Genomic DNA, 120,885 nt, shown 5'->3' with positions numbered 1-120,885 from the left:
GATTTGTATGACATCGTCTTGAATTTCCATCTCCCGCATTCCCCGTCTTTTGTCTATTCCTAGTTTCTTCGCTGCTTTTAGGCTCCCTGCGTTCCTGGGAACATACTCAATTCTATCCATATTATACTTCCTTATGTCAGCTATCTTACACTTGATGATTAACTTGGAAAGTTCTGCAAAGTCTGTTCTAGCTGTAGGGTTAGAGGCTTTCATACATTAGCGTTTCTTAATCAGACCTTTCGTCTCCTGCGATAGCTTACCGGTATCCTCTCTAACGAAGTTAACACCGATTTCTATTGCACAATTCTTAATGATGCCCATAAGAATTGTCGTTCATTGCTTCAAAATTAAGGTCCTCTTCCTGATTGAAAGCCGAATACCTACCCTTAAGCTTGATCCGGATTTCTTCTATTTTCCCTCTTAACGCTGCCTCGTTGATCGGATTCTTGTTTTGATACTAATAATAGCTTTCTTTGTATTTTACGTAGGGCATGATCGTGAATATGCCGCATGGTCGCCGTCGTAGTTTGGAGAGTGGAGCACACTACCACAGCTATCAGAACTATGTACATTGTTACAGCAGATTGCACATGTGAATCGGTCATGGCAGCTTTGATAGACATGGTGGAATCTTTGGCACTTAACCATCTGCGAGGATTCGGGACGTACGTTCTTACTTTTATCTTTGTGTGCCCTGTTTTAGAGGTACCATAAGACCAATATGATGTCAAGCTAAAGGGATAGATTAGTGCTCGATAATGTCTAAGGCGTCGATGTTGCTACACGCGTGTGATATTGGATTGTTTCAACGAGGCGCGTGGGCGCCATCACTCGAAAAAAGAGGCAGGAGAACGAACTGCGCTCGCGCTGTGGATCTAACTGGTCAGCGCTGCAAGCGCTCTTATAAATCTAACCTGTAAATAGTTGCTCGTCTTACTGACTCGTCCTTCGCGTAACATTGTGGTGGAGGGTGCCGTTCCCCGTCCTCGACACAGAGCTCCGGAGCGGCCGCACCATCCCGCTTTCCGCCGTGGCTCCTGGTGACGACCACCTCGTTTCCTTCTACTCCGGCGACCCCGACAACAACGTACTTTACGGTTACAAATCCCCACGACCCTGGCATATTCTCCGGCCAAGATAATGTCGACGTTGAGGACTGGCTCAACCTGTATGCGCGTGTAAGCCAACACAACCGCTGGGATCCTACCATTATGCTAGCCAATGTCCTATTCTACTTCGGCGGAACTGCTCTTGTCTGGTTCCGGACACACGAGGACGATATATCTAGCTGGGATGCCTTCAATGAGAAGCTCGTCGACCTCTTTTGAAATCCCAAAGTCGGCAGCTGGCTGTTAGAGAAGAGCTTGCTACCCGAGTTCAGTCTTCTACTGAATCGTATGTCTCGTACATACAAGACGTGCTCGCTCTTTGCCGGAAAGTCGACGAGAAAATGGCCGAGGTTGACAAAGTCAGCCACGTACTTAAAGGGATCGCGGGCGACGCCTTCAGCTTGCTGGTCTCCAACAATGTGTCCACCATCGACTTCATTGTCAAGGAATGCCGCCGCTTTGAGCGTGCCAAAAGCCGCCGCGTCATTACACAGTTCTCCCTATAAATGAGCACGTCACATGTATTGTTCGCCGCGAGCTCGCGGCTTCAAGCCTGCGCCGTTACGTTCACGCCCACTTGAACATACCATTGACCAACCAGCCCCAGCAATCTCCCTCATTCAGGCAGTTGTACGGCAAGAATTTGCAAACCTAGGTTTTCCTGCTGCTGCTCCTTCTCCCGACTTCACGCCCGACCGGTGCCGACTGCTCCGCCTCACGACAATCTGTATTCCCCACCCAGGTACCGCAACCCTGCCGAGTGGAAAACTTCAGACAACAAGCCCATCTGCTTCCGTTGCCTCCGCATTGGCCACGTCGCTCGCCGCTGCCGGACTTCCTGGATGTCGCCGTATTCGAGCTCATTTTCCCCGTCTGCTCGCCCATTTGCCGACTCGTACGGTTACTCGCCTCGCCGTATGCCTCCTACCTCTGACGTATCCGTCGATGTCAGTCGTCCTGCTCGCTCGCCGTCGCCTCAGCGCCGTCGGACCCATCGCCCCAGCCACGCCACAATTCGTCGCCGACCAATTATGGACCATCCGGGAGGGAACGCTAGGCCATGGAGCTCTTGGAGGTGGTGCTGCATCACGTTCGTCCTGCCCAAATCCCCCACTGACGTTCCTCACCAATACGTACCTAATTCAAGTAGACGTAAATGGTGTTCCGTTGACGGCGTTAATTGATACTGGAGCCGAAGCGTCCATAATGAGCGCTAACCTATGTCGTCGCCTCAAAAAAATTCTTACGCCAGCTATCGCTCGAACCATACGCGTCACCAGTGGCGCCACTGTTGCCTGCTGGCCGCCAAGTTCCGGTCCTGTTCACCGTACTGACCAGTTGCCCTCATGACCTAATCGCCGGGCTCGACTTTCTGACGACGCATTCTGCCCTCATCGACTGTTCCACCGGTACGCTGGGCCTCGAGCTTCCTTTTCTTTCAGACGTTCGCCCCGAACAACCGAACGCCCTCTGCACTACAGTGTTTGTTCGCTTTCCTCCAAAAGCCCTAACCTTCGTCGAATTGGCCTCAACGGCAACCGTGCCTGATGTCGACTATGTCGTCGCACATATTCGTGATGTTCTCCTGTCGCGCGGCATCTCTGTGCCACACTCCGTCGTAACCCTTGCCGCTAATAGGATGTGTCTCCCCGTTATCAATTTTGGGTTGACGTAGCAAGTGTTGCCTGAAAGCACAACGGCGGCCACGCTCCGCTGTGTGACAAACGACCACGTCACTGCTTTTGCAGCCGACGCGTCTCCTGATACTGCTGATTACCTGCAGGATGCCTTAAACGTCGACGGTCCATTACGTACCATGGTCGCTCCGGACCTCGCAACTGACCAAGCAGCCGCCCTATATCGCCGTTTGCTTTCCTACCGCGACATATTTGACACTCACAATCGACCACTTGGTCAGACGGCCCTTGTTAAGCATCGGATAAACACTGGTGATGCTGTTCCCATTCACCGCCGACCATATCGCGTGTCCACGGCAGAGCGGCAAGTTATTCAGCAGGAAGTAAACAAGATGCCGCCATAGGCATTGTTGAGCCCTCGTCAAGTCCTTGGGCGTCGCCGGTCGTGCTCGTCAAGAAGAAGAATGGCACGTGGCGTTTCTGCGTTGATTACCGCCACCTAAACCGAATTACTAAAAAGGATGTTCACCTTTTACCACGAATACACGACGCTCTTGATTGTCTTCACGGTGCGAAATACTTTTCGTCCATCGACCTTCGATCTGGTTACTGGCAGATTTCCGTCTGTGAGCAAGGCCAAGAAAAGACCACTTTTGTCACTCCAGATGGCATCTACCAATTCAGGGTTATGCTGATCGGTTTATGCAATGCCCCCGTCACGTTCGAACGGATGATCGACTCTCTGCTTAACGGTTTCAAATGGTCAACTTGCCTTTGTTATCTCCACGACGTCCTCGTGTTTTCTGGTACATTTTAGACGCACCTTGAGCACGTCGTAGCTATCATTCACGTCTTGCGCAAGGCTGGGCTTCAATTAAACTCATCAAAGTGCCTCATCGGGCGTCGATCGATTACAATATTAGGCCATCTAGTCGATGCTTTCGGAGTACTACCCGACCCGGAGAAGGTTCGAGCAGTAACCGCTTCTCCTGTACCTCAATCTGTGAAAAACGTCCGGAGTATTGTGTGGCTCTGTTCTTATTTACAACGGTTCGTGAAAGATTTCGCTGCAATCGCTCGACCACTCACCGACCATCTGAAGAAAGACGTGCTTTTTGCGTGGGGTTGCCCTCAGGCTGCCGCATTTTCACGGCTTATCACGATTCTACCATTCCACCGCTCTTGGCCGACTTTGACCCATCCGCACTTGCAGAGGTCCTAACCGATGCCAGCGGTTATGGGATCGGCGCCGTCTTATGGCAACGCCAACACGGACACGACCGCGTTATAGCCTGCGCCAGCCGGCTCCTGACACCTGCAGAGGGCAACTATTCGATTACCGAGCGCGAATGTTTTGCTCTCGTCATGACTGTTTCAAAGTTCCGCCCATACTTATATGGCAAGCCCTTCTCAGTAATCACAGACCATCGTGAGCTCTGTTGGCTTTTGTCGCTGAAGGATCCTACTGGCCGGCTCGGTCGTTGGGCCTTCCGACTACAAGAATATCCCCACACAGTGAATTACAAGTCTGGATGCTAACATCAGGACGCTGATTGCCTCTCTTGCTACCCAGTCCAAGACGCAGCCTCTACGTCTGAGACTGACACCGACGCTTGTGTTCTCTCTGTTTTTCCATTGCTCCATGACGCCGACGAGCAGCGCCATGACCCGTCCTTGCGTATCATCATTGGCCTCCTGGAATCGTCGCTTGCCGACAGTACCCTTCGCTTATTCACACTTCAAGATGGCGTACACTACCTGCACTACGTTCACCCCAACGGCCCTGCATTACTCCTTGTGATCCCTAAACACCTTCGCTCGGCTGTTCTCAACGAACTTCATGACCTCCCTACGGCTGGTCACATGGGTGTGTCACGTCCCTACGAGCGGATCCGCCGACGCTACTTTTGGCCAGGGCTTGCTCGCTCCTTTCGAAGATACGTAGCTGCGTGTGAGAAATGCCAGCGATGCAAGACATCATCGACGCTCCCTGCTGGCTACCTTCAACCACCGCGGAACGGTTATTTCGCATTGGTTTGGACTTACTTGTCCCTTTTCATCTTTCTACCTCTGGGAACCGGTAGGTCACTGTGGCAACGGATTACGCCACGCGCTGTGCCATCACCCGAGCGCTTCCTACAAGCTGGGCCACAGGTATCGCCACTCTTGTTCTACGCGATGTGATTTTATTACATGGAGCTCCGCGATAACTTCTCACAGACCGTGGCCGGACATTCCTATCACAAGTTATCGCGGACATCCTGCAGCCCTGTGCCACGAGGCACAAGCTATCCACGTCATACCATCCGCCACCATTTAGACGCTCCGGGACGTCGCTTCTGCCGCCGGGGGATAATGCTACACGCGTGAAATACCTGATTGTTTGAACGAGGCGTTTGGGCGCCATCACTCGAGAAAAGAGGAGGAAGAACGAACTGGGCTCACGATGTGAATCTAACCAATCAGCGCGGCAACTGCTGCTGTATATATAGCCTGTAGATAGCTGCTTGTCTTACTGACTCGTCCTTCGCGTCGCAATATTATCGCTAACAGAGCCTTAGTAAGCGAGGAATTTAGATAAATGCAGGACACGATTACAGACTCCACCGCGATATTCAAGTACTTGCCCGGTGATGAGAGCACTACTATTTAAATTCTGTCACTTGTACTCAACCATTCGCTATAAAAACATGGTTGCATTTCATTATAAAACGAAGAATATTGCTACTTAATTGTCCAGTTTTATTTCACTTATATAAAAAAAAGAACTAATTTACTGTGATCTTGACAATGACGCGTGTGGTCGAAAGGTTTCGTTTTCGCTCGACTGTGAGCCGCGCGTACAATGACGTTTCAGTACTTTCGTTACCGCGTAGTGCTGCACTGGTTTGGCAGGCTCGTGAAACCCGCACAAACTGTAAATAGCAGAGAATTCCACTTCCATGTGACGTCGCGGGATGCTCGAATGGTCCACGCCACTTGACCAAAAGCAGCTGCAGCGGCTAATCTACCGCACTGTCATGGCTCGGTTTCTGCGTGGCTGCGCGTTTGTGTTTTGTGTGAAAAATCGTACCGCCGTCTGTTGGACGTCATTCTAGTCACCGACGGCACCAAGGGGCGGTGATGGCGTATGCAATGTCGCCACTCCCTGTTGAGGTGGCGGGAGATTTGAATTGCGATACAGGTATTAGGACCCTTCAGGTGTAACTTTCTCCTAAACTAAGTCTTCACCTGGCACGAAACAAGCGCTGCGAGATTTCTGTAAGGAATTTTAAACGCTCTACGTGGTTTCTATTATTTACCTTTAGTGTCCCTTTAAGAGCTCGCTCGTCGCAAAGGTGAGGATCACATACCTAGTAAGGATTTCCTTATTGCCAGGCTTACTCTTTGTTCTTCGTACTTAGGTCACGTTCAGTTCTTGCCAGCCCTCAAAGATCTCTTCTTCCCTCAGGTGCAGTAGTTCATCTTCAGAAATAGCTCCTCTGCTTGTCGCAGTAACTTGTAGATTGCCGAATTCCACTAGGTTTTAAAGCTTAATATGTCGGTCCCTGTCGCGAGCCCCAAGGAGGATGTTGCCGCTGGCCATTTTGGGTCCAGTGTGTCGTTGAGACGTATGGAAACCCAGAAAGGTGAAATTGTCTTCAATGTCCTTTGGGGATTCAGACTATGAATGTCACGAAAACGTGGGAAACGTTGTTTGCGGTTGATAAAACAAGTGAGTTTTCTTCGGTGCCCCTCAACACAAAGATTGTCCTCTTTTCGTAAGAGGACGATCATTGAATCCTGGAAATGTCGAATCCATCAAGTGTTTTTTGATTTCGGCAGCGATGCCAGCCTCCCACCAAGAAGCCCAACAAGGGCAAGTGGCCAGATTTGTGCATAGATAAAGCCTGCCATCACGGGCTCTACGCAGCCTCTATAACCCAATATGTATAACTAAGGTCCGTTATAGCACAAAAGGTTAACCCTCGCTGCCTAGAAGATGGTGAGTAAATAGAGAAGAGGCGAAGACAAGAAAGATTGAATCTGAGAGAGCGAGGGAGAAGGACGAAGATTGAGGAGGATGATAGAAAAAGGGAAGTACAGATTCAATTCAGCACAATCCAATTTTTTGATGATTACTGATCTGCAGAAGTTCATACCTTGGGCAGCAGCAGCCACCACTGCTTTCGAAAACGTAAAAGTGGAGCTCGTCAATGCAGCACTCTTCGCTTATGCTATGCTCAACAGCATCACCTGCAGCCTGAACAGCCTCACCTCCAGCAGTTTGTCGCTGACAAACGACAGCCCCTTTCTTTATTGACTAAGGCGACACCACGAGAGCGGTGCTTCAGCGCTTTTGGCCTCGATTTGCTGGCTATTTACCTTGCCGTCACATACTGAAATTGGTCACCTATAGCAAACAATTCGCCAGAACGTATCTCACGATGACTGTCGATAGTCGTGCCTTTAGCATTGAAGCAATATTGCGACACAGCGTAGTTCCACCACCAAAATTAGTTATCTATGAGATGTGTACTGCAGCGAGACTCCTCTTTCTCACTCCCGCGTGAACTCTCGGTGCCATCTAGCTACGCCACTGTGGCGCTTGCGCATGGCCCCAAAAGGCATGGCGCGCAGGCGCGTGGAAACGCTGACAAACGCATAATGTGGCAGCCGGATTAGTCTCTAGCGATTCTTTCTAAACACGCTGAGCCATGTAGTGGCGCTGCCAAGAAGTCCGTGCGTGGCCTCCAAGACGAGAAACGCTGCACGCCGATGCGTGCTCACGCTGACATTTATTACATCGCTTGCCATACACCCACTGTCACATGCACAATGACCCAAGTTGGCGAGAACTTCTTTATAGAGCTGTTGGACTGCTGAGCACGAGGTCGCGGGATCGAATCCCGGCCACGGCGGCCGCATTTCGATAGGGGCGAAATGCGAAAACACCCGTGTACTTAGATTTAGGTGCACGTTAAAGATCCCCAGGTGGTCGAAATTTCCGGAGTCCTCCACTACGGCGTGCCTCATAATCAGAAAGTGGTTTTGGCACGTTAAACCCCATAATTAAATTTTTTTTCTTTGTAGAGCGGCACATACAGAGTGCATTCATGGCCAGCTTGCTAAATCAATGGCGTAAAAGGCTCTCTTTGGGAAGCAATACAGAGCAATTACAATTGTGGCGGAGCCTACTAAAGTGTCGGGTTTGTGTTCGTGAGGAACACTTGTTGTAAGTGTTTGATTCCGGTCATAATCGGAGAACTGGAAGGGATTTTCGTTATTCTACAGTGGCACATTTACAGTTGTGCATTACTAGCTACTCAAACTGGCATCGAAGACGTTAATTGAAAAGCGGCACACACCTACTGGCGCATACGCAGTGACCAAGTGGGCATCAAAGAGGTTCATTGAAGACCACCACAGACCGAAGGGCACATACCCAATGCACATAGTGAGTGTCGAAGAGGTTACTCGAAGAGCGGTACCTACACAGACCCAACGTTACTAGACTAGGTTCAGTTTTCAAACTCCCGTGACTGCGTGGACCCACCACCGATCCTCGCATCTCGTGGCGCTGCTGTCGCACTTTGCTCGGTCAGCACGGCGCGGACGGGGCGACGAAGCACTGTCCGTTGTTTATCTGTTATGGCGCGTTGTATACATGCGTGTTTTTCTGCAGTCTCGGTGCATTTTTTCGACACTCTTGTGCTTTTTAAGGGCCGTGTGCGTTTTGAAGAGTTAACGGGTCGTATCATCCAATTTTATTTGGTGACGCGATGCATATTTATGCTCCGTTCCTGCAGCGATAACTTACTGTGAATGTGCAAGTCTGCTCGCAAGGGAGCAAAGCTCACGTAGGTTTCAACATTGCACTTGTGAATGCGGTGCTCTGATGAAAGAAATAGTGTTAGCTTCATTCTTTTTCATCCCGAAATGAAGTGCTGAGAGTGCGTATATACCGTGTGTCCCAGCTCATTTCAGCCAGAGTTTTAAAATATGCGAATGCCGCGTAGCTGGTCACAACCAAGGTAATGTTGTTTGCCGTAGCTTGGAAATATTAAAATTATTTGAAATCCGCCTAGTTAGGTAATGCATAGTTAATTCGTGATTAATATATATATATATATATATATATATATATAAATAATTCACAATTATTCAACTGATTGTTAGTGAATTACCTAATTTAATAATTAATTGTTTAATTAACCTAGTTAGGTAATTCAATGCCACCACCAATGGTCGAGGCTTCAACTCTCACCAACGACCGCGGGTTCGAGCACCTTAACTATATCTTACAAACTGGGCTTTTATTAACATCGCCCTAATTGACACCGACGGTCGCGGGTTCGCAAGGCTCCCCCAATGGTCGTGGGTTCGAGTGCCTTAACTCTATTTTAATTAACTGTACCTTAATTAACTTCGCCTAATTCACCCTGCCTTAATCCACGCTGCCTTAACTGGCGCCGTGAACTGCCGCTTGGGCTCCCGTGACTTTTTTGGATCATCGTGTGATCGCGCTAACATCGCCTCATGAGTCATACCATGCGTTCGCATCAATAATTAATTAGTACTAAGCAGCAACAGCTTATTACAACAACTAATCAGCTACTTACAGCTACTCATCAGCAACAGCTGATCAACAGAGCGCAGTGGACGGCTAGGGCTGCTGCGGCCCTCGACTAAGGACTCCACAGCGCATTCTGTGGTAGCGCAGCAGCATTTTGCCAGCTACGTAAATTTTTTAATCAATCTCCTAAACGCGAGACTATACAAACATTTAAAGACGCATCGGTGAAAACACTTGCTGAGTACGTAAGTTGCAAAGCCGGAGGACCCGAGCCCCTTCGCAAACGCAGAGCTACGGTGCTCCCGCGCTCTGGCGGCAAACCAAGAAACGGGGGCACCCGCGATGTACGGCGCCTACGGAGAGTTTGACAACTGAACCTAGTCTAGTAACGTTGCCCAGACCCGCATCTACATTGATCCCTGCCGGCGCGAACGAGGTTTGTCGAACAGTGGAACGTGTGTACACATCGCCACATGCTGATTACTCGTTTGATTTCATCCATGTTCCTTCAGCAGAGCAGCTCAATGGCCTAACAATGCTGCAGTACCCTACGAATGCTAACGCAATACAATAAATAAAACGGTGAACTTAAGCCATTTTCATTTGACTAAGATTAGGCCTCACGTATAGCCCTAGGCCTTACCTGGGGCCCATTGGTGCACCTTCTTTCTAGTAAATGTGGCGTGGCGGTCACCGACCTCCACCTCTTCCTGGAGTGTCGTGAATTATCAGCTCCGAGAAAATAAATTTCCATTGCCCTACTGTACGCATACTCCATACTATCCGACAATGTTCCTTGGCAAAAAGCCGTTTTTCTGACAGCAAATCAGCTTTAGAATTTATAGATATCTTGTTCCTGTACAGCATGTTAGAAAACCAAGCGGTTTGCGGCATAGCGTCTCATCAGAGACTGCTGCTGCGTCTGTAGCATTTACAGCTCGCGCTTTCCGGCCAAGGATCCTGTGCGGAGTTACTGCTACTCGCAATATGTTCCTACAACAAGTAAAAGTGATCGTTACTATGCAATGTATTTTCTAATGCAGTAGAGCGGCAAGTTGGGCTAGTTGGTGGTAGTTCATCTTGTAATAAGGGAGGTAGTGAGCTATAAGCACAGCGACAACAGAAGCAGAAGTGGACAGGTCGCGCGCAGACACACAAATGAACTTTCTTGAAGGAAAGATGACACAAGTACAACAATAAAAAAAACATCATCATGCCAATAGGCCAGCCGTTGTACTTGCTGATTATTAGTTGCAATTCCTGGACGGAAGATTGTGACGACAGCGTATTTTGATGGGCTGTCTAGTTCATGGTTCAACAGTCGCATCACTACCTATGGATCCAACCCGTCAAGAAACAGAACTCATGAGTTCCTGCTGATCGGCCGCACAGGACAGCCACCCAGCCTCTAACCGGCCGAGGAAACACCTTCATAAGCGCTACACCACCACTCCAGTTTCTTCCTTCGTCCAACACGTGAGCAAAGCCGCCGCATTCACTCAGTGGTTATAATGTAGGTTGTACTGACGACAACAATGGCAGGGGTTCGGTTACGTACAGCAGTAGCCCCATTCTCATGGAGCCAGAGTTCAAGGACGCTTCATGCACATCAAAATACTCGAGGTGGTGAACCTAATCCCAATCCCTCCCCTACGGCGCCGCGCTCCTTATAGCGTGCTGTTCAGCTTGGGAACACTAAGTTCTAGTACAATGGGCCCTTCTTTGTGTGTGTCATCACTATGTTTCATTGAAGAATGCATTTCACCTACCGTCGTCAACACCTGTCACGCCAGAAGAGTCGCTTTCTGCATCAAGAATGGTTTGGTTCCCGTCAAAGTGAGTTCCCTCTTTCACCCGGTGATGCCATCGTGGGGACATGTGAAAAGAATTAGCAGAATTCTCAGGTCGTAGCTGTGGCGCCAAATTCGTCTGCGTAACAATATTCGCACTGCGTCCCTGGCACAATATCCTGCCTTGCATGCTGGAAGGAATATTCGTTCGATCAAAATATTGGCCTCCCAGATGACAGAACAAGTATGGATGCGCATGTTGAGCTCTCTTCTCAGTGATGCAAGTAAAAACAAGATGAAAGTTGGGGGTGGCTTACTGATTGTGGGGGACGTTCATCTGCCAGAGAAGGTGACGTCTGTTCTTCAGAAAGGACCGACGTTTCGTTTAGAACCAAAGGTGCCCCCGCATGAACTGATCGCAGCCAATCAGCCAACTACTAGACAGACCGATTAAAGAAGCAAGAAATGGGCCTTCTTGAGAGAGTTTACTGCCTTCTCAAATCTGGTCACCCTAAGCCTACACGACGTATGGAAATGTCAACCAGAGGCATTCTTTCATTCTTTAGCAATACTAGCTTAACCCTTCTTCAAGCTGATAAGGAGGGTGCATTTATTGTTATGCCAGATGATGACTTCCCGAAATGCGCGGCTCAGACCACTGAAAATAATTTCTCACCCGTCCCAGTAAAGTCTACAAAAGTAAAAACTAGAGCAGTAGTGTTGTGTGACCAGCTGCTTTTGACTAACCTTGCGAAAGAAGAAGTTTAGATACCAGTAATGTTTGGTGTCCTTTGTTTTGTGCTTCAGCTAAACCAAGGAAATTACGGTATGTAAGAAATCCTGCGTCTAAGTTGGAATGCAAGTCGTTATCAAAGCAAATAATTTGGGTATCAAATGAGAATGTTTTACTAAAACAATGTTCGCTAGGTTTAAATAAATTGTTCGATTCAAGATAATTATTGACCTCAGTGTAAGTTACATGTGGCATTATGTTATAGGGAACTGAAGTGTAACGAAAGAGCCTATAATTAGAATGGTTATGTGCATCACCACATTTGTGAATTGGAATGGTCCTAGCCGTTTTCTAATCTAGCTGATCTGTGGCGTTGTGAAGCGACTGAGCAAAAATTGTTCCAAAATTTTAGAGCAATACTCACTAGTACTGTGTAAAATCTTAACGTAAATTCCATGAACATCACGTAATGATTTTAATTTTAATTTAGTTATGATTGATTTCTTACCGTTACTATTAAGTAGTATGGGATCCATCTGCGGGTATTTCAGGTCGTATTTCCGGAGGCGGAGTAACCGGTGAGGATGGCGAAAAGACCTGAACGAACTTGTCATTGAGCACGTTCGTTCAGATCACCAGACCACCAGTGCATGCGTGGTCGGAAACTGCGTTCCCTATTGATGACATTGGAGTGACTTTTGTAGTGCTACCATCTTGAACAGATGTCCAGAATGACTTACTGTTTTCAATAGCTTGAGAAGGGCAACTTTCTATATGGAAAACTTTGCAGACATTAAGGTATAAATATACGGAGCGGCAGCGGTTTTGTACGAGAACTTGTGATTGGACCCTACTGACCGTTTAGCGATAAGAAAGAGGCGTTTGTTGCGGTGTTTAGTCTGTTAAGGTGTTTTTTATGCAATTGTGAATATTTGAATATATTGCAATATAAGCGTTGGAATGGAATACGTCGGACAGCCAAATATTCCGCAACAGCGCACTTGTTCAGCGCACGATCCTTGTTGTCACAGGAGCACCAAAAAAAAAGCGTTCTCAACAATTCGAGGCTTCACCAAGTGGACGAGAGCTTGCCTAACATCAGGTTACAATGATCTGGCCGCTGTTATTTCGTATTTACAATGTCAGCCATAGTCTCGAAAAAACAGCTGCGAGATTTAGAACTTTTTTTTTATTTTTCGCGTCGAGCCATTTGAGCACGTTGTGCGAAAAGGTGAATCAGACCAAGCCTCGACGAGAATGTTTGCAAGAGGCAAATATAGCGGTTAATCAACTGAGCGGATGTTCACGACATCCCATGGACCTGCAGCTTCAACTATGCGGTACAGAAAAGCCTAAAGCCTACTATATATATATATATATATATATATATATATATATATATATATATATATATATATGTGTGTGTGTGTGTGTGTGTGTGTGTGTGTGTGTGTGTGTGTGTGTGTGTGTGTGTGTGTGTGTGTGTGTGTGTGTGTGTGTGTGTATGTTCACCACAACACTGTAAACAAGTAACAGTTTTATGCCATGATTTTCAGTGAACGTCACGCGAACAAGAATAACAAGAGATGCTCGTTCAAACAATTGCAAAAAACTCTATGGTCTCTATCTGAAACTCTTACGTATATTGTTTTGCAAATCATAATTTTGACAGATTTTGATATTTTTTCCGACCAGTCTTTTGTGTAATATGAGAATAATTACCATGCCTAGCCTTACTTGAAGATGAATTCGAAATCATTTATTGATTGGACTTGCTTCGTAGTATTACTGAACTGCTTTATTAAAATTGTAGTGTTTGCAATTCACCTCTGCATGGCTGGCTACATTAGAGATATGGTTAGTTGTTAACCAGAAAGAATCCCGAATTTTCGACCTTTGAATGTCGATGAGATAGTCCCTTCCTGTACTTCGCATGGAGTGAACTGTCGTAGCTAGGAAATATAGTTTTACTGAGAATTTTCATTTTGATTCTGTGTCCTAGTATGTTTGTATTTCAGCATGGATTTTAGAGATAAAAGTTGAGGCTCAATGAAAGTCCATTCTGTCATTGAATACACACGTAATGGTTAAGCAGGTTGACTGTATCTACTAGGAACTCCTCGTGTTTTGGGGAAGTCACATGTTTGCAGCTTAGGTTTCCGTGGTTTGCTGCTGTCAATATAAACCTAACATTTCTTTTTTTTTTGTCCAAAAAAGGAGACATTGCAAGCATTTCTGAGGAGCGATTTGACCTGCCACTACACTAATGCTGTATTCGGTAACTTCTATTACCGGTTTTGGTTTTTTAGTACATGCTACAATTAGCTATAATTGTGTATGGTACGTTCAAAACATTTGTCGGGAGGTTGTTTGACAACTTATGTTTACAAATGAATAATTTTACCATGTTTTTAAAGTATTAGTGATGCAATTGTTACTCACTGCCAAATATATCTTTGAGTTCAATGATGACCCATTCAGCGAGTGCTGCTCTCCTGCATTATTGTACAAAACTTCAAATACTGTTAACCCTATATCAAAGGTGTACAGCAGTCGGAGACAGCTGCTCACAGCGACAATTTCGTAATGTTTACAAAAGAGGTTCACCATAATATTTTATATTTCGCTAAAAAGCTTCTTGCAAAATTCTCGCTTGTAAGAGCAGATCAAAGCAAAGTTTACTTCAACATTCGCTATGGTGAGAGTGGTAGGCACTACAATGGTTCTACTTGGACTACGGCCCAGTACAAATTGCAGGGACAGGCAAATGCAGCAATGCTAAGATGCATTTAACGCCAAAAATAATTTTTCACATAAAACCAAACAATAATATCAGACGTATTGTGAGTACAAATTGAATAGAAAGACATTTGCAATGCATGATGTCTAACACTAAGGCAAGAGAAGAATACACTATATTGCGATACACGAAACATAGGCACTAAGGGTAGAATACGTAAATAACACTAATGAGATGAAACGATATGGTGTAAAGAAAGCAGAAGCAGTGGTTCAACAATAGCGTAAGAAAATCGGTAAAGTGGCATAAACACAATATTATATCCAGTGTGAGTTCAACAAGGTACAAAAAAGCGATGAAGGGCCGTAATCGATATCTTCAAATTGTTAGCAAGTGAAACGAATAAAGCGATTGGGCACTTCTTTCCCGTAATTAGTGCGCGTGCGCGCAATACCACTCATTTCAACAAAACGAGTGTTATAAGACGAGTGTCATATGAGTTGTCGAAGAACGGCTTTCTGAAGACTCAACATTTGTGCAAGAGGCTCGTCTTCATAAGGCTGCTAGTCTGTACAGCACTAACAAGAAACATATGCCTTGGTATCATAGAAAAATTCATGTCACTCATTGACGCTTTAGGGGCAACATGACTGAATAGGTCAAAAAGCAGTCTTATTTACTTCAAGAAACATGTTAATTTAGTCCTCTTCATCAAGCAGCTTGAGCGTATGAGTACGATGACGCTATGCAGGCCAGTAACAGAAGACAAAGCATCAATTCTCCTTCACATACATTACGTCCACAGCAGGGCGAAGGCCTTTCCTAGCAATCACAATTACGCCTTGCTTGCGTCAACTGACTCCATCCTATGCCTGCATATTTCCTCATTTCATCATGATGCGTAGTTCTTTACGTCCTCAACTGCATATTTCTTTACATATCATGTCTGTCATAGCCTGTCGCTCCGTTGTTGTTTAAAAGTACTTAGCACAACGCGATGATGACTCTTTTCGAGAATAATGCTAAGCTGCCCGTTGTCAGTGAGTGTTCCGAGGAATTTTTCTTGCACAAATTTTTTTTCTGTTGATCCATAACGACTCTACTTGGCTTAGGTAACATTTACCGTTGCCCTTTTGCTCTAGAAAACATAACTGGTACCCTCTTGTAGGCCTTTGAAGTGGAAAAATGTGCACCGTGGACGGTAGGGCATGCTCAGATAAATGCAACTGGACATGCCTGGCGGGCACCATTAATTTAGATGAAAAAATCTTATTCGGCTGTCTAAGCTTGACGACAATGAAATTAACCGCAGTTTTTTCAAGAAACATATGTGATTGCTAAAGATATACAAGCACTTGTTCAACTAGAAATAGTTCTTTTTCTGGATTTTGACGACTCTACATTTTGGCTGAATCCCAAAGAAAAAGTATTATGGCTACGGCTCTATAAATATTTTATCGCAGACTGCAGGTCAATAACATTTATTCCAACTAATTACCACGGAGGAGCCCCACTACGATATGAAGCAGAAATTGCAAATGCAACACTGCACATGTGCGCTAAAGTTTAGTTCTCCGCATCTGTTAACAGCACGGAATTCGGCCATCCTGTTGCCATGAAAGTTGTAGAAATTTAGGGTGAAGAGCTTTAGCCTTATTGGCTCTCAAGATCAACGAGATGTGTTCATGTTTGGGCATCTTAGTAAATGAGCTGTACTTTAGGAGAGGCTTGAGAGGGTTGATTGTTAAAGAATTACCAAGCTAGGCGCATTCACATGAATTATTGGAATCTGGACAAACATGTTGCATTATTTGATTGGTTACAGAATTTCAAATCAAGGGATGGACAGAATAAACAGCACTGTCTGTAGCTGTGACGTGTGGTTCCCATGCGTACTTGACGCTCCTTTCCTTTACGCCACAAAAATACTACAACGCGGTTCAAGGAGGACAGACTGACAAAGCGGCAAAAATTAGAAGAACGCAGCAAAAAGTATAACTTATTAACAAGATGGGAACGGCTCGTAGAAACACTGTTAACTATAACTTTCAGTTTACATGGCTTCACTAAAAAAAATATTGCACAACAAGTCATATGTGAAGTCGCACCTGTTTCGATGCAAGCTGTGCTTTCTATGTATTGTTACTATTTTATCAGCTTGTAATCTTGCCAGAACTTCTGCCTGCTTGATCTGCGTCGCAACTGTACAAGAGTGGTTTGAGCTTGCTTCAGAAGTGCTTCATTGTTTCAGGAAACAGTTAATCTGCAAGGTTTATTGGAGCATTGAAGGTGGAAAGCTATGATCCCCGGTATGTGGTCGTGGCAGCTCTACCTATATGCAACAAATGTAATCTCTGAATGCCATATTGTGCGCGTGACATATTCGCCTGTTTCCAGCAAACCATCAATTGATCTTAGTCCTTTCGGTCAGAACCTTTTCATGCTATAAGGCTATGAACATATACTAACAAGGCTCAGTCTGAATCATTTGTTTGGCAAGAGCACTTGTAATGCCATTTCTGAATGAGAAATAATTTATTGTTTATCTATTAGAGCAAAAATGATGCTAGTTGGTGTGATAATTAAAGACCTAATCGAATGGTGTGTTTCTTTTCAGGAAAAGCAGAAGGCATCCGCAATAAACTAGTCATTCTGATTTTCAACCAATCCTCCCGCTAGTCAGTCTATTTCTAGTGTCTAGACATGCGAGTTCTGTTTTTCTTGTAAAGCGCAATAAACACGCAGTTTGGTTCAGACTCAGGTAGCTTGTTGTTTCTTGTGCACGAAATTATATGCATGCTTTGTACATGTCATGTACAGAGCCCTAGTGCACCATGGGAACACTGACACGAAGATGAAGCGGGGCAGAAGACTCTGACACAAGGAGGAAACGTGACACCACAACACATTCAGTCTGATGTACGTCCACCTATGTGCATTGATATCTGACCCGTTTCAAGCTATGTCTATGTTTCTATGGGGTACAATGGCTTCAGTACATATATACACAAACGTCCAAGAAGTTTTACTGTTACTATTATATCTCAAATGTTGGAAGTTATCGATGCTGTATGTACAACTTCCTTTGTCCATCGCACTAAAAACATTATTTCAATGAACCAAACAATTTTCTCGTTGGCGGGAGATAAACACCAGAATTATCAGTTACAAAATATGGAAATGTTGCAAAAAATTTTTGAAGCTGTTGATACGAAGCAACATAACGCTGTGTAACTTCGTACGAATTCATAGTACAGAAATGCAGCCATAGAAAACATCGACACAAGACGAATGAACACAATGGTCTGTTTAATTTCTTTTCGTTTTTTTTGTGTTTGTTATGTGTATACATTTCTTTACTACTGTCTGGCCGCATTTCATAGCCACGTTGCTGCATTATCAAGTTAACGGCATGTACTGCAACAATAAGAACAGGGCTCAATTTACAGAATTTACCTTTTACAGAAATCCCCTGTTTTTATCTGCAAGATACGCACAATTCAGCTATCACGACTACGGAGCTAGCCGTTTCCCATTTTTGGGATAGCCATTTTTGAAGACTGTACGTTCTATGGAACCCCGTTTTTTATTTATGGGAAAGTGTCCTCGGCAACGCTCCACCTTCACCTTTCTCCGTATACTTAAGAATTTTTTTACAGGGTAGGCAGCGGTGGTACAAAAGCTTGATGAGCAGTGTATTGGCTAGCATCTTAGAGCCAAAAAGCAAACACACACATACGCGCGCTCGCGTGCGCACAGACAAAGGCACGCATAGTAACACCTACTTGCTCGTCCCACAATTTACTTTCCCAAAGAAATCTTATGCCAGAACAAATAGGTTAAGCCTTCTCTCCACCGGTGACACCCACCACGGCATCAATACAACACATCTCTCAATATGCGACTGCGAATTTCTCTTTTACGCAAGCTTCTGACTACATCAAAAATGGCTAGCTGGTTCTTCGATTTATGTGTTTGAGACGAAGGCCAAAGGGCATACGTGCGTGATCGGCTACGAAGGCTGGGATGGTAATGCTCTCCATAATTCGACGGACTGGCGGTAGTCGCCGCTAAGGTCAGCAGAGGTGCCTTTCCCAAATAGTTCTTTCGTGACGAAAGCAGGGATCTAGGTAAGTACGTTTAACGCCACAAAAAGTAACGGGTTTCAGGATACTGTTTCTGTTCGAAGTCAGTTGTTCCAAAGGCAGGCAGTGGTCGTCCGATGGCTCGACCGCAATGATGCCTGTTTCTGTTTGTAAGCGGCAAAAAAACATTACGTTGAACTACAACTTGCGAAAGTTCTGGTATGGACAAGAAGATGCCCATCTACGTCTTCTCTTTCATCGAAGCAAGCACTTCAGATCCGCGGGATATGGTCAGCAGAATGCTTCGGAAAACTGTAGCACCGGAATACTGTATGACACCATCAAAATCCGAAAACAAAGGACTTAATAATATAAAACAGCGTGTAGCCTTTCATGGTGGGCACATGTCGCATTGGTGTCAGTTTAGTATGGTAAATACATCTGTTGCAGGTGACGGGTGAAAAGGGTCGTTCACGTTCTGTACTCTATCTTGCTGTAAAATATCTGCAAGCTCTGCTTCATGGTAGCACTACTACGGAGAAATGAAAAAAAAATATTTGGGCGCTCTTTCTGGTGATCTTATTGAAACAGTCAAATGCGATGTTCAACGGGGCTCCAGTATAGATTCAACTGTTACATTTATTCCGAGACTGTTTTGCAAGTGCTGTGCGCTGATTTTCCGCTGCACTCCGTTTACAACAGCTGTGGAACATCTGCCAGGCCATCAACCGTACGTTGTTGTAGCATTGCTGGCTGTTTGCGCCGTCAAACCATGGGACAACGGCTTGACTAGCAGCAGCAAGTGCTTTGAAGGACGCCCAGAGTTATGTACTAAGTCATGCGTGAACCATAAACAAAAGGCAGTTTTGTAATGTGGAAACTATGCCTAGTGGTGCCACGCACACGGACAGTTAACGAGCAGATTCTATCTTCATGGTGCATAGGAGAAATGTGAACGCGCGCGCTACGATGCATATGGTTGGCCTTATATTGCTATTCGGCTTTTTTTTCAAGTGGCAAGTGGCGAGTGACCCGTGTTTGCTGCACAAAAAGAGGGAGAATGGTAGTTCACGGTGACGTACGTACCATTGTGCACCCATCGAAACATGCATCTTGGCTAGTTGGCAGAAAAGAAATTAAGATATTTGGAGGACGCTTAAGCTTCGCCTTTAAGAGTGGAACGCCATAAAACTCTATGATCCCTGACCGCTTCTCACAGCTTATGTAACTGTAATGTTTACCTGGAAACGCTGGCGTCCAATGCTATGAAATAAGGACATTATTCTGGTTGAAACGCGGCCTCATGCGTGGTCCGATCCCAGAGGTAGTGCAAATCAGCGGCAAAAAGTTATATAATTTTCATGGTTCTGTTATTGTAGTCCAACTTTAGTATTTAAGTCTGAGAATATTTAACATAAAAGCCATGCGGTGTCGGTGTTTTGTTTCATGACATTTTTTTGTGGGCTGTCATTCTCATATTCCGAGGAAAAACTTTGAGCAAAACTTTGAGGTATGAGCAAATTCAGTGACAGAATGGTGTGGCAATACAAACCGCATATACGGCATATCATACAGCAATCCGTGACATCTATATTGGCACGTGTACGCTGATACCCGTTTTTCGGGGACTGCATTTCACTCACTAACAACTGAACAGCAAAATGCACCTGCATGATTGGAACTTACTGGAATGGTATCGATGGCTCTATTTGTTGTCTGTTGTCATTTAAGCTTGTGTATTCTGATTGTATGCGCGAGGCGAATTGTGCAGTGCTTTCTGGAAAACACGCGGACACTAGCGATGACTCTGGAATCTTCGACGACTCATCTAGAAAGCCGACGCGTTTGACCGGTTGATCATATTTTCGACGACCGCCGACTGCTTTCGCTGCCATCGTTGTGCTCTAAATGTAGCCTGTTCTTCTGGGCATAGATTCGCCCAATAAAGGGTTAGCTTCGCAATTGACAGTTATGCTACTGTGTCCTCGATCGTCACTACCACGTGAAAATATTCGCACAATATGCGTTCAAACCACGCGCGCCAGGCGCCTCCTGCTCCTGTCCAGTTCATTAGTGCTACCTTGGAAAGATGGCGGCAATGACGCGGACAACACGGGCTCACAAGACCCGTGCGATTGGACGTGTCATCAGCGCGGCACAAGAGGGAAAAGGGAGGTAAATAACCCTTGCGAAAAGACTGTACGTTGTAGTAAGGCTCTCGCTTCGCTGTATGTTGGGCACAAGTTCGACCAGCGTAAGCTCATTAAAGTACCTTCACTCAACTGTGCGTTACAATTGTGGTGTGAGTGCGGGGTATGGTTCCAAGCCCGTTTCAAGCCCTTCTCGAGTTAGAGAAATAAGCCCGGACCCACTTCGACTCGTACCCATTGAACTGACTGCTGTTCACCAACGCAGCAGTCGTCACCTACGTGGTGAGACCCCGAGTGTTTCCCTTTGCGGGATTCTATCGGAGCGTCAGCAGCTGCTAACGGAAACGCTACCGAGATGACAACTTAAGTCATGCCAACTCGCAACTTAGTTAGCTCGCGAATGACGCCAGAGTCTTTCGAAGGTAACACATTTGAAGACGCAGAGCACTAACTATAACGTTTTGAGCGCGTCGTGGAGTTCAATGTACGGAATGGAGAGTGACAACTACGAAACGTTTGCTTCGCGTTAGAGGACAGCGCGGGAACGTGGTTGGAAAACCACGAAGCGACATATGTGTCGTGGGATGCTTTACGACGGGAGTTGCTTGCAACTTACCCGAGTACCGACCGCAGAGAGAGGGCCGAAGCTGCCCTGCATGCAAGAAACCAGCGGAACAATGAAATCGTGGCCATGTATGTAAATGACATGGGCCGTGTATTCCGCCAAGCTCACCCGAACACGAGCCAGGACAAGAAGCTACGCCACCTAATGCGGTGCGCAAAACAGGAACTGTTCGCTGGGTTTGTGCAAAGCCAGCTGCGCACCGTCCATGAGTTTCGTTCTGAAGCGACAACAATGGAAAGTACATTCTAGTAGTGATCACGAATGTGCGACCGGGAAATTAACATCACCTTTGTAGTGCAGTTCCAGCCGCCTTTGAGAACAGCGTGGAGGCCATACGGGAGCTCGTGCGATACGGAGTGCGAGAAGAGCTTCAGAGGCTACGGTTTGACCAGAATGTTCTGGCACCCCCTTCGCTGGCAGACGTGGTTCCCGAAGAGGTCAGACAGGTGGTCCCGGAACCACAGCTCAGTGCGCAGCCCCAAGTGCCACTACTGCGGTAACCGAGCGTCTCATATGCCGACGTACTGCGGCAAACTCCCGGGCGTGCTTACGTCGCAGCCACTGCCTCTAAGAACAGCTCAATGCCTCGAAATTCGCCGCCATCACCCGAGAGAAGATTCAGGAAAGCTGATGTATGGCGCCTTCCTGACCGAATACCTCTTTGCTACCACTATGGTGAGGCTAGCCACCGCTACACAAGGTGCCACTATTGCCAGGCAGGACGTCGTGGTTTCCCGGTGAACGTACTTTGCCCTTAAAGTGGTGAGCGTCCATTTGAATTCGAAGAGTGCCTGTCTATTCGTCAAATCTCCCCATACGCCTATCAGCAACACCAAACTCGATCAACAGCGCCGTTGAGGTACGAGTCACCGATTCCCCGTACGTAATCAAGCTCCCTAAGACCCCGTTCACAGAGCCCGCGTCGGGAAAACTAGAGTCAGCGACCTCGGGAGGTATGGTCGCTAGCGACGCCAAAAGAGAAGAACCTCTATCGATGACGCCTAATGACAACGAGGGACTCGGAAACCAGTAGCGTGAGAGTGACATTGCTTCCGATTTGCGTGTTCGTTGACGGTTACGAAGTGAACGCGTTAGTGGATACAGGTGCAGATTACTCGGCAATAAGTAGTGAGTTTGCCAGAAAACAGAAGAAAGTGATGAATCATTGGAAAAGGCCACAAGTTCGCACCGCAGGAGGACATCTCCTCTACCCGACGGATAAGGGTGTGGATAGAATTGGAATACGAGGCTTCACATACATTGCTAGTTTTATTCTACTTTCCAAGTGCTCACGAGATATGATTATTGGCATGGACTTCTTGAAGGGTAATAGCGGTTTAATGAACTTGCGGGAATCCTGTATTTCCTTTCCAACAAAACACGCTGTCCCAGCATTCAACACTGAGAAGAAATTGTGCTTCCTCTGAGATTCAGCCTAGCCTTCGCAGTAAGGAGCGACGCGTTCAGTGACCACAAAAGAACTGCCGATAGCAGCACCAGTCTTCTACTCGAAAAAGGGACTCGCATGGCAAGAGGCTCTGTTCAGCTGCGTGGCGGATGAGCTAACGTGTTCCTCACTAATTTTGGAAATGAGCTGCAACATGTTGCGGAAGGGAACCGTTATGGCCAGCCTTAATAACTTCGTGCAAGTTACAGATCTGAGCATTCCAGAGATTTCACCATCAAATTTCCTAGATGTGGATTCTGGCCTAGCAAGCATCGGCATCGAACCCGGCATATCGCCAAGACAGAAGGAGCAAATAGAGAAACTTGTGAGAATTTGCGGAATGTTTTCGATGTCCTCCAAAGCCCGACGCGCATCTATTGCCAAACATCGGGTGATTGTCGGCGAATCAGGGAAACCTGTTGGTTAATATCTCTGCCAAGTGTCACCAAAAGAGAAAGAAGCCATCGAAAGTCAAGTTAAGGAAATTCTTGAAGACGACGTAATTCAGCCATCAGCAAGTCTGTGGGCGTCGCCTGTGGTACTTCTAAGGAAAAAGGACCCGACCTTGCGCTTCTGCATTGATTAGCTATAGCTGAACGCCGTCACCAATAGGGATGTGTATCCTCTTCCAAGAATAGATGACACTCTAGATAGATTACGAGATGCCAAATTCTTTTGCTCCCTGGACCTCAAAAGTGGGTACTAGGAGACAGAAGTGGACGAACGACATCCTGAAAAGACGGCGTTTGTGACGTGAGACGGAATATACGAGTTCAAAGTGCTTCCGTTCGGCCTTTGTTCCACACCTGCCACATTTCAGCGGATGATGGACAATGTGCTCACCAATCTGAAATGGCAAACCTGTGTCGTTTACCTTGACAATGTTGTGGTTTTTTTTTTTGCCACCTTGGAGCAGCATGTAGAACGACCGCGGGCTGGGATGAAAGCTATTAGAGCAGCAGGTTTGACTATATAATCGCAGAAATATTATTTCGGCTTTCGCGAGCTTCATTTCCTCGGCCGTGTCGTCAGTTGAGAAGGCATTCCCCTCGATCCTGAGAAGACTGCGGCAGATGAAAAATTTGCAAAGCCAACCGACACAAAAGCTGTTAGGCGATTCTTAGGACTCTGCGCCTACTGAAAGATTTTTCAAGGAGCGCCGAACAACTAACGCGGCTATAAAAAGAAGGCATGCATTTCATCTGGTTGAATGAGCAGGAAAATGAATTCTATGAGCTCCCCCATCCCATGGAAAGGGTCTTTAGGACCACCCAGTTTTTGCTCATTTTGACGAGAAATCCCAAACTGATATTCACGCAGACGCAAGCGATTTAGGCCTTGCTGCCGTCCGCATTCAGTGGCAAAATTAAGAGGAAAGAGTCGTTGGCTATGTTAGTCTAACACTTTCGTAGCCTAAGCTGAACTACCGACAGCGACAGAAAAAGATTACCTTGCGATGATACGGGCCAGCGGCAAATTAAGACCATACTAATATGACCTACCATTTCGAGCTGTCAGCGACCATGTTTCGTTGTGCTGGCTGTCGAATCTCAAAGACAGATCTGGACAGCTTGCAGGATGGAGTCTGCGGCTGCAGGAATACGATATAACGGTCGAGTACAAGTCCCGTCACAAGCACAGTGATGCTGATTGTTTGTCACGTGTACCGATTGAATCCACGGAACCTACACACGCTGAAAAAGGACAGGATTCCCCGTTCCTTCGAGCTGTTACAAAATCGCAAATGGCTCAGCATTAGCGATTTGACGTGGAGGTACACCTGCTCATTCATTATCTAGAAGGACCCCTTGTCGACGTTCCACGACCTTTCGTCCGCAGCTTCTCGTCGTTCGTCCTGAGAAATAATGTCCTGTACAAAAGAAACTTTGAACGTAGTGCAGAGACATTTCTGCTCATCATACCTTCAAAGTTACGACTAAAGATATTGGAAGCATGCCACGATGACCCATCAGCAGGACATTTAGGAGTGAGCAGATTATTGGCCGAAGTAATTGAATTCCGTGCAACACTACGTAAGAACCTGCCGGGACTGCCAAATACGTAAAGCAACATCATTGAAGCCAGTAGGTCTCGTACAACCCATACAGTGTGGGAGATACGGGTTTCTCCTCCATACTCTTGGGACAAAGGAACGACAACACAGTAGTTCAAACAGTCACAAGGGCATTTATTGCACCTTTCATAGATCAATGCCTGCTAGCCGAGTTGCTATCCCCAAAACTTGCCGATGGGCGCGCGACAAATCTAGAAGTCCGAATTACCGCGACCGCATTGCGAGCGAATATGTTCGCCCCATGCTGGATCCCAACGCCTGGTCGTTCGCGTGTTCGGTCACGCCAACGGTCGTGCGTTCGAAGGCGGCCACGCGAGGCGGTCTCGCAGAAGCATGGTCGCAGCGCGCGCGGAATGTCCACGCTGTTCGCCGGCCCGCCGGGAAAGAGCAGCGCCTTGTCCCTCGGCGCCCGAGTAACCCCGCCGCGGCTCGACGGTCGTGCCATCTCTCGCACCGCTCTTGTACCACTCCGAGCGCCGCGGGCGCCAGGCCACGCGAGCCGTGCGGGAAAACAGTATATCAGGGGATGCGTGAGAGTCTCGCATCCCCACATCCCCCCTACCTTAAATCACTACATATTCCGGCGAAACATTTCACACAGTCTAACATCAACACGTGCTTCGCGAACAATGTGGTACATGCAACAGTGGCCGCGCCGGGGAAATGTCCACACGCTGTCCATAACATGCGAGCCGACTGTCCTTGGGGTACACCGCTGGCGTCCGCCGGTCACCGCAGCAGCTTTGCGACTCGACGGCACGATCCCAGGCCAGGACTCCGGAGACGACGACGCAGTAGTCGGTACGAGCAAGCGTCGCTCGCGCCGACGCGCCCTGCTGGCAAGAGCCGCCGTAGCTGTCGGTGACCGCTGGCTCCTTTGTCCGCCGCCGAGGGTTGTGAGCTGGATGCAGGAGGCCGCCGAAGTCGCTGCGCCGAACTGGCCACAGCTTCACCATCGCCCGGGGTGACTCGATCGTAGTCCGGGGCAGCAGCGCAGACGATGTGCAGGTGACAGCAAGCCAGGGGTGACTCCAATCACGCTGCGTAAACTCAACACACTCGGCAAACACTACAGTAGTGCAAGGGAGAGGAATTCTGCATGCGCATCGCCCACGTGGTACGATGTTCAACTCGGCTAGCAAAAGATCGGGCAGCTACTCAGATGCTAAGTTCACGTGAACGAAGCTCGCTTCCTTGAGCCGAACGAGTAATTTCAATTCGTGCGAGGCTAAATAGAATGAGGGAAGCAAATTGCAACGCCTCAACGCCACGGTCCACCAGGTTGTGTCCCTCCACGTGCGACAGGCAGCTTCGTAAAGCCTTAGGCCTAAATCGTCGCTACCCTGACAACAACCGGCATCCAAAAACAACACCCAAAATGGGCGCAAAACGGCAGCCGCGAGGAGACGTTAGCTCTGTGAGGTGGTCCTACTCCACTCGGTGCACACAGCATCCGAGTTGACGGCGCCCACCGTCCCAGACGGTGTCGGAGCGCCCGGTGCCAGGCCGCAATACCAGTCAGCCCGTCGTGGCACCCGTGGCCCGCGGCCACCCGGCTCCCAGAGCCGCGACTTCATCCGAGTCAAAGAGATAGAAGAAGCTATTTACATAAGAAATTCGGACCACCCACGAGGCTTCCGTACTCACTCGCTTCAGGCTTGCCACTGCTCCGCGGGCGCTCAGCCTCGCTCTCCCAGGATGCAGACCACGTGGCTCTCGTACTGACGAATGTCATTAAAAAAAACACTTGCGAAAAGGCTTAGCATGTTGATAAGTTCAAACACACTACAGCCACCGTCGCCTCGATCAAGAAAGCACGCCGCCGACGCTAGCGATCAAAATCCACGCTAGGCCTACGCTTCGGTTCAAACAAAGGTCTTGAACGAAGCAACACTTAAAATTATCGTCCGATGCCCCAAGAGCCCCACGTTGGGCGCCAGATGTGGGAGATACGGGGGTTCTGCTCCGTACTCTTGGAACAAAGGAACGACAACACAGTAGTGCAAACAGTCACAAGAGCATTTATTGCACCTTTCATAGATCAATGCCTGCTAGCCGAGTTGCTATCCCCAAAACATGCCGATGGGCGCGCGACAAATCTAGAAGTCCGACTTACCGCGACCGCATTGCGAGCGAATATGTTCGCCCCATGCTGGATCCCAACGCCTGGTCGTTCGCGTGTTCGGTCACGCCAACGGTCGTGCGTTCGAAGGCGGCCACGCGAGGCGGTCTCGCAGAAGCATGGTCGCAGCGCGCGCGGAATGTCCACGCTGTTCGCCGGCCCGCCGGGAAAGAGCAGCGCCTTGTCCCTCGGCGCCCGAGTAACCCCGCCGCGGCTCGACGGTCGCGCCATCTCTCGCACCGCGCTTGTACCACTCCGAGCGCCGCGGGCGCCAGGCCACGCGAGCCGTGCGGGAAAACAGTATATCAGGGGATGCGTGAGAGTCGCGCATCCCCACAACAGCCAACGGAAACTCCATTCGCACAAGTAGAAGTGAGCTTATTTGACCGCTTTCCCACATCATCATCGGGAAAGCATCATATTGTAGTTGCAACTGACTACCTAATTCTATATGCCGAGACAGGGTCTTTTGTCAAAGGAACGGCCAGTGAAGTAGCTAATTTGTTTGTCACTAACATAGTACTACGGCAAGGCGCTCCTAAAGTTCCCATCACAGACTGAGGAACCATATATGCTGCAAATCTGACACAGTACATCATGAAACTGACGCGCACCTGTCACCGAAAAACCGCCCCATATCACCCGCAGGCAGATGGACTGACTGAACGACTCAACAAAACGCTAACTGATATGTTGTCTATATACGGGAACATGGAGCACGGAACATCGGAAAGGATATTACCGTACGCAACCTTCGCCTGTAATGGCGATCTGCAAGCGATGACTCAAATGGCATCTTTCCAAATCGTTTTTGGCCGGACTGTCGCCACAATCTTAGATGCAATGCTACCTTTAGATGAAAACTCCGGAAATGATCATGACGTCAGCTACTTCACACAAAGAACTGAAGAAGCACGGTAGCTGGTGCGATACCGAATTCAGTAGTAGCAGCAAACCGACGCGAACCAATACAACTTGCGACGAAGAGACGTCCTGTGCGCACCTGGAGACAGAGTATAGGTGTGGACTCCCGTACGCATGCGCAGCCTATCCGAAAAGCTTCTTCGTCGTTACTTTTGCACGTATAGGGTAATTCACCGAATTAGTCCCTACAATTACAAAGTTGCCCCAGAAGGTCAAGTAACCTCATCACGAAGGCGCCATCCAACTGAAATCGTTCATGTCGCCCGAGTGAAACCACACTACAAGAGACAATAACTGCTTGCGAGTGACAGCCCAGAAACCATCGCCTTCTGTATGAGAATAGGGCCGATGCTCTCTTGCAAGGGACACAATGACACAAGATGCCTTCAAATCATACGCACCAGATGCCTTCTGCGCCCGTCCAGTTGATTACTGCTACCTGCGAAGGATAGCGGTAGTGAAGCGGGCAACAAGGGCTCACAGGCACGTGCGATCGGAGGAACGTGTCATCAGCGCGGAAGACGAGTGAAGAAGAAGAGCTGCGGAACTCTTGCGAAAAGGACCTCCGTACTTACGGAAAGTATGTTTGCTTTGGGTACCGGGACATCATGGGTTACACTTGAATGAAATGGCCGATTCACTCGCACGAGCATCCCTCAACGGCCCTATCATATCTGTTTTGCCGACATCAGCTTATGTCACCGCGGCTAGGTATAGAAATTTCGCTATATCCCAAAACTTTACAACATCCATACTAACACCGTCTTCTGATTTCCACCATCTTGGCTTCCCATGGAATAATAATTGGTGTCCTTCAAGACAATTGGAAGTTTCTTTTACAAAATTGAGATGCCGTATACCTCCTCTAAATTTTTACTTACACAGGTCTGGTCTCGCTATGTCCCCTCTATGTTCTTTTTGCAGTGCACCTGAAACGATCGAACATTATTTTCTCTCCTGCCGCCGCTTTATAAGACAAAGAAAATTATTAGTACACTCATTCACCAAACTTCGGCTATCGCTAAGCTCACCAACCATTCTTTCTTTTGGTGCGACCTCACTGGGATCAAGCCACAGGGATGCTTTTCTTGCAATTTACAATTTTATTAGAGATACAAAAAGAGTACCTTGCTGACTTTCTAAAATTATCAATATTTTCTATTATTTCATTTATTTACGTTAACTTATTTTATCAAAATTCACAATGTTTCCATCATACGTCTAAATTACAGTTCTAGTCTCATGCTCCACAATTTAAATCTAGTTTGGCTTTACTACTAAGCATACGAAAAACCGCCTGCTTCTTGGCCAATCCCCCATAGTGGGTATGCGCCATTGTCTGGGACACAAGACAAGACAAGACAAGGCTGTGTACCTTGTAGTGAGACTCTCGCTTATCTGTATGTCGGGCACAAGTTCGCCCTACCGAAATCAATTAATGTATCTTCACTCAACTGTGCTTTGCAATGTACGCCTAAATATACAAGGCAATCTGCGCTCACGCACACCTCTCTCGACGCCAACACTAGATTTTCTGCGACTTCGGGGCCCTTACGACTCTAGTATTAAACTAGCGGAACTCCAAGAAGCACCTGCAATATCCTGCAAATTACAGCTCGAAGATCTCCAAGGCTGCCACACGCGTACGAGGAAGATGTGATATTTCAAGACGACTCTGTGCATTCGGCTTCATCTTAGACGCCACATTTTGCTGAATTTCTTTCACCACGTCGCAGCCACGCAAGGCTTTCAAGGGGAAGTTGGTTATCTAACTTTCTCTACGTAAAAGACAGCACCGGAAAAAGCTAGAGCTGCACTATCCCTAATTCAGACATGTTTTCCATGTGTTTGTTCAAGTTACTCAATAATGCCGATTTGTTTTTTTTTTTAAATAGGTTATTAACGAATGTTAAAAGTTAACGACGCAGAGACACTCAAGGCGCACTGGCACATTCGTCGTCCTGCAGCTATGCTGACACGCCATGCGCGTCTAGTGTGCGGTGGATTAGAGGGCCGCAATAGATGCAGTTTTCGCTTCGCTGAAAACGTTGTCAATGGGGAAGTATCACATTCGCAAGAGAAGCCTCACCATCTGATTCATCACCAAGTATTCCAAGTGCTTCTCAGATCAGATTTTCTTCTAGCAATCAATCGCAGATCTGTCGAAATCCTTTCTGGTGAATGTAACCCTGCATGTCCTCCAGAATAAAAAATAGGATGTGCTCAGATACATTTACTACTTGAGAAACTATAGATTCAATTAATTATTGGAAGCTTACTATGGAAAAATTACAGTGATTTCATCAAAGACAAGAAAGCGAAGCACTTTTAGGTGACAGAAAAACGATTTGATTATGGGGCACGCCGAAGTGTAGGACTCTGGAATAACTTGGACGACCAGGGGTTCTTAACCATGCACCTAAATTTAAGTACCCGGGCGTTTTCGCGCTTCGCCCCCATGTAAAAAAAGAGACAAAAAGGCATGAAGATAAGACGAACGCTGGTCATTTACAGCAGACCACTCTGCCTTTTGTCGGGTTCCATTTTTCTTGTTATTTACACGCGCTGCAAGTATTGAACACCTTTCTGCAAACGCTTTGAGTAAACGGCACTATCGCTGCTAGATCAAAAAGACAATGACAAATACGGAATTGCAGACCAGTACGTGTGCCAATACATATGACATCTAGTTGGGCAGCGCTGCATTATGAAGCTTCGGTTTCAGTTTAATATTCTTTCAAGATATATAGCTGTCTGTTAATAGTATACGGGCGATGGTCCCAAAGTCAAAGGCGTGCAGCGGGACCCTCGGTTAACAAGATTGGTACAAAATTAATAATTAATACAGCAGTGTAAAGTTATGCATTATATAGGTATGTAATAGTGAATGAAGTAGTGAAAAGGAATACATTCGATTTTTATACAAGAAGTCCTACATTTAAAAAGAACAATTCGCACATTCCCAATCAAAATGGTTATGACCTATTTAATAAATTAAGTACAGACTTTGTATACAAAGTAAGTTAATCAGGACAACTAGTTATAGAAAATGAAGTTTTTAAGTTCATATTTGAATGCATGCAACGATGATGATGATGTAAGAGCATGGGGTAAGTCATTCTACAGTTGAATCGCTGAGAAGGAGGAAGTCAGCTCGCCATAATTCGTGCTGCATTAAGGTAATAGGAACTTGTGATCATGGACAAATCTAGCGCTATTTGTATTTGTGAGCAACCTAGAATCCATTAGTTGAAACGCGAGCTGTTTGTTAAGTAACTCAAATAGAGTTATAAGCAAATGAATTTTAAGCAAGCCAGGTATAGGAAGAATGAAACTAGCCTGAAGGAGCAGAGCACCATTAGAGTAAAACGAACTGTCGGTAATAATGTCAATGGCCTGCTTCTGAATCTGCTGTACGGACGAAAGGTGACAGTTATATGTATTTCCCCACTTAGTAAGGCCATATGTAAAGTGACTATGTATGAAGGCAAAGTATAAAGGCAATAGGGCGTGAACAAAAAAAATGGACTGGATTTAATGAGATCTCTTATACCAAAATCACTTTTTGCCTAGCATAAGCAATATGATTATTCTGGATTCCTCTCTTTGTTACGCTAACACTCGTCCGAGCTTTTTTGAGAACGCACATTGCCGAAACTTCTAGAAATCTTAGCGTGAGTCGTAATTGTCGGCTAACGTAGTCGGTCATTCAGTACAGTACTTCCCGCTTATCTGAGCTTGAATGCAGGAAGAGGGTTGCCACCATGGCTCGTGTAAAGTTCTAGTGTGGCCTTTGGCAGGTGGCAATTGAAGCCAGCCATCGCGACTTGCACTTTAGCAGGACCACGATGGCTTGCAGCTCCGATAATTACCGCTCTCTTAATTAGCAACAAAGTGAACCAGCGTGCGTTCGTAATGAATACCTCAACAATCGCTCAGGTGAAAGCGTACCGGGGACGCGATTTCCCACTGTCACATGCATGTAAACAAAGATTGTGGCTATGGATTCAAAACATTTTTTTTTTTTCGTCAATACACCAACCATGGAGCATGTACCAACAGGATGGCACGCAGTTGACGCGTCGCGGATGAGCCCATACCGAGGGCCAAGTGGGCGCTTGCTGGCGCACGTCTTGTAGGTTCAAACCGCCATTGTTCCAGAGTCATGGCAAACGCAAGAAGCGTGGGCGCGTGCCGGTACGTGTGTGTGATGTTTGGCTTTTGGACGGCGCATTTATCCGTGTTTCGAGGAATGCAGGGGCCTGAAACCTCGATAGGCATGACCTCCTTCGTCAAAGAGTCGACCATTGGTTATATTTCTATCCGGAGAAAAAGCTCAGTGCCCCGCACAACCCGGAAACCAACCATTATATACGTGGCGCTGCTCACAGTCGTCGTTACTTTCGTTTGCTGCCATTGTATAGCGCGGCCGGTGGGTGGAGCGTACCCGTAGCGTTCCTGACGCAGACAACAAAGTGGCCACGACCTTTGACCATTGACCATTGACCAGTGACCATTGCTCTTCGCAGAGCAATGGTCCAGGGTGCTGGTAGGTTCAGGGTGCTTGTGGCCAGTACTTCCTCACGGTTTCAGGGACGCATTCATCGCCCAAGTTCACTGCGCGTCCCTGGTCGAGATGCACCAACTATCATTGTGTGTGAAGTCTGCATGATTCTGAAGGGGGTGGTCAGATGAGTATCTGGAGTATATTTTCTTCCCTGCTTATCTGGTCTATCAGAATGCTATACTTGCACGAGTGAGAACAACATTCAATGCTACATGCTTGCAAACCCATCCGTTACCCCAGCAGCTCCAACTTCTGTGGTAAAGTAGGTCGGCTAAAAATAATTTTTTTTTTTTGTAGTAACTTCTTTTTCAGGAAGTAAATTAGTTGCAGTAAGAGAGATCGACAGACCAGTTCAATGAAGTCATTACAATAAACCAACAAATGGTGCTGTTCCAAGATTAGAATGCATCAATTTGACAGCTTTTTCTCCAAATCGGGAACTCTTAAGGAGAGCTTCCATACTCAAGTTTCAAGTAGGCGCGATAACATATTGTAGAATTCTGCGAAGTATCAAAGGGCAATGTTGTGCTGCGTATATGCGTATAACAGCGAAACAACTTTTATGGGATTTTTCTCCTGACTCCGTTCCTATATCATCAGACAATTTTGAAAGCGCGGCACATGAGAAAACCCTTTACAGCAACAAATTATTTTCGATAACTACTCTCTCCAAGAAAATAAATAGCGATACGATTTAAAATAAAACAAAGAAAAGCCGAGGCGGCCGATGCACATGTCTGGAGCATTTGCTGCGCGATGACCTAAGTGTAACAAATTCTCCTTCTCAAGCGTCGTCATGTTCTACTGCGCGGGAAAATAAATTTATTTGCGTGAACATTCAATAACAACTTTGAAACGGAAACCAACTCTGCAGAGTTGAAAAAATAAAAAACGGATAAGGAGCTGCGTAAATGTCCTGAAGCCGCCTTTATCAGAATAGTAAAATTGCACTCTGGTGTGCTATTCATTTCCTCCATGGCTCCAATGTTATACACATCCTGTCGAAGCCTTGTAGGATGCAGTGTGTGCGTGCGCTTCTGTGTGCGTACTATAACTTCAATGAAGTTCATTGTGAAACGTGCTAGAAGGTGGCCTGACCAAGGAGAAACAAGGCTAAACGCTAAAGATAGTAAAAGATCAGGTTGAAAGCTGAAGCCGGTTTTAATCACAGCACGTGCAGGGAGTATAGCCAAATAATATGTCCTGTGCCTTTGTCACGTCCCTGCCTTTTTTTAATTGCGCTAAAAGCTTTGCCATCATTAGAAAAACCATTTTCTTTTTTTCTCCCCTTTTTGGAACAAGCGCAAAGCTTTCTGATTTCAATCCCAGGTGGCGAGACATCAAGCAAACGTTTTCCTCTATAAAAGGGGGCATCCTCATAGCGGACGCACCTGCTCGCCAACAAAGTGTGCGCCTGCAGAGAAACTCCTGCACGTTCGAACCAACTGTTGCGGTTGTCGACCTGCTGAACGTCGTCGCAATGCCCAATATGCGTGGCAAAGTTGCACTCATAACTGGTATGTGACTTCTCAATTTACAAAATGTCCTTTCTTGTTTGAGCATCCACTCCTGCTATTTTTACCTATATCATGGCTGTTTCTGAAAGCCTCCGCGTCATTCAATGAGAATCTTCTATTATTCAGTATTCAGTGACTATAAAAGTGTGCTAAGCCGAAAACGGAGAGATTGCGAAATTACATTGATGGGGGCGCTCTAGAGTGTTTGACAAACATGCGTAATTGCAGCAGAGTAGGTTGGTATCGGCGCTAACTGCACTTTTGATGTAGCAGTGAAAATTATTTCTCTGTCATTTTTTTGTCTTTCGCCTCTCGAGCAATGGTTTTCGGAACAGCTGCACGGAATCGTAGATGGGCTGAGTTTTCATACGAGAAGCGCTTCCTCTTAGCTGTGTTCTGTAATGCAAGCTTTGATAATTTTGCCATAGCGTTTCTTGGCCGATAAAGAGAGCTTTTTCGGTGTGCTTTAGTATACACAAAGACAACCGCTCATTATGCACGCCGTCTTAACTATGCTTCGTCACGAGATATTAAAAGTAAGTACGGCACGCCTTCACGTTATATGTCGAATAAACATCGCTCCTCGTTTTGTATTATTGAAGACCGGCCACCGGGGCAAGATATTGGCCGATAAACGGCACCTCATTATCTGTGCCTTATGTGCTCTGACGGCAGCCTGAAAGTCATCATCATCATTATCATCAACCTGGCTATATTGTGGCCATGTAGTCCCTGCAAACTCCTTAATCTCATCCGCCCACCTAACTTTCCGCCGCCTCCTGCTGCGCTTCCCTTCTCTTCGAATCAAGTCGATAATCCTTTATGTCCATCAGTTATCTTGCCTCCTCCTTACATGCCCTGCCCATGCCCATTTCTTTTTCTTGATTTCGGCTAAAGTTTCATTAACTCGCGTTTTTTCCCTCACCCAATCTGCTCTCTTCTTATCCCCCTTAACGTTACACCCATCATTCTTTCCATTGCTCGTTGCGTCGTCCTCAACATAAGTAGAACCCTTTTCGTAAGCCTCCAGGTTTCTGCCACGTAGGTGAGTACTGGTAAGACACATCTGTTATATACTTTTCTCTTCAGGAATAATGGAAACCTGCTCTGCATGATCTGGGAATGCCTGCCAAACGCACCCCAGCCTATTCTTATACTTCTGATTATTTCAGTCTCATGATCCAGATCCGCCGTCACTACCTGCCCTAAGTAGATGTATACCCTTACCCCTGGAAGGCGCCGACTAGTGCGGACGTGGAAAGATCGGCTCCCGCTTTCGTAAATATTTTCGGTCTGCTTTTTGTGTCACCTACCGCGGAAATGCACGCCATTCGACACGGTTTCTTCTGAGGACTTCCTTCGGTGAGTGGCCTTTGCGCGGAAACCGTGGAACTTTTTGTGTAGACCACGCCGCGGCGACGCTAGGCGCGGGTAGGCTTAGGCCTAACCCGACGAAGAGGGGCATTATGCCCGAAGTAGAAATGGTGGTAGGAGAGGAAATCTCCTCCGAAGAAGCCAACAGCCCAGGCTGGACGACAGCGTTGGGCAAGAACAAGAAAGCCCGGCAAGAAACACCAGTTTCAACGAGCAAGAGAGCTCACGTGGGCTCGAAGGGTGGCTGCCGCACGGCTGCCCCGCAAGGCGTGTTGCAACGTCTCGCAGCCTCGTCGAGGCTCCCCAGACTACCTAGGGAGCACATACGAATTATTGTCCGCCCAAGGGGCGGGCTTGACGTCAAGAAGATAAGCCAAATCAAGCTGGCTCAAGCCTTGGCCATGGCGGCTGCACTAGCTCCCACAGAAACTGAGGGCGACGTAATCTGCCCTAATTTCACTCAAAACGTTCTCGTCGTATCCACCCCGGAGAAGAAGAACGCCGCCGCTTATGCAGGAATCCAGCAAGTCCGCATAAGCGAAGGACTGTACAAAGTGGCCGCATACATAGCGGCCCCAGACAACACCTGCAAAGGGGTCATACGAGGGGTCGACGCAGACATCAGTGAGGCCCAACTCCAGCGCATGATCGTCAACCACCGTAACCCGAAGGCTCTGGAAGTCAAACGAATTAAGACCACCACCACAGTGGTTGTCCTCTTCAACGGCATGAAAGTGCCTAACTATGTCATGTGCGGCGTCAGCCTTTTGCGCTGCACGCTCTACAAACGCCAAACCGAGGTGTGCTACGCGTGTGGCGGCTTGGGACATCGCGCGGACGTCTGCCCCAACCCCACCAATGAGGATTGCCGGGGCTGCGGGCTAAGCTCACCACCCGATGACCACCAGTGTTCGCCGAAGTGCGCCCTTTGCGGAGGCCCGCATCTTACGGCGGACAAAACGTGTAAGCAGCGCTTTCAAGTCCCATACGTCGTACGCAGACGCCGACGGCGCCGTAAGCGCGCCAACAACAAGCACCAGCAGCAACAGCTGGCCAAGGAGAACAGGCCACGTGGCTCCAGCGCGGCGGGAGCCCCCAGGAGGGAGCGCTCCGTCACGCCCTCTGGTCGACAACGCAGCCTCTCCAGAGGGCGCTCTCGTTCCCGAGGGCGCTCTAACTCCCGGGTTCGGATCCAGGAAACGCCAACCTGGGCCGATCGTGTCAAGTCGAAGCAGACGACGCCGGCTTCAAAGGTAACGCAGGTAGCATTGCCGGAGCATAAAGTTGATCCCAGAGTCGCTCAACTCATGCAAGAGAACGCTCGACTCAAAGCAGAAATGCAGCAGATGAGGGCCGACTTTGAGTCTTTCCGTAAGTCGTACCCCTCGCAAGTCGAGAAGCAACAGGTGCCCCCCTCAGGGGAGCCACAGGCGCGCTCGGGTAAACGTAGGGCCGCGCCCCCAGAGGGGGACGCTGACTCTATGGAGACCGAGTCCAATAACAAAGACTTAGAAAGCATGCAGCGGGCAATTCAGCAGCTCGCTGAAAGCGTGACTGTCCTCCTTAAAAGGATGGCGTCCCTGGAAAGTGCACAGGCCGCGTTAGCTACGGCTAGACAGCCTTCGAGGGAGCCCCGTCGGGCACCTTTACCCGCAAGCGCCGTCCCCGTCAACAAGACGGTGGAATGGCCAATCCAAGGCAATCACCATGGCGGTCAATCCCAATAAGTTGGTTGTGTGGCAGTGGAACTGTGCCAGTTTCCAACGGCGCAAAGCTCCGCTGCAGCAATTCGTTTCGGCACAGGCGGTCAAACCACACGTAATTCTTTTACAAGAAACTCTCGATGACGCGCCCACCTTTCCGGGATACCGGGTTGTATCGATACGGGAGGAAGGAAAGCGGGGTTTAGCAACCTTGGTCGCACGGAAGTGCTCCTTTCAAGTACACAAATTACCAATTGGCAAAACTAGGGCGGAAATCATTATGGTCGAAATTATCCCTAACAATTGGCTTAAGAGCAGTGTCTTCCTTTTAAACATATACAGCTCGCCGTCGGATCAACGGCAGGCATTCGCCACGATCATGACAAAGGCGGTGGCCCTGAGCAAGGGAGCCCCCATAGTGATAGCGGGTGACTTCAATGCCCCCCACAATGCCTGGGGATACCCCCGCCAATCCACCAAGGGCAATCTCCTTGTCCAGGCAGTTGCTGACTGCTCACTGGAATTGATTACGGATGCTCAATACCCGACGCGAACCGGCACGTCGGTAGTCCGAGACACCACTCCGGACCTGGCGTTCGTCAAGAACGCCCCCGGAGCAGGATGGCAAAATTTGCAAGAGAACCTGGGCAGCGACCACTTCATTGTGGAGATTACCCTAACGATTAGCACAGCCCCTACCAGGGAATTTAAAGTGACGGATTGGGATGCCTTCCGGAAAATACGGAAGGCGGACCAGACCGACTACGATAATCTCGATAGTCTGTTCGCAAGACTACAGAAGGACGTACAAGCTGCGACCAAGGTGGTTAAGACCGACCTAAAGATAGATCGTATGGACGCGCGCCTTGCGCACCTCCTAGAAGCCAAAAACTTCATCCTGCGCCGCTGGAGAACGCACAGACTCCACCGCCGGCTTCGCAAGAAAATTGCGGAGCTCAATCGTACAATTCAAACTCATTCCATCGAACTGTCCAAACAACAATGGAATGAAGTGTGCTCCTCGGTTGATGGGCAGATGAGAACGGGGGGCAAATGGAACCTGCTCAAACACTTACTCGACGATTCGCAAACCAAAAGCAATCAGAGACTAGCCATCGATCGCATAGTTCATATTCAAAAGGCGGCGGGCGTATTTGAACACGTCCTCTTGCAAGAGTTGGCCGAAAAGTATCTTCCGCTGGGCCACTCCGGTGACGGGGATTATCCTTGTTATCAGGGGGGAGCGGTGGGGGAGCTCGACGCCCCCTTCACGGAATCCGAAATCTGGGAGGTGCTGCAAACGCTCAACGGTCGCTCTGCACCGGGCCCGGATGGCATCTCCAATAAGCTCCTCCGGAACTTGGACGAACAATCAGTTGCGCTGCTCACCGGGGAGGTCAATAAAATTTGGGAAACGGGCCTAGTCCCCGACTCCTGGAAGACAGCCTCAGTGGTGCTCATCCCGAAACCAGGCAAACCTCTTGCGCCGGAGAACATGCGGCCCATCTCGCTCACGTCCTGCGTGGGTAAGGTGGCCGAACATGTCATTTACAACCGTATATCTAGGCATATAGAAAATAATGAGTTATTCCCTCACAACATGGTCGGCTTTCGGCCGGCACTCTCCACACAGGACGTCATGTTACTTATAAAGAGGCAAATCATTGATGTCGACACTAGAGACACTCGGGGCATCCTTGCTCTAGACTTGTCCAAGGCTTTTGATAACATCTCGCACCGGTTCGTACTAGACGCCATCTCAGATCTGGGCCTGGGGCCACGATTCCATGCGTACGTTAGCTCCTTCCTCAGGGATCGCAAGGCCACTGTCAAAATAGGGCAAACCAAATCGAAGGAATTTACATTGGGAGCGAGAGGCACCCCGCAAGGGGCGGTCATCTCTCCCCTACTGTTTAACATCGCCATGAAGGGCCTCTCGGACAGACTGGCCACAGTAAGAGGAACGGGTCACGCCCTCTACGCGGATGATATTACCGTGTGGTGCATGGGAGGGTCTGACGCTGCAGTTGAGAGTGCGCTCCAAGAGGCGCTCGACATCACAGAACACTTCCTACTAGACACGGGCCTGAGTCTGTCACCAACCAAGTCCGAACTTCTATTGTATAGGCCCACCCGACGGGGGGTTAGGTGCTCCACACCCTTAGATCAAGTTCCCATAGCCCTCTATACGAGGGACGGACAACAAATTCACAGAGTGGATACCATCAGGGTCCTCGGACTCTTGCTGGAATCTCGCGGAGGCAACTCACAGACTATAGCCCGCATTACTTCGAAGACGGAGAATATGCTTCGGCTTATCCTCAGGGTCTCGAACCGCAGAGGGGGTTTAAGCGAGAGCAATCTACTCAGACTCTACCACGCGTTTCTGATGAGCCACGTTAACTATGTAGCCTCCGCGTTGCGCTGGTCTAAACGGGATGAGGCCAAAATCGACGCCCTCATGCGCAAAAGCATCAAGCGCGTGCTGGGTTTACCACTCACTACCAGCACCGCGCGTCTCATGCAACTTGGCATGCACAACACCCTATCAGAGGTGATCGAGGCCCAACGAGTGGCTCAAATAATTCGACTATCATCATCGCGAGCGGGGAGACGCATCCTCGAATCCGTTGGATGCGGTCACCAGGAAATCACGGAGCGCAACGTGACCCTATCACCCATGGTCCGAGATACGTTCAAGGTAGATCCCATGCCACGTAACGTCCACCCTCAATACAATGTAGGGCGCCGGGTAGCCAGGGCTCGTTCCCTGTTAAAAGCGGCTGCTGCCACTCCGAATCTGGCATGTTTCGTTGACGCCGCCCAGTACGAGTGCTCTGATCACTATGCCGTAGTTTCGGTTGACTCCAATGGCACTCTGATTAATTCAGCATCCGTGCGGAAGGTTTCTTCAACAGTAGCCGAGCAGGTTGCTATAGCTATAGCACTGAAGGACCCTCTACGTTCCAATATCTTTACAGACTCCAGATCGGCAGCCCGAGCTTTCGCCTCCGGCTCGATCTCAAAGGAGGCGGCGGCCATCCTCGGCAGCGAGGGGGCTGCTGGTTTTCATAGTATCAAATGGTTACCGGCCTATATGGGAATCAATGTACACTCTGAGCTTGTTAACGCCAATGAGTTGGCCCATGACTGTGCGCGAGGTCTTACACACCGCGGCGGTTCAGGTGGACTCACGGGCGGCGACTTAGGGCTGTACAGGGATTCGCTTCTCACCTTCCATGAAATCTTGACACATTATCAACTTGCTCGGCGGGCCTTTCCGCTACCACACCCTAAACTTAATAGACCACAATCGTCGGCGTTTCGCATGCTTCAAACGGGGTCATTTCCCTCCAGGGGCAGATTCAGTCACTTCGCGCCTAATGTAGAACCCCACTGTCCAGACTGTGGGGAGGCGTACTGCTCCTTGTCCCATATGCTCTGGCAATGCCCTGCGTTACGCAGCTCATCGCTAACCACTCTAACCGACTGGGAGGCAGCCCTTAAGGGCGGCGACCTCTCAGAGCAACTACGGGCTGTCCAGAGGGCCTGCGACAGGGCGGAGGACCACGATCTTCCGACCCCGACGTGGGTGCGGCCCGCGACGGCTACGGGTACTCCCTGAAAAGGGAGGTACCCTAACGCCGGTTCCTCAGGACCATTAATAAAGTTCTTTGTCTGTCTGTCTGACCCTTACCCCTTCCAGTGCCTCGCCACCTATCGTAAACTGCTGTTCTCTTCCGAGACTGTTAAACTTTACTTTAGTTTTCTGCAAATCAATTTTTAGACCAACCCTTCTGCTTTGCCTGCCCAAGTCACTGAGCATGTATTGCAATTGGTCCCCTGAGTTACAAAGCAAGGAGATATTATCAGCGAATCGCTAGTTGCTAAGGTATTGTCCATTAACTCTTATCCCCAATTCTTCCTAATCCAGGTCTCTGAATACCTCCTGTGTACACGCTGTGAATAGCATTGCAGAGATCGTATCTCCTTGCCTGACGCCCTTCTTTATTGGGATTTTGTTGCTTTCATTATGGAAGACTATGGTGGCTGTGGAGCCGCTATAGATATATTTCAGTATTTTTACATACGGCTCGTCTACACGCTGATTCCGCAGTGCCTGCATGACTGCTGAGGTATCGACTGACTTCTCACAATTCTAGTAATTAATGAAAGCTGTATATAAAGGTTGGTTATATTTCGCCCATTTCTCTATTACGTGATTGATAGTGTTAATATGGTCTATTGTTGAGTACCCTTTACGAAATCCTACCTGGTCCTTTGGTTGGCAAAAGTCTAAGGCGTTCCTGATTCTATTTACGATTACCTTAGTAAATACTTTGTACACCACGGAAAGTAGGCTGATCGGTCTATAATTTTTCAAATCTTTGATGTCCCCTTTCTTATGGATTAAGATTATGTTGGCGTTCTTTCAAGATTCCGCAAGGCCCGAGGTCGTGAGGCATTGCGTATACAGGGTGGCCAGTTTTTCCAGGACAATCTGCCCACCGTCCTTCAGCGAATCTGCTGCAACATGTTCCTCCCCAACTGCCTTCCCCCTCTGCATAGCTCCCAAGGCTTTCTTTACTTCTTCCGGTGTTACTTGTGGGACTTCAAATTCATCTAGACTATTCTCTCTCCCATTAGCGTCGTGGGTGCCACTGGTACTGTATAAATATCTATAGAACTCCTCAGCCACTTGAACTATCTCATCCATATTAGTAATGATATTGCCGACTTTGTCTCTTAAGAGGAAGCTTTAGCTCGGGCCCAACTCCGACGCGGCCTATTCAAATACATGTAAAAACGCAAAAACGTTTTTCTGAGATAACCCCTGGACCGATTTTAATGAAATTTATTGCATTTGAGAGAGAAAGTTAAATTCTAGTGACTGTTGGAAGCGGAATTTTGATTTAGGGCTTGAATTTTGTTAAAAGGATTTTCAAAAATTCAGACGTTTGAAAAAAATAGAAGCACGAAGTTTACAAGCTAATAGCTCTGCATCAAGAACAGATATCGCAATTCTGTAAACGGCATCCATTAGACCATTCAAAGCGGACAAATTTGATATGTCAGTTTACATCTTAGGTGAATTTGTTACATTGTTTACGAAGGTTCTGCAAAAGTTGTAATTACACATTACTCCATTTTTTTGAGGTTCATGTGTAACATATCAATTTTGTCCGCTTTAGATGTGCTATCAGGTACAATTCACAGAATTGCGATATCATTTTTTCTTGCTGAGTTACGGAGTTGTAAACTTGATAGTTTCGTTATATGAAAATTTGCGATTTTTGCCAAATTTTTATAAAAATTTGACGACCTAAATCGAAAATTCGAAACCAACAGTCACTAGATTTTAAGCTTTTCTTTTAAATGCAGCAAACCCCATCAAATTTGGTGCAGTGGTTGCCGAGAAAAACGAATTCTCCTTTTACATGTATTTAGATAGGAGCACCCTAGCTAAAGCTTCCTCTTAACGCATAAACCGGATTCTTGCCAATTCCTAGTTTCTTCCTCATTGCTTTTAGGCTTCCTTCGTTCCTGAGATTCTCTCTATCTTATACTTCCTTATGTAAGCTGTCTTTTGCTTGTTGAATAACTTGGAAAGTTCTGCCAGTTCTATTTTAGCTGTAGGGTTAGAGGCTTTCATATATTGGCGTTTCTTAATCAGATCTTTCGTATCCTGCGATAGCTTACCAGTATCCTGTCTGATGACGTTACCACTGACTTTTATGGCACACTCCTTAATGATGCCCATAAGGTTGTCTTTCATTGCTTCAACACTATGGTGCTCAGAAGAATTTCACTTTGGCCTAGTTGGTATTTACTGCATATCATATTGACCGCAAATAAAGAAGTTGAAAGTTGCCGCCCGTGCTGTTTATGTGTTCTCTCCCTCTGTCCCCGTCTTTATTTGCGGTCAATATGATACGCACTAAGGTCCTCCTCCTGCATTAAAGCTGAATACCTGTTCTGTAGCGTGATCCGGAATTGCTCTATTTTCCCTCTTACCACTAACTCATTGAACGGTTTCTTACGTGGCAGTTTCTTCCGTTTCCTCCTCAAGCATAGGCTAATTCGACATCTTACCATCCTATGGTCACTGCAGCGCACCTTGCCGAGCACGTCCACATCTTCTATGATGCCAGAGTTAGCGCAAAGTATGAAGACTATTTCATTTCTAGTCTCGCCATTTGGCCTCCTCGACGTCCATTTTCGCTTATCCCGCTTGCGGAAGAAGGTATTCATTATCCGCAAATTATTCACTTCTGCAAACTCTACTAATAACTCTCCCCTGCTATTCCTATAGCCTATACCATACTCCCCCACAGACTTGTCTCCAGCCTGCTTCTTGCCTACCCTTTTTGTGAAATCGCCCATCAGTCGGCCAGCCTGAAAGTGCACTTGCTCAATGTCTGCTTTCCTCAGGGTCTTTCAAATAACACGTATAAACTTTTAAGAAAGCCTGCAGACGATATGAGATAACAATAAAGAATTTTGGCTGCACAGTTGGTTACCTTCTTTTTTAAATACTTAGCGAAACTTAGTCATTTCAGTGGTAAAAAAGATGTAGAAGAAGCATGATGCACGCAATGGTGAACTTGTGACTAGATGATTGAATATTTTCCCGATTTTTATTGCATACCTGTAGCTTTTGTGACCTAAATATGTCTTGAAACTTCAAATAAAACGCACAGTACCTCAAAATGTTCGGCATGACTATGTGCCAGTGGAAAGCTGCACTATCTTCCACGACCAAACATCGCATGACATACAGGAATCGACCGCAGAGAGAGAGGGTAGTCATACCGATAAAGTTAAGAAAGAATAAATTCGCGACCCCGAGGTGACATCAACGATGTAGGTCGCCATTACCCGCCACAACCTTGCACTCTCGTAATCCTTGAAACATCGCGGTCCCTCTGTGAGGAGGCACAAGTGTCTCAGAGCTATGTCCTGGGGCTGTGTCACGTGAGCACGCAATTCAATAAATGTTATACCAAGGCTGTCCTATTTAATCAGTGTCACTGTTGCTTATAGCTGGTTATTATATGTCTACGTGTAGCGGCACCAATTTTTCTCGAAGCACTTTTGAGGACGCTAGCGACAACACAGCACGCGATTGCCTCGTCACCTGGAACTTATATAGCCCAAGTGCACCTAATTTCAAGCTCGCGAATATAAACTCTCAAGTCCAATATTCAAGGTCGGCGAATCTGTTCAGGTGCTTCTCAAGACGGTCCCCACGTCTTGGACAAAAACTTGCGTTGAAGAGGGTATTCTAAAGAAGTTTGATAAATAGCTGTTATAAAAGATGCTTATAGCGAGGCACAAGGAGAAAAATGGAAACAGGACACAGACATAAGTACCTACTCGCCAAGTTTCACGCTATTCAATCGTATTCATCTACTTCCTAGTAAACTCATCGCAACATATTGCACTAGCTTTCCAAACGGAAGGCGAATACGATTGAATCGAATGTATTTGCTTGGCAATTAGGTACTTTTTAACGACTTGACACACATTCATATGTTTCATAACAAAAGCACCCCTTTCTGCAGTATACTCTGGTACCTCTTTCTGTGTACTATTCTGCCATATAAATATGTTCGAAAGGAAAATAATACAATATTACTACTCCTACCTTTGCTTCTGGCACAGTTCAGCTTTCAGAACGCCTCTGACTCTTTTTGTTCTGTCGCATTGCAGGTGCATCTTCTGGAATCGGCGAGGCAACTGCTTTGCACTTCGCCAGCCTTGGCTGCTCACTTTCGATCACTGCGAGGAACGCAACCGCTTTGGACACGGTGGCTGAACAGTGCAAGGCGAACGGTGATGGCGGAGTGGAAGTAGGTTGCTTGTTTATTTATTTATTTACTTCTTTATTTATTTATTTATAGTACCGTCAGGGCTTACATGAAGCCTTACAAAAGTGAAGGGCTAATAGATACAGGTAACTGTACAAAGAATAAAAACACAATGATCAGACAACAGTGCATAGTGCAATGTGAAAATAACGCAAGTTAAGGCTACACAATAAGCATATCATAAAAAAAAGACACAATATAATACAGACGCTTAATCCAGACGAAATAGAAGTGCATGTTGTATATAGCCAAAGTTAGAGTGAGAAGATAAGCACATATTGATAGAAAATAAATCATAATACAAATTATACTGTTTTCAGATTAGGTAGGTAGTACAATGGAAATAACTTATAAACACTACTTGTCAGAAAAAAATAGAGCTGCTCTATACGTATAAATTAATATACTTACACGTGGAGCGAAGCTATGTTTCAAGGTATACTAGATAACGTCAGTAAGTGCCTTACGGAAATCGTTGGTGTTAGTAATACAGACTAGTGGATCCGGTAGGTGATTTCTGTCCTGGCATGCTTTTCGATGAGGCGAGTTACCATAGTCAGACGTTCTGTAGGATGGGATGTTCACTTTATGGCGATGGTCCAAGTGTGCCAAAGTAAAAGAGCCTGGCTCGATATAGCGTGATTTGAGCGTGGGAATTGAATGGTATATTGTATTGAACAAACAAACGCGAGCCGTTTTTCTGCGTTTGGAAAGGAGATATTGAGGGCAAGTTTCATGCTACTTACGCTTGCTGTGCGCTGGTAATTGTTAAGAATAAAACGAACGGAACGATTCCGTACAGCTTCTAAGGTGTTAAATAGTGTTAATTGATGAGGGTCCTATATGGATGGTGCGTAATCTAGATTAGCTCGAATGTAGGTGACATATAGCTGTTGCTTTGGAGAAGGAGGTGCCAGCGGGAAAGTGCGCTTCAGGTAGTCCAGCACGGGATAACCTTTGGATGTAATATGTTCAATATGTCCCTTCCATGAGAGATTATTTGTAATGTGCATTCTAAGGTACGTTTAACATGGTACTGATTCGAGTGAGATGTTGTTAAGGTAGTAATTAGGAAAAGTTACTTCTTTAAGTGAGATTCTCATGAATGTTCATCTTGAGGCGTTAAGATTCATGTGCAAGCGAGAGTACCATGTCGTTACGTTATCTAAATCTGATTCAATGAAACTATATCAGAATCATTAGTTATCTTTCTGTAAACTGCGCAATCGTCGGCAAATAAGCAAACAAAACTGGTGATTTGATTAGGCGCGTCATCATTATAAAAGAGGGAAAATAGAGGCGCCAGCACAGAGCCTTGAGGTACACCCGATTTTACTCGTACCTCTGGTGAGTCATTGTCATTAAAAGTTACATATTAGGTACGACTAGACAGAAACCTACACATTCATTTGAATATTAAAAGGTCAATATTTAGAAGGCTTAGCCTATAGATAAGTAGTTGGTGATTAACTTTACCGAAAGCTTGAGATAAGTCTAAAAAATATACAGTCCGTCGCAAAACCCGAGTACAAAATGCCATGGAAGTCATTAGCAAAAGTTAATAGATGTGTTTCACAATAATATGATTTCCTCAATCCCTGTTCATAACAGCCGAAAAAAGCATTTCGTTCAAGAAAATTTGCAAGGTGACTGAAAATTATATGTTCAAAGATTTTGCAAGGTCTGTAATTCGGCGGGTTATGTGGGTTCGCCGATTTAGAAAGCGCGATCACCTTACCGGTTTTCCAGTCAATGTGTGGGGCACTGTGCTTAATTGATTTAGTAAAAGTAAGGGTAAGTATGACGGAGTTGTATTCCGGGGCAGTGCTCTGGAGCAACTTGGAATTAATACTGACGTGTGTACTTGTTTATCTTTATCGGGCGACCACGTTTCACCGCCTAACATGTGTTATCACACAGCGCAGGACGCGCCTGCGTGTATCGGAAGTTTCTGGAATGCTATCGATGGATTCATCCTATGTCTGTGACCGAACCTTGTCTAATCTGATTGCACGTATGCGCGACGCGAATAATGCAGACCTTTCTGGAAGACACGCGGCTCCCAGCGATTACTCTGGAACATTCGACGACTGATGCATAAAAGCCGACGCGCTTAACCCGCTGATCAGATGTTGACAATCGCCGACTGTGTTCGCCGCTATCACCGTTCTTTAAGTGTAGCCTGTTTTTGTGGGTACAGGTTCGCCCAATAAAAGTTAGTTTCGTCTTTCACAGTATTGCTACTGTGATCTTTATGCATCACTACCACGTGACAATACCATCAATGCCACACGACGATGACCGCCTTAGCTTGGAAATTGTGGCTCGAATGCCAGTTCGGTCGAGGATAATGGGATCCATCGCCTGAAAGTTTAGGGATGGTAAAGATGGATAGTCACTGGTATTTGCTGTGCAGTATAATCGGGAAAACGTGCTCTTAAGTAGAGAAGCGCAAAGCTGATTCGGAACTTGAGCCCCTGAATTGTTTACGAGGCTTATACTGTTATCTTTGGTACATTTAATAATGCTCCATAAGCGTTTTGGGTTAGTTTTGATCAGATACGGTAGGGTCGAATTAAAGAAGACAAATTTGGACGTGTTTAAAGAGCTTGTATAGGCTTTGGCAGCACATGTGTATGCTAACCATCTATCAGCGTTTAATGATCTTTTGGAGGAACGGAAATGTCTGACTTTTTTGTTGTATAATCGTTTCACATAGTTGTCGTACCAAGCGGCGTTAGAAGAACGATTAATCGCTCGCAATGGAATATATTTGCTGTTGAGATGCATTGCGGTAGTTTTTCAAGACAACCTGAGTTCTTGAACTGATAAGTCAACACGTGTCACAATGGAGCGGTCAAGGAAGGCTGATAGCTCAGAGTTAATAACGTTAAAGTTAGCCTTTTTATAGTCTCTCACGTATTTAGTGTGTTTCTTTACTTATTTAGAAGGTATAGAAATAGTAGAGTGTAAAGTCTCATGGTCCCTTAGGCCAGGCACGTGGGTTACTGGTGAAGCATTATCGGCAGGATTGGTTAGAATAAAGTCAAGCAAGGAACATGTAGTAGATGTGACACGTGTTGGTTTGATAACTAGCTGCGAAAGGTTAAAATCTCACCAAAATTATAAAAATCTGCAGCCTCTGCAGATGCCGGATAGGAGAAGGGGCAGGAACGTGACCAGCCGATAGTAGAAAAATTAGTCTCCTAAGGGAAACAAGGGTGAACCAGCAAATAGAACAGATATTTCGTTTAAGGTGTCATGAATGTTTTCCGCAAAATCATAATCGGGATTAGGTGGCCGATGAAAGACACCTATGAATATTTTTTAAGCCGATAGACAGGTAGCACCAGAGTAATTTCATATTAGTAGTCACAATCAAAAGGAACGATTCAAAACTAGAGTTATTAGCAATTAAAGCATTACCGCCTATCCTATCGGCACGCTCTAGCCGGTATACAGTACATTTTTGTTGCAGTGAAACAACCCGCCGGTCTCTGTTTTGTCAGAGAGCCAGGCTTCCGTCAGTACAACACTATCAGTTCGAGTATCGGTAATTAGGCTGTTCAACCGATTTCTTTTAGGAGGAAGGCTCCGAATGTTAGTAAATATATGGGTGCTGTTGATGATGAGCCTCCAACTCTCGCGTGTGCCTACTTTATGAACGCACAGACACGTCCGGAACGGGTTGCTCCTGGAGACGTGGTGACAGCATTGTTCGTTTGTCTGTCAGTATTCACTTCGATAACAGAGTCTGTCAGTATTGAAGATGTAGCACTTTCCCTCCGACAATAGTGTCCTGTAGCTTAATTTGACTTTAGTGTTTAGATCACTGCCGCATTCGAGAAGTCTCTTCCCGGCGTGACGTGTTGCACCGCAAAGTCTTCGCTTACACTGATACCAGTGCCGCCGAAAGCAGACCGTTTGGAAAACACCAGCTCTTTTGTCTTAAATGTAGCAAACTTCCCTACTAGAGGCCTGACATATGGAGCAGAGACTTGGAGACTGACAAAGAAGCTTGAGAACAAGTTTCAGAGCCGAACAAGAAGTTTGAGAACAAGCTTGAGAACTACGCAAAGAGCGATGGAACGAAGAGCGCTAGGCATAACGTTAAGAGACAGAAAGAGCGCGGTTTGGATCATAGAGCAAACGGGTATAGACGATATTCTAATTGACATCAAGGGGAAAAAATGGAGCTGGACAGGTCATGTAATGCGCAGAGCAGATAACCGTTGGATCATTAGGGTGAGAGAATGGGTACCAAGAGAAGGGAAGCGCAGTAGAGGACGACAAAAGACAAGGTGGTACTACGAAATTAGTAAATTTGCTGTTGCTAGTTGGAGTCGGTTGGCGCAGGACAGGGGTAATTGGAGGTCGCTGGGAGGGGCCTTCGTCCTTCAATGGACATAAAACAGGCTGATGGTGATGATGATTTTTTCCGCTCGCAGATTTACGGATTCTATGTGCACGCTTTATGCTGTCTAGTGGTCTGAGTTTGTCTGAGGCAACGGACGTAACTGTTTCTTCATGCTGACACGCATTCTCAGACGGGCTATCGGATATGCCAAAGAATATGAGATTTCCTCGCCGTGATCTGTCTTCCGCGTCATCGAGCCGCCCGCGAAGCGGTGCGGTTTCTTGGTGTACACGTTTTACATTCTGACCCCTGCCACTCATTTCTTGCTCTAATGTATCGAAGCCAACAGTCTGACATACTATAATTTGCAGGCGGTTATTAATATCAGTGATGCTGGCTGTGATAGACTGCTGTGAAAGTGTAAGCTCTTCTATCACCTGTGACATATTTGATTGGTTCGTTTCGATGCGAATACAACGGACGTTTGTTTCTTTTAGTTTTAAGCAATTCGGTCATAACCTTTTCATTTGGACCAGGGTGTTGCTCTATGTCGCCACTCATCAACAATAGTATATTGCAAAAAGGATAAAACACGGCTTCTGAGCATGGAAGTGCAATTATAAAGTGGCCTTCAGACCTGGAGCATATGGTAAGCAGCAAAGAAAAATGACCAACCTGCACAAATAGGAAGATACGGCATGAGACTGTCAACCTGATTGTGTTTCCATGCGTACTGGTGACGACACAGGTGAAGTCGGCTTTAATGTCTGGAAATATCAGCGGTGGAGACGTCATTTTGCCTAGGTGGCCATTCTGGCAGTATTCGGGAAAAGCGTTAGACGGGCTGCAAGTGGCAAAGCCATGATGTTCGATGATTCACGAGTGTGACTGCGTCCTGTTGACGTACCCGGAAAATCCATTCGTCGAAGAAGTACTGTTGCAGACGACGACGGAAGCATCAGGATTCCGACTGCAGCTCTTGAAAATGGCCAGAAATTGCACAATAGGAAGATACTGCATGAGACTGTCATCCTGCTTGCGTTTCCATGCCCATGACTCCATTATAATTCGATGCCCATGATTCCATCCAGATTCATTATGAAGGCAAGCTACTTCACTTTATTGCTAATTAAGAGTCTGGTACTTATGGCGAATTCAAGCCGTCGTGGTCCTGCTAAAGCGCGAGTCGCGATGATTGCCTTCAAGTGCCACCTGCCGAAGGCCAAAACTGAGATTTACACGAGCCATGGTGACAGCCCTCTTGCGGCCTTCAAGCTTATATACGCGTGAAGTACTGCACAGAATGAGCGACTACGTTCGCCGAGAATTACGACTCGCCCTAAGATTTGTAGCACTTTCGGCAATGTGCGTTTCCTTAAGAGCTCGCACGATTCTTAGCGCAAAAGAAGGAAGAGAAACGCCTAAGCTACGTAATCTTGGGCGGCCTAACTACACATCATTTGTATTGGCAAATGAAATGGTCAGCATTCCTGTGGTTGTCATTATTTCCCACGCAACAAAATGATCCAGCAGCAAATAGTGCCGTTTGCTCAAAATGATTGCAGGAAGGTCTTGTATATTTACAGCCCGTTTAAGAAACAAGAGAAAGCGAAAGGACAGAAGGAACATGGCCAAGCTTTCAGCTTGGAAATCTTATTTCCAATATTTCATGAATCTATTTTTGAAGCACCTATAACGTCTCTCAAGTAGTGAACGCACCTCACCACCACCTATCTATTCTTATTCGGGAGGACATGTGGGGTTACTTCAGCCAAAAACCATTTCAGCATAGGTCCGATTGATTTGTAGAAGGACCTGAGGACCACATGGAATGCTTAGTGGTGAATCAGTTGTCGAGTCTTCACATGTGGATAGATACGTCCCCAATGGCGGGATATTTTCAGCTAAACGGAAACTGCCTATATGTCGGTCCTCCAACCCAGTGTGCGCGAGACGTACATGGACGGTCAGCATAGCTGTAAGACGACTACTGTGACAGTGTGCCTTGAGTGTCCGTATAATCATAGGTCCTGTGTTGTGCAGGGGCATTAATGTTTACCGTTCAATACGTAACCGATTTAAAGACAGACAGACAGACAGACAGACAACGAACTTTATTGAATTCTGAGGAGCTACTTTCGGGAGCTCCTAACGGGAGGCCATTGTAGCCGCTGGCCGCGCCCACGTAAAGGACAGAACGCCGTGACGCTCCGCTCTTTCCTGGGCCCTCTGGATAGCCTGGGCTTGCTTTCGGAGTACCGTGCTTCTGATGGCCTCCTCCCATTCGGCTTCGCTGGAGAGGAAGTCGTTAGGCAACGCGGGACATCGCCAGAGCATGTGAGCCATTGAGCAAAAGGTTTCACTGCAGTCGGGACAACTAGGGTTCACATCCGAGTACATCCTACTGAGGAATGCCCGCGACGGGAAAGATCCCGTCTGCAGCATTATAAGTGTAGCTGACTGACCTCTACTGAGCTTCGGGTGAGGCAGAGGATAAATTCTTCGACCAAGTTGGTAATGTTTGGTAATTTCATTGAATGTGAGGAGTGGATCGTTCTGCTGAGTCCCTTCCTGCCCCTCCGGAGCCTCCAGACCGTCGCGGCGCGTAAGTTCTCGCGCACGGTCGTGGGCAAGCTCGTTGAGGTTTGGGTAGCCCTCGAGAACGTTCGTCCCCATGTGTGCGGGGAACCACGTGATATAATGAAAACCGGGGCAAGTCCTTTTCTCTAAGATAGAGGCCGCTTCTCGTGCGAGGTTACCCGACTCAAAAGCTCTGATTGCGTCTCTCGAGTCAGTGTAAATGTAGGAACGCTCTGGGTCACACAAGGCCAGCGCAACCGCAATTTTCTCTGCTATACTCGCGGTGGCCGCTCTGACCGAGGCCGAGGAGCGAAGCCCCCCCCGCCCGTCTATAACCGACAACGCGAACACTCTCCTGTTCCCGTACTGCGCCGCATCAACAAAGACCGCGGAGTCTCTGTCATCTCTAACTTTCTTCAATATGGCTCGAGCACGGGCTTTACGTCTACCCTCGTTATGCTGCGGATGTACGTTCCGCGGGAAGGGCCTCACTAGGTAGGTCGCCCTCGTTTCTCGTGTCAATGTTATACGCCGGTCCTCCATTATCCTAGGAGCCATACCAACCTCGTCGAGAATTCGCCTGCCAGCTTGGGTCGACGATAGCCTAACCACCTGGGCAGTGACCTGTGCCTCTATAATCTCGTCTATGCTATTGTGCATACCGAGTTGATCTAGCCCGTCGGAGCTCGTGGCAATAGGCAAGCCTAGCACTTTCTTGATGCTCTTGCGCATGAGTGTATTTAATTTGGTCTTTTCCGTTTTTGTCCACACTAGAGCTGACGCCACATAGTTAATATGGCTCATGAGGAACGCGTTGTACATCCGAAGGAGGTTGTCTTCACCTAACCCCTTCTTTCGGTTGGACACCCTAGCAATAAGCCGCAACATATTCTCCGTTTTGGCTGTAACGTGGGTAATTGTTCTGGCATTACAGCCCCTCACGTCTATGAGCAGGCCTAGTATCTTAACTGAGTCGACTCTAGGAATTTTCTGCCCATTATTCGCGTATAATGCCACGGGTAGCTGGTTGAGGGGTGTCAGACCCCGAACCCCTTGCCTTGCTGGTCTGTAAAGCAACAGCTCCGATTTACTAGTAGACAGCTTGAGACCCGTGTCCGCGAGGTAAGCCTCCGTCTCGTCCAAGGCCGCTTGTAGAGCTTGCTCCATTTCAGCTAGGGAGCCCCCTGGGCACCAGATCGTGATGTCATCTGCGTAAAGTGCGTGACCTATGCCCTGGAGGCCGCCCAGCCTATCTGATAGACCCTTCATGACTATATTGAAGAGCAGTGGCGAGATGACTGATCCCTGAGGCGTACCCCGAGCTCCCAATCCGTATACGCTCGACCGAATCGGCCGCACCTGAATAGTAGCAGTTTTATTCATGAGAAAGGACCTTACAAAGGCCTGGAATTTGACTCCTAGGCCTATCCCGGCCGTGGCTTGCAGAATGTATCTATGAAACACTGTGTCGAACGCCTTAGTGAGATCCAGGGCGAGAATCCCTGTCACGTCCCGGGTGCCGCTATCAAAGATTTGCTTCCTTAGCATTAGCATAACCTCCTGCGTCGAGAGGCCGGGCCGGAAACCAACCATATTATGTGGGAAGAGGTTTCTGCGCTCTATGTACCCGGAAACCCTGTTCAAGATCGCGTGCTCCGCTACCTTGCCTATACACGAGGTTAGTGATATTGGCCTCATGTTGTCCAAATGAAGGGGTTTTCCTGGTTTAGGGATGAGTGTCACTATAGCCGACCGCCATCCGTCAGGCACCTGTCCTGTCTCCCATACTCTGTTTACCTCCTTAGTTAGTAGTTCCACTGCTTTATCGTCCAGGTTTCGTAATAGCCTGTTAGAAATTTTATCCGGACCCGGAGCCGATCTGCTGTTTAAATTGTAGATCACCGCCCTGATCTCCGATTCTGTGAAAGGCACGTCCAGTTCCTCTACCGTCGCGCTCTCGATCTGCGGATAATCCTCTTCCTGCGTCGGCCCTATAGGAAGGTATCTATCCGCGATCGCATTCAAAAGTGACTCTTCAGTACCTCCCTCCTGTTTGTGCCGGTGTATGACTTTACAAAGTGTTTGCCTTTGATTATGCTTTGTCTGTGCGTCGCCCAGGAGGTGCTTGAGGAGGTTCCATTTCCCTCCTGAGCGCATGGACCCGTCTACTGCCGCACAGACCTCGTCCCATTGTAGCCTATTGAGCTCCGCGCAATATCTCTCGATCTCTCTACTAAGCTCCGCAACCTTTTTCCTCAGCCTACGATTTAACCTTTGTGTTTTCCACCTCATCAGAATTGACGATTTCGCCTCCAACAGATGCGCTAGGTGCGGATCCATTCTTAGGACCTCCGCTTCTGTTTCTACTACCTTAGTAGCCCTCTCGACGTCCTCCGTTAGAGATTTGATAGCCTCTTCAAACGAGGAAAATGTGCTCGTTCGCTCCTTCCTAAGTTTCCTGAACTCCTCCCAGTCCGTGACTCGAAATACTCTCGCCGGTCGGGCGACCACCGTTAATGTTACCGCTACTATGAAGTGGTCACTGCCCAGGTTCTCCTGCTTATTGGCCCACGTTACGTTACCTACGTTCCTTACACAGGCCAAATCAGGCGTTGTGTCTCGCGCAACTGACGTGCCCAGCCTAGTGGGGAACCTTGGGTCCGTGATTACCGAAAACGCAAGATCATCAAGGATCCTCGCCAGGTTCTCTCCTTTTACAGTCCGTCTGACATAGCCCCATGCATTATGAGGGACGTTAAAGTCCCCAGCAACTATCAGAGGAGAGTGTTTGGCTATCGACGTCGCCTTCCTAAGCAGGGAGTTAAACGTCTGTCTCTGGTCTGACGGCGGGCTATAGACATTAAGCACAAAGACGCTCTGCTTGAGACGCCCGTGCGGTATAACCTCCACGAAAAGGGCCTCCATCTTACCCCGTCCAGATTGGATTGGATGTTCAATAAAGGCTAGATTTTTTTTGATCATCGTAGCTAGTCCTCTGCCTCCCTCGTTCCTGACCGACACAGTGTTGAAGCCAGAGAGGGTAGGGTCGTCACATAGTGTCTCCTGTAATAACAAAATCTGCGGTTTTTCCACCTCATTCGCCAAAAGTTGCCGTAACGGAGCCTTGCGCCTTTGAAAACTAGCGCAGTTCCACTGCCATATTACCAGCTCTTTATGATCGCCCGCCATGATGCTACAACATACCTTGCTCCACAGCCGGATTTAAAGACAGAAATCGGAACTGTTGAGAAACACGAGCAATGACATCAAAAACACGTCTAAACGAGGGCCAGTCCAAATATAGGGTTCTTTGGCGCTGCCTTTTATGCAAGAAAACTGGGATACGCTGCATGTCCTTGATACCCTTGCGTAGCTGCGACGTGATGAAATAAGCGCTGTAGGAAATCACGTCTGACATAATGCCAAATGCACAGTCGTGTTAGAATGTTACTTCTCCCTCGCACGTGTGTGGCAATGCTGCAGACGTTTGACGTGTAATTCGCAGTATATTGCAGCCACTTTTAAAGGCAAGCTCTTAGGCGCCTGTTGATGCGTCGAGCGTCGGCGTTGTCCCTCATAAGCGAGCGAGCTAACACCATAGAGTTACATAGTAAACGTCAAGTGTAGACACTCCTATAGGCGCCTGCGGCCGACTTTGGCTCTTAGCGCACCTAGCGGAACCGGCGAAACACACCAGCCTCCAAGATGGTCGAGCACGCCTCCGAATTTCGGAGGTTCTAATTTCGGTTTCGTTTCTTGTATTGCATTTTTTTTTTTGTGTGTGACCCATACCCTTGCTTAAATGGAGTGATTTGATGCAGGCGCTTGTGGCGCTGTTTATATGTTGTGACAACTAGCGCACAAAGGTGTTTCACTCATGTTGGTTTCATTTAAATTCATATGTGCTGTTTCAAGCTGTAAGTTAACTCAACAATCTTGCCAACTGTTGAGGAAGTAGAACTTTATCGCTTATGATAGTGTACGTCTAGTATCTCGCGCCAAAAGGTGTATCGTAAATAAATGTGCCGTGCTCCTTTAATATAAAGGCTGCACAGTCAAGAACACGAAAATAGCAGACAACAATTTATTGCAGCAAGATTGTGAGAGGCAGATACATGAAAACGATGAGAAACAGCGAAATTCCAGTAATACGGGTGTCACACTGCGCACTTTTAAACGCGATCAAGCCCAATGCGATTTGAATTTCTCGGCCGCAAATGGTTCTTTTGCGCAAGCTGTGCGATGGAGCCAACAACAGTCGAGAATTTCAATCCGGATCGCACTTGACTGCGATCGAAAGTGGCCGTGTGACATCGGTATAATGGAGAGCAGTCGGAAATTAATAGCGTGGTGGCAATAACTTTGCACAAGCAAAACACATAGAAGACGTGTTCCAACTATCCAGATAATGAAAAAAAAAACAATGCGCATACACCACTGCAATTAAATTACTCAAGATGGGATTGTTTTAGAAGGGAAAAAAAATATGACGTTTTTCTTGTACTTCTGCGAAGGAGGGTGAATTAGCGTGACAAAATTATGTGAATTATGTGAATGCAAACAAAATGACTGCAAAAATAATTGAGCATGCACCAACATCCTCATGTCGAATGTGTAAGCCAGTGTGTCCGTCATTAAAGAGCTGCAATTAAGCACTTTGTGTCAGCGGTCTTCACCTGCTTTCTTCGAAGCCTTGCAGTCGTCTTCTGATACTTGAAATTTTGCCCTTCAGTATGCATGATGTCCTTTGGCTGTGCAGTGTATATTGAGGAAATGGTGGAGATTCCTGCAATACGTAGAACGACAGACGGAAGGTAAGAAATACTGGAGGCTTCAAAGCTATTGAATGCAGACGCTACGTTCCTTTGTATAAGCAATACTGGAGCCCGCAAAGCTTTATAATGAAGATACTGCGTTCCTTCATGTAATGCCTATTTTTTGTTAAGGAAGAATTGTCATACATGCTAAGAAACAAGGAACTTTCTACGATAACGACTGCATACATAATTAAAACATGAAAGCACGTATCTCCAGCAAATTACAGAACAGCTAACAACGCTCGAGCGCACATAGCCTGCTACAGAGGTTGAGAGAGAGCCCATTAATGCAATACTGCAAATATTGCACGTGTACCGCTTTAGAAATAGCTACATTCCTTTTTCAAAAGTAGAGAACCATAATTTTTAGCAGACGTTGCGCGTATCGTAAAGTTCTCTGCCCCGAACGGCATGTGTTCATAGGCCACATTCCTTAACAAACCATTTTATTTTATTTTCTAACCTCGTCATTGTATGGAACGTGCCTCGCAGCTCAGACGGTGCGCCATCGCTGTTATCGCTAGCATCACCGCTCATTTCTGCGCATAAAAAAAAGATTGCAAAATTAAAGTCTGCATACCAAATCCGCTGCAGCTGTTCATGGCTACAAGGCCGCTGTCACTCGCTCATGTGGCTAACATTGACATAACGAAATGTGAAGAGAAGGAGTCGTTAAACCCTCTATTGCATGGCGTCCCATATTTGGCACATACCGGTTATCATTTGTTTTCGCGTGTGTGAGATTCCCAGTTGAGAATGTGATGCCGCCAGAGTATTTCTCATAGTTATGCACACTTATTATGGGCAAGTGCTGCCACCTCTTGAGCGATACGCAAAACAGAGGTGAAGTAGATTTTGGGAAGCGACGTGGAACTCGGAGGGGCCAAACACGAGCAATTGGTATTTTTTTTCTCTGAAAATTTCTATCGCAGAAGCATAGAAAAATTATTTTGGCATATTTTTTGGTCTCGCCAATTCAAGCCAGCTATTCGTTTTCTCAATTTCGTCTGCAACTACAGCAGAGAACTCGAAATCGGTGTGTGCCATATTTGGCACAGTATGAACTTGAAAGACAAAATATGGTAACGTGCTGCCATCTGTTCAATAGCCCGAGGCTGCAGGTCGCTCTATCACAAGATGGAATTTTGTCGATCGGTACGGTGAAGGCGAATCGTCTACCAAACTGCCGCCAATGTAAAGGACGTGGTGCTTCAGAGGCACTTACAAGCGCGATAGATGACGTGGAGTTATCGTGTGTGCGGTGGTACGATAGCCGCGCCGTGACATTTCTGTCAAGCTTTGTTGGGAGAGATCCAGTCCAAAAGACTAAGCGCTGGTTTAACTCCGCCAGGGAGTTTCGCAAAATTGATTGCCCCAACGTAGTAAAGGTCCACAACAGGCACATGGGCGGGGTCGACCTGCTGGACTCACTGCTTGGACTTTACCGCATACATATCAGGTCGAAGAAATGGCACTTTCGAATTTTTACGCATATGCTAGACTTATCGGTAGCAGAAAAAATTAAAATATGCGGTTTTACGTGCCAAAACCACTTTCTGATTATGAGGCACGCCGTAGTGGAGGACTCCGGAAATTTCGACCAACTGGGGTTCTTTAACGTGCCCCTTAATCTAAGTACACGGGTGTTTTCGCATTTCGCCCCCATCATCGGTAGTAGCAGCATGGCTATTGTACAGGAGGGTGCAAGAGCAGCTTGGGAAGAAACAAGTACTACCGCTGGCTCAATTCACATTAGAAATTGCAGAATGCCTTACCTCGCATAACAAGTCCCTGCCCAACAAGCGACCAGGCAGGCCTTCTAGTCAAGAGATCGAATTCCAGGTTCAAGTCAAAAAAGCACAGAGACAAGTGGCCGCAATGCCACCCAAAGACGACCGATGTGACCAAGTCGGCCACTGGCCAGAATTTGATGAGAAGAAACAAAGATGTAAGCGGCCATCTTGCAGAAACAAGTCGTCGCTAAGACAGAGGAAATGCAACATTCATCTGTGCCTGAACGCAGCAAACAACTGTTTCATTTCATTCCACACATTACGCTAAAAAGACCGCCGTCCGTGAAGCTTCGTTTTCCGCCCATGGCAGCAAGAGCGCTCGGCCATTTTCATGGTGTGGCATAGTTGGCACAAAGCTGTATCTTTATTAATACAGTCGTTATAACTCTGAAACTTTTCGTACATGTGTTTTTTCATTCAATTATTAGTAAAATCTGAAAAAATAATTTTTTAAGATGACTTTTTCATAATTCATGCCATAGAGAGTTAACAACGCACAAAATAACTTGCTGTGGTCTTACCATGAAACGGCTACGAAGCAGACGCTGGCAGGAGAATCCAACAACGATGCTCAGGGGCATTTTACAGAAAGAGCCCGGCGGGCGCTACCTGACTAGGCACCGCACGTGTTGGGTCATGCCCAGGGGCTGGTTCTTATAACGGTTTGGTTGGGGAACCGTTCGTTTGGCCTCACCTGATTAGCCAAAATTTTGGTTGCGTCACAAATCGTCAGAGGCAGCGGGGCGGTATCGCAATTTATCAATACGCCACGCACCTGCCAATAATCTTCAAAGCGAACCGGTCGTAGGAACCGGAGAAAGGGTAGGCCCCTTTAGGTTCCGTTGCTGTGGCTTGGCTGTTGGCTTGCGACCCTGGCCACGCGCGCCGGTCGCGCGACCCCGGAGACACGCGGGCGTCGCGCGCGCGTGCGTTGATTGTTTGGAGGCTATTACTTGTCTTCGTCGTCTGCTTGGCGTTGCTCTTTCGGTGTAGACCACGGCTGGAAGTGCGATACGCATTCGAAGAAGTGACGGATAATGAGTTGCACCACCCTGTCAGCTTTCTAAGTAGACCTTTTGCATGCTACGCTATCAAATGGAGGGGACTCGGGTGCACGCGTACCAGTGGTTATTCCACGCAGAGGAAGGAATATTGCGCGCTGTGGTTCATCGCCACCGGCCTGCAGCTCCCACAGGTCAGTCGGACGCGAAGCATTAATCGGAATGGCCTAGATCTCTGCTGGCGACACACTGTCAACAAATTTGCTCTCGCAATTACGGTGTTGGCCGGTAGAAGGGATGGGTCAGCTTTCACGTGACCTCCGCTTCAAAGCCGATGCCAAGAAGATATTTGCATGGCGAGATCGAATTCCCAGTGCTATCGCCAGCGTAAATAGCTCGCAGGTCACCGTTCAGCAATCAGAAGTGTTCAACCTAGGCTGGTTCAGCGCTTCCTTCGTTCGGCTGATAAAGCTATACAGTCAGGACGGGAAGATATTGTGGAGATCTCTTACTTGGCTACCCTTTTTTCTCTAGTTCGGGAGTGCCGCACTTTTTTCCTCACTTTCGCAGCATAGCGCAAACTGTCAGCACCACGCTCTTTGATTTTCCTTCGCGCAGGCAATGCAGGGCCTGTATATTGTGATGTTCCATTTCAAGTTCCACTGCTTTTATCACGTGACGCCCCATGGGGCAGATCGCAGGGATAGCGGCAGCGCGGCGGCGAGCAAGTCATGTCCGAGCCGATCACGAAGGGCAAAAAAAGAAGGAAAATTGATATAGTCGGCTAGTAAAGGTGTCCCTAAGAGCCTGTTCACGGTTCTGTCGCGCTCGCTAGTTAAGAAGTGCTAGCAGTGCGTTCCTGTTGCGTGCATCGTGCGAGCTCCTGGTAGCAGACGATATAGCGCTGCGCTCTGCCAAATGATTTACGCTTGCGATACCGCCTGTCGGCTCAGAATGAAAAAAGAAAAACATTAATAAATTACTACTGCATTGCGTAAACGCCCGGCACCATACGTTTATACTTCAGAACTTGGCGTATAATATTTAATTTATATTTCACATTTATTTAGCAAGCAGAAACATTCTGAAATTCCTCGATTGGCTCGTCATATAATGACGTGCACTTCAGAGGTGGCGCCCTCTCATCTATTGGTCGCGTCCTCCCCTTCTTCCACCACGGGTTTGGGAATGGCACATTTAGTGACGTAAGCGGCGAAGCGAACGGTTCGTATTCCGCACCGTTATAAGATTCGCCCCAGTGGTTGTGCCGCCTGTCAAGCTGCTAGCTGCCGCCACAACCACAGCCATGTCTTTCTTGATGTGCTCTGCCACCTAGCGGAATGGGCGAAGCTCCATAGCTCGGCCGCGAAAAGGCTCGAGTGTCCACTCTTGTTTGTTTACTATGTTACTCTATGCCAGCACAGCGAACGATGAAAACAAACGCGAAACGCGGTGTAAGTTAAAAGATGGTGATAGTGAAGAGGGCGCGAGGAAGGAAAGGGAGGAGAAAATTTCGGCGGAATCATTCGGCAGAAAGCGGAGGTGATGGGTATGACGAACGGCTGAGAAGAAAGGCGTAGTGCCGCGCGTAGCTGCTGCGAAGCGTAGCCGCGGCAACCATGACTAGTAGTTGGTGCCAGAGTTCGACGCACCGTCTGTTTACCGACGCGCTACATGAGCGGAGGTCTCCCTGCGGCGGCTGCTCTGAATCGCGACCACACTACAGACACTGCCTCTCGAGATCTGATTAGCTAGATAGTCGCGCCACACTTTTCTCCGTTTGGAACCGCCGATGTATTGGCCGCGTCAGCCAATACATCGCGAAATGAAAACGCGTATAGAACCGCGCTCAAATTTCGCATTAGGAGGTATCATAATCACCGGTGAATATTTTTTTCGTTCTGCTCATTTCCGTTTTTATTTATGGCAAGAACAAAGATGTATGCTACTATGGATGCAGAATGGCACGTAGGTCATCGTCAGCTAGGATTTTCTTTTGTTTTTGTGCACAAAACACGGGTCAGGGTGTTGTGGCCACTTTCCACAGCAACGGAAGCCGTTAGCAGCATTGCGGCCATCCACCGCCGGCGTTCGCATTTTCGGCAGTGTATCCTCAAGAAAAAATCTGCTCGTGAATTTTCTGTGTTAGAGGCACCATCATGCATAGTGTGCAAGGTATAAACTGCCTTCAGTATACGATCCACACATAACTAAGTATATTACCCAGAGTGATCTTCAATGTCAGTGCTGCTATTCAGGCCGTTGTCCCACGGTTTATTGATCGAAACAGCCAGCAATGATAGAGTATCGTACGCTTGACGGCCTGGCGGATGTTTCACAGCTGTTGAGACTGGAGTGCTGCGGAAACTCAGCACATAGCACTTGCAAAACAACCCGTAGTAAAGGCACCTGTTGAAACTATATGTGTGCGCCGTTGCACGCAGCACTTAGCTTTTAAAATGGATCACCGAAGGAGCACACGAATAATTTTTCCATTACTCCATGGATCTCGGCAGGAGTGACTTTTCCCTTTCTCACAAAAACTTAAATAGAGCGCAAGCATTGACCCTCAGCTTATTGCAAACAGGCTCGTATCCCAGCCCGGCTTTATTCCACAAGCTTCATCCCAACACATATGCCACTAGTTCTTGCAGGCACTGCAATGGCTTCGCTAGCCTAGACCATATGCTCTGGCGTTGCGCCTCGTTACGAGGCACAGAACAAATCAATGAGGACAAGTGGCTCTCCGCTATCAAGAAGCCCGATGCCGGGGCGCAACTAGGGGCTGTCCAGAGGGCCCACAATGCGGAGTCTGGCATGACCTGACTGCCCCAACGTGGGAGCGGCCCGCAGCGCATTGAGTCGCGTACCTCAGGACCTTCATTAAAGTTTTGCATGCATCCATCAATTACTCCATAATAGTACGACCATGGACCAGAGCTTGCAGACTAGAGTGCAAACGAACTAGAGTGCAGAATGCCAACGACCCTGTCCATCTGTTTCCTCTTTTTTCTGAATGCAACTGATGTATTTAACCTACTGTAGCTCCCATCACCGCGGCAACTAGCGGTGCTTTGATCAACGCTCTCAGCGGGCTGCCAAGGAAGAAAATCATTAAGTTGGGTGGCGCGAGCTTGCAGCGCAAGCACGCATCGCGCACTTCCGTTTCCCGTCTATTTTCGAAGGCCTCACCTTCACAAAGAAACTGCCGTTAGAAGGAGTTATCCGCTTTCGTGACCTCAAGCTCCTCCTCAGCAGCAGCGATATCTGCTGGCAATGCGCCCCTCGCTCAAAGAAGCACCTACTTCCCTTCACGTCGGGTGGCACAAAGGCACAAAGGCTCTCCGCCGATACCGAAAAAATCAAGCACGTGTAATCTTTGAAACGTAGACGATGATCCACAAAGAGCCAATTTGCGTCAAGTCCCCTTCAACCATACTCACGGACAAGAAATACCAATACCAATTTGACTAATCATTATGTTTTTTTTTACTTTTTACCATCAGGCCCTAGCGCGACTGGAATTTTAAACCCCAATTACCGCCCCTCTGTTTCCCTCCACGGTTCCCCCCTCTTTTTCAAGCTATGTATTTCTGTGCGCCGCATAACGTCACCGTTGGCAGTCAGCGCCCGTACTGTGGTTGTTTTGTCTGTCCGTGTTTCAACGCTGTTTTTCTACCATGGTTGCATACCATCGAGCTCGCCCTCAGACCCTTTCAAGTGACCGTTCTATAAGCCTGTCACGCTGGTTGCCGCTCTTGTCGTCGCCTTCGCCTTTCTGCTGAAATAAATGTAGGAACGACGGCACGATTCGCGGGCCGCCGTCATGACTTCCTACAGTGGTGACTCCCGAAAATGAGCCTTCCATCGAGTGACACGCTGTTACGGCTAAGTGGCTGAGCCCGAGTTCAGCTCACCGCGACCACCGTTCCCGTCCCACTACGCCCGCGTGCCTTGTTCCCGCATTTTGAGATGGTTATGCACCTGAACTACCTCACGATGCAGGAGTTCAAGCACCAGGCAATCCTATGCGTCCTGCCACTTGAACTGCAACTCCGCCTGAGCTCTCCATCACCTGGCCCCCTCCCCTACGACGAGGTGCGACATGCAGTCCTGCACTTCTACGGCGCTACGTACTACCCCCTTCCCGACGTTAACCGCACGGTACGCGACACAGCTCCGCAAATGCCTTCACCGCCAGCACCCAACGCATAGCTTCGTGTGCCCTTAATCAATTCTCATCTGGCCAGTCTTCTTACCTCGACCTGCCACGATATGGGCTCGTCGACAGACAGGTGCGCTAGCGCACAGTCCCCGGCCTCAGGCTTTCATCAGAGGTCTTTTTCGTGCAAGTGTGCGCACATTGTTCTAATCAAGGGTATCGGCACGGCAGTCTTACTTGCCAATTCATCACCTTCCTTGCTACCAACGATGGTGCGTGACAGCGGTGAACTCCCTGACCCAGCGCTAGCTTCCGTGCCGCGCACAATCGGGTCTGTGTCAATCAACGTCGCAACTGCCACTCGGCCCTTGACCAACGCCGGCCGCAGAGCCATCCTCGGAATCGGCGTGCAAGCTCAGCGCCTGGCCGAGTCCGCTGCCTCCGACGGTACCAACTGACTCCACCTCGCGCGACTGTTCCCACGCTACACCGCTGCACCTACCAGGGAGAGCGACGCAGCTGCTGCGGCGATCTCCAACCATTGCCGTCCCCAGTCCATCCTCTCCTTCGGCCGACTCGGGCCCCTCTGGCAACCGCTCGCACAAGTCAGACATTGGAAGTATGAACAATCGTCGCGAGACGCGGATAAGGAAGATAGACTGACACCACCATCCCGCGATGCGATTCTTGATGGTGTGTCACATCCATCACCTCATCCTCTCTTTCGCATCGTGCCCGCATTAGAGTTTGCCAAGCAACATAAATCGGCTGCTGCGGCTCCGACCCTCACATACTTTCGTCAACCCTCACCGGTGCCGTCATGTAACGGTGTCCGACGACAGCTTCCTGGGCGTCTAGAGCGCCACTCACCTCCAGTGCCGTTGACAGTAGTGTCCAGGCTCTGGCTTGTGCGTGTCCGACCCTATTGTCGTGACACGGGCGAGGTCACACACAGAAGAATGCAGCTTGCGGCGTCGACCGCGGGTCGGGCAAGAACGGACAAGCGCGTGAGCAAGCTGCGTCCACCAGGGCTCACGCATCTGCGAGGGCATTACGATCGAGCTGGCGACATGTGTCCATAGCTGGCAGCACCCGGTCTCCGTTCGTTTCGCATGGCCCGCATCAACTGCTGCAGAGGCGTCTGCCTTCACACTCTTCGTGCGGGCGTGCTGCGTACAGTTCATCAGCAGCGCCACTATCAGCCTCATCCACAGGAAGGACTTGGGGCGGAATCCCGGATTTGCTAGTCCCCTTCGCTTTCAACGGAATCGCACTACTTGGAATGACCACGGACCCGTTTGACACTTCGTTTCACTAACTTGATTTATCGCCGTTTTGCCTGGGTACGTGGCCCTGTAGTGCGCACTGATGCCGCAACGCGGGGAGCTTTGGTCGGGGCTCCGAGTCGGCTGTGAAGGAAGAATAAAGTTGCACGGCGCGTGCTAGCGGCGCAAGCACGGCACGCTCTGACCCGGTGTAGCCTGCAACGCTGGTTGCGCCAACCACGGCTCCGCTCGCCACCTTCGCCCTTCTGCTGAATGAAGGGCAGTAACGGCCGCCATCACGACCTCCTAAACTACTAAATTTACAGGAATTCGTCGTGTGCAGAGTACATGAGCCTACACCCTGTTTCAAGATATTGCACCCAGTATTCCGGTGCGACAATTTACCGAGGAGTCTTACTGGGGATAGCCCAGGGAAATTAGGTGAATGTTTCGAGGAAGAACAAGCCTTAAATCTGTTTTCTTTGCCCGTCCCACAAGTTTCTAAATTTGTAGTTTAACCGTCGTTTTTTCCGAATATACAGAGAGAAAGAGGGAGCATCACGGTCCAGCCTTCGAATTACCACTACTTCCCTTTGGAGCCACTATTTCCGAAGAGAAATACTACCCAGAGCCACGTTCTTTTGTGGCGTTAAACCTGCTTGCATATATCTCAGCTTTCGGCATGATAGAACGATATTGGAAAGGTCCTTCTGATGATGTTACTGGAGACTAGCGCCAATGTTTTGAAATATGGATAGCATTACTGTCCCAGCCTTCAAAGCCGTTCGCACGCTTATGTACTCTCTTCTTCGTCTCCAACACAGAAATCTGAGAACAAACTAGCCATCTGTGATGTAGTCAAAGTGCGCGAAAGAGAGGAAGTCACAATCGCATATTGAGAGAGATGTGTTGTGTTGATGCCGTGGTTTCTGTCACCGACGAAGAGAAGGCCTAGCCTATCTGTTCTGGCGTAAGAATTATTTGGCAAAGTAAACCGTGGGTATACATAGAGCAAAGAGACGTCTTTCTTTCTGTATGTGTGTCAATGTGTGTTTGCTTTTTGGTTTTAAGAAACTAGCCAATAGATTGGCTCGTCAAGCTGGTCTGTAGTTAGTGTCCCTTTTCAATCCGTGAGGTTGGGCAGTATTGCGTATATTATGCCATAAGCTGGGCTTTGATTACACCTACACAGCATCTACTTGTACTCCATTATTTCTCTCCCTTGTCATTGCAGCTTCTTAAATCAATCGTTTTGCAAAGAGTCATCTGAACATGTGTATATTGCCGATGACGGTTTAACAATTAAAAATTTTACGTTTAGTGTTCTCTCTTGTGTTGACACTTTTTCGATCATCACGCTAAGAACTTCCCCTCTTGTTGAAGAACTGATATCTTTATTCTCGGATTAAAATCAAAGATTGCTTGTTTTGTATTAGTACACGAACAAACCACATCAGAGCACCTTGGCGCACGAGCTAATGGTAACGGTTTTTCACGTACTTCGTGGCGGTATTGTGGCACAAAATTTCACTTTTAATATCAGCAGGCTGGAATAATTTACCAAAGTAACACAATGGAGTGATTGGAAACATGTGTCTTTCTTAGGTACTCGTGACCACGTGTGACATTCGGAACACGGAAGCTGTTTCTGCCATTATTAAACAAACAGCCGAACACTTCGGGAGGATTGATATTGTGGTGAGTTTTGTTTCATCGGTTGAAATGAATGCCGGGTCGTGTTTGCTTTCTTCTTGAGGAGCATTACTGTAGTACGCGGCCTCAAAGCGGAAATATTATGAAGTTCTTAGTTTCCGGTAAGGAGGCATAGAATACCATCAATATATACCTTATTAGAACAGGTAAATATAAACCTGAGTGAAAGGAAGAACAAACAGTATCTAGTGTGTGATATTGGGTTTGCATGTTTTTATGACCATTGATCGGTGCGCGCTTAATGCGTATTTTGCTTGTGGCGGCGCTACCAATAGGCATTTCAGAGTTTCAAAGTTCCCCATTGAACAGTACAAACGTAAGCTCTTATGTATGTTTATGACGCCGAAAAAATAGAGCAGTTCTCGAGGACTCTGACTCAGCAATGTAAAAGGTACAAACTGAGTATAGTGAAGTTACGAACGAGTTCATTGCCAAAAAAAGGGAAACAAACAAGCTGGAGAGCAGGTAATTGTCAACTGCAGCATCGATTCCTTGCATATTAGAGAAGATGCGTAGGTGGAATATGCGATAAGAAATGGACTCCGAATAACTATTGCCTTTGACGAAAGCGCTAGAACAGAAAGGGGACCTGAAAAAGCGCTAATAGGGAGACGATAAATTAACTAGGTCTCATGTTCTGTGCCGGCACCTGCTTAGTGCAACCTGTACAAGTGTTAAGTAGCGTAAGGGTAGAAACCATAGATTAGTGAGGTGAATGATTTTTTTTTCATTTTGACGGGAAACAGGAAAATAGCTCAAGTATAAGCAGGCCAGCCAAAATGTTATCTAGGTAAAAGTAGGTAAATTCAGAGTAGTGCTCGAGAACAAATATACGGCTTTAAAATAGAAACGTAATCACTACATAGCGAAAAAGTATTAGACCGTGCATTTGGACATTTGAAATGCTCCAATGGAAGTGGGAGCTAAGGCTTCAAAGAAACTACACAGAAAATTCTCCCAAGCAACAAACGACTTAATTAGGAAACGGCAACGTATGGAAGCCTTCAGCAGAAGAAACCATATGTCAAAACTGATAAACAGGAAAACATTGTGTGTTAGCCGAAACTATCACCTCGAATTATTCATGAAGCACTAGAAAAAAAGGCTACCATAAAATCAATGAGAACGAAACTTGGCAGTCAAAGGTAAGCAGGCCAAATTCATCAGCAATTTCGCTCAAATAGTAAAGGCAGCAGATGACTTCTATACTAAGTTGTATTGTAGCCAGAGTAACCACAGAACCTTGATTGAAAGTCGTGACGAACAGGATATAGAACCGCCATATGTAACTAGGGATGAGATTAGAAGAGTTTTGCAAGACAAGCATCGAAGAAGAGCGGCAGAAAATATGTAATCGCTATCGATTTAACCAAAACTGGAACAAATAATACACTTAATAATGTTGCATCCCTTTGTTGCATACCTGATACTTAGAAGACTGCCAACATTTCACTGATTCTTACCAACGCAGAGGCTAAATATTTGAAGAATTAGAGTTCCTTTATCTTTCTTTTCGGTATTGTACACCATATTCAGCAAGATAATTTCTAATACAATCACAACAACGCTTAATTAAAAAATTAAATTATTGGGTTTTACGTGCCAAAACCACTTTCTGATTATGAGGCACGCCGTAGTGGAGGACTCCGGAAATTTCGACCACCTGGAGTTCTTTAACGTGCACCTAAATCTAATTACACGGGTGTTTTCGCATTTCGCCCCCATCGAAATGCGGCCGCCGCGGCCGGGATTCGATCCCGCGACCTCGTGCTCAGCAGCCTAACACCATAGCCACTGAGCAACCACGGCGGGTACAACAACGCTTGACTTTGGTCAAGCAAGAAAAAAAGCTTATTTCAGAAAAGCGCATTGTGCAATAGACCACATCTTTGTTATGTTTAATTTGCGGAGTACAACTTACCTCTGTGTATGATTTTTATAAGTTTCTATAAGTCAGTAGAGATAACAGCAGTCATGGGGGTATTGCGTAGTGCAGGGTACAGAAAGCATGCGCGAATATTGTAGAAAATATCCATAAGCTACCTTAATTCACAAGAAAGAAAGCGCGCAGATAAATATTGGAAAAGGGGTCAGGCAAGGAAGCACATTCTCTGCTATGCCCTACACTGCATGCATTGAAGCTATTAGGCAGAGGAGGGTTAGGAGGGAGAATGAATGGCTAATAACTCAGCTACGTATCGTTTGCCCATAATATTGTCCGGTTCTACAACTCAGGAGACGACGTGCAACAAATGATTGAGGACCTTAACCGACAAAGTGTATGAGCAGTGTTGAAGACTACTACGCAGTCGATAAAGGTTGTTTTCAATAGCCTCGCAAGAAAACGGTAATTTATACTTGGCAGCTAGACTCTAGAATCAGAGCAGGTGTACACGCATTTAAACCAAATACTCGCAGCTGAGCCTGATAAGAAGGCAGTTTATAGATGAGTAATAATGCGTTGGAGCCAATACGCACACATTGCCAAGTCATAGCACACAGCTTTCCTGCCATTCTTGAAAACAAGAGTGTACAACATTGAGTTCTACCCGTACAAACATGTGGGGCACTAATTCGTAGGCTAATAATAAAGCTTGGGAAGACTGTAAGGACTGCGATAAGATCAATGTAACGTAACTGCAAGGAGTAACGTTAAGACAGCGGTGCAGATTAGTGATCCAACAAGTGTATCCTACGCTCTAGTCGGCATTAGGATCAAGCAATACAGCTGCGCCGGCCTTGCAATGCGTGGGGCAGCGAGGCGCAGCCGGGGATTGCGCAAAATTAGATGGTGTCGTTAAGTTAGTTAATGTTCAGGCATGAAATATAATGAGCAGCACAAGACCGGTGAAATTGGCCCTCGTTCAGCACTGGACATAAATCAGCTGAGGGTGGCGATGACGACTCAGTTTCATATCACTTGTTAAGATTGGGGCTTGCTAGGCAGCCGTCCGAGGCTACGAAAGTTAAATTTTCATGATATGATCATGATGGTGAAAAGCGCATAGAAAAAGTACTTTTCTGAAAGTTGCATGTGGAGCCCCGGAAGCAGATTTTCTGCTAGTCGAAGTGCTGACAAGCTTTTTCTTTTGCAGAAATAAAATAAAAGTACCGCGAATGTTGGCCTATTTAGCTTTTTCACACGAGCAGTTCTAGAAAGCGTCATTACTCTCCGAACTTCACGTTCAAAGGCCAAAGAATAGGCGATTTGGCTCCTACCAAGCAACACGGCCACGCAAGGTGCCATATTATAGCATTTTGGTCAGCTTCATAACCAAACAATTATGTGTATGCCTGCCTGCCATACTACTCAGCTATTTATGTAATCAGCACTCTCTGTTTCAGCGCATCCCTGTGAAAGAACAACCACAATGGTTTTAAAGAGTTATGCCTGCTATTCTGTTTTCCTTTAGGTCAACTGTGCTGGGTCAGCGACAATCGGCCGGGTAGGAAAAATTCCGCTCGAGGAATTTGATGCCGAACTTAACACAAACCTGCGCTCCGTGTTCCACATAACACAGGAAGTATTGCCCTACCTCAAGGAGACTAAAGGTCTGTGTATTTTTTTTTAGTTTGTGTTACTGAATTATTTTTCCCCAGATGCAGGAATGGACATTATTCTTGTGCTTTTAGAAGCATAAAATGTTCAAGCTTTGTAAAACTGACATAATCTAACAGATCTGTCGTTCGGCTTGTCCAAGAAGGTCATGTTTCTAGTTTTTTGACATCACAACCGTATCTCATATAATTATATTTCACTCATGTAAAATAATGAAATGGGGCTAGCCTAAACAGCATAATTGTGTGCATGTTATCAGCGTCATACTAGTGACTTTATTCGGTTTTGATGCGATGCCTGTTACCGCAAAATGGTAGCTTAAAACTATGCCCGATGCAGCGTTCATGACTCGACAGCTGCTAATACGCCAGACTGTTGTTGGTGTGCAAAATCAGCGTCTTGCGCAAACGAAAATGCAAAAGCAAATATATGATGGCACACAAGCATTATCGTAACCACGCCTATCACGACGGTTACGCCATCATACCGGAGTCACACAAAAAAACATTAAAAAAGCGCCACTTGAAGCGGCTGCGCTCTTAGAAGCAAAGTACTGCCTTTCGGTGTGCCCTAGTCGTAGCCGCTTTCGTCACAAATACGCACCTATTTTTTTTTTTTTTTTTGCAGCGCATAATGACCATGGGTGCGCAATAATTAAGACAATATACAAGCTGCGCCGTGTGCTGCTCGTCTGACCGCTCGCCCTGTGTGCTTATCGTGTTCCTATATGCCTCTGCTCCCACTGCTCCCAGCTTCTTACACTGAACACGTTCACTTATTCAAAAAAGTTTTCCTGCGACGTCACCTGTGACGTTGTTTAAGTGTCCTCTCCGGAGTATATGTGTTTCAGAATAAAAAAAGACTAGTTAGTATAACAGGCCTGAATTTCATAGCAAGTAGATTAAAGCGCGAATAGAATACACGGACAACCGAGCAGACATACTTCCAACGACATCTTATTGAGCCAAACGTCTTTACGACTGCTCGCACTTTGATGTGCACGTCATGATAAACAGTACATAGCAAACGCTGCCGCACCTTTTTTTATTAAATTATGGGGTTTTACGTGCCAAAACCACTTTCTGATTATGAAGCAGGCCGTAGTGGAGGATTCTGGAAATTTTGACCACGTGGGTTTCTTTAACGTGCACCTAAACCTAAGTACACGGGTATTTTCGCATTTAGCCCGCATCACATCTTTGTTTTTCAATGGTTACGTATTTGTCTCAGTGTATGATGTATGCTGATATCTAATCAATTGATACATCAATGCAACATTCAACGTCTCTTCACGTCCTTAACAATACAAAACACACTCATAAGTAGATAAAAGATGAGCGAATAAATTCTTATTGAAAGAAATGATGCTTCTTCAATGCAGGTAGTAACAAGTGAATCATTGTGACGTGGCATTCCTGTATGAAGCGATTAGCTTTTTTCGGCTCGTTCGTCCGCTTTTCTGGGACCGCAGATTGGTTGTGGTGAGACTGTTGCTGCCGATAGCAACGTGCCGATACGGTTCCCTCGCACAAACCGTTTTCTGGGCGCGTTCATTGGTTAATACTAACGAACAATATTATGGCTCACTGACGCGCAGGCGATTTGCCCCTGCACGAACGTTACGAATTTTCTGGTTAAGTGCTCCGTTCTCTCCGAATTACGCAATGAAAAAAAGAAATTGATGACTCCCCCCGCAATCGAAAGTAGATGTAAGCATAAAATCGCAACCGGCAAAACAGGTTGGTTGGAGATGATACTAGCCACAATCTTAAAACGGGTGTAGCGCGTGCTCGCAACGGCACACCCCGGTAGACCACACCATACGACACCGCGCTGTACAATAGTCCATATTGACGCTGCCCCGCTAGAAGAAGAAAAACAGCTAAAAGCGGCACAGCAGGCAGCAAAAGACGCCGGGAAGACAGCGCACTGCCCAGCTAGAAAAATAATATCACCCGAAGGAGGCACCACGCCGCGTGGCGCCATCTCTTGAGGCGACGCAAAATCTGCGCCGCAGAACTCACGGACCGCTGACGTTCAAAAGAGCACAGGCAGCCCTGGCTCAGTGCGAAAACATGAAAATGGTGCCCTGTATTCCTTTTGAGCGTCTCTATTTGAAATGGCAAATAAAACTTCAGCCTACTAGGAGTTACAGCTTGAGTGATATTGCGAACAAACATTAGGAAGAACTTGGAAGAAATAATTTTTGTAGCTTGTTTGGGCAGCAACAAGCGTTTGAACTCGAGTCCTGTAAAAGGGTTTGAGGGCCAGAGACCGCATTTTCTTAAGTTTTGACTGGTTGTTCGGTTGATCTCGTTTTGTTCTCTTACCTAGCCAGGATATTTTCGTTTGAGTGACGAGATAACGGCTCTGGCTTTTAGCTCAGGGTTAATTGAAGATGGCCCACAACGGGAACTCAAAGCAGTTCAAAACGCTACCTATATATGCACACCAGAATAAGTTTACGATTTAATGCACAGCATTCCTTTATTAGAGTGAATAGCTTCTGGAACCGTTCGACTATTCCCTTAAATTGACAATCGGCCTCGGATGCCTTCTGCGCAGTTTTATTTCGTCACCTTCTCAAACGCATTGTACAGACAATGATACTGGATATGCTGCAAAATTCCTGAATAAAATCAGCTCATTATATGCAACCTAGGTGTGAAGACGTCGAGCAACGTGACATGTTCCTGACTATTCCTCTAAGAGCATGGCCCAGGGCATAAAGTCCGGAGGGGGGGGGGGGGCCCTCTCCTCCATTTGAAGTCAGTGGTATCGATTTTGCCGGACTGCTTCTACACAAAGATAATGGAGGACCAACGAAGAAGTGTTACATACTCATCTTCACATGTGCAGTCGTCAGAGCGGTTCATCTGGAGCTTGTCACCAGTCTTGCTTACGACAAATTCCTGCTAGCATTTAAACTATTTGTGGCACGACGAGGAATTTGTGAGATTGTATACTCCGACAACGCCAAGACAATTACAAAGGCCTCAAGGGAAATCCAGCGACGTTTCGAATTAATAAAATCACAGGAAGTACAATCGTATTTCGGAAGTCACAGGATTGTTTGGAAATTTATCACAGAACAAGCTCCCTGGTCGGGAGGATCTTGTGAACGACTCATTAGATCTGTGAAGTCTACATTGAAGAAAACATTGGGAAACAATTTCTTTAACTATGAAGAACTTTCGACCACGCTCTATCAAGTTGAAGCCATAATAAATTCACGACCGATAACATTTGTGTATGCAGAAGCCTCTGAACCAATGCCGCTTACGCCAAGTGATTTCCTCATAGGCCAAAGATTGACCGTGCTTCCTCCAGACTTGTCGAGCACAGCAACAAAAAGGACACCGTTGTCACGCGAATTACTTCAGCGAAGATGGAAACACAGAGAACATGTGGTAATCTCTGGAAGTGGTGGCGACTAGATTACCTCCAAGAACTTCGTTCAGCTCACTTTAATGAAATTAGGCACTCAGAATCAGTGAAGCTTGGAGACCTAGTACTGATAAAAGAATTACACTCGCCAAGACAATTGTGGAAGATGGGACAAGTGACAGAATTATTTCCGGGCAGCGACAGCAAAGTTCGCTCATGCAAAGTGCGCACTTCTAGTGGCAACAAGTTGCGGAGACCGGTACAGATGCTGTACCATCTAGAATCTGCTGGACAAGCTCCGTCTTGAAAAGAAACAAGCATACGATAATTGTTTGGCCGGGAGCTGCTAAATATTATGCTCCGAAAAAGATTAGAAGCCGAAGTTGGACGCGAGCGTGGAGCCGAGCGTGCGCCTGCATTTTTTTAATTGTTTTGACAAGTGTCGAATAAAGAATACGTTCTCTACTTCAGCTCCGCTTCCTGGTTTTCAGCAATATATATATATATATATATATATATATATATCAGAAATTAGCTGCGGCTGAAATTGAAATTCAGAAGATCATAGAGAAAAGGGAAATGAAAGTGAACGAAGACTTAACTTACCCCTTGTGGGAGGCAGTATGCGAGCGTGTGAGTGTGCGCGCGCACATACTGGTCGCCGCCCTATGAGGGCCCTGCCTTCACTGAAGCGAGACTTCAAGCCCTATCTTAGCCGAATGGTCTCCATGGACGAAATTTCACCTGCTGCTGTGGCCTGTACGTGTGGTATAATCCTCGTACTGGGGTGCTATGCAGGATGCGCCGAGTTTCTCGTTCACCCGAGTTTTACCCGAGTTTGCCCGACGGCAGTCAGTGAACGGAGATAGCGCAGAACGCGCAAAAGCTACAGGCAAAAAAATATGTAGACAAAAAGCCGCGTATGACAACGTGAGCGCACCCTGCGCGGCACGCTGCTTCCACGTTTCAAGCGCAGAAGGCTGCACAACGAAACGCGCCAGCGCCGCGTATTGTTATCAGCGGATTCTCGCAACTTAGCAATACCGTGACTGTCCCGCTGTCTGTCTGCACACTTGCCGTGAACCGCTTGCCACGCCTTTCCCGGGCGCGTCGAGGGCGTGCCTCCTCTTTCGTGCACTATCATTCTTTCCTCCTTCGAATGCGAACAGGGTACATTCGGCGCATTCTTGCACCTACACTTTCACTCAAACGAATACGTTAAAGTACAACAAATAAAATAACGAACATTTTTATTGCTTTAAGTATCTGCTTTTTTGTTTTCATTGCTAGAAATTTGTGATGACAAACAGAGATCGAGCAAATTCTTAAATTTTGCACTTCTTGCCGCGAGTGGCGACAGTGAGGCGAAAGCTTAGAAGCAGATACATTGAAGAGGGTCACACACACGAGGGCGTTCATACAGTGTTAAGTTGCCTAGGGGCGCTGCAGTACCATTCTCAATAAAGTCAGTCATGATCCATGGAGGGTCATGGCCACTCTTTCTCTATTAGGGGAATAGAAACGCAGCGCCGCGGTACGGCTGTTCATCGCAGGCGCTTCACTAGGCTATTAAGGCCCCCACTTTAGCAACTAAAGACGACACAACGGCTGTCGTCGTAAAATGGCGGTATGTTATTTTAGAGTCCGTAGTGACGCAGTTCAGTGAAAATGTATCAGTTTATCTTTGTGCGCGAAGCCTCTGCGATACATTGCGAAAAGTGCGTGCTTCCCAGCGACACAATTCATCGCTTGTCATCGCTTGCCCAGTGAAGGTGCCTCTGAGCGCATGTACGCAGTATATGAGTGTGTTGTGCAGTCGAAGGTGCTTGCGGATTACCTCTGCTGGAGCCAGCAGCGATCGCAGATGGATATCGTAACGACACCGCAGCAATCGCATTTGGCAGGTGAGGGCTCTTGTGTGCAGTTATGAAATCAGACTTCGAACGGAGAGAGGTGTTGGAACTGTTGAGTGCGCAGTGCTTGTGATGAAGAAATGCCATTGCACTGGGTCTAGAAGACGAGCGATTCTCGGACGCTGATCGTGTTTACGACGCTGTGGCTCCGTTTCATCACCGATGACAGAGCAGCCATCTCATACGACTGCTGCGATACGCACTCCTCAGCATCGTCGTCCCCCTCGGCGCATCGACGCCTTGCAAGCAGCTACAGTGACGTGCCGACAATTTACTGTGCGCTACGCGCTACAATGCAGGCAATGAAACCGTGTTGTGGGGCCATCAGAGCCCGAGAAGATGTATGCATAAGCCAGCGACAGTCAACGCTTTGTTTTTGATAGTGGTGCTCAGTACATCACCGATGACAGTGCGTTGTGCGTGCTTTATGTCGGCGGTCAAGATTGTTGATGCCTCTCAGCTCGACATCGCGTCGCTGTTGGGCGTGGCCCAACTGTAGTGGGTGCGCGCACAAAAGTTACATGCCTCGCGTGGGGCGTGACCTCTGGTTTTGATTGACAGGCGAACTCGTGCTAAACTCGTACATCGCGAAACCCCCTCCGAGTTCAACTCGGGAACATGGCGGCGGCAGCAGCAGCCTGTGTCAATGCATCCAGCGGCAGCAAGCGTCAGTATGACCGTCCGGACCCGTTCACCTACATGACCGACGGAAAGTTTCAGCGTCATTTTCGCCTGTCGAAGACGTCAGTGCGCTTGCTGTGTGACGTGCTAGGCGAAGGCTCTCGTCTGCGGAGACAGCGTGGCGGGCTTCATTCGCTCACCGTCGTAGAGCTAGGCCTCTGTGCCCTCTGTTTCTACGGGACTGGGACTTTTCAGGGAAGCGTCGGCGCCGAGCGTTACATTGGACGCCATCAAACTACTGTTAGCCACTGTGTCAGAGATGTGTCTGACGCGCTTATCGATGCGGCAGTGCGTAAGCGGTGGCTAGCTTTCCCGAATACTGCGGCTGAGCGGGCATATATAAAAGAATGCTTCCTACTTCGTGGGAACATTACGAACGTAGTCGGGTGTGTCGACGGAACGTACGTAGGAATGAATTCGCCTTCAATGTCAGCGTTACTGTGATTAACATTGAAGCAATATTTAGACGCGCCGTACTGCCAAATTTGTCACTTCTGTGTAGCCGACTGAAATTTTGTGTTAGCGACATCTCACATGCGGCTGCTTATGATACTGACTTTTTCGCTAGTTGATGACTTTTGTCCGGTTGTTCTACTTGTCTGTCAGGGTGCCTTCCAAATGGCTCACTTTCTTGGGAAAGAGGTTAATTAAGTATAAATAGATAAATAGATATCACAAATTGTGTGAAGTAACCTATGAATGCTAATTTCATAAAGAACTTGGGGTTCTTCATTGGTGAAGTAACTTAGTATGCACAATGCTGAACATTGGTCATGCGTAATCTATCGGCCGCACTATGAAACAGCGAGGCATTGCACAATTTGTTGCAGCGCGAGATGTGGATGTTGCGCCAAGCCGGTTGTGCCTATGCATTTGTGGCGAAATGAAAATGCATTAAGAATCTTGGTGTGTTGGCTTGCATGAAGAAAATACTTCACAGAGTGTTTGCTCTGTTCACTGTCGATGCATGTGCCAGAGGGTGAATGCATCTTCTTTTTTTTGGAGGGGGGGGGGGGCGGCGTTATTCTGGATTGATAAATCATATATTTTCGTCTCATAATGGGGCTCTAATTCTTAAGCAGTAGAACAATGCACTTCCAATGCTCTGCAGAACTCTCTGTACGTGAAGATGTCATGAAGCACCAAGGCAAAATTACATATCGGGAGAAATGTGGTGCAGATGCCAATGAAAAGTGGGTCTTTGACCCACCATGATAAAAATAAATATTGGAGTATATAGACAGTTTGTACAGCTTTAGAGCAATGATTACACAAAATGTGATATGCTCAAATGAGTAAACACTTGCCACAATGCCAAAGTAGGATGAGCGACATGCAGCATATATTGGCATTGAACATGTCTCATAACTGTTATTTTTATTGTAAGCCCTCTCTGTCGCACCTTTCCCCTCCGGCACTCCCTTTACTGAAATGTGGCACTGTCTTTCCGTTGGTGTCATGATGGTAATGGTAACTGCAGCAGCAAGGCTGGTTAATGCTTGCCCCTTTGATTCGTGTGAGTTTAGTGGTAAAAAATATGGCACGTGCATACATACACCTGTGCTGCAAAATTTAACACTTGTGATTTTTTGGAGAGCTAATTTGTGTTGGGGTATTTCAAAGATGTGCGCCATTGTGGCCTAATAACTAGAGCATTGGTGAGGTTGAAGACTGGGTGTATTGGTATAGAAGCTTGAAATTGAATTGCACAAAAATTCGATGGGACACAAAAAGAAATACAGACAGCAGAATGCTCTGCTGTATGTGTTACTCTTCTTCGTGTGCCGTTGAATTGTTGTGCGATCCAAGTTCAAATAGAGCATTGGGCTTCTTTGGTGCAGGACCGAGGAAGTGTGAGCTATTCGACAATATGCCAGTGCCTTGCCACACAATTATGGAATTCAGAAGGTTTGCAAACAAAGCTTTGCTTTCACATCCACCTGCTCATGTAATACAAGCACTGATTGAAAGAACCATCATACAAAAATAATGGTAAAATCAATGGCCTGTGAAAAGTGTAATTTGTATATTTACACTGTTGACACAATAGGTGCCATACCGGCCTCAAAATTGTACTGGACAGAGCAGTTTGTTTCCTATGTGAAGCACAACCTTCCATTACATGCTGTGCAGATAACCAAGTTCAGTTTGTTTTGACGTGCTACAGAACATTCACTGTAATCTGTTTTTGATTCTAAAGAAGTGCCAAACACCACCTCTTTTTCAAGGATGTCATGGGAATATTTGGCGAGACCTTTTTACAGCCCCTCATAATGGAAGTGTGGCCAGCCAGCTTTGCTTGGATGGCTTTATAGATTTCTGCTCCTGATCATTGTGTGCTATCAAGTTGCAGAAGTTTATGCAACTTGTGCAAGGCATTACATGTTTCTCTAGTCGGATACAACTTTAGGAGGCTGCGGAATCTGCACTTTAAGGCAGGTGAACACAAGCCTGCACCAATGGGCACGCACTCTAGACTGATATCGTGCCGCCAGACAGACTAATACCTGCTCGTTGGAAAGGAACTATTTCTTTAGACATGGAGGCAATCGACTGCTGCGCTTTGGTCATCTGGGCGGGGCCTCTCCTGTCTTCTGAAGTTTTATCCGACTCTAAAAGACGCTGCTTTTCATACTACACGAAAGGACAAAGTGTACAAATATTTGGCCTATGAAATAGATACACGAGAAGTGTGCTATGCAAGGGCTTAAGATGTGTGAAAATTAGTACGTGCAATTATAAGACAATGTTAAAGAATATGTGGTATCGAACATATATGTAACGGCACATTTCAATCGGGGAGTGTTGCAGTCATATGCACAGTCTATAGGTGATAGCATGATTAAACTCCGGCTGTTTCCTGTCTTCATTGTGAATTATGCACACCGTTCATCTTGTGGTTAATCAACACGCACTGTATTCTTGCACACAGAAAGAGCAAACAGCACAATGACGTGTATGCTGCATTAGTGTATTTTTTATTTACAGGGTCAAAGAGTGGCACAGGTTGTCTTACGTTTTTGCCTATTTTCAAGGGACACCAAGTGCATGTTACAAGTCTCCTAATATGCACAGCACAATGTTTACTGCAATAATTTTATTCATCTTCTTGAATAATAAACAAAATATTAAACTGAAAGCTCCTTTATAAGGTGCCTTCTGTGGGCTCGACAGGAGAGCAGTGAGGGCACCGATACTACTGTTGCAGAGCAGCCCTCTGGACCTCTGCCACACACTCAAGAGCACGTGCCTGGCGCTCGCCTACTGCCACCAGGCGGTTGAGTGCCTCCAGCAGCAGAATGTTTTGCTGCAAAAAAAGTGTATTGGAATGAATCAGCCGCATACAAACCATTATTTACAAAGAAAAATGCTCGTTGCACTATTAGTACCAAGTGCCATTAACTGTGGAAGCCTTTAGTGTAGTATGCATAATAAAACAATGTGTCGGGACAACGTTGCTTTATTTTTCATAACTGGGGTTTTGTTTTTCAGAGCCAATTGTCATGTTGATTAGTGTGCGAGCAGCTGAGGTGCCCCCCACCTTCACGAGTCTCTACTGTCAGCACCACAAACCTATTTTTGTTCGCTGCAAAACAAATGCTTCTCCCTACAATCCCGTCTTATACGAGCTGATTGCATCCTATGCCTACAAACATATTTTTATCCCATTACGCACTGTTCTACCATACTCGGCTGTAGTTCTCTCTCCTTGACGTCTATTCTGTCACGCTTATGTATTCACCTGTTATGAATTGGCAACAAGTGATCGAATACGTGCATGGCCTGCCTGCCGATTCCATTTTTTTTCTTAATCTCAACTAGCACATCTGTTGCCACGGTTTACTACGCCACTGTCTTCCTGCCTTAATGCTATCTCCAACAATTTTTGTTACATCGCTTTCTGCACAGTCCTTGACATCTCAAGTTTATTTGTTAACCTCCAGGTTTATGTCCCATATTGCATAACCGGTAGAATGCAATGATTCTAAACTTTTTCAAGGATATCGGTAACGTGGCGATCACGATTCGGTAATGCCTTCCATGTGCTGTTCAACCCGTGAAATTTTTGTATAAGTTTCCTGCTTTATATCAGTACCTGCTATTGATATTTCACCTGGATAAAGATACTCTTCCATAACTTTTGCGGGCTTGATGTCACTCATGAATTTCTGTTATCTCGCGAAGTTAGTGAAGGTTACCTTCATCTTTTCCATATTTTCGCTGGCCCGCTTGCATGTAAAAGCACGAACACTCATTGGTTCTCACTGCCTTCTTTAAGCTGTTGGACATTCAGTTCGTTACTACGAAAGTGACCTAATCCGTGCACTCTTATTATGCTAAATACGAAACAGTAGAAATATACTTATCTGCAGTTTGTCGATGTCTCCTTCACTGTGTTGGTAGAGAGATCCATCGTCGGTACCACCTCCTTGTCGCATCGTAGCTATATAGGCTGTCTTCCTTTTTTACACACTATGTAATGTTCGTGACGCTCGCAGTCACGCAGAGTGGATGAACTCACAGAAGCAGCACCGGACAAGTTGTTTCTTCAGCACGGCGCCGTGAACAGTAGGTGCGCGTTGCGATATGTAAAATCGCCGAAGCTATTGGCAGTCTTACGGTGTGCCCGGAAAGATTGCTGACGGAGGAACAGAACTATCCAAGAAATAGTGGTCATTGTCGAGCCTGATCACTACGTCGCGCACTGCAAGCTCGTTGTACGAGTTTGTTTACACTGGGCCTCTTCGATGTTTAGCCGCCATGTCGCCCGGTGAATGGATGTGATGACGCCACCACAGCGTTCCCTCGTGGTATAATGCGAAGCGTACTAAATTACAAATTAGTCTAATGTATATTCAGTGTACATGTTGTAAGCTTTAAAATGCTTCTATACCACGTTAAAGTAACTAATAATATTGTACTAAATGCATTTGTTTTATAACTTGCTTGTGCATGTAATGCACTCGGTGGAACGACAAACAAGTGAAAGAAGGCACGACCATGCACCGACGATATGATCACGTGAGCCCCAGTTTGTCGACCGCCCAGAAGGCAACGCCCAAGGAATGATAGCCAGCCAGAGTGAATCTAGATAAACCAATGAAACTGGAGGCTTGTCGAAAGATAAACTGTGTCTCGGTACCATTCGTGCTTTCATCTTGGGGTGTCGCCAGAGCTCGTGAAGATCCCGAGTTTCGCCAAACTCGGCGCATCCTGCATAGCACCCCTGGGCTCTTTTTAAGAGCCCTAAATTCAGTTTGAGAACCTTATTTGATATTTCGAAGTTTCGTTTGACTTATAATTAAAACTGAGGTAAATACAAGCTGTCTCCAAACGAACTAATCTGTGAATTGAAGAGAAGGAGATAAAAAGTTTGAGACTCGACCAGCTTGTTACACTTCCATGCTGAACCTGCTCGCTAGAACCAATGATTTAGCGCTGGTAAATAGATAATGAAAACAATTTTAGGTCCTGCATTTTGGCTTCACGTGACTCATCGGCTGCCTAACAAGTAACAAAAGCTATTTTGTATTGTCATCAATCCCCGATGACTAACGAAGCTTTCTGAGAAACAATGCATCTAACGGTATCATATGAGAAGGATTGTATAGCATCGAATGTCTTTCACGGATGATTGGTTGCATACTGGTGACCCTGTCAGGGGAATTCCGTCGTCAGTTAAGATAGGAACTCAAACTTGGAAAGCATATTAGAGGGCGCGCATTAGAGTCATGAGTGTGAACTCCTGTATTAAAATGTGGCGCTGTTTGTCGTGAAATGGCCCGACAGGTTGCCATAAAGGCAATGATATTACTCCTTACCTGAAAGAACTATGCAAATGCACCTCATTTATCACCTGTTACCTGTACTCAGGCAGTGTTCTGAAGAGTACACCCAAAGGTACACAGACAAATGTTTGCTTAGTCGTTACAGCTGATATAAAAAACGATTACGGCGGCAAATTCTAGTGTTCGTGACGGAATAGAAAATTAGAGTGTTTGCTGCTTTTAGCGACGTCAATAATTATTCGCCTTCCATTGATGTATATAGCTTGCTTTGTTGTTCTTATTTTCTTCATATTTGCAGGAAATATAGTTAACGTCTCTAGCATTGGAACAATGAGGCCGGTAAGTGAAATCATGTTTGTGCATTGGTTCTCTGTCTCTGCGGACATTCCAACAGAGAAGGCTGGTGCGTCTTTCAGTATCAGAGAACTGAAAATAATGTGTAAATATTCAGCAAAACGAAGATTTGGATGCAATAAAGACATCTATTAGCCGTTGAAAACGCGCTATATTAATAGTGCGCATTCGGTCCGCTCCATCAAATGCCCTTTCGACCAGAGAATACACCACTAGAATAATCAGACAAATACATATCCCCTGAGTATGTAAAACTGCCACCTACGCATTTAGTATCAAGGCTCCCTTTTATTTTTATTGAACCGAAGCCTTCGTCTTTCTCATTAGGAAAACATACATTCCTACTGGACGGGAAAGGTTAATTAGCGTGCCTGCGTTTCTACAACACAAACGGACTCTCAAAAGTCTGCCTGTTTCTAATTGACTTTTCCGTCTGCCCAGTCGAGGTTTGTTTGTTCTTAGATAAATGACAACGCACCTGATTTAATTTCCTTAAAGCTGTTTGGAATATTGAAAATAGGTAAACGTTCGTAGCTTAAGCGCGGGAGCGCATTTGACGTGTCCGGAGCCAAATGCTTGAAGGATACTTTTCGCTCAAAGTAAGTGTCCCTTTTTTTTTAATTTCTCCGCCTGAAACGTCTGAGGTAGTCTGTATCTGACAAAAACGTCTATAGTTTGACAAAATGCAACACTGCTGCGAAACCACAGTTTCCAAGATCAATGACAAATATTAATTGTTACAGTCTAACCAGGGCATACAGGAAGAATGTGAAAGAGCCGAAAATTTTAACCTGAGTTGGTGACATGAAAACGAAAGGAGTAAAAAAAGTTATGTAATCTAGCACAAGCGGTAATAACTTTTAAAAGGACAGATCTCATTTGGCCACTGGAAGTAAGACATTTTCGCCTGTTCTTCTCGCCAGCTAGCTACAGATTGATATCCTAAAGTTTACTGGCGTTAAAGCGACAGCAGGAATCGGGGCCTTTCGTTAGCGTAGACATGATTCACTGAACTATTTCTGGTAGACGGATGTATACATACGTGTATGTGTCCATGCAAGGTGCCCGAAGTTTCTTTGTCCGGCATCAGCAAAGCAGGTATTGATGCGCTCACACGGCTTTCGGCAGTGGGTAAGTGTCATTTTTCTTTTTATTTCCGTACCATACTTTGCTGTATGGTATGAACACATGTCTGTCAACTACAACCGCTACGTTAATGCAAGAGAAGATACTAAGCCAGATATTATAACATCATTGTTCTGTAGCTCATAACTACCTGTTGTTCGGCGAACTGGTGCCTAGCTCTTACGGTCCGTTACAACTAGAAACACACTGAATTAAGACAAGCTCAGAAAAACATCTCCTGGGCGTACTGCACCCTGAGAAACATCGCGACACCTCCTCAATGAAAGGAACTGCCTGGCGTCTGCGATAGCTTTTTGCTTACGTTCCTCGTATCTGCTTGTCTCTGCTTCTGTTATCAGTACAGTCACCTGTTGCATAACCCTAAATCGCAGCTGCTGAACTTAATGGCCCCGTAATATCGTGCAAGGTAAAAATTCTCTTTCTATCGGTCGAGAAACGTTTTGCTCCGATGTCGGCAGGCACCCCGTTTTGCTTCCAGGAGCAATGTTCTTATGCGGACGCTGGGGCCAAACGTTTACGGCTTAACGGACAAGGCGCGGTCATAATCTTGAAAGTACTAGCAGCCAGGTTACATCTGCCATTCGTTCCCATATCAATGGCAAGGTATTGGTCATCGCAACGTTCGTGGCGCTCTTTGGCCATACGTAGCTCTTACGCCACGAAACACTATACATCATCAATATCTAAAAAGTACGATTCAAAATGCTCTAATGGCACAGAGCGCTTCTTACAAAATATGTTTTGGAAATCCACCGATTCCTTAAAAAGTCCATAAGAAAATTATGCCTGCAGTCTGCCACTTGATTAAACTTTGAAATAAGGGTTTAAGTAAATCGCCTTTTCACAAGAAACAAAACTGTTCATACAATAATATTTTTAAGGCTGCAGCAGACGCTTCGAGAAAATAGAACAAATAATCAAATCCAGCAGCACTGGTTAAGTTGAGACAACGCTTTTAGGATACAACAGATATTCCGGCAAAATATTCCAGTTCATTGTACTTTCGTACAAATGAGCGATGCATAACTTTCTAACATGGACAAAGTGGACGCTGCGAAGGAAACAACAAGCCTTATACAGATATTAATGTTTATCACGACCCAACTGAGATGAGTCCGTTTGAATTAAAAATAAACATTCATGGATGCAGTTTGCAAAAATGCTATGCACGAGGCTTCCTGAGAGCATTAGGAGCAGGCCTAGTACTATTTTGCTCCGAAAGTATAGTTAATTTTTTGTTACGTCAAATATGTTTAACGACTGAAATCATAATGGAAATCGTTATTGAGGCAGTGAATTTTGATTCTTAAGAAGGGTCCTGCCCTTGAAACTGTGTGAATCTTGACTATATTCTATTTTGTTAAAAATAAGGCTTCATGTGGCGAATAGTCTTTCTCCTGAAATATATTCCACAAGAAAAATATCAAGCAATATAAGCAAAACGAGACATGAGCTTGTCTTTCTCAAGGCATTGACAAAGACAAGTCCACTTATCAAAATGTTGACTCCCGCTTTTACCTTGTTCTCGTTTTGCTCATCGTCTTGCATTTCAATCTCCCGCCTTCCTAGTGTTTTTCCCTAGCAACATAAAGATATATAAACTTTGTTCTGAAGCATAAGATGAGTGTGACCTACAGCGCTGCCAGAAACATGGTTTCCACCTGGAGCTAGAACGCTGCTCTTCTCAAATAGATTAGAAGCTTACGTACTATATCACTTTGAACCAGGCGGACTTTGTACAGACGTACTCAACGTACATTTTGGACAATTACTTCAAGATGTTTTGCTTAGACAGAACGTAAGCCTACGGAGGAGTGATATATATAGATGCGAATCCTTTATTGTCAATTCCATGCCGAATACTGTATTGTGGTCGTTTTAGGGACTCGTTCACTGCAATGTGTGTTCGCGTTTTACGCGTTATTTTCCAGCAACAATCAAAACGTTTAACACAGCTGATTCAAAACACAACAGAGTGTGGAAAAATATGCTTTTTTTATCCTTCCAGAATATGCCCCGTATGGCATTCGTGTAAACTCCATCAAGTGAGTACTAGTCAATAATTTTTTGTTCCATTTTCATTCCTAACAAAACAGCGGCACATGATATGCTGCAGTCCCATCGCTAATGCCAACATATTTTGCGATACTTCTCCGTGTGGGCCGCTTAAACCGAAACCATACCGAGTGGGACTAGGGAAACCGTAAGGCTCAGAAGCGTCTGCGTTTTTTTTTTCAGCTTTACTTGGTCGGTGTCCTGTCCTGTCCGTAGCCATACGCACCGTATCTTGCACTTACAGTCTATCTGCCGTAGAATTGTCTATTTTTGCATAGGGGGCATCTTCATTGTAATGCAGCCCCTAAGACGCGCTGCTTACTATATCACATTGTGCAAATTACCTCCAAACGGAGAGATCAACAGCAGGCGCCAGAAAAATCATTCCTGGTTCAGTGTTTCAAGAATGCGACTTTGCTGGGTGCGATAACTTCTATCTTCGGTAGCGGTTTCATAGCTAACTCTACACCAAGTCATGATTAGCTTAAGTAGGCACGACATACTATGGTAATGACTGGGTAAGGTAAGTGTAAGTAATTGTTTGAATAGATGGGGGCTTAAGCTTTAGTTTCCTTTCTTCGCCCACTGTTGATCACTTCAACTTCTTTCTTCGAGCACTTTTTCTTCGTTGGACCACAAGAACACTTAGTCTTGTCTACAGTAAGACTACCACGCCTTTAAAAGGAAGCGGAAACGCCACCCCGAATATTTCACAAATGCGTGACATGTGGCCGCCACTTTATCATACTCATTCGAAGGCCGCTCCCGACGTTTCGCTCTTCTCGGATTTCGTTTTTCATCCTTCGCTGACTCTGTCATAAATGTATAATTTTATGACCGTTCGGAGTCTTGTCTCCAGACTGTCTGTAGTTTATCGTGCAGTTGAGAATATAAATTTGGAACAAAAGATTGCTCATTCGGTATTCCCAATTACATGCAGATACTTGCACGTAAGCTCACGTATAAAAATGCCCAGCTTCTTGTTTCCTTCCTTGTCGCGGTCTTTTTGCGCGGTGCCGCCATCCCGATGAATCAGTACCGACTAGCCCGGTTGTCAGTTCTACTGAAATTTCTATAAAATACGTCCAAAATATGCCCAGATTTGAAGGGCACGTGAGCATAGGTGACAATGTGGACCGCAACGTTTTAATAAAGCCAAGAGGTGGGTGCATTTGGAGCAATGGCATGTTTCACAGAAAATTACGACCTCTGCTAGTGTCCACAGTAACGTTAAAGAAATATCCTACAACTCTGCTGCAAATATATACACATATACCGTTTCTCAAAGAAGTTCCCGATATTAAGTTTTATTTCTTTGCGCGTGGTATTATACTGAAGAAACTGGCATTATGGAGTCGGATTTTGTGTGTTCGGTGTAGAGATGGCCTTGCAAGGAATTTGATGCAAATTCGCAAGGTGCCGGAGCTGTGTTTAATAACCCCTGATGTGTGTGTGATGTGTGTCACCGAAGAGAAAGAAACTAAAACAGAAGAAAGAAAAGGCAGGAAGGTTAACCTGACGCACGTCCGCTTTGCGTGTGTCTTCAGACTTTATGCAACGATTAAAGGAAATAAAAACAGAATGCAGGAATCGGCCCTCACACACAGACGTAGGCAAACAAAAAAAGAAATGCTGCTGAACTTATGAAAAGGCTGGAATTTATCCCAGATTTATGTTCAGCATGACTGCTGGAGATGAAAGTTGATGCTGCAAGTATGAATACTGAATCATGCGAGAAACCGCTGAATGAGCAGCTCACGGTTCATCCCCTTCTGTAAAGGTTAAGTGAATGCTGTCAAAGGTGATGTTGATTGCATTTTTTATGCAAGATGACTAGTACATGAATGATATCGTGTCCATACGCACCAACAATAAACTAAAGTTCCTGCAATGGCTTGCTGAAACTTTCGCGCCAAGCACTCTGTTGGCGGCATGCTAATCTATCATTGCCTTGACGGTGGTTTCAGCTACGCAACGCAAGGCCTCACACTGCTTAACTAATCGAGAAATACCTGGCCCAACACCATATTTGTACTCTACCACATCTCCCATATTCACTTGTTCTGCCACCACGTGACTTCTTTTTGTGAGCCGTTGTGAAATGTCTGCTGTAATTGCAGCGATAAGAAGAAAGGGCGTCAATACAAACTGCTGTGACTAATGCGCTGAAGAGCAACTGGAAAGGAGCTTCATCTGCTTGTTTGCTTTCTTTTCAGGAAAGGTGGCAGTTGTGTATAGAAGGCGAACACGACTACATCGACAAAAAGTAGACTCATTAAATTGCAACTTTAATAATTTTTTTTATCTGCGAACGCAGTCCTACAACCTTTCTAACAAGGGTTGTGGTTCGCAATAAAGAAAGGCACTGACGTCGACATAGCCAGGTAGTTACGAAATTGTTTTACCCCGTGTGACAAAGCCACGGACACGCCAACGTCAATGGAGGCTGACTGTCCCGGCTCGTAGTGGGCTTGATTCAAAAGCCTCTGTAATAGAACCTTGCTTCCTTAAAACAACGACCACAACTTCAAGGATTTATTCAAGCTGCTACAAAGTGTTAAATAGAAAATGTACCCGGCATTATTCTGAAAGGGGCAGTGCCAAGCTATAGAAAGGGTGTGGCGGTCGGCATTGTCAGCAATGAAGCGATCCTTTCAAAGGCAAAGGGTAGTTAATGAGAAAGCCATCTACGGATATCACCGCCACATCAGCATCTACTCTACACACATGCTGCTTTTGTCCCTGTGTAAGCCTGCCATATTTATGAATGCCTGCATTTTTCCGGCATTGTCTTTTAAAGGTGCTTTTTTGAAGCACTCGTCTCAATGTTTTGGCTATATTTCCGTAATGATCGCATTGGTGTTTCAATACGATCGCGATTGTTAGGGTACTTCCGGTACTTTCTAGGATCTGTCTATCTATCGGTCTGTTTGCCTCTCTGCCTGTGTCTGTAACAACTTTCTCGCCCACATGCCTCACTAGGTAGTCCACTGTCTATAGCTTCAGCGTTGTGGTGTTGTGAAGGCGGAACTGTGTTGGAAACAAATGGTAGGGCCACCTGGGTGTGCGGGTATCTGATATTGCATTTTTTCTTCTGGTCAATTAAACCGTTTCATGCAAAGTTGTGTTACTCGCGGTGTGCCACTACTGATGTGCCTCTCATCAATGAACAGTTTTTGCGTCTAAACCGGCCACCAGGTATGCCCCGCTCTTTCAATCTACGTTTATGAATATTTTTAATGCGATTAGCCTTCCTATCCTACTTCAGCCCTTTTCAGCTTATCTATATATCTACGTCAATCTTTCCATTTATCTTTCGATCCATCTATCTATCAATCTCTCTATCTATATATCTATCTATCTGTCATATTTCCTCTTAAGAACGACCCAGGAGCCCAAGTTGCCTACCTGCTTGGGTCACTAGGCACATGTCGTGTTGACCTCGTGGTTGGTGCACCATCGCCATTCCATCTTCGTGATGTCACTTGTCAATGCGTCGTATTCAGACCTTCTACTCCAATCCAGGCACCCAAGTTGTCCAATAAATTTGGCCACTAGGAATGCGCTCGCGGTTGTGATGCTCTTGTGATCATTGCGTCACCACCCTTCAAATTTTGTCGTGTGACTTTCATCATGCCATCGACATAACGCCATCGTCGTGATAATGGCCATGTTTTTGCTCCCACACGGTCGTTGTGACACTGTCACGTTCCTTCAGTCGTCGTCATTGTACCCTCCTGATCTGACTCGTAAGGCCGTCGTCGTCACGCCTGCTATTCCGACCCAGTGGCACAAGTTCTCTAATAGCATGGACCACGATGCATGTCTTCGGGATTGTGAAGCCATCGTGATGTTTGAGCCGCCGCCATTCCAGATTCGTCAGCTGACTTCCTCCATGCCGCCGATGTTACGCCATTCTCATCATACAGTCTTTATACATTCGTTTTCACACCGCCGTGGTGATGCCTTCAAGCCAATTTCATTGTCGTCATTGTAGATTCGTCATGCGACTGATCCCATGCCGTCCTCGTCAAGCCATTGCCCTTCCATAGTAACTGTCAAATTATTGCTTTCATGCCGTCATCGTCACGATTCGATGCTACCATCCGCATCACTTGACAAACACCTTCCTTTTGTCTGCATGCCGTCTTTGATATGCCCATGCCTTCCTCAATCTATCGACTTCAATCTTTCTTCGTAATTCTACCGTCAGTCAATCCTGATTCTGTGGCCATTATCATATCATTTTTATCATAGACTCACTATAAAGCAACCGTTTTCACGCCATCGTCATCACTCAGGCTTCGTGATACAGTCGTCGTTATAATAATGTCAACATACACTCGTTACCTTATTGTCTTCATACCGTAGTCATGCCATACTTCTAATTGCATCGTTGTCCTTAATTCCTTTTCATACCCTCGACGGTACATTGTGGACAATCTGATTTCAACATCCTACTGTCGTCATAGAATATTCGTCAAACCATTGTCATATAGCGTCATCATCCAGCGGTCGTTTTTCTATGGCCATCACTAAGGTAGTGTCGTGCCATTGTCATCGTACTGTCATCGTGCCACTATCTCATAATGCCATCAAATAATACAAATCTTCATCCATTCATTGACGTCGTTCCGTGTTCTTCTTTCTATCTTAATAATTGCGTCGTCATTCTGTCATGTTTATGCTACTGTTATCACGCCAACGTCGTCATAGCGTGGATGTCAGACAGTATTTATCATGTATCCGTTGTCATAGCATCGTCGTCTTGCCGCCGTGGTTTTACCAGGCTCAACATTCTACCTTGGACAACTGGTTGTCGTCAAACAATCATCGCGCCATCGTCGTCACACAGGGGCTGTCATCTCATTGTCCTCATGTCGTCATGATCACGCTATCGTCGTTTTATCACTCTCATCATTTAAGAATCTAGGTCTCTTTGTCGTCACGTCGTCGTCGCTATGCTGTCTTTGTCGTTACATTTACGTCCATCCTTCTTCGTCCTTCCATCTTCGTCACTGCATCGGCGTCATATAGGCGTCACTGTGCTGATATTCTTGTGTGCGAACTTCGCCAGCGAGTCTAGTCACAAAGTGGAACGATACCGAAGTTCGGAGTTTGTCACATACACCAGAAGCAAGGCAAGTCTGAGAATACTCACTACCTAAGTTAAATAAAGTTGACTTCAGGACTACCGTGTGTCGCCTCAGTGCTTGACTGCTAATCCAGCTACAATCCACTCTCATCGTGACGTAATTTTTGCACTAAATTAATTGTAGTTAGCATAATTTACTTAGTTCGTGAATCTTAAGCGCATCTATCTAGCTTCTTAGGATGCACAAATGGCGTAAGTTGTCTACAAGCCTGAGCCACTACGTATATACTCGTGGGCGTGATGCCGCTGTGGTCGTTTGATTGTCCTCAACCTATCTTCGTTATCTGACTCTTGTCATGCCGTCCTCGTCACGCCTTCAACGCCTACCCAGTGACCCAAGTTGTCTGGTAGCTTGGACCACTAGGTATGTGCTCGTGGTCGTGATGCCACCGCGGTTGTTGCACTGCCGCCATTCCAGATTTGTCCGCCTACTCTCACATGCCGCGGTCGTCCCTTTATCGTAGGTCGTCGCTTCGGTTGTCGCTTCGATACAGTCGTCATGTTTTCCTTGTCACAACACCGTCGTGATTCCATTGTGGGCACTCCATCGTCGCAACTCCAGCTTCCGTCATCCAACCATCGTCATCCCGTCGTTGCCATGCCATTCACGTCATGCACTCGTTGTCACCATATTGTTCTTATACTACAGTCATACCATCGTCGTTACTGCGTTGTCGCCACACTGTCATCATCATGCAATCATTGTCATACCATCGTCGTGATGCTGTTGAGGCCCTTCCATGGTCATTATTCTAACTTCGACAACCGATTCTCCTCACGCCATCGAAGACACGCCTTCGTTTTGACAGTCGTCCTCACACCGATCTCGTGATGCCGTGGTCGTCAAGATGTTTCACAGTTGCCCTCACTTCAGTACGTTATGCCAAAGTCGTCCATCGTCGTCATATCGCCTTCATTGATCAAAACCATATCAATCATCCGTCAATCTTCGTAAGACAGTTTCTATCATGTATCCGTTGTCATGGAATCATCGTCATGTCGTTGTCGTTGTGCGAGTCATCATTCAAGCGATTAGCCTATTTTTTTTTCATACCATCGTCGTCATACCCTAGTCATCACATTGTCCTCATCTTGTCCTCACGCTGTGGTCATTAAGCCGCCTTTGTCGCTTTATTCTTGTCATTCGTTCTTCGTCATTCTATCGCGGCAACTGCGTCAGCCTCATAAAATTATAATCATGAAGTCCCGCCCGTGAGCTATCTTGGCAAGCAATGCCATAGCAAAGTGGGACGATACCGGTGTATGTCGCATAGAGTCGAAGCACAGTCTTCACACCATCTTTGCTGTTGTGTCATGTAACCAAAGTCGTCCCTTCACAAGCGTCAAACCATCGCCGTCTTGCCATTATCATTATGCCGCCTTTGTAGTTCCATCGACATTAATTAGAATAAAATTATGGGGTTTTACGTGCCAAAACCACTTTCTGATTATGAGCCACGCCGTAGTGGAGGGCTCCCGAAATTTCGACCAGCTGGGATTCTTTAACGTGCACCTAAATCTAAGTACACGGGTGTTTTCACCCCCATCGAAATGCGGCTGCTCTGCCCGGGATTCGATCCCGCGACCTCGTGCTCAGGAGCCCTACACCATAGCCAATGAGCAACTGCGGGGGGAGTTCCATCGACATCAGTAGTTCTTCGTTATTCAATGGTAATTACGCCGGCGTTTTCATGTCATTGTTATCATAGCAATGTGTATTTTTTTTCTTGTTCCAACTTTCGTTATCTTGACGTGTGCGTAGGGTGGTCACAGTTATCAAGTTGTTTGATCAGCTTTTTCTCCGGGTCTCCCACCACATTGTCCGACATAACCTTAATTACATTCATCGGTCCGTCGATGTCATACACTTGTCATACTAACGCCGGCATGCCGTCGTGCATTGCAGTTTCGTCATACGGTTGTCATACCGTCGTCGTCACGTTGATTCACTATTGGTGATACAGTCATCGGCATGCCATCGCCATCCTGCACTTGTCGTCCTCGCATTCCTCACATTCTGTGGTCGTCACGCTGTCTTCGCTATAGGATCGTCATCATTTCAGAATTGCCATCTCACTGTCGTCCATCTCATGAGACCTTCTTCGTTCGATTGATATCAACGTTTCGTCGTCGCCCCGTCATATTCGTTCCGTCTCCATCCCCTAGTCGTTCTGACGTCATCATGCTGATGACCCGTCTTTGTTAGTGAGCAGCATAGGAATATGTGCCGATAACGCACGCAGCGTATGTCGCATGTAGCCGAAGTAGGCACGATGACCACTACAGATTTAAATAAAAATAATTTCTCAGATACGGTGTGTCACTACATTGCTTCAATGCTAATGGCGTTAGCATCCACAAACATTTAGACATAGTCCTGCTATAATTCTTTATCTTAGCATTTATTACTGACAGGCGTGTTAAAATGTGGGAAAAAACGTCTGTACCCTCAACTTTTGTACGAACTTGGAATCTACTGCTATGCAAGCGGTAGACTAGCTGTGCCTCGCAAGGCTGCGCTGATACATAGCACGTGCGCTGCTGGTGCAATTTGTTTTTCATTTTTTCTTCAGTCCAGGCCCCATTGAAACGAAAATGGTGTTCAAGGAAGAAATGAGCTCCGAGACACAGAAAATGGTAAGGCGTGGTGAGGCGCACCATATAAAGGCTGTATCAAGGGCATCGAATTAGAACTGGTCAGAAAACGAAAAAAAAATATTTTTTGCTCGAACCGGAATTTAATCAAAATAATACAATTGTTTTTCACTCGCAAGAAAAAATATCGGTGTGTGGTTCACGTCGTCTATCCTTTCTGCATTGCTTTCATCCACGCATCACATGTACTTCTGATTCAACTATGCTACCTCTTTTTATAAATACACACTATCATCCCGTGATTTTAAATGTGGCAGCACAGTTGCTGCGCTTTCCAGCATATTGTGTTAAGGAGAGTAGTAGGTGTAGTGTTAACGCGACAAACTTCTACGCCGCATCCTGTGCATGGATTCGCCAGACTGCATTACGTCCAAAGCAGCTGCCAGGTGGAGTATCTGCGACATAGAGCGCATATGCTTATTGCTTGTACCGAACACGCCTTCTGACGGTAGGTGTTCTTTAGCGCCCATTACCAGCAGGCTATTCAGTCAAAAACAGTTGCTAGCCCATCGATTGGACATATCAATGAAGCGAGCCCTCACGAATCGGAGAATATGTAGTTGAAAAGGTCCTATATACAAAGCTGTGTGCGGGCCCTTCGGACAAGGCCGTCTAATTTAAACAAATCCCACTGCCTGTGCTCATTATTACTCTTCCAGTCCACTATATTTCTCTTCTTTCCTTTCCCCCTGTGTGGAGTAGCAGGCAGGATGACCTCTCTGCATTCCCTGAATAGATTCTCCTGTCTTATGTACTTAGCGTTATGTACATTGTCGAGTTAATTGCTGTTTCTGCCTGCTCGTGTGACGTTATTCTTGGGTGGGACTTCTTAAGCCGTCATAATACCATCATCGACTGCGCACGAGCTAAAGTTGAATTTTGGCTGCTGTGTGACGCACCGTTTCACGACGCTCTTCATCAGCCGCCTAAACTGGAGCTGGGCGAGGACACCGACATACCGCCTGACTCTTTTTCCCTTCTCCCAGTCTTCTGTGGTGCAGTCACCAATGCTACGGTCTTCTTTACAACGTCTGAGATATTTATCAGTCGCAAAGGAGGTCCACTGCCTTTTTCAACGCTTGACATCGCCGCCGGTCTCAGCAATAGCTTTGTGTGCAATACCCTTTCCGCGTGTCTGTTACGTTGCTTGTTGGTAAAGGTATCGACCGCGTGGAACATCTTGTCCCTTTGTTCTTTGCTAATGTGCAAGACGGACATTGCCATACTAACATCAACGAACTACATGTCGCTTAGCGCTTGAAGAGTCGTCGAGTGACATGTTCTCTAGTTCCATCGTCGAAACACTAACCGCAGCCGAACACTCCGAGCTTTTCATCTTTTACACCGCTTTAGGCATTCCTTCGTTGTTTCTCAGCCGCAACTGGGCCGAACGTCGAAAGTGCGGCCCTAAACTGACACCAGTTTACCCCAGCTGTTGGTCTCTGCAGTCTTTACCCCTGCCGCGTCTCTGCAGAAGAACGTCGCTTCATTAACGACCAAGTCGACGATATGCTATGCCGTGACGCTAATCAACCATCCCGCAGCCCCTGGGCCTCTCTGCCATTCTCATTCGCAACAAGGACGGGTGTATTTGCGTTTTGCGTTGACTACAATAGATTAAGTCACCTAAGGCGGGAAGATGTCTATCACTTGCCGCACATCGACGACGCCCTTGGCAGCCTTCGAGGAGCTGCATCTTTTTCGTCCCGAGACTTGTGTTCGGACTACTGGCAGGTTCCGACGGCTGAAGCCAATAGCCAGAAAACTGCATTTATTACACCTGATGGCCTATATGAACTCAGCGTGATCCCTTTGGACTTTGAAACTCGCCTGCCACACTTGAAGGACTCGTGGACAATACGCTGCCTGGCCTCGAGAGGTCTATGTGTCTATGCTACCTCAGCGATGTCGCGTTTTCTATCCTGATATTCACGCCCACCCAATTTCCCTTAGACATGTTTTGACGTGTTTAACCAGCGCTGGCCTGCAACTCAGCCTCAAAGAGTGCCGCTTCGCCGTGCAGGAGCTGACCATCTTAGGCCACACCCTATCCAAGCGCAGTGTTCTACCCAACCCTGCGAAACATCGCGCAGTCGCTGTGTTTCTGAATTATATAACATCAAAGAACTTCGCAATTTTGGGGGCCTATGGTCATATAACCAGCACTTTGTACGCAATTTGGCATCAATCATGTCGCTCTTCATCCAGCTCCCACGCAGTGGCGCGGACCTCTCCACTTGGTCTCCTGCTTGGAACCTCGCGTTTGCTACGCTGCGTCGTCTTCTTACCTCCCCACCTAGTCTACGCCATTGTGACACGAGAGCTGCAACTGAAGTACATGCAGATACCAGCGCGGTCGTTCTTGGCACCGTCATCGCCAATGAAACCCTGGATACTCCAAACACGTAGTCGCCTATGCGATTCGTACGCTGGCCGTAGCAGAGTCCAATTACAGCGTGACTGAAAAAAAGAGCTTGGCTCTAGTTTGGGTGCTTGGCAAGTTCCGCCCATACTTATACGGCCACCCACTTGACCTAGTAACAGATCCCCCCATGCTTTCTTGGCTCGCCATGTTGCCAGATCCATCTGGCTGTCTATCACGCTGGGCACTCCAAATCCAGCAGCACAATATTCACGTCGTCTACCGCTGCGGACGCAAGGGCATTGACGGAGGCATCCTGTCCCGTTCACCTCTACTTCTTCACTCGACCTGTGGAACTACTTGCACAGACTCTGTGTCATCTATTGCGTTGACTCAATTTGGCACCGAACAACGTCGTGACCACTGGACCGCCCTTCTTTTCACCTATCTTTCTAGATCATCAACGATCCATGTATCTCTATCCCTCCTACAAAAAGTTATTTATGATTATTAGAGGACTTAGATGGACGGCGTAGATGGCTAGTATATGGCTACTGGTCATTCCCTGCAGCTTAAGGCCATAACTATATTCCTCCTTTCACGACAATACGCAATATGGCCACGCCGGAGTACTTAAGGCACACGATCGTATTTGCTATCGCTACTACTGGCGGGGGATGAACACTTGTACGAATGCTTGTTGGGTGATGCCCTGACTGACAACTTCACAAATTAGCGCATTGACGTGCCTCTGACGCCTACAGCCGCATAGGTATCATGTCAAAGCCTTCGATCTGGCCGCATAGACCTTTACGGCCTGTTTCCAAGAACACCAGATGGCAGTCGGTGGATCATAGTTGCTGTAGACCATTTGACACACTGCGCCGAAACTGCTACTTTACCAAATGCTACAGTGCGGAAAGTAGGGTCTTTCATGCTACAACGCTTTATACTTTGACATGGCGAACCTTGAGAACCTCTTTATGATAGAGGTCGCGCATTCCACTCTGATATCGTCGAAGCTCACCTTTCCGATTACCACATTATTCATCGAATGAGCACGGCACACCATGCGCAGACTAACAGGCTAACCGAACGGTTCAACCGCGCTCTCAGTGATACGTTCGCGACGTACGTGGCACCTGATCATGGTAACCTGGACTGCGTAATCCATTTTGCAACGTTCGCATACAACACCGCGATACAAGCTATACAAGCTAGAATTCCCATCTTTCTTTCTCCTTACGGGCGGGAGCCTTCGCATACCATCGACGCTATCCTTCCATACCATCCTGACGTTTCCGAGTGCCTAAATGTGTACGGAACTGCCCGACAAGACGAAGAGTGCCGCCAGCTCGCGCGCACCCTTTACATCGCAAAAACAACAGCGCCAGAAAAAAGGCTGTGCCGACTCACGGCCGAATTCCACGTCTGCCCAAGGGTATCTGTATGGCTAGCTTGTCCGTTGGAAAACTCCTCAAACTGTCGGGCCTTCCTCGAAACTCCTCCCAAAGTACTAATGGCCTTCCTGGTTGTAGGAGCCAACATCCCCGGTGAATCTTATAATCGAACCACTTTCTTCATGTGATGACATGCGTAGGCGTTCACGTAATCTTCTCCACATGGGGCGTCTCACGCCGTACTACGACCTTCTGCAGCCAACCTCTTATGCCGCCAGGATGGATCTTTTTCTGCGTGGACGATCGTTAAGGAGAAGACGTACCTCTGTGCAGCAACATCGCCAACGATCGACTGCCTCTGCTGGCGGTGCTGTTCACTGGTGTCTTTCGAGACAGTGCCTCACTCTTCGTTGAACTCGTAGCATGCTTGAAGGACACCACCAACAAACTTCGTATCAAGGCAAACGGAGAACGACGCGGTGTTCCATAGAAATGGGCTTAAAAGCCGGAGAATCCTTCTCAGTTTACATTACAGTGTTGTTTCACTTGTTCTGTGCCTTTCGCAAAACCACATACGGTTCTCAATACCACAAAAAATTTATCCCTTAGGAATGTAAATCGTCTAAATAAGTGCGAACATCTGCACCTTAGGTCGAACAGCTTCCTCGCTTATTGGCCTTAAGCGATTCACTTTAAGCAAATAGCTGGGAAACCAAACAGCAGTTACAATATCATAGTGAGGACACGGTGACCAAAACGAGAACAAGGCAAAATCAGGAGCAAACGTTTCGACAAGCAAACTTGTCTTCTTCAATGCCACATATGCTTTCCTCGCCGCGGTATATATTGGTGGGGTTTTTCGAAAGGAGAGAGGGCGTAGGGTGAGTGGCGGCGGAAACGAGAGAAGGTGTGTTAGCGGCCAGGGTGTAGAATTGAGAATAAAAGGAGTGCTGTGCCCAAGGCCAGTGACACGGTCGTCTGTCAATCATGTGCGAACTGCCGTGTGTTAGCCGGCGTGTCAGCGACATGCACAGCAGCCCTCTATTACCTGTTTCGCTGGTGGTCGTGGCCTATCGTGTCTCTGAAACAGATAACAAAAGAAGCCGCAGAAACCGGTGATCCTGGAAAAAAAATACTGAAATGGAATAAATAAATAAATAAATAAATAAATAAATAAATCAAACGAAGAAACAGAAAAGAAACTAAGTAACCAAACTACGTGTTGTTGCCTATAGCTTGAAATTTAGCAAGCGAGTAGATTGCAAAGCTCCCTTGGAAACATTTATGCCTTATGCCTTAAACTTATCGATAAGGTACGATTCTCTGTGTTTTCTTTCTCGTTCAGCACGCTAACTTGGCTATAAATCTATATGTTAAGTTCATCAAAGTTATGACCTGATTCGTTGAAATTCTCGGCGATGGTCTTGCGAAGCTTTTTAGCTGTGTCCGCGCGATGTCCGTTTCATATAACGTTCATTGGTTGTCCCGTTTCACCGATATATTGTTTCTTACAAAAGGAACATTCAAGCATATAAACGACATCCGAACTTGTAGAAGTGAGGCTAGATTTGACTTCATGTGTATAACCATTTACGGTGCTTTTAATTGACATGTCACTTTGAAGGTCCCTGCAGGTTTTGCATCTGTGGCGACAATATGCTTTTATTGCGGCGTTTGAAGGTGCCTCCAGGTGTGCAGTCAAAACACGGGTTCTATATAAGCTCCATGCGTACAAAGCAAGAGCTTAGCATCACTGTACCTGGCTACCTAATACAGCCAACCGAGCCCAAATTCACGACGTCATGGCTTTAGAGGAGTTCTTCATTGTCACAAAAACGACGTCGTAATCTAAAATGAAATATATTTTGCCCATTCTCCCAACTCTGTTTAACAATCTTCTCGCCGTTGTCTACAAGAGTGTAACAGTTATTCATTGTAATATTTCTCTTCCAGCTCCGATCTCAGCTGGAAACATCGAACATCATGGGTCGCATTGGAACCGTCGAAGAAGCCGCCCGTGTAATCGCTTTTCTGGCCTCGGACAACGCCTCATTCATCACAGGTCACTTACTGCCGGTCGATGGTGGCAGACTCCTAGTCGGGCCAATGGTGGCAACGCTGGCGGTAAAGAAGAGTGCAGATCTGCCTACCAGCAATTGAAATTTGCAAATCAAGCGCAGAATAATCAGCGCTGCTTCTGTACGCACTATAATAAAGATAAACAGGAATCTATGAGGTGTCCACACAGCATAAATTCTGGACAGCACTCCCTAAAGATGCTTTATTAGTGGGATTTGGTCCTTGCCGAAGAATGCGGGCTGGCTGTAGGAGATATTAGGCACAAAATAGTAAGAGATAAATCACTACTGAAAAGTAATATTCTGGCTGCAACCCATTTTACATTGAACGAAAAAAGTTTCAACGTGTCCCGGAAGACGGTAGTACTGGTTTGTGCGGAACCCCAGTTTGAACTTAGAAAAACCCATACCAAAGTATTACGGTGCGACTCACCTCTTGATGAATGTCGACCGTAATGCGAAAACCAATCAAACAATGTAGCGACAGACCATATTCCTGAAGTGAATATTATTTAACCCTTCTATTGGGTAACTCTCAGCCTTCCGTTGCAACTGCTATATGCCACATACTCCGATATTCTTCCACTTTGCTGTAGCACTCGCTTGCCAAGGTAGACCATCACCATGGAGGCATGACGACGACTGTTGACGCCGACACAGTGACGATGGAATGACGAAGAAGGAAGGATGTGGGTGGAACGCCTACGGCGTGTAATAACAGCTGCATGGCGACAATCAGACGTCAAGACATAAATTATGATGCTAGTATAACAGGCCCAGAATACTAGACAACTTGGACCAATTGGTCGGGATAAAAGGCATGACTGCGACAGAATGACACGTAAAATCACGAAGCTGAAATGATGACCATTGAAAGACCACGCCGGCATCGCTATGGCGGTATGACATCGTATCCATTTCCACTGTATGACGACAATGGTGTGGCGACGACGGCACCACAATTCTCCAATGATGAAGGTACAATGACGAAGATACAACGACCAGGAGGAGGGAAGGAGGGAAAGAGATAAGTAGAAGGCAGGGAGGTTAACCAGAACAACGTCCGGTTGGCTACCTTACACCTACACACAACGACCAGGAAAGCATCTAGACCACGATCCCTTACCTAGGTGCACAAGCTGTTGGACAACTTGAGCCACACTGTTGGTGTTGAACTCGTGACGACCAAGGCATTGCGTGAGTGGGGTCAGGGAAATGGAATGACGACAATGGAACGACCACGACCTTGCAGCTGCTTTCTTGCGTTATATAAAACAGGTGCCTGGAAAATATCGTGTGCAAAAGTCAACATGAGGACATCGTGTAAAACATCAAGACAGTCAAGTGAGGTCATGGCACTAAAAGAAACTCTTAGCTTTTAGTCTTCCTACTGAAATGCACGCGAAACAACTCAATGACTGCAACAGTCAACACCTAAACTAACTTAAATTTTTAGATTTAAACAAAATATAAATAACCGACAGTTTATCCTCGTTCAGCACCTATGTTAAAATACCCCTACTAATAAATAGAATATTGGTTATTCTCAGATTTCATGTCTGTCATTAGTCTGGTGTGTCTGTCGCATACGCCCCTTGTGACGCATCCTAAGCACGTGCCCAGTGTGGCCCCTGCAACATCTGTGGTGGTGCCACTGCGCAAGCCATGTTTTGAGGATCATATCTGCAAACGTGTCGCTCAGTCGGGATGAAAATATGGCCCTCCAGGTCAATCGATATGACTGGATGTGCCTATAAGAAAGGGCAACTAGGCTTGTCATGGCAAGCTTACCCACATTTCAATACTAACAAGAAAGTTCACTGCGGCCTCCATCTAAGCTTACTAAAAGGCATGAACTTATTTCATTTATGAGGTGCGCAATGCAGTTCATTTTTAAAGACTCGACTATGCTGCAGTTTCAAATCTAGCATTTTATATTCTTGAAGGCAGCTAAAATTTGCAGTTAGACCAGAGTTATTAGTTTATTAGACCAACTCTTTATTTTGTGTACGACAGACGACTGGCAACACAGAATTGAAGCAACGTTTTATTTTGATACATTATTTCTCCACTAAAAATATTAAAGCGGTAAACACATTTCTATCTGCTATGCAGTAGCAAGATGCACACATTGTGCTTGTAACCCCAAGAGGAAGGGTGATTTAGCTGTTCATTTGACACAACTCTGAAACGCCAACTCACATTAGCAAATTTACAGGCATGTCCAAAACAATAAACGTATGCAAAGCACCCCTGCAATTGTAATTCCACACAACAGCAGTTTTATTCGATGCCGATGCATAACTCGCTGCTTGACAATTCACCGAGTTCTTAGACAAGCACCCTTTCAGATTCGCACCGTGCTCGAAAACAGCAACACGAGACAAAATCAGACATATAATCACACCATTTCAATACGTAAGCAAAAACAGTTCACTTTTAGGGCTAAACCCCATGAGAGCGATTTAGTGCGCGACGGCGACGGCTTCGAGCGACAAAACGGGCCGTCGCTTCAACAGATCGCTCGGTTCTGGAAATCGAAAATTCATCGCTCGTCGCCCGAAAGTGCTATGAGCGAGTAGCCAATAGCACGAAGCCGGAACTGGATGTACATCCATCGCTCAAATACTACCGATTGTCGCGCGGAACGAGCAAACGATTGAATTTTTATACGCGCAAGGATAAGAAGCTACCGCAAGACCTCCGGAAATATTTTATGCTACTTTTTCCGATAAAATAGATCAACTTTAATTACTAAAGCTGGCGTCACGCTAGTTTTGACGCGTATTTGCAGCAGCCCTCATACCGGCAACACCGGGGAGACGTCGCTCAACATCGTCGCTCGCACGAAGTACGACTTGTAGGCGACGAGCGAACGCGGCAGCCATCTCCATCGCATCGCGTGTAGCCGTCGCGCGCAAGCTCGCTTATATGGCGCGTATACTTTATTCAGCATAAAACATGAATTCCTCATGAATTTTCAGTAAGTTCAAGATAACGCGCCCAACTGACCTCTTGCATCATGCAGCTGAATGCCTGCGGCAAATTTCTAACTAGCACTGGCGCTGCACGTAACTTCAGTGGTTGCAGATTACCCATGGGCGAGACACCGTCAAGCGCGCAGCTTATTTATAACGAAAGTATGCCGCCAGCAAAATGACTCCTCCTGTTATGTGACTCCTCATTTCAACAGCGTTCCCTACACAGTAGACTACCAAACTGAATAAATTCAAACGCAGAAAACACACGCTAAGCACGCTCCGCATAGGCTCGGAATCATGGGCTGGTGAACAAACCATTTTAAGCGTCCTGTCGCCTCACGTCTTTTTGAACATACCAGGCAGCGTTTGCGATTTTTAAAGCTCTTACGGATAGCGGCAAGTGAAAAAATCACACGCAGTTATCGCGACGACTGGCTTTTTCGATTGACATCGAGAGACACAGCGCGCTTGCCTATTCCGTTGTCAATCGCGTCGGCTATGCGCCGCGACGACTTCCTGGCGATAGCATGTCATATACGCAGAATGTGCGCCTAAGTTAGAATTCACTTACAGTGGAGGATTTGTTGCTATATCCAACGAATGACGAGAGGCTCTCGTGTTTTCGCGGCGACGCGAGATGGCTGACACAAGATCTCCCTTGGATGGCCCTCGCTGCTCGCTGGACGGATCACCTTTCTCCGGCGCTGTGCTGTTCCGCAATGATGAGCGCGCGCGCGGTGGAGCAACTCCGAGTGAAAAGGTACAGCGCTCGCTCCGCGTTCCTTTGAATTGTGCATGCCTGTTCTCTTAGAAGTAAAACGGGGTGTTCTTTGCTCAGCGTGCGTGAGTGATATATTGTCATGTTCGGGGCCAGCCTCCTACAGTTGAAGCAGAAGCTTACGCTACGTTTTGTTCTCTATTGCCGCAAGGGTAGAACGGGCATTCTGCTCTCTCTCAGAAGGATAGAGTGAAAAGCACATTTCACTCTCTCGCTGCTAACGTAGTGAACAATACATTTCACTCCACTCGACATTTTGCGAGGCTAAAGCAACGCTTTGATATCTGCGATACTCTGATACTCCTGCGATACCCTCCCTAGTTTTTAGAGTGTACCATCTTACCATCTTACGGCAAGGTGCGCTGCAGTGACCATAGGATGGTAAGAACTCGAATTAGCCTACACTTGAGGAAGGAACGGAAGAAACTGGTACATAAGAAACCGATCAATGAGTTAGCGGTAAGAGGGAAAATAGAGGAATTCCGAATCAAGCTACAGAACAGGTATTCGGTTTTAACTCAGGAAGAGGACCTTAGTGTTGAAGCAATGAACGAAAATGTTATGGGCATCATTAAGCAGTGTGCAATAGAAGTCCGGGTAACTCCGTTAGACAGGGTACCAGTAAGCTATCGCAGGAAAGGAAAGATCTGATCAAGAAACGCCAGTGTATGAAAGCCTCTAACCCTACAGCTAGAATAGAACTGGCAGAACTTTCTAAGTTAATCAACAAGCGTAAAACAGCTGACATAAGGAAGTGTAATATGGATAGAATTGTACATGCTCTGAGGAACGGAGGAAGCAGATTGGGGGAGGGAACAAACGCGAGCTGATTACATCTTAGTTGAAATCAAGAAAAAGAAATGGGCATGGCCAGGACATGTAATGAGCACGCAAGATAACGGATGGTCATTAAGGGTTACGGACTGGATTCCAAGGGAAGGGAAGCGTAGCAGGGGCGGCAGAAAGTTAGGTGCGCGGATGAGATTAAGACAATTGCAGGGACTACATGGCCACAATTAGTACATGACCATGGTAACTGGAGAAGTATTGGAGAGGCCTTAGCCCCGCAGTGGGCGTAACCAGGCTGTTGATGATGATGATGATGACAAATACTTTAAAGTACAGCTTCTTTCCCCGTACTATAGAAGTGTGAAATTCCTTATCTGGCTGCCTTCGCTCACTCCCAATAGGCAAATTCGAAATTCTTCTCTATGAATACCAGTATGTCTAACCACATAAACTAGGTTTATTTTATGCTTTATGCGTACGGGGCATTTCACTGTTTTGCTATTTCTAGAACCGAAGAAAACGATTCTTCAGTTCTTTGACAGTCGTACATATACAGTTGCATATGTCGTAACATTCATTGTTGATTTAACTTTCTTTTTTGTTAACCACTGTAATAACCCACTCCTGCAATAGCCCTCATATGGGGCTGCAGTATGTACAAATACATAAATAACTGAGAGGCAACAGTGAGCGCAGCAGCCGCGTTGGCGTGTAAATCTGCAAGCTGTCTTGCGCCAACGTGATGCCGACATGGCATTAGCAAGTAGTATCTGGACTTTCTCACGGAGCTTCAAGTTGTCAAGGTTGCTCTCCCTCGCCCTCAACCATGGCGTCCGCCCTAAGTGAATGTCGCTGCCCCAGACATTTCCAATATGATCCTCTCCTCGTACTCGCTGCCCTCCTCTGAGCTACCGTTTTCTAATCACACACACACACACACACATATATATATATATATTCAACCTTCCTCTGAAGAGCACGCCATATATATATACAGCATTCCTTTCAGATGGAGGCTCGAAACAAGCACTTGTTTGCTGCATCGAGACAGGTGAATGGAATCACGTCTTTCTGCTAGACCGAATGAATATTTTGTAGGATTTCATAACGAATGAATGTTATGTAGCGATCATAAAAACGCTGTATTATGCTTCAAATGTGAGGTTCATCATGGTTCGGAAGGCAGTTAAGCAACATATTAAAGAATTGCCGCTTATGTAACTGTTCCTTCCTTGTGTTCCACGGACCCAAGCACTTTGCACCTCTCTGGTCTAGCCAATCGAACTTTTGGATTTTGTTGCAGTATCATTTCGTAAAGGCCACACGTTCTCTTAATCCGTGCACTAGAGTGCCATGGCTGCATTCGGTGCCGCAAAGCATCGAAAATGTCATATGGAAATGAAGTATTTGAAGACCTATGCTTGTTCTTACTATTACTGTGAAAGGCAGGCATTTAGCTGTTCGTCCGGGCCAATTGTTCACAGGTCGTTTATTGAAAACGTGCAACTGACCTCTTAGCCAGACATCATGTCAACTAAATGAGCAATGAAGGCTGTCACGATTTTTCGATAACCTGTACGCATGTTCAAGACTGTGCCCTGGACCTTGTGCATATATATGGCAGCATGCCACCATCGCTTCTCATGAGCGCTCCTCAAACGCCTCCTTTTCTCCTCTTCCCCTTCTCCTTGAGGCAAGTAGCAGGGCCTCATGAGGCCGTCGTCGCTGCGTATCTTGTAAGTAATGCTCCTCCCTCTCTTCCCATTTTCACTTCTTGTATCTACACAATGAAATGCCGTTCTAACAGAAATAAACTCTTCTATTGCGTATAACTTTCGTAATTCATTCTTAGAGATATTTGGGGAAATGAAGGTTGGTTGAATAATGAACTGGTTGAATAATTCACTGCGTTTAACACTATCATAAAGTTTAGCGATGTCCAGAGTTACCAACGTGACATATTGCCTATGGCACTGTGCATGTTCTATGCGACATTCGAGATTTAACATGAGACTGCCATATTGAGAACCTTGGTGTGAAACCAATTGGGCAAAGCTTCAACAATGTTCTTCATAGTAAAACGCATGCTGGTAACATGCAAAGCTCTTACACTCAATATTACGAAATTTCAAGGTGCAGCACTTCCTCTTGCGTGGTCTCAGGCATTATGACCTCATGTCGATAGACCGTGGTTTAATTCTTTGTATAGCATATCCGAACTATTGCGCCACGTGTCTTATCGCCCTAGAAAGGCAGTCGCTGGATGGTAACAAGGAAGGACTTAACGACTGACGTTGACTTTTTGTAATGTAATGTAATGTTTTTGTAATGCAGTACAGCTGCACAATAAAAGAGGCAACGTGCTGCCTTGCGTTTGGTCGGCTAACTTCCACGTGCACACTGCATGGGGCGAGACTGAAAGTTCGGCAAGTTCGTTTACGTTCACGATGAAAGGTTTTCACCCCCTCCTCACCATAAACTGAAACGACCAACTCTGTACAAGTCGTCGGTCGACCACCCTCCCTCAGAAAGAAGTGGCGTTTTTAGATAGATCACGACAATTTGTTCCGCGATGGTGTTCCACTGGTACGGTTTATTTGGTGCCACGTGGTATGCACTGAGCCGCTAATCGGTCGTCGCTCTGCACATGTGCTCATAGCGGTTCATCGTAGACATGCTGCTTGTTATCTCAGTTTCTTTAAATCGGGATTTTTGATAAAGTGTGTGTACAAGTTCTCCTGTTTTCAGTAAATCGACATTGGCCAGTCAACGTTCTTCTGTTCGTGTGTTCTTTCTGTCGGTGTTCAATGCACTACTTTTCACAATGTACATCCCCCTACCAAATGTTTGTTTGAGATATCCCACATATGAACGTCACTTACACGCGCAAAGCACGAGAACGAAAGGACGACATCACAAGATAATGAGGAGACAGGCGAGGCCGCTCTGACAGAGCTGTAAAAGCTAACAGGCCTGTTCGTGGACAACAGACAACGGCGGTCGTACTCGACGTTGCGAGGTACGCGTTGTGTTTATTATTTTCTCAGCGTCATGCGCAAGACTTGATGTGTCATCCAGTGTGTAAGCATTTCCAACGGCTTCTTGATATTTTCTAATTATCTGACGCAGACATAAGGGATTTGAGCAAACGTACGGAATCTGTTAGTCTTAGCCTCCGTGGCGACAGTTTTCTTTCTACTCCGATTGTATGGACTACAGATTTGTATGCACTGCGGTTTCGCATAGACTGTGCGCACAAATTCACAGTGCATACGCACTGCATGACGGTTTGCTGGCTTGTTTTATCCTTGAGATACCCTTATGCCTGTATTACTTCCGTTTGGTTGATGCTTCCATCTTCAGATAACATTTCTACGCTCGCCTACACTTGTTTTTCGTTTATGTTTGCGCCAATATTATTGGTCAGGAAATGCGAGGAAAGTGCGTTTCACAATATTGAAGGGTGTTCTCTGCTGGCCCTGAGTGCTGGTCGTTCATTCATCCACTACCAGGGGTCATTCTGACGCCGAATATGTAACTCCTAGTGACAGTGGTCGCAATCAAACCCACGCCTCTTAAGATACTGGTGCGGCTATAACGTATTTGGTGACAGAACGACCGCCGTTAGTCGAGGAATGGACGACCAGGACTGAGGCCCGGGAAACACTCCATTAGCACCAGGAGGGCCTCGAGAAATGGGGCCAAGCAGCGCCCATTGAGTTTTCAGAAGCGTAGTAGACGCACGCTTTGACACGAAGAGTGGCCGCTATGTGGCACGGCATTTGTGCCAAGACAACGTGTATGCTCAATTGCCACAAGGAAGGCATCGATGAGGGCGGTCAAGAAGAACGCACTGAGGCTGCACGTCTTATTACCACTGTCAACGGAGGGCACAGCGCCGGCGGAAGCATGGAGCCCATGTTGACAGTGGCCTCGGCATCCGATTTGGTGAGACCACGGCTTGTTTGACATCATTGGAAGCATTAGCGGTGCCTTCTTTAACATTTGCGGCATCTTTCAAAAAGCAAGAGCTGTAACGATATTCTAGTCACGTGTAACGGCAGTAAAGCTATCCTGATTGTCACGTCGCTAACCAAAAGCAGCCTAGTTATGCTGTCTGAAGAGCTTTGCAGGACTATGCACTAGCCCATGCGAAAAGCAGTAATTATTGAGGCAATTACCAAGTGCGGGCCGAAAGACGACGAAGTCGAGGAATGGTAGAAGACTGTCTCCGATGAAATGAAATAATGAAATAGAACTGCTGTTTGAAGAATTTCAGCTTCGCAGTTTGGAAGTAGATCGACAGGCTCTTAAGAAGCGTTCATAGGTCGCAAAAGCTTCAACATGATGGGTTCATGCCACTCTTTCAAACTGGCAGTGACACCAGTTTGTACCTCTTCAACTTTGAGATAACTTGCAACAAAGCAGAACTCCAGAAAGAAACTTGGTCATAGCGGCTGCTGACATTACTCCTCAACGACGCGGCTGACGTTGTCGCAAGATTAACTGCTAAGGACTCGCGCGACTACGAGAAGGTGATGGTTCAACGGCGCAGGTGCAGTTTTTTTTTTTTTCAAAAATGTTTTTTCAGAGATTGAAGTTTTGAAATGCGAGGCGTAGTCAAGGCCAGTCGTTGTCTTGCATTTACATGCAAATCCAAAGCCTTTCTTTTTTTAATATGGCTTAAGTGCGCTAACATGTACAATGACAAAGAAAGCGTCGTTGAGCTAGTCGCTTTGGAGCATATATACGAGAAGATTCCGGATTAAACGCCTCGTTGAATTCAGAACAAACCAAATGTAGGAACGTAGGAAGCAGCAGCTAGTTTAACCGAAGAACATTGCTCCCGGAGGCAGGACAATTCGACGGACTACGAGTGAAACCTCGTGGGCAGTTCAGAAAGTTTCAAGTAGAGACAAGAAAGACTGGTGAGGCAAAAGAAGAAAATGTTGCAGCAGAGCCACAACACTTCTGAAAGAAGAGACCAAGTTAAATGAAAAAAATGGCATTATTCTGTCACAAAAGCGAAGAGCCGCGGCATGTATCCAGTGGATGCAGGCGTGCAACTGCGTCTGCTAATCTGCTAACATGCGAAACATATTTTCTGCTGAATTACACCTACGATACGATTGCAAACAATATCCACAACAAAGCTTTCGGGTCAGAGGAACAACTTTTGAAATTCGTTCACCCGTCTTTCGTTAAGCCCGAAGATTTTAGACTCATGTGTGTGGGGACGTCAGGCATTCAACTCCAACACCAAGTGCTTCCCGCAGGAAGGGTGGAAATGTGAGGTTCTTTTGGCGAGTTTCAGGCCAAAGGAGCCGAAGCAGCTTCCTACAAGAATTGCGTACATTTTCCCTAATAGATCAATACAGGAGCTGCAATTACTTAGGGTCATTCTACTCTGTGAGGGTGGATGGCCAGCGGAGCTGCGTATATGGTGATTAACTACATAGATTTAAATAAAGACCACATGAATTGACATTTCCTACCGTCTCTATTATTTTGTCACTTAGGTGACTATAGCTTCGTGGCCGCTATGGTATACTCAGCATTAGCAGCCTCCTGCCGCCATATGCTCTCGCCGTCGTTCTTCTTAGGCATGTTGTTCTTCCTCGGTCCGCACAATTCGTGGCCTACCCATTACGCGGGCGGAACGCAACTGAGATAACGAGCCTATGAAGTGCGTTACGTCACTAGCCAAAGAAACACACTCACCGGCTATCTTCAGTTTGCCGTTGTAGTTTTACTTCACATAATAATATTTCTTTTGTAGGTAGACTACATTATAATTAAATCTTTGGACGAAGTACAGGTAGTGATTGAAGAGGGTGCACCACAGCTATGAGACGGGCGCCGACGAAGCATATGTAGTAAGTGCAGAGGGTACACCAGCCAAGCGCTGTTGATTTATACTCATATAGACCTTTGACCATTACAACAGCAATATACAGGTCAGCAATGCATGCGATTGAATCAAAGCTCTAAGCATCGGCAGAGAATAATGGCATCTTGGGAGAACTTCCGTATGGCTTCAGAATAGGTAGGCGTCTGGATGATAACTTATTTGTCTTTACTCAGTGTATTGAAATATCCGGAGTAGAAAGGGGACCGATATATGTGGCCTTTTCAGACATTACCGTAGCTTATGACAACGTAGACCGCCATATTTGATGGGATCTTCTGGTTGGTGAAAGCTTAGGCAACGATTATGTGCAGCTTTTGAGAGAGATTTACATAGAAAATACTGCATGTGCTGAATGGGAGGAATGACGAGCGAGGAGGAAGTTGATATCAAGAAGGGACTGATGCAGGGGTGCCCTTTATACCCACTGCTGTTTGTAATGTTCATGGTGAGGATGGAAGGGGTGCTATAGGAAAATTTATCGCGTTTAATCTATCATACAAACATGAGGGTACTGTAGTAGAGCAGCAGCTTCCAGGTTTCTTTTAAGCGGACGACACTGTGTTGCTAGATAACAAGTAAAGTGATATGCAACATCTGGCTGATATCTGTGGACAGAAAGATGAAATTTAGGTCTGAAATTTAGCCTTAAAAATCAGGTGTTATGATATTCAATGAAAACAGTGATCGCAATGTGAATACAAGGCCAGGAAGTCACTCGCGCAAAAGAGTATAAATACCTTGGTATATGGATAAATGAAGGCAACAGATACATGGAAACACCAGAAAAAAACAATAAGAGTAAAGCTGAAGAGAAATGCGGCCATGATGAAACACAGAGCGTTAGGGGGATACAGTATATAGGTACGAGGTTCAAAGAGATATGTGGAAAAATGTAGTGGTTCCAAGACTTGCATATGGAAGTGCGGGTGTTTGCATGAAACCAGGGGTACAAGCAGGACTCGATCGCAACCAAAGGTCAGTTGGACGTCTCGCAATGGGCGCTCACGGGAAGACTACAAATGAAGCGGTGCAGGGTGATATGGCCTGGAGAACATTTAAAGTGAGGGAAGCTCACAGTAAAATTGAGTATGAAGAACGACTGAGTAATATGGAAGAAAGTAAATAGGCTGGGAGAGCCTTCAGGTATTTGTACAGGAGGAACATTGATTAGGAAGATTACCAGCTAGTATGCAACCTGTCTTGTGAGCAACATGGCAGAAAAACCTCAAGTGGGAAATCAGAGAGGCTGAGATAATCTTATGGGTGGCGGCAATTGAAGAGAAAACCTGCTATGAGTAACTACTTAAGAGGAAAAACCGAAATCGGATAACTCAAAGGGAAGCTCATTACTGTTTGAAGCGCAGTCAGGATTCCTTCGCACATCCACTTATAAAGTGAGTTACAACAAGAAAATAGTAGCATGTGCTTGCAGCAATAAAGCTTTGAAAACGATGAAGCATGAATTATTAAAATGTGGAGATGTCTGCCCAGCGGTCGATTTAGGCACTTCTGACCTCCTTGAAGCCCTTGCGTTCAGCGAGAGCAGAGGAAAAGTAAATTGGAAGATTGGTGCAACAAATGTAAGGAAAGACGATTAACAGACGCGTACAAAAACAAATCTCACAATGGGCGTTGAGAAAGTTCGGTTATGGGAATTCATCGTGGGAAGTTTTTTTTTCTTTTCTTTTTTTCTTTCTTACATAGGTAGGACATTAAGCAATACAATAAGAAGAGCTTGGCGGCGCCACCCACGACCCCGTTTCAAAGGGGGCGCTCATAACATCCATCCATCCGTCGTCCTTTCACCGATGGCCTTCGATGAGCGCGTCAACCGATACAATATATGGAAACAAATTGCTGAATGAGTGGAGGTCTGCCTGCTGCGGCTGCTGTAAATCATGCCCACGCGTCGCCAACACGCTGCGCGCTGCCTCTCGTGATCCACCGATGTGCGAAGCAGTCGCGCCACTCTTCGCTCCGTCTGCAATGTGCCGCACGAGACAGACTGTCCACGCCAAGCGATTGCTAGCGAAATGAAAACACGTATACAGCGGCACGTAAATTTCGTACTTAAGGAGCATCATAATCGTCCATGAGCTTTTGTATACGCCTCAGTAATCTTTTTTTTTTCCACTGAACAAGCACATATCCTAAAGGATCTTATGGCATCGTCCACAGACTTGTTCAGTCCCCGTCCTGGCCTGCCAGGATGGGGACAGCAGTCAGAGTAGTATATTGAAATCAGTTCACACCAGCCTTTCCCAGCGAAGATCCGTATGTCGTCGCGCCTACACGAAAAGTTGTTGAGCAATGCAGTCGAAAACATGTTGCTATTCGGCTAATCTTCCTGCGTATTTTATTGTTGAAACCCCAGGTAATAAACCCCGGCAGCTAATTAATTACCATAAGATAAATGCAATAAGAAAATACAAAAATTTTCACATTTACTAATGTTGAAGCATATCCCGAAAAAAGTTAGTGGCGCTTCGCTTTGTGAACGCGGGTTACGCGTAAGCTTATGGATGTTATTACTTTTCGGGCATTGTGCGTACTATGTTTAAAAAAGATGCTTTGATATTGTTTGTCTGGCGTCTTTTTTTCAAGACATTTTTATTTGGTGTTTTATGTCCCTGTTTCGATTTTTATGAGGTGTAAAACACCAGTAGAAAAGATGGTAAGGCACTGTAAGGAAATGCACAGTCCTTCTTATTTCAATGAAATTGGTAATGCACTATTCACACTATTTTCCCCCTTATCCTCGTTGCTTTTCTGGAATCTCCTGGCAGGACAAGCCCGCACTTTTTGCCGGCATTGTTCAGGTCGTACCCGGCGCTTCGCGACGACTTCGGGGTAGCTCGACTGCAGCTTCGCCTGCCGCCGCTTGCGTCCCTGCTCCATCCTTCTCGCTCGGCGCTCAGCCTCTCGATCACAAGAAGAACCCAGTACAACCACAGCACACACAGAACCCGTATCAACTGCCAGAGATCATCAATCCAGAACGCCTTCAGATACCTGCCTCCTCCACGACGCTTCGCCCCCATTTCTCCTTCCCCGCTTCACTCAACGCCACCTAGACTTTACTTCACGGGGCGTCGCATTGCCGCGCACTGAGCGTTCTCCTCCGTACTTTGACCGGCGCGCGATTCTCTTCCCCACCTCTGTGCGCCTTGCTCTTCTGGCGCTCGCTTTCGACGCGGGGACGCAGGTAATATCACCGATTTCACAGATGGGGCATGCGCTCTTCCGCATGAAACATTAAGGCCACACTATGTTTCGACGATCGACCTAATGGTCGACCTAGTAAGCGGCTTCTGGCAAGGGCCTCTATTGGACAAGGCCAGCAAATTGGCCTGTTTGATGACTTCGGACGGCCCATTTCGCCGCTTCTCATAACATTTGGGCTGAAGAAGGCCCACTTTGTATTTTCAAAGCTAATGAACCAAGTGCTATTCGGCGCCTTTTTTTCCAAGCGAAATTGACATCGCCTGACTCACGCCGCTAGTGCGGCTCTCGTCGTATGCAAAAATCCAAGACCTTTTCACCCACACCTGGCGGCCGGCTGGCGGCTTGACACGTTCTCCTCCTACTGCGCTCCGTTTCTCACTAGTTCAAGGCCAGCTGCGCTATGGCTAGGCCGCGCTTGGTCCGCTCCGCCGAAGAGGAGGCATCCTTCAAAGAACGACAACGGGAATGGGCCTGTGAACGTGCTCGTTCTCGCCAGGCAAATCCACATTTCTCATCCACCAACAACCATTTCTCTTGAAAGTGTCCTAAACGCTCAACAAGCTAACCAAGCCCTCCCCAGGGTTTGGCAATCTCAGGTTAGGAGAGCGGTTCTAATTCTTTTTCCGCTGCTGCTTACATCGACGCCATTGCCCTCTTTTATAGCAACTGAAAACAGCGCATGGCACAGTTGAATTACAGGTTTCCTGGATTGCGCAAGGCAAGCATGATCCTGAAGTTGAGCAAATGTCTCGCTAGCACGAAGGTTCAGTACTTAGGACATGTTGTTGGCCTAGCGAAGCGGCGCCCTTCAAGAGTTAAAATTGAACATATCTTTCCCGTAAACATAAACTATATGCTTCCTTTTTTAGGTTTAACTGATTACTACACACAGTACGTTCGCAAGAAACAGAACAACTTTATTTAACACAAGCCCCAGTCCAGGTCCACTAAAATGAGCAAGGTCTATTGATCAGACAGGCCTAGAAGTTTAAGGTGCTCGAGCACGGCCTTCATGGTGTCTGGTGAGCAGTCCGCCAGCCACTACGCCAGGGTCGCAGGCCTTCGTGTAGTAGGTATTTGATTGAGACTCCCGCGCATGGCCCCATGGCCATCCTGGCAATACCATAGAACGTGGGCGTTGTCCCGGAAGCCACCACACACTAAATAGATGGAGGACCCTTCCTTGCATTGTATGTAATGGTGAATGTGGGCGGCTAATAGAGGGTATATTTGCACACGCCTCATAAGGAGCACCTGGCGTCATGTCATGGAGTGGATATGGGTAAACTCTGCGGTTGGTGCGCATCGGCTAATCTTGAACGCCGGTCAGAAGGTACTAGAGCAAGTAATTCTTTACGGTTCAGTGAATCCTGCCACCACACAGGAGGGCCCGGGAGTCTTACGCGGGGCTTGCAGGGCTGCACTTCATTCCCTCTTATCCCCGCGTGATCAGTTATCCGCTGTTTCCACACACGTTTCGAAAGGTGGGCATCAAAGTGGTTAACTAGCGTACTGTAATACATACCTGGAATCTCACCTGCTGTGAGGGCTCGACAGGCCGCTTGAATATCTGTGCTCACCAGTAAATTAGGGGCGTGCGGGTTGGGCATGGTAACAGCCTTAGCAACAGTCATGATTTCGGCCAAGCGTCGCTTGCTGATGTTGTAATGGAAGCCCTAAGACATTGGTACTCCATCGGAAGCTTTTCCTCTCCGGCAGGCCTCGCAGTTCTGAGACGGAGATGGGTCCGTGTGCAGGAGCCACTCCTGTGTTCTCGTGTATATGCTGGACTCGTGCTTGGCATAATCCTGGTTGGGCGTATCGGCCCATGTTCCGTAGTACAGGTCCGAGCGTCGTCCATGGGGGCTGCCGGCTGCCTTCGGATGTGGGTGGTGGAGGACACGTTTAACTCACGAAGCAGGGCGTGTCTTCGTGCGGAGAGCTTGAGACAGGTGAATTGTGCTTCATGGTAAAGTTAAGCGAGCTTGTCAAGATGAGGAAGGAACGCAGTATCTCGAACGCTAGCGGATTAGGCGGATTTAAGAGTACCCAATATAGTGCGAGAGATTTGACTGAGCAGGGCTTCAAGCTTAGATTTTAGCGTCTTGGTAATTTCTATATACAGATATTGATACATGACGCGAGTATGCCAAGGGCCAGGGTTGTGCACCTGATTTGGTATTCTTTGATGCCTCTTAGCTTGTGCGTAGGGCGTTTCAGGATGCGGTGAACTTGCTGTAATTGTTCGGTTGTATGTTAAAGCCATTCCTTGGACTTTCCGTCATCTTGAAACCAGAATCATACAACTTTCATGTAAGGCTTACTAGGAATGGGGTCATTCTGTACGGAGAGTGTAATGAGTGGCCGATGTTCTCGAGCCTTTCGAAGTTCGTGATGACGATGCACTCGAATTTGACACTTCCCACTTTGCCCAATTTTTTTTAAAGTACCGAGCTGTGGTTTCAATGGCCGACTGTAGTATATGTTGTATTTGTTAAGGTGAACCCTTGCAGGTGCAGAAGGTTACGTTGTCCGCATATACTGTGAAATTAAGATCTGGCACAGCTCTCATATGGCGCGCCAGACCACTGAGAGCGAGGAAGAAGAAAGAGGCTTAGTGACAAAATCAACTCTTGCGGCAGCCCCTATAGGAGGTACCGTGTGTGTGATTGTACCTCATTTACCATCACGGTACCCGTGTGGTCGGTAAGGTCATTTCGGACGTGGTCATACAGCGTCTGTCCCGGTCGGATCTCTCTAAGGCTCTCGAGAGCCGCTTGGTGGGCTACGTGGCCAAAAGCACCATTGATGTCCAGGCTAACTATGGCGCGCAGCTGAGAAGTGCTGAATTCAGTGCACACATTTTCAAAGCAGAGCGTTGCATCTTGCGTAGACATGTGTTTTCGGTAAGCGATTACACGTGGATTCACCGGATATGTCATGTCCTGTTTCCAGACTTGTAGGTTGTAGCGATAGTGCCATGCTCTCCATAACTTTGCTCGGGCACGACGTCAATGAAATGGTGCGGAGATTCGCTATTTCGTGTGGGGTCTTACTCGGCTTGATAATGGGAATGATCATGGCCATTTTCCCTTCTGCGGGTATATTGTCTGTGTCGAAAACTTCGTTGATGGTGTCGAAGAGGTATTGCAGTTGATTGTAGGGTAAAGTTTGCAACATCCTAGTAGTTATCTCGTCCCGGCACTGTCTGCCGTTTACAGACATTGATGGCCGTTCGGAGCTCACTCATTAAGAAGGGGCGGTAGAGATTGGATAGAGTGCGGTCGTCCAATGCTAACTCGTGTGCTATAAACGGTGGTAGCTGATGGCAAGAAGTGGTCAGCGATTTGTTGTGCTAAGGCTTTTGAGTCAATTCCTTTCTTTAGTTGTATATTCTCTAAGTTGTTTTCTCGTTTGGGTTGCGCAAGCAGGGTATAAAAGTGAGACCACGCTCTGCTGATGTGTAGGTTGTTACCAGCGTGCTCGCAGATATCCAACCAGTTGTCGATGGCGAACTTGTCCGCATATTCTTCAGCTCCTTGCGTCATCTGATCTAGGCAGGGTCTGAGTCGTTTCTTCGGTTTATTGCGTTTCCACCTTTGGATTTGTGCATGCCTTTTCTGCCAGAGCGTTACGAGGTGTCGATCAATTCGTAGCTTGTTTCGTTGCGTTAGACTGTTTTGGTGCTTGGTGTATGTGCTGTATGAAGGGAGCGATACCACGCGTTTATCGTAGACGTTTAGATTTTTGTAGTGAGCTTGCGAAAGATGTCCCAGTCTGTGAGTTCCGTCGGGATAGCGTTGGAACAACGCTTGCGACCTCTTTGTTGATTAGATAAGGGAACGGTAATTCTGAGAATTCAATGATCACTACCTAATGATTTGCCCAGATTGCGCCAGTCAGGCCCATGCCAAATTGGGATTCGTGTCGCGTTGTACAGTATTCGCTGTTCTGATGGGTCTCCTCACGTCACTGAGCAGAGAGAGGTGGTGTGTGGGGGCAACTCGAGGAAGATCATCGCGGGCGCCGATGAGTCTGGTTACCATCAGTAGGCATGACGCGTATTGGAGTCCCCTGCTCACAGCAAGTCCGACTTTTCGAGCTGCTTCAGGAGGTGGTGCCAAAGGATTCATTCAATTTTGTATTAGGCAAGCGTTATGATTTAATGATGTTCATGTCGTACTCTCAGAAAAGTCGGCATTTTAAGAGAACGCTATCTTGATTGGCAATACCATTGGCAATGGTCGACGGGTTTCTGCACAGCCGCGTGTCGGTCCGATACCAGCGTTGTGGCCACGTTTCGGTATGCGACCTGCTCGCTCCCATGCCCACGTTCTTGTGCGATGCTTGAAGCGCCGTAGGTTGTATTGAATGGTAAGGAGATTGTCGCTAGGAGTTCCTGAAGAACTATGACATCTGGCTTACGCATGGATTGCGTGATGAAATGTAAGATCGGATTTGATTGGAGCCAGCTTTATTTGTGCCTGCAGTTGGGTGCTCGTGCGCCCCGACGAGGGCCTAAGTCATCTACGAAGTCGCCGTTACTCGGCGCGGGTCTCCGCTCGCCGTTTCCGGCTTGCTGGGTCCCTGCCTTTGGAGCGCCCCGAGGACCTGCTGGACGGCCCTGAGCTGTTCGTCTTAGTCATAGCTCTTCGCGGCTGCCTCGAGCCACGGTAGAATCGTTCTTTATTTTGCTTCTTCTAGGTGTTTAACGCCAGGACCAACAGTCTAAAATTAAATGTAAGAGAGATTTCCGTTTACCGTGAATGCCCTTGCCGTTCTACGGCCAGACAATAATCCCGGCAGTGTGCTGTGACAAAACGCACTTTGAAATATTAGACTTTCCCATTATTGGTATTGACGTGCTTTTGTGGGTGCGCCTAGTCACGCGCTGTACGGCGTCTGCGCGGAGATGCTGCGGTTCGGAGGACGTCAAGCGGTTGCGCAAGCATTCCAATTTGTTTGAGTATCTGTGCTTGCTGCCTTTGTATGTGTGTCAAGTATTGATGGTGAGCAATTCGCACTCTCCGAACCGGAGGGGATGGGGCGACAACAAACCCACCCAGCGTGCGTTTATTGAGGGTTCGACTGCTGACCGGCGATAAGGTCCACGCCTGATCGACCGCGAACCAGAGGCATAAGACGGGAGGTGACGTACAACACACACCCTCAATTTAATAAAATGAAATCATGCGCGAGACATACTGGAACAAACATACAAATTACCAGCAGTGGGGCCTAGTTCGCGGAAGGCGTGCGGGTCACACACACACGCCCTGACGCCACTCGCGCGGCACTAAGCCCACCACGTGGGAGCTGCTAAGACTCGCGAATAAACAAAAAATACGCGACAAAAATGAAAAATACACGCGACAATAAATACGGCAAGCACTACACTAACAGAGCATAAAAGAAGTAACACGCGATGGATAAATAAATGAAAGATTAAACGCGATTAAAAAAATACAGTCCGGCGGAAAGTTCTGAGAGCGTGCTGGAACACGAGGCTTAAGTGTGGCGTGCTTGCCGAGATCCCGGTCTGAAGAGCGTCGGGCTGCTGCTACCTCGCTGCCGAAGATCCTGACGGACTTGCACCGTCTGTCGGTCGAACGGCGAAGACTTCGGCCTGGAGGTTTCAGCCTGCCGACCACATCTTCAGCTGTCTCCCGGTGCACGACCACGCTGCTTCGTCTTCCAAACTGCTCTGCCGCTCCCTCCGTCGCGCTCAGGCGACCCACGTGACCAAACGGTCGGGCGAGACGGGAACAATGGGGACCGCTCTCCCCCCATCGCCGTGCAAGCGGCGCTGTAGCTGGGGCGGCACTGGCGGCCATACCGAGAAGGACGCGGGCATGCACTCTGTGACAATGTGCTTGCTGCCTTTGTAGTCCTACTTGTTGCTTCTGTAGAAGATTACGTTGCCTTTATATTGTTTCTAATCACGCATCCGTCTCGGCTTTAAATGGAAGAAAGTATCGCGGAAGGGCTGATTGCTGTGTGCCAGCGCGAGAGGAAGTCGATATGGTTGAAGGTATAGGGATATTACCTAGTTTGCTAGTACTGCGAGCCAAAGGAATGAAGGATGGACTCAGGTTGGCCGAGGAGGAGTGTCTGGGTTGCTCGTACGGGCGTTCTCCGGAATGCGTGGGTGGCATCAGGAAGAGCAGGGCCCGCATAAAACTTGGGGTTTTCGTCTTGGGTGGTGGCAGGTTTGGCGTCGGTCATTTCGTTTAGTAGCCTGGCAGACTGCCAGCTCTGGACCTGGTATCCGGTTGTGGGTCCGCTGTGTATCTCGTCGAACTTGAAAGTGGTTCCGGAGGGGCGGTGAGAGGTAGTTGTGGTCGTTTTCCTTAGGTGTTTTTTTTTGTGCTACCTTGGTTTGTCTGGTGGTTTTGGGGCTAATCGGAGTCCCTTGGTGTGCTCTCGAGTCGTCTCTTTTCTGCAGCGAGGCAAGCGAGCTTGTCGGCATAGTATTTTTAGGGGCTTCGCTGGTCGCAAGCGCCGTGTGGTGCCTCACATTTGAAGCATCTCTCTTCAAATTCGTGCGCTGTTCCGCCGTGTCGTAGGTCGGAAGGGAACTTTTGACCACATGTATCTCAACGTGTTAATCCATAAGCCGTGGGAAAGACGCCCGTGCGGTGGCCGATGGCGAAACAAATGGCGCAATGTACCGCGCGAGGGCTAAAAGTCTGTGTCTTTGTGAACCAGTAGATTCGCAACTTTGCAAATATTGCCAGTCCTCTAATCGACGCCCCCCGCAACGCCGAGCCAAAGATTGTACGTCGGCACGTGGAGCGGAGACATTCTTTTCAGTAACTAAAAAGCTTTCCAGCGAGCAAACTGCTTGTTGCAAAGCCCAATTGCGCGCTTCCTTTCATAATCCAATGTGATGCGACTGACCGTGACATAGTCCTAGAACTAAGTTTGGTGAATGTTATTTAATCCAAGCTGATGTCAGGCGAGTAGGCATACAGCACAACGAAAAAAATGTCCCCGCATGGCATGGGTCATCGGAAATATTTTATGCTATCCCAGAGGTTCTTCATTCGTTTTTGAAACTGATCATTCCACTCTTCTTTCACTGAAGAAAAGTGTCGAACAACAATGAACGCTTGATGAGGTCGAGTTTAGCACTCCAGCAATTCAGTTTCACAGTACGGCACAAGAGAAGCAAAAATCACACAAATTCTGCCTGCTTAAGCCGCTTTTCATAGTGTCCCTCTGCTTCTAGCGTTCAAATTGTCGCGGCAGTACCTTTGTTTTCAGTATAATTTCTGATTCTCGTCACTGTGCGTATGTAGATAATCATGACGGCCTGCAGTCAGAAATACTGTATATTCAGGTTTCGGCATGTAAAGGCTCCCAATAGGCTTAACCGCTTGGCTGTCCTATGCTGCGACGCCAGGTTGCTCCTACACAATTCCTCCTGCTCGTTAATCCAGGTTTGCCTGGGCCACTCCTCCTACTGACATGGGGAATCTTTGCAGACGTGCAGCCTTTGTGCGGGCGGCTTGCCCGCCCCCTTCGATGCCTTCCTTGCCCCAAATTAGCATAGAAATTGCCTTGGCGCAAATGGCACGTCACACAGTGACCACTCTTAGTGTGAAAGCTTGCAGCCACTTGGTTTTTCAAAACTCAGTGTGCGCTCCTTGTCCGCCCTTCTCGAAGACTCCCTGGTCGAAAGGGAGCGTCTGATGGGCCTTGGCGATAGTGCAGGGCAAAACTGAAAAATTTTGTATGGAACCTACTTCAACGCCAGGAGATTTTCAAGCCTGCTTGAGCGAAGTGTTTCTACGGCGAAGATCTTGCAGTCCCCAAGTGTATCTGACCCCTTCAGAACGTTCATAGACTGCACTTGCACGAAACCAAGGACCGTCTTTTCCAATAACAGACAAAAATGCCGCAAATGCGAAGCGTTACGAATCTTTCTCACGGCTGCTCGATCTCTATAGTTG

At 46.7% G+C, this 120,885-nt stretch overlaps 1 protein-coding gene across 1 annotated transcript; it reads left to right on the top strand.

The window, feature by feature from the left end:
* The first annotated feature begins 33,977 nt into the window (after positions 1-33,977).
* LOC126524669 (3-oxoacyl-[acyl-carrier-protein] reductase FabG-like) lies at positions 33,978-99,437 on the top strand. The gene is made up of 9 exons (XM_055067304.2): positions 33,978-34,076; positions 44,867-45,006; positions 66,605-66,697; positions 70,126-70,264; positions 82,340-82,380; positions 83,457-83,526; positions 85,550-85,586; positions 93,325-93,388; positions 99,122-99,437. Exons 1-9 carry the CDS (start codon positions 34,040-34,042, stop codon positions 99,326-99,328), a joined length of 828 nt encoding a protein of 275 aa, XP_054923279.2. The 5' UTR covers positions 33,978-34,039; the 3' UTR covers positions 99,329-99,437.
* The last annotated feature ends 21,448 nt before the right edge of the window (positions 99,438-120,885 follow it).

Source organism: Dermacentor andersoni, chromosome 3 (genome assembly GCF_023375885.2).
Source record: "Dermacentor andersoni chromosome 3, qqDerAnde1_hic_scaffold, whole genome shotgun sequence".
Taxonomy (NCBI): Eukaryota; Metazoa; Arthropoda; class Arachnida; order Ixodida; family Ixodidae; genus Dermacentor; species Dermacentor andersoni.
The sequence above is the reverse complement of the archived record's forward strand: the minus strand, read 5'-3'. Positions and strand labels throughout refer to the sequence as shown.

Coding starts and splice junctions, on each gene's coding strand:
- LOC126524669 (XM_055067304.2), top strand. CDS start 34,040: ATGCCCAATATGCGTGGCAAAGTTGCACTCATAACTG. Junction 70,265..82,339: donor CTACCTCAAGGAGACTAAAG/GTCTGTGTATTT, acceptor TCATATTTGCAG/GAAATATAGTTAACGTCTCT. Junction 82,381..83,456: donor GCATTGGAACAATGAGGCCG/GTAAGTGAAATC, acceptor TGTCCATGCAAG/GTGCCCGAAGTTTCTTTGTC.